Here is a 142615-nt window from a genome sequence, read left to right on the forward strand (position 1 = left end):
ACAGAATGTACACATACGTGTACACACACACACACACACACACACACACACGTAAAAGTTAAAAGTTAAACATAAATAAAAATTTCTAAAAATTTGCATAGCGTTTCAGGGGCTAGGAAGTTAGTTATAAGGCATAGCTTGGACGTGCTGGTTGCCTGGCAAGCTCACATGGCCAGCCGGGGTTCACGTGGTCCACATTCCCAACACCCGAGCTTCAAAGGCACACATTCCAGCATTAACAGGCATGATGCTCATTCACGGGGCATGCATGGACTGCTCACCCTGCTTCAGGCACTGGAATAGCCTCTAAGGATTCCCTGCAGCCGTTAATAGAAGCCATGCCTGCTCTCAAGGCCACAGCTGTGTAATCAGAGGGAATTTATATTCTGCAAGGAATCTGGAGTCGGTCGTGGCAGAGTGGGGCTTGTAACCCCAGCACTCAAGAGGTAGAAGCAGGAGGATCAGAAGTTCAAGGTCATCCTTGACTACATAACGAGTTCCAGAATCTGTGTCAAGTAAACCCGTATGGTGGAGCCGGACAGAGGCTCATTAGTTAAGAGCACTGGCTGCTGTTCCAGCGAACCCGGGTTTGACTCCTAGCACACGGTGGCTCACAAACACCTATAACTCCAGTCCCAAGGGATCCAACACACTCTGAGGGCACTACACACATGAGGTGTACATCCTTACATACTCTACATACATACATACAGACAGACAGACATACAGACAGACAGACATACAGACAGACAGACATACTCATGCAGCCAAAACACTCATATACACAAAATAACAAAAAAAAAATAAAATTGAAAACTAAGCCGGGTGGTGGTGATGCATACCTTTAATCCCAGCACTCGGGGGAGACAGAGCCAGGCGGATCTCTGTGAGTTTGAAGCCAGCCTGGTCTACAGAGCGAGATCCAGGACAGGCACTAAAGCAACACAGAGAAACCACATCTGGAAAAAAAAAAAAAAAACTTTTTGAGAACTAAAAAACAAACATAAAACACATAGAGTTGATAAATAACAGTACATCCTGCCAAGCTTGATGATCTGAGTTTGATCCCCAGGCCAACAAGGTAGGAGAATACCAACTCCCACAAGTTGTCCTCTGACCTCCACAAGTATAAATTTAGGTGCCTCATGCCTGTAATCCAGACACTTGGAAGGCAGAGGCAGGCAGATCTCTGTGAATCTGAGGCCAGCCTGGTCTACAGAGAGAGTTCCAGGACAGCCAGGCTACATAGTGAGACCCTGTCTCAAAGAAAAAAAAAAAAACCTACAACAAAAATCTGGACAAGGTAGATGGACACTAACAGGAGCCAGAGCTTTGGTGTGGAGTGTGGTGGTGGGAGAGGGGCTGAAGAAATTCACAGATCAAACTTGCCTGGGAACAGAGGCACAGACAGTGTCTAGAGGAGCCTGAGAGTCGGAAGGGACACTCCAAAAGGGACAGAAGAAAGGGGTCTGCCTAAGGCTCTATTAGAAATAAGCAGCTGGGAGTCCCACAGAGAAGGCCCCAGTTATCACACGGAAAAGGAATTCAGTTGTATCTGCCCACTCAGGGCCCAGGTAAGAACTGCAATGAAGCCGCCGGGCGGTGGTGGCGCACACCTTTAATCCCAGCACTCGGGAGGCAGAGGCAGGCAGATCTCTGTGAGTTCGAGGCCAGCCTGGGCTACAGAGTGAGTTCCAGGACAGGCTCCAAACAAAGCTACACAGAGAAACCCTGTCTTGAAAAACCAAAAAAAAAAAAAAAAAAAAAAGAACTGCAGTGATGGCTGGGCTTTCTCCAGGAATTCCTCTAGTCCTCCTAAGAGAGACAGCAGTGTGTTTTCCATTCTAAAGCAGAGGGAACAGCCCCAAGAGTACAGAGAGACGGGAGGGTGAGGGGGCTGGATTTAACCGGCAACCTTCTCAGTCTGACATCTGCCTCTTTCCTTGAGCACACAGCCTGTAGCTTCCCAGTGTTCCTTTCAAGATGGTGGAGCTGCTGCCATGATTATATTGTTGTTTGTTTATATTTACTGTGGTGCTGGGGATTGAACACAGGGTCTCATGCACACCAAAGTTAGCTCTATGACAGAGCCACGCACCCAGCCCTTGTGGGTTTCTGATCATTCCTGTTTGTGTGTGTGCATTTAACACAAAGTTTTACTTAACCCAAGCTGGCCTCTAACTCGGCTACAAAGCTGAGGATGACTTTGAACTTTTGATCTTCCTGCCTCAACTGAGTGCTGGGATTATTATTGGCAAGCTGCACACTAGGTTTATGCATCTCTGAGGTTTAAACCTAGGGCTTCTTACATGCTAGACGAGCACTCTGCCTACCGAGCGAGAGCCTATCCCCGTCCCATTTATTACTAATTATTGCTTTGATGACTTGGCTCACCTCGGGGTCCACCCTCCTGGCTATTTGCACCGTCGGTTCTGAAAACGCAGGTCCGGCGCGCCCCCGCGCGGTCATGATAGGAAACACGCGTCCCTCTGTGCCGGGCGTTGGGATGGGAAAGGTGGTGTCTGTGCTACGCCCCCTATAGGCTGCGCTAGACATTGCAGGCGAGTTTAACATGTGGAAGGCGCAGGTGAACAGGTGAATCACCTACCCAGCTGGTGTCCTGATAGTACGCAGTGGGAGCGTGGGAGGGTCGGGGGGGGGGGGGGTTGAAGGGAGTAACACTTATTGAGTGTCTTTTGTATGCTACACAAAGTGATCAGCATTCTCCCGTTTTCTCATTTAACATACATACCTAAGAGTAACACCTGACATCCAGGAGAATTAAGTAATCTGTCAAGGGATCTGTCTGTAGTCTGTCCAGAAATATGTCTGTGGTCACAGTTAGGCTTCTGGGGAGTAAGCTCGAGGATGGTAGGGCCACTGAATCCCACTACACTGACCATAAGCCTCAGGAGGTCCAGGATAATGACACCTGAGTAGAACTGGGTGCTACCAATTCTGCAAATGTAACTCTGGCAACAATGCTCTCCAAGTCTGTTTTCCTATCAGCAAAAGGACTTTATTAGAGGCTCCAAGGGACAGGAGAGTTCTGAGGATTCATTGCAATGATGCAGGTAAAATGCCCAGCTTGTCATCTGGCATGCTGCACTGTTTACTCCTTAACACGATTACTTGTTTATCTGCATGTTTTCCAGCACTGGGGACTGAACGCAGGACCCCGTGCATGCTGGGTAAGCACTCTATCGCTTAGGCAAAGGCACAGACTTATTCCTCCAGCTCCAACCACTTCTGTACTGAAAAGCTGCAGGTTAGGGATACAACTATGAATAATTAAAAGTACTGTTCTCCATGCCTGTACTGCCAGGGCTCAGAAGATTGAAAGGGAGCATTTCAAGGTCAAGGCCAGCATGAGCTACTTAATAAGACTAAAAACATTTTAAAGCCGGGCAGTGATGGTGCAGGCCTTTAAGCCCAGCACCGAGGAGGCAGAGGCAGATGAATCTCTCTGAGTTAGAGACCAGCCTGATCTACAGAGCAAGTTCCAGGACAGTCAAGGCTACACAGAGAAACCCTGTCTCAAATAGAAAAAACAAGAAAACAAAAAAATTTAAGTAGGGGCTGGAGGGATGGCTCAGCAGGTAGGAGCACGTACTATTCTTCCAGAGGACCCAAGTTCAGTTCCCAGCACCCATTAGGCAGCTCAGAACTTCCTGTAACTCCAGATCCAGAGGGATCCAAAGTTCTGGCCTCTACAGCTGCCTGCACTCATGTGCACATATCTACACACACAAACACACACACACACACACACACACACAATCAATCAATCAATCAATCAATCAAACTTTTTTTTTTTAATCTTTAAAAAAATTTTAGTAGATAATGATGGTTAAATTCCTGGGCCCTCGATGAAACACTTCATGGGGTCCCTTTCACACTGCACCTGTGGTTCAAGAGGATTTGTCCAGTTGCCTGTGAGGAGGAATAACTCTCCCCAGGGCACCCAGGAGCACAGAGGCAGGTGTCAGGCTCCATCCAGCCTCTCACTTCCAAAACCTGGACTCCTACCCCAGCTCTAGACAGGGTGACCGGAGAGTCCTGCAGGGCACCTGAGAACCACTTTTCTCCCACCCCTGGACAGTTTCAGGGCACCGTCAGCACAAGGAAATCAAGCAGAATGGCCTCCACTTAAGTGAAGGGGTTTTCGGAGCAGCTTCACCCCGCCGGCTCCTGGTCACAGCAGTCCTGTGAAGAGGGTGTTGATGGTGCAGTCCACTCTCAGAGAACCAGGCTAGGGAACATTGCTGCGCTAATTATTTAGGAAAGGCTCTGCAGTATGGTGGGGAGCTATTGAGGATGTTGTCTGCCCAGTGCTCCCCACTTCCTAGCTCAGTGCTCCCCACTTCCTAGCTCACAATCATACTACCATTCCTCCCATCTTCAGGTCCATTGCTCTGGACCCCACCTACAGATCCAAGACTGAGTAAGAAGGCTCCTGTCTCCTTTCTCTTTCTCTCTCTCTCTCTCTCTCTCTCTCTCTCTCTCTCTCTCTCTGTGTGTGTGTGTTTGTGTGTGTGTGTATGTACTTTTCTATTGCAATGACAAAACACCTTGACCAAGGCAACTGTCTTGGTTAGAGTTTCTATTGCTGTGAAGAGACACCATGACCACAACAACTTTTTTTTTCAATTTTTAAAATTTATTTTATGTGTATGAGTGCTCTATCTGCATGTACAGAAGAGGTCTATCTTTATGCCAGAAGAAGTCATCAAATTCCCACCATAGATGGCTGTGAGCCACCACGTGATTGCTGGGACTTGAACTTAGGACCTCTGGAAGAGCAGCCAGTGCTCTTAACCACTGAGCCATCTCTCCAGCCCCCCCCAACTCTTTTTTTTTTTTTTAAAGATTTATTTATTTATTATGTATACGACATTCTGCCTCCATGTATGCCTGCAGGCCAGAAGAGGGCACCAGATCTCATTACAGATGGTTGTGAGCCACCATGTGGTTGCTGGGAATTGAACTCAGGACCTCTGGAAGAGCAGCCAGTGCTCTTAACCTCTGAGCCATCCCTCCAGCCCCCCCCCCCAACTCTTATAAGGGAAAACATATAATTTGGGTGGCTTACAGTTCAGAGATTCAGTTCATTAACATCGTGGTGGGAAATGGCAATGTGTAGGCAGACATGGTGCAGGAGAAGGAGCTGAGAGTTCTACCTCTTGATCTGCGGGCAACAGGAAGTGAACTGAGTCTATACTGAGTGTAGCTTGAGCATATTTGAGACCTCAAAGCCCACCCCTGCAGTGACACACTTCCTCTAACAAGGCCACACCTACTCCAACAAAGCCACACCTCCTAAGAGTGCCGCTCCCTATGAGCTTATAGGGAGTCAATTACATTCAAACTTCAACAGCAACTTATAAAAGAAAGCATTTAATTAGGGGCTTGTTTATGGTCTATAACCATCCTGGTTGGGAGCATGGCAGCAGGAGGCAGGCAGGTGTGGCTCTGGAGAAGTAACTGAGAGCTTGTATGTTGAGACAACAACCACAAAGCAGAGAGAGATAACTTTGATGTTTCATGATGTTTGATGATGCAACACTGAAGCCCCACCCCCACCCCCTGACAAGCCCCTCCAACAAGGGCCACACCTTCTAATCCTTCCCAAACAGTTCCACCAACTGGGATCAAGCATTCAACTATGAGAGTCTATGGGGGCCGTGCTCATTCAAAACACCACAGTATACATGTCTGTGTGTAAGGATGCCGCATATGGGTACCCAAGGAGGTCAAAAGGGAGTGTCACAACTCCTGGAGCTAGAGTGACAAGTGGCTGTGGGACCTGTGACTTACGTTGAGAACTGAACTCTGTCCTCAAGAGCAGCAGATGCTCCTAACTGCGGAGCCATCTCTCCAGCTCCTCTTCTCTTCTCTCTCTCTCTAGTTCTTTCTGTTTGCTTGTTTTTCTAGACAACTGCTCTACCACTGAACTAAATCCCAATTCCATCTTCCTTTTGCTTTTTTGCGTTTCCCAAGTGTTGAGTTCAAGGTCTTGGGTACTGTGTGTGTCACTGTCACTCAGCTAGATACCAGCCTTGATCACAGTCTTCTCATCTTGGTGTTTTGTGACCTCCCTTAACCTCTGCGTCCAGGGCCCTGTTTCCTGGGGCTCAGTTCTTGCCTTGGAGTTTCTACATCTTGGAGGTTTTATCAGTAAACGAGCATAATCAAGGCTGTTGTTAGAAGCTCATGAAGCCGGGTGGTGATGGGGCACACCTTTAATCCCAGCACTGGAGAGCCAGAGCCAGGCAGATCTCTGTGAGTTCGAGGCCAGCCTGGTCTACAGAGTGAGATCCAGGACAGGCACCAAAACTATACAGAGAAACCCTGTCTTGAAAAACCAAAGAAGAAGAAGAAAAAGAAGAAGGAGAAGGAGGAGGAGGAGGAGGAGGAGGAGGAGGAGGAGGAAGAAGAGGGCTCATGAAAGGCCTGTCCACAGAGGCGTGCAGGAACAGGGAAGTACCCAGGGCTCTGCAGTCCTGCAACAGACACCCTGAGGCAGAGGAGTAAGGGGAGGCGGTCTCACCAGGAAACCTGCTGACAGCTGAATTTACGGGTGTGACACACACATGAGCCCTTGGTAGAGGAGCAGAGCTCCTGCCAAGAAACACCTCACTGAGAGAGAGAGAGAGTGAGAGAGAGAGAGAGAGAGAGAGAGAGAGAGAGAGAGAGAGAGACACACGCTCGATAAGCAGCCTGATCTCAGACTCTGGCTATAGCTCAGTGGTGGAGCACCACCTGGCATGTGCCAGGCCTTGGGTTCAATCCTCAGAATAGCTGGGGGAGTATGGGGACTATCCTGGTCACATTTCCCCCCTTCTTATTCTGCCGTGTCTACTCAGCTGAAAGCAGAAGGCCAGGGAACTGTGATACTGGGGCAGGAACCAGCCCCTGGACAAGCCGGGCAGTGCAGAAACAGAGTGGCGGTTAGGTTAGGCAGAGAATGACCAGGCCCTGAGTTTGGCTTTGTGGATTTTTTTAACTAACTAACTAACTAACTAATTAATTAATTAATTTTATTTTATGTGCATTGGTGTTTTGTCTCCATGTATGTCTGTGTGAGGGTGTCAGATCTTGTAGTTCCAGACAGTTGTGAGTGTTGGTTAAACAGCACACTGTTCGTGGCTGACAGAGGAGAGTCCTGGAGGAGGAATCATGGGCCATGGTTACCTTTTTAGAGCTTTATTGGGGGGAGGGGGGAGAGAGAGAGAGAGAGAGAGAGAGAGAGAGAGAGAGAGAGAGAGAGAGAGAGAGAGAGAAGAAGACAGATGGAAGGAAGGAGCGGAAAGGAAAGAGAGAGACGCACAGAGGGCCCACCCTCTTTTTAGGCTGGGACGCTGTCGAAGGCGACCAAATCCTTACAGTGAGCTGCCACATGGGTGCTGGGAATTGAACCTGGGTCCTCTGGATGAGCAGCCAGGGCTCTTAACCACTGAGCCATCTCTCCAGCCCCTAATACACTTGTTTTTCAAAGCACCCTCTGTATCTGCCTCAGGAAATCCTTCTCTTATCCTTCCAAGGCCCAGATTCCTTGTCCATGAGGCGGTCCCAGGAGGAACCTGTCCTGTCCCTGGGCCCCTGGGTGTCAGGGCCTATTGCTACATTGCTTAGCTTAGTGGTCGGCATTATCTCCATGCAAACTTGTGTTCCCAGGCTCTGCCATCTTCTACACAATAAGCTTCGTGCAGACCTGGGCCAATGAAGCCATTTGCTTCGATATAGATTCAGCACAGACCAAATGTCAACGTGTGCCAAGGGACTGAATCCCGTGACCTTGGTCACCGATTGCCACCTGGATGGATGCAATCTGAACGTGTGTGTGTGTGTGTGTGTGTGTGTGTGTGTGTGTCTGTTTCCCAGGATCCACTGGAGCTCTTTTTTTTTTTTTTTCTTCGAGACAGGGTTTCTCTGTGTAGTTTTGGTGTGCCTGTCCTGGATCTTGCTCTGTAGACCAGGCTGGCCTCGAACTCATAGAGATCCGCCTGGCTCTGCCTCCTGAGTGCTGGGATCAAAGGCGTGCGCTACTACCACCTGGGCCCACTGGAGCTCTTTAATGGTGGGTAGTATGAGTCTGGCATGCAGCCAATATAATATGTTGCCTGAGTTGGTCTAGATACCATCATCCAGCCTTCTTTTCAGTACTTCATTCAACAAACATTTTGTTATTTTCATTATCGTGTGTGTGTGTGTGTGTGTGTGTGTGTGTGTGTACATGATATGTGTGCATGTGTGGTCAGAGATAACTGTGTGGAGTTGGTTCTCTTCTTCCACCTTTAGATGGAAGAGTTCTGGGATTAAATTCACTTGCCAGCCTTAATCAGCAAAGTGTTCTTGTCCACTGGAAACCATCTAACAAATTTTTCTGTGACATGCAAGGACAGCATTGAATAAGTCATATGGTCCCTGTCCTCATGGGGCTTCCACTTTAGCGGAGGAAGCAGAAAAGAAAAGAATTATAAATGAACATTATTAGCCGGGCAGTGTTGGCACACGCCTTTAATTCCAGCACTCATGAGGGAGAAGCAGGTGGATCTCTGGGAGTTCAAGGCCAGCCTGGTCTACAGAGCAAGTTCCAAGACAGCCAGGGCTGTGAAGTGAACCCTGTCTTGAAACACCCTCTCCCCCAAACAAACAAACAAACAAACAAACAAAAGCCACTCTCAGGGTTTTTTTTTTTTAGATTTACTTTATTTAATTATGTGTCTGTATGTCTATGTGTGAGTAAGTACATGCTTGAGGAAGCCGGAAGTGGGGGATCCCCCTGAAGCTGTGGTTACAGGCAACTAGCTGTGAGCTGTCTGGCTGAGTGCTGGGAACTCTGCTCCTCCAAGCCCCAAATAAACCCGAATGTTTCCTACTGTGCTCAGTTGCAGAAGGATACGCATAAAGTGGGTGTGTGGATACCGTGGGGGGGGGGGGGCTGCTTCTCCGAGGAGATGACGTGAGGGCTGAGCTCTGAGGGAGCCCGGAAGCTGGAGAAGGCGTTGTAGACAGAGACAGCAGCAAGGACAAAGGTCCAAGCGTGAAGGAGTTTCTGGGACTTGGTAGGGATTCAGTTTTTCACCCTAAGGAGCTTAGTGGGAGCTGCCAGGAGTTAAGGATGCAGCCTTGGGGACATGCCAGCTCCTGGGCAAGGGGGCTGGCGGGTCAGAGGCAGCCCCCTACCCCCCACCCCCGTGAGTGCCGCCCTAGCTGGCGGTTGCCTAGCACCTTCAGTAAACAGCAGGCTGGCAGGCAGGCCTTGCCCATGCTCCCTTCCTTCTCTCTGACTGGCAACAGCTGTCCAGCAAGCAGCTGGAGGCCCTGCCAACACCCTCCCCTGGAATATTTCAGGGGTAAGTCAGAAAATGACCAGCAGCCTCCAAAACGCGTTTTCTCCCATATACCTTACATGGGTATATTGAGCAGCTCTGGGTGTTAGGCGCGTGTCCTCCTCTTGGCACTCTCCAAAACACACGAAATACACAGCCACAGGGGGCACCCTCAGTGCACAGCTGCAGCCACACACCCACCCCTACCCCTCAGCTGCGGCACAGGCACATGTCAGCCCAGTCAGGCTCACACTCACACTCACACACGGTTTCACAGCTGCTTCACAGTCGCTGCAGCCAGTGCCCATTTTCCCTAAGAACACTCACAACTGGCCCAATCGTACACACTCACCCTTGCTGTCAAGTCATACAGCTGCACTTCCGCAAGCCCACACAGGACAGGAATGGAGGAGCCCCGTGGGATATACAACCCTAGATCTGTCTTCTGCTCCACACACAGAACCTTTACCAGATGTTCCCAGCTGTGAGCACCTGGAACACAAGCCACAAGCCACCCAGTCAACACATTGGCATCGTTTCTCCTTTTCCATCCCCATTTGCTGCTGCCGCTGCTCAAGGATCTGATTAAACCTGTGTCCAGCCTCCTCCTGGCCCGGGCCTGCCGGAGTGCACAGCATTCTTCTGAAATTGAATCAAAGCCCTCCTCCCTGACACGGGGACCAAGTGGAAAAAAGTAATCAGGGGAAGAATGTCTGGGCCCCAGATCTGGGAAGGGGCCCAGCAGCTCTTCCTGGGGGGAAGGGGAGAGTGCCTTCAGCATGGAAGTCTGCTGGGGACACGTGGGCCGAGGACTCAGGCGTGGGTATATGCCTTGACACACGCTGGCAGAGTCGGAGCCACAAGTGGAGCTGCTCTCCGAAGACCCCACGAAACCTCCCAGGTTGGGTGGGGGAAGAGACCTGAGTTAAACACAGACTCAACTTTAAGGCCTTAGGCCTTTTTGCAGTTCTTTCTCAGCCCTTCCCTGGCCCCCAGCTGTCCCCAGACGCATGGGGTGTGGCGGGTAACCCCCCTTCTCCAGCAGGCGCCCTGCCCCACCCCTTCACGACAGCTGCGGGACACCGGGAGGGTGGCCGCTCTCCAAGCCCTCGCGCGGGTGGGGATCGCAGGGCGCCGACACGAGGGGTGCCGGGTCCCTCTGGGCACCCCACCACTAAACCTTCCTCCCGCCTCGATCGGGAACTGCTCCCCTGAGACTGCACGGCCCCCTCCTCTCCTCGCCGAGCAACCCAGGCCAGAAGGAAAGGTGGAGAGAGAAGCAGGTCCGGGAAGCGCCGCTGGGCCTCCCCTCATCCCACCCCACCCCAACCCCCCACCCCCTCCCACCCTCTCCCCGCCCCCAGGCCCGCAGGGCCGGCGCCCTCCTCCCGCGGGAGATGGTCCGGGCCAAGTGGGCGCGTCCGGCCCGGGTCGCCGGGATCTGGTGTCGGCTGCAGCTGGCAGTGCGGCGGACGCGGGCAGCGGCACAGCCGCCTGCGGAGCCGGCTATTAATAACGCTCCGGGCGAGCCCGGGGTCGGGCAGTCATGGCCAGTCCGGAACCCCTGCGCGGCGGGGACGGCGCCCGGGCTGCCAGGTAGGCTCCTCCAGGGCCCGTGTCGCCACCCAGTAGCAGAGGGGGCGCTAGGTGGGCTCCCATCCCCCGCACCCCATGGCCTCTTCCTCCTCGCTGTGGGTAGTGGTCCAGCCCGGGTGTGGCACGGGGCGGAGCCACCCGGGGAAGGGAGATGAGAGGCCCTGGCTTGGGGACTTGACCCCTCCGGTGGTCTGTGGTATTTTGTGACACTACGGGGGCTGGGTGAGAATTAATCCTTTCTGGCTATCAACCTGTCAAATTTTTAGTTGGCTCAACAGGCCCAAGAGAGCATGAGTTTTATTTTTATTTTCCTTTATTTCTCATTCACTTGTTCTTGGGGTCCGGGAGAAACCATTTGAGAATTCACTGTATTTGAGCCGCTTGGTGCAGCGTTGGGCACCCGCCAGCTTGAAGTTAGAGTCTGTTTGGTCAGCTTGTTCTCCCTGTGGCTCAGGTGGAGGCCTACAGAGGGACGATTCTCCTAGCCTACTTCACTGGGTCATGGCTGGACTCAGCAGCTGCCCACACTGTGGGCCTTACCACTGGTGATTGTGGAGTCGGTCTGCCCCAAGTCACAGTGTGGCCCAGGGACTTCCCAGTTATCAAATTGTGGGAATACTCCCTGGTACCCTCTGTTGTCACGTGAGAAGATAAAGCTGAGCTAGGTCTTAGGACATACATTTGCCTGAGTTGCTTACACACATACTAATAAGCTGGAAGTCAGACACAAGCTCAGTTGTCTGCATGAGGTCACGTATACATGCAGTCACAGTCAGATGGACAGCGTTAAGGAGTTGTCCAAGTCCTCTGGGGACAGGGACAGAGCAGCAGTGGCGCTGAGGTCGGGGCCCCAGCTGAGCACTCCCCCTCTCTGGCAGCCTCCTGTAATCTGCTTCTTTGCCAGCTCAGTAGAACAGCAGCTAGCTGAGGACAACATCTGGTACCCAGGGTGGCGAGGCAGCCCAGCCCAGAAGTCAGGAGGCCTGGGTTCTACACCTCAGACCCGCCACTTGACCTTGGGCAAATTTCCCCTTGGAGTTCAGTTGGTTTCTGCTTGCCTCCCAAGGGCCGCACACTAGGGTACAGACAACTAGCCTGGTCCTCGGGATGTCCACTCTCATCCAATGGGCATGTGCCCTGTCATAAGGCAAAGCCACTGCTCCCGAAGATGAGCTACATTCAGAATGTCCTGAGGACACAGTGGGCCTTGTTTGAGGTATGGCACAGAGTACATGGAGTTGGAGAATGGTTAGACATTTGTTAACTAAACCAATTTTCTTTTCTGGGCTGGGAAATGAACCTACTACTTCCTACAAGGTAGGCAAATTCTCCCCTTCTCAGACTTATCCCCCACCCAACACGCCCCACCCCTGATCATAGAAAGACTTTCTGAGCCAGGGGTGGTGGTACATGCCTTTAATTCCAGCACTCTGGAGGCAGAGGCAGGTGGATCTCTCTGAGTTTGAGACCAGCCTGGTCTACAGAGCAAGTTCTAGGACAGCCAGGGCTACACAGAGAAACCCTGCCCCGAAAGAAACTAAAGCAAAAAAAAAAAAAAAAAAAAAAAAGATTCTGACTGTGATGCTCTAAACCCTCTTAGGCCTATGCTTAGCCTTAGGTGGAGGGCCAGGCACTGGGGTCTTCTCGGGAACCTCAGGTGCGCTTCCCACTCTTTGCACTGGCTTGCTAGTCTCTGCACTGGCCATAACAGATGAACAGCCTACATGCAAATGTTTAGAATAGTGCCTTGAACATGGTTAAGTCATTCCAAGGTGGAACATGATGCAAAGGCCATCAGCTGGGAAATCGGGGACTCTGGCAGAGCAGGATAGGTGGGCTTGCCTGCCCGAGCAGGTGTTCCTTCCTGGTGCCAGGAATTTTACCTTCTCCGGTAGCTCTGGTTAGTGTTTTTAGGCAGATTGGTATTCAGGAAGTTGCATTTTTTTCAGCTAGATCCTTTAGATATTGTGGGCTCAGAGTAGGAGGTGTGAAAAGTTCCCACATGTTCTGGGTTGCGGGGGTGATATGAGCTGAGGCTAAAAACGGTGAGTTAGGGCCACCTCTTTAAGACTCTGAAAGCTGGGCATGGTGGCACATGCCTGAAGTCTCAGCACTTGGGAGGCTGAGGCAGGAGGATTGGTAAGAATTCCAGGCCTGGGACTGGAGAGATGGCTCAGCTGTTAAAGGCATTTGTTAAGGGAACCTGGATTGGGTTCCCAGCACCCACATGGTGGCTCACAGCCACCCATAACTCCAGTTCCAGGGGATCTGATGTCCTTTTTTGTTTGTTAGTTTTTATTTGTTTTGTTTTTTTGAGACAGGGTGTCTCTGGGTAGCCCTGGCTGTCCTGGAACTCACTCTGTAGACCAGGCTGGCCTCAAGATCCACCTGGCTCTGCTCCCCAGTGCTGGGATTAAGGTATGCACCACCACTGCCTGACTCTGATGCCTTTTTTTAACCTTTGAGGGCACCAGGCTATCTGTGGTGCATATACATGCATTCAGGCCAAGCATCCATACATATAAAATAAGTAAATAGTTTTTTTTTTAAAAAAGGAAGCTCTAAACCAGCTTGGACTACATAGTGAGTATCAGGCCATCCCCAGGGCTTTATAGCAAGACCCTGTCACAAAGGCTTTGCAACTGTGGCATGGAGCAACCATGATGTAGCCAGCTAATTATGGCTAGATTGAGCTGTAGAGAAGCAAGGAGGCCCATTAGAAGGCGGGTACAGCCAAGTGGTGGTGGCACACACCTTTAATTCCAGCACTCGGGAGGCAGAAGCAGGCAGATCTCTGAGTTCGAGGCCAGCCTGGTTTACAGAGTGAGTTCCAGGATAGCCAGGACTATTATACAGAGAAACCCTGTCATGAAAAACAAACAAAAAGTAGGCTGGTACTAAACAGTAAACGGATCATGGCTTGGACTGGACGAGGGCCCTGACAGTGGGCTGAAAAAGGCTGGACGGGATTGGAAACTTCCTATGGTAAAGGTCGTTTTCAGGGAGGTAGTCGCATGGAGCAGGAATCAGCAGTGCAGATTTCTAGGAGAACTATAATTTGAGTGCAGCTAAGATGTGGGCAAGCCTGATGGCCTGAGTTCCATCCCAGAACCCCACACGGAAGGAGAGAACTGCCTTTCACAAACTGTTCTCTGACCTCTATATTTACACTGTGGCACACACACTCCCTCCCAACACACACACACACACACACACCTTAAATCAGTAAAATGTAAAAAGAATGTAAATTGGAAGCAGACCTCAGCGATCACCTCCTCCATTCACTTTTTGTTGTTGTTGTTTGTTGTTTCTCTGTGTAGCCCTGGCTGTCCTGGAACTCGCTTTGTAGACCAGGGTGGCCTCGAACTCAGAGAGATCCGCCTGCCTCTGCCTCCCAAGTGCTGGGATAAAGGTGTGCACCACCATTACCTTTAATCCCCTAGTGTCAGTGGTTGTTTGGTTTTTTGTTTTTTTTTTTGCTTTTATTTATTTTGTTTTTATTTAATTTTTAGAATTTATTTTTGGTATGTATGTGGGGAGGGGTGTATGGGGCCAGAAGAGGGTGTCATACCCCTCTGACCTGGAGTTGCAGGTTGTGAGCCACTGCAAGGGTGCTGGAAACCAAACCCTGGTCTTCTGCAAGAGCAGCCAGTGCTCTTTACCATAAGCCATCTATCCAGCACCTCCCCCGACCCTTTCAATATTTATTTATTTATTTATTTGGTGCACAGGTGCACTCCTGGAACACCGTGTAGAAATCGGTTCTCTCCATTTGGACGCCAAGGATTGAGCTCAGTTTATTGGACTTGGTGGCAAGTGCCTTTATCTGCTGAGCCACTCCATGAACCCCCTTTTTGTGTGTGTGTGGGGGGCAGATTCTCATGAAACCAGGTTGGCCTCAAACTCTAAGAGGCTGAGAGTGGCCTTGAACTCCTGACCCCCTCCCATCTCCCAGGTGCTGGTACTGCGGGCATGCGCCGTCATCACGCTTGTTTTCCCTTGGTTTTCCAAGACAGGCTTTCTATGTCGTCCCAGTTGTGCAGACCTGTGGAACATCCGGCTGTGTCTGAGAGTGTTTCCCATTCCTGAAGTGACATAAACAGAGACTAGCCAGGGGCGTTGTGGTGTCGTCAGGGAATGCGAACAGTGGGCTGTGTGTGGAAAAGGCAGATGGGTGAAGGGAGTAGATGAGAGACTGAGAACCAGCTGCAGCTAGCCCTGAGGTGGAGGCCCTATTGACACATCAACAGGACACGGGCTGCTCTTTCACTGTCCATCATCTCTCCTGCAGGGAAACGGGTACAGAGGCCAGTTTTCCTCTCCAAGACTCCGAATCCCCGAAGGAGGCCATGACTTTCAGCCCAGAGGCCACTCTATCTTTGGAGGGGACTGTGAACCTAGAAGACATTCTCTATCTGGGGGACTCAGTGGACTTTGAAGAGAGTCTCTGCGTGGGAGAGGCTGAGAAGCCAGAGGAGACACTATTTATCGAAGAATCGAGGCAGCCAGAGGAGGCTCTGGACCTGGAAGAGCCGGTGAGTCCAGAGGAGACCCTGCTTGTGGAGGAACCTGTGAGGCCAGATGAGGAACAATTTTCAGAGGAGCCTGTGGAGCCAGCTAAGAGCCCAAGCCCAGAGCAGACTGCTTGGGAGGGAGAGACGGTGGCCACGGAGGAAAGCCTTCCAGCTCCGCTGAGTCCCGGCACAGAGGAGACCCTCAGCATGGAGGACCTGGAGTTGCTGGAAGGCCGTTTCCAGCAATGTGTGCAAGCTGTATCCCAGCTGGAAGAGGAGAGGGACCAGCTGATCCATGAGCTGGTGCTGCTCCGGGAACCAGCCCTACAGGAGGTGCAGCAAGTGCACCAGGACATCCTGGCTGCCTACAAGCTGCACGCGCAGGCCGAGCTGGAGCGGGATGGGCTCAGGGAAGAGATCCGGATGGTGAAACAGAAGCTTTTTAAGGTGACCAAGGAATGTGTGGCCTACCAATACCAGCTGGAGTGCCGTCAGCAGGAGGTGGCTCAGTTTACCGACTGCAGGGAAGCGCTGACCACCCGGGCAGCCCAGCTCTCCGGAGAACTGACCCAGCTGCGAGATGCCTATCAGAAACAGAAGGAGCAGTTACAGGAACAGCTGGAGGCACCCCCAACCCAGAGTGATGGGCACTTTCTCCAGGAGAGTCGGCGGCTGTCGACCCAGTTTGAAAATCTCATGGCAGAGAGCCGCCAGGGCCTGGAAGAGGAGTATGAGCCCCAGCTGCTGCGGCTCCTGGAGAGGAAAGAGGCAGGGACCAAAGCTCTGCAGGACACCCAAGCAGAGATCCAAAAGATGAAGGAGGCCCTGAGACCCCTCCAAGCAGAGGCCCGGCAGCTCCACCTTCAGAACAGGAGCCTGGAGGACCAGATCACACTCGTGAGGCAAAAACGCAATGAAGAGGTTCAACAGTACAGGGTAGGCCCCTTGGCTGTGTGAGAGACTATGTAGTTCAGGCTGGCCTGGAGACCTTGAAAAACTGGAGGCCTTCCTGCCTTGGCCTTCTGAGGGCTGGCATTTTAGGTGTGTGCCACCATAGCCAGAAAAAGGGACATCTTTTAGGTGAAGGGAAGTCTGATGTCTTTTTTTTTTTTTTTTTCCTCCCTTCCAAGACGAGGTTTCTCTGTGTAGCCCTGGCTGGCCTGGAACTCACTCTGTAGACCAGGCTGGTCTCAAACTTAGAGGTCCACCTGCCTCACTGCCTCATCCTCCTCAGTGTTGGGACTAAAGGCATGTACCACCACACCCAGACAGGCCTAATGTCTTTGGGGCTGGGATTACCATTCAGTGTGAATGAAGAGCCTGTTCTTGGGCCCAATAACTCATTCTTTTCCTCTGTCCTGTATTAATTTCATTTGGTTAAGGCCAGTATTAGGATTTAACTGGATTTTTTATTCTTGGTTTACACAGCTCTTTGTGTGTGTTGGGGATTTGTGCTCGTTAGGCAAGTAAGTACTCTACCACTGAACCATATTCCCTCCCCACCCTCTTTTAAAAGGTTTTACTATTTTTATTTTATGAGTATGGATGTTTTATCTGCATGTATGTATGTGCACCATGTGCATGCAGTGCCCAGGGAAGCCAGAAGAGGGCAGTGGATCCCCTGGGACTGTGGTTACAGATGATTGTGAGCTACCATGAGGGTGCTGGGAACTGGCGTTCTGCAAGAACAGCAAGTGCTCTTATCCTGTGAGCCATCTCTCTAGCCTCACATCCCAGCCTGACAGTTATTTTCACTCTTGGTTTACATAGCTCTGTGTGTGTGGCGGCAGCGAGGGGGTAGGATGGGGGGTGGGGGCGGGGGGGCAGTGGATACTGGGGATTGAACCCAGGCAAGCTCTCTACCGTGGACCGAGTCACCATGTGGGTGCTGGGAATTGAACTCAGGACCTCTGCTCTTGACCACTGAGCCATCTCTCCAGTCCCCCACAATCCTCTTTTTACTTGAGACAGGTCTTGAATTTGAGCTCTCCCTGCTTCCCATGTAGCTAGGATCGCAAGCCTGTACTGCCAGGATAAATGGGCTACCACGCCTGACTTGGATTCTTAGGTTTTATAGACATGGAAACTGAAGCTCAGTAATGTAGCCCAACCCTAAGTATTTCAGTGCCCCTTCCTTTTCTTTCATGGAAGCCTTTTCTAATTCTGACTGAACAGTGAATCATGCTTGCTAGTACACGGAGAGCTTGGAGAGGCCGAGTGCAGTGAGTTCATTCTGTCCTCTCCCAGCCACATTCACCCTCAAGTACCACCTGTCCATCCTCCCCCTTCAAGCTGTCCAGGCTTTGGGATGGAATCTCTGCATTTCCCTTTTTTGTACATGTCACTGTATCCTCTGTATCTGAGTTATTTCTGATTAAGTGTGAGCCAGTTCTAACCCCTTTTTAGAAGAGTAGGATATAAATACCGAGTGAATAAACAATTCCGTCTGCCGTGGCCCAGACTGGGCGTGCAGGTTAGGGCTCTATCTTTACTCACCTCCTTTTATTCTCAGCCATGCACTTAGGGGACACATCAGCCACATGCTGAGCTACGTGTTGCTAGGCATGCCAAGAATACTTTCATGTGGGGCCTTTCACAGCCCGGTTTTGTTTTCTTTTCAGACAGGGTCTCAAGTAGCCCAGACTAGCCTCAAAGTAAATGTGACCTGGAGCTCCTGATACTCCTGTCTCCCTCTGGTGTGTAGGCCTTTAGCTTGTCATCCTCCTGCCTCAGCCCCCAAATCCTGGGAGTATAGCTATGCACTATCATGTCTAATTTTCTGGGTTTTTTTTTGAAACATTTATTTTCTTGGATAAACTTAAAATTGTATGTCCTTCCCGTAAATCTTGAAAATGGCTGCATTCAGTTTGCTGAGTGTCTTACTGTAGTATTTATTATTCTTCAAAAGATTTTCACTTTGTTTATTTATTTGAGACAGGGTTTATGTGTAGCCCTGGCTGTCCTGGAACTCACTCTGTAGTCCATGCTGGCCTCGAACTCACAAAGATCCTCCTGCCTCTGCCTCCCCAGTGCTGGGATTAAAGGCGTGCGCCACTATGCCTGGCTAAGATTTTATTTTTAATTATGTGTATTGTTTGGGTAAGTGCACGTGAGTGTGGTGCCCTCAGAGGCTAGAGCATGGGATCCCTTGGGAGCCTGACTTACAGGAGGTTGAGTGAGAGCTGCTGAGATGGGTCCTGGGAATAGAATTCAGGTCTTCTGCAAGGGCCACCTCTGGCCCTGTGTATGCTGGTTTGGGACAGTGTCTCACTGTAGAGTGCATGCTGGCCCCAAACTCGTCTGTCTCAGCCTCAAGTGCTAAGGTTCCAAGGCCTATGCCACCATGCCTAGCTCCAAATTCTTTTTTTTCTGAAAGGGCTCCTAAACAGTATGTGCCAAATACTCTTACTTCATTGTGGTTACTTTTCAAGGGTGCTCTGGAATTTCTCAGGCTGGGCTTGAACTCTTAAAAGTCAGTTTGCCGATATTACCACCTCCATTCACTGTTTCTAAGTGCCTAGTATGAATCAGGCTAAGGCGCTGGCAAGAAATTCAGGAAATAATTGGGGATGAGCTGTTGTTTGCTGTCTGGGAGGGATGCCAGACAAAGTGAACATTTTCATAAAATCCAAACATCCTTGATGTTAAAGAGCTTCCTAAGTTGGGGAGGTAGCTCAGTGGTAGAGTGCTTGCTTAGCATGCGCAAAGCCCTGGGTTTGACTTCTGGCACTGCACACACAAAAAGAGAAATGAGGCCTGACATGGTGGCGTGCACCTTTAATACCAGCATTCAGGACGCAAAGGCAGGTGGATCTCTGAATTGGAAGCCAGCCTGGTCTATATAGTGAGTTCTAACCCCACCCCCCACCCCCACCAAAAAGGCTTGATTTGAGGTGGTTAAATATGAAAGTCTTAGTGAAGTATGAAGTTTGAAGTGAACATATTTCAGTGTGCTAAGCAGTCGAACAGTGCTAGGAACCAGACTCTGGATAGATGACGTAGACATGCTCACTCTTGCCTGGGGAAACAAGGGGATGCTGGGCGGTGGTGGTGCATGCCTTTAATCCTAGCACTCAGGAGGCAGAGCCAGGCGGATCTCTGTGAGTTCGAGGCCAGACTGGTCTACAGAGCAAGATCCAGGACACAGACACCAAAGCTACACAGAGAAACCGTATCTCAGAAAAAAAAACAAACGAAAAAACAAACAAAAAACAATAGCTATTATGTTCTAGAAAGTTCTCCACAGAGCTCATTTACTTCTTATACCCCTGGGAGGTATAAAATGTTTGGAAACTGAGTAGAGAGGGGAGACCGAGAAGCAATTTGTCCAGCCTTCTGCAGTTCCAGAGGGATGGCATGAGGAGGTAACCAAGTGATGTAAGCCTGCCCACCAAATGGATAAGTGAAGATTCCAGGCAGAGGGGACAGCTCATCCGCTCATGGAAGTGAGCTCAGTGTGGCTGGGTCATAAGGAATGAATAGGCAGACCGGTGGAGTGATAGACGTAACTAAGTTTACATCAGTGATGTCCTTTTTTGTCTGTCTGTGTGTAGGTATGCTCTCTCCACCTTGTCCCCATGAGATCTCTTACTGAACATGGAGCTGTGCTAGTAGCCAGCTCCTACCCCCACCCCCAGGGTTAGGACCCCCAGATGTGTGTGGTCCCATTTGAGCTTGTTGTAAATGCTCTGGAGATTTGAATTCACATCCTCCTGCCTCTGCGCCAAGCACTCAACTGCTGAGTCACCTTCCTCACCCAAGTTTTCACTAAAGTGCAGACCCCTCCCTCTCTACTCCAAATACTATTTCCTTTTTTTTTTTTTTTTTTTGGTTTTTCAAGACAGGGTTTCTCTGTGTAGCTTTGCGCCTTTCCTGGATCTCACTTTGTAGACCAGGCTGGCCTTGAACTCACAAAGATCCGCCTGCCTCTGCCTCCCGAGTGCTGGGATTAAAGGCGTGCGCCACCACCGCCCGGCTCCAAATACTATTTCAAAAATTATTTGACAGCCAGGCGGTGGTGGTGCACATCTTTAATCCCGGCACTTGGGAGGCAGAGGCAGATGGATCTGTGAGTTCAAGGCCAGCCTGGTCTACAGAGTGAGTTGCAGGACAGCCAGGGCTATAAAGAGACAGCCTGTCTCAAAAAACAAAAACGAGCCGGGCGGTGGTGGCGCACGCCTTTAATCCCAGCACTCGGGAGGCAGAGCCAGGCGGATCTCTGTGAGTTCGAGGCCAGCCTGGGCTACCAAGTGAGTTCCAGGAGAGGCGCAAAGCTACACAGAGAAACCCTGTCTCGAAAAACCAATTATTAAAAAAAAAAAAAAAAAAAAACGAACAGCAAACAAAAAACCCAAACCAAACCAAACCCCCCAAAACTTCTTGGTTGGTTTCCTATGTGTATATAATACATTCTGATCACATTCACCCACCCCCTTTTCTTCCCTCACCTCCGATAACCCCTCCTTTCTTCATGGTTTTGTTTTTGTAAAAGTATTTGGCACAGCATGTGGAGTGCAGGCCCTTCAGTTTGGCCTTCTGGGGCTTCGCAGAGAAGTCAGCCGAGACTGTCTAAGGACAGTACCAGAGTAATGGGGGGAGCTCGGAGCTAACTGTAAATCCTGGTTCTGCTCCCTCACAGGTAAGACAGGATCATACCCGATTTTCACCAAAAGACCAAGGGCAGTAAAAATGGGATTTCTGGGGCTGGAGAGATGGCCGGTGGCTGAGAGAGCTTGCTGATCTTACAGAGGTCGTTCCTGGTATCTGCATAAGGCAGTTTACACCTTCCTGTAACTCCAGCTCCAAGGGATCCATGCCCTTTTCTGACTAACCTAGGCACTGCATGCACATGATGCACATATATATATATATACATTGAGGTACAGATGAGTATGTATTATTTTTAAAAAATAGGATTGATGGTCACTTCACAGGTTGCATCGAATGAGCTAATTAATGTAAAACTCTTACAATGGTGCCAGGCTCATAGCTACACAGTATTTTTTTTTCTTTTTTTTCTTTTCTTCCCCCCTGAGACAGGGTTTCTCTGTGTAGCTTTGGTGCCTGTCCTGGAACTCACTCTGTAGACCCAGGCTGGCCTCAAACTCACAGAGATCCACCTGCCTCTGCCTCTGCCTCCCGAGTGCTGGGATTAAAGGTGTGCATCACCACCACCCAGCCACAGTATTTTTTGAGATAGGGTCTCTCTACATAGTCTCACTATCCTGGAACTATAGACCAGGCTGACCTTGAAATCAGAGATCTCCTTGTTTCTGTATACACATCGTATCTTTTTTTTTTTTTTTTTTTTCCTGAGACAAGGTTTCTCTGTGTAATGAATGGCCTTGGCTGTCAAAGAACTCACTCTGTAAACCAGGCTGGCCTCGAACTCACAGAGTGCTGGGATTAACAACATGTATCACCACTACTGGCCAGCTGACTTTAGAGTTTATTAAAGAATACTGATGGGCTGGAGAGATGGCTCAGCAGTTAAGAGCACTGACTGCTCTTCCAGAGGACCTGGGTTCAATTCCCAGCACCTACACGGCAGCTCATAACTGTCTGTAACTCCAAGATCTGACACCCTCATACAGACATAGACGCAGGCAAAACACCAATGTACATTTTAAAAAAACCTAACATGTTAAGCAAGCCCAGTGTGGTGGCTCACATCTTTAATTCCAGCACTTGGAGGGCAGAAGCAGGTATCTCTGAATTCAGAGTCAGCCTGGTCTACATATTGAGACTCTGTCTGGAAAACAACCACAATACACAATTTAAGAGAAAGTACTTGGGGAAAGACATTAGAGAGTGAGTTATTGGCTTGTTTTGTTCCTCCTGCCTTAGCATCCCATGTGCTGGAGTTCCAGGGGTGAGCTACCATGCCCAGCCTAAACATTTTCCCTTTAACCCAAGTCTTCTTGTGAAGTCAAGAACTAGAGTAACAAGGAACTAGACAATGGCCAAAGGAACCACTGTGGAGGGAGACACGCCCATGGAGTGACAGTGGACAGAAAGACACTGTCTCACCTACATGTTTAGGCAGGCTTTATGCTATTTCCTATAGTATTTGATTTTTATTTATTTTTGAGGTAGGGTCTCCCTCTGTAGTCTTGGCTGTCCTAGGGAATTAAAGGCATATACCACCACACCCCATTTAGTCTTTGATATTTTAAATTATTTATTATGAGTGTGTAAGTCTGTGTGAGTATATACACACTGGTGCAGGTGCCCAGAGGCCAGTCAATGGACCCCCAAAAGCTGGAGTTGCCAGCAGTTTTGAGTTGTCTGACCTGAGTGCTGGGAACTAAACTTGGATTCCCTACAAAAGTACTGTGATATTTAAATTCTATTTATTTGTTTTTTCTCTGTTTAGCAGCTCTGCCTGTCTCTGTAGACCAGGCTGGCCTTGAACTCAGAGATCTGCCTGCCTCTGCCTCTCAGTGTTGGGATTAAAGGCGTGCGCCACCGCCACCGCCACCACCACCACCGCCACCACCACTGCCCAGCATCAAGTACTGGTGAGCCATCTCACCAGTTGATGGTGGCACACACCTTTAATCCCAATGCTCAGGAGGCAGAAGCAGGCATATATCTGAGTTTGAGGCTAGTCTGGTCTGGTCTACAGAGCAAGTTCCAGGACAGCCAGGACTACACAGAGAAACCTTGTCTTGAAAAACCTAAACCAAACACTGAGCCATTTCTCCAGTCACACACCACCCTTACCCCCCCTTCTTTCAATAACAGGGTCTACTGGCTAGGAAGTCGCTCTGTGGATCAGGTGACTTCCACTCACCTGCCCCTGCTTCCCCATAAAGGTGTCCTGCTCCACCCAGCTGTGATGGTCTTCATTGACCTGGTGGTGGAGTTACTGATTAGCTAGACTGCAGAGCCTCCAAGTACCTGCCTGTCTGCGCCTCCCCAACACTGGGACTGTACACACACACATCACCAGTCTTTTCCCCATGATTCTGAGGATTAATGGAGGTTCTCATAATGTGTGGCCAGCACTTTACTAAGCAATTTCCCCATTTATTCATTCACTCATTCTGTTTTTCAGGTTGTTTTTTTGTTGTTTTTTGAGACAGGTTCTCTACATAGGTTTATCTGTCCTGGAACTCTGTATGTGGAGCAAGCTGGTATTGAACTCACAGAGCTCTACTGGGATTAAAGGTGTGTGTCACCACACCCAGCATTTTTTTTTTCCCCTCCTGGAGATGGTCTCCTGGACTCCAGGCTGTCCTCCTAACTCACTGTGATCAAGAATGAGTGCTGGCATCATAGGCAAGCATCACCATGCTGTCTTTATGTATCAATGAAGCATCACCCCACCCCCGTGCTTTGCCTTACTAAAACTGGGGCAGTGAGAAACCTCCCTTCAGATGCCACATGTGTGGTCATATATGTGTGGTCCCCCAGGCAGGGCTGGACACTATAAAAAAGATCTTCTGATAGTGTTGGTTAAAGGTGAGCTTCAACAAGTGTCCAGTATCACAGGGAATGTGCCTCAGTGTAGTATCAAAGCTGACTCAGATCAGAACTCCTTCTATTAATAGCAGTACCCAAAACAGATTCTTAGTATTTCTCAACTGCCCTTACAGTCTACCTCCGTACGGCAATACCCTGTCCCCAGTGCCCCATCCTTTTGAGATAAGGTTACATACAGCCCATGCTGGCCTGAACTCCTGATTCTGCCTCCACCTCCAAAATGCATATGCCACAATTTATGCTGTGCTAGGGGCCAAACAAAAGGCACTCTACCAAGTGAGCTCACTCTGATCCTTCAAGGATCCAAGCCAGACTTGCTGAACCTTCATTACCTCAAGGCTCAAGGTAGTAGAGTACTCAACTGGTATCCTCAGCACCACACGTTATTATCCTAGTCATTAAAAAAAAAGAAAAAAAAAGAAAAAAAGCAGTTGTGTCTTATGTAGTCCAGGCTGGCCCTAGATTCATTATGGAACTTTAGAGACCCTCTAGCACCCACCCTCAGAGTGCACTGCCACGCCTAGTCCTTACACCACTTTTCCTGTCAGTGCTGAGGGTCATTAGGGTGTGGGCATGAGGCAAGTGCTCTACCACTGAACTCTAGCCCCTTTATTCAGGTTGGACTCTGGTTTTAGTTGTGAAATGATTTTTAAACCTTAAAGAATCTCAATTGATGAAAGTATAGATTAAACCCTTAACACCTTCCAACCCATATAGTTAAAAATACCTTAATGTTTCTAGAAGTTATAAATTATGAAGAATATCAACAACTGATAGTGTTAATGTCAGACACTAAACCCTTGAATACCTTTTATTTTTTTCAAGATTTATTCATTTTGTCTTGCCTGAATGTACGTATGTGCACGTGTGTGCTCGGTACCCAGAGGCGAGAAAAGGGTATCACATCACCCACAACTGGAGCCTAGAACTATATATCAATGGTTGTGAACCATTGTGTGGGCGCTGGGAATCCAACCTGGGTCCTGTGAGAGTAACAATTGCTCTTAACATCTGAGCCATCTCTCTGGCTCCCCTTTTCACTGTTGTAAAGAGTTTTGTAATAAAGCTTCAAGTCCAGACAGGGTCCCTGTGTAGTAGCCCTGGCTGGCCTGGAACTCGGAGACCCACCTGCCAGAGCCTCTGGAGTGCTGGGATGGAAGGTATCTGACATCACTGCTCAGCATTTTCAAAGTTGTCAGTCACTTTGTCTCAATACCACTTCTCAGAACTAGTTTTCTGAGACAGGGTTTCTCTATGTAGCTTTGGCTGTTCTGATTGTTGGGATTAAAAGTGTGAGCTACCACTGCCAGGCCTCAGAACTTGTTTCTTAACCTATCCTATGAAGGTAGTGTCAATCTCAGTATCACTATAAATACTCAATGATACAGGGAGGGCATATTGGTGCATCCCTTTAATCCTAGCACTAAAGAGGCAGAGGCAGAGGCAGGTGGATCTCTGAGTTCGAGCCCAAACCGGTCTACAGATCATATTCCAAGACAGCCAAGGCTACAAAGAGAAACCGTGTGTGTGTGTGTGTGTGTGTGTGTGTGTGTGTGTGTGTGTGTGTACACCAACTAACGAATTGGTAACAAATCAAAAAGCGATGTTCAAGTGCTTAAGATAGCAGATGTGAGATGTTTACTGTCTGACCATCCTGTGCAGGAGCAGCTGGAGGAGATGGAGGAGAGGCAGAGACAGTTACGAAGTGGAGTGCAAGTCCAGCAACAGAAGAACAAAGAGATGGAGCAGCTGAGGACCAGCCTTGCTGAAGAGCTTTCAACATATAAGTCAGTTTTCTCTGCTTCCCAAGTCTCATCTACAATTGACTGAGGATGGGGGGGGGGCCTCTGGGAATATTTTATTTAACAAAGGAAAACAAAATCACTTGGGGAAATGACTTTCAAATTGTGTCCACCCATGGACAGTTAGAAAACAGCTCTCTCTTTTTAAAGGGCTATGCTACCCAGGAGTCTGGAACAGGCTGATGCATCGACTCCTCAGGCAGGTGGAGTGGAGGCACAACCCGAAGGTGATCTTTGTGGGTAGATGACAGTGACGTTTGTTTGCTCATGATTACTGCTCTCCTAACAGTACTAACTAATGCCTTATTCTGGAGGGTCTTACTGTGACCCTTGCTTGGGATCCTCTTACCTCAATCTGCATAGAGTTACCGGCATGTGCCTCTGTACCTGGTTACTTAATACCCTTCTATTATTATTTTTAATGTGGCCTCACTATGTAGCTGAAGCTGGCTTTGTATTCGTGGCAGAACTCCTAGCCTTAGCCTCTCAAGTACTACCTCTTAATCAAATAACAAATAATTTAAGGATAGTACATGTCTCAAAAATACCTAAGGTCAAGCAGAATTGATTTGGAAAACTGTTTTTTTGAGACAGGGTTTCTCTGTGTAGCCTTGGCTGTCCTAGAACTCACTCTGTAGACCAGGCTGGTCTTGGACTCAGAGACCCACCTGCCTCTGTCTCCTGAGTGCTGGGATTAAAGGCGTGTGCCACCACTGCCAGGCTCAAAATTTTAATTTTTTTTGAGACAGTGTTTCTCTGTGTAACAGCCCTAGCTGTCCTATCTCTTTCACGACCAGACTGGCCTTGAACTCACAGAAATCTGTCTGCCTCTGCCTCTCAAGTGCTGGGATTAAAGGCATGAAAAAGCTTTAATTTTTAACGGAACTTAAAATTACATTTAGCCATTTTGCTGGGCCTCACCCATGATTTTCTTTGAGACAGGGTCTCACCATGTAGCTTTGGTTGGCTTTGCTATGTATGCCATGTTGGCCTTGAACTCAGAGATCCACTTTCCCGTCTTCCAAGTACTTGGATTAAGGGTATACACTACCATGATCGTCAAGATATATCATCTAGTGACCAGAGATGGCTCAGTAGTTTAAGAGTGCTTGCTGAGGACACAAATTTGGCTCCTAGAACTCACATGGCACCTCACAGTGGTCTATAAAGCTCCAGTTCTAGAGGAGCTGATGCCCTCTTCTGGCCTTTGTAAGGACCAGGCACAGGCATACACACAGGAAAAACACATAAAATTTAAAAAATTCAAAGCAAACGAAATCCAGGCTCTAGCTACATCCTTCCCCAACCCTGGAACTCAGTTTCCTTGGTACAGCACAAAAGACAACCTATTATCACACTAAGACTGACAAGAGGCCAACGAGAATTACTAATTTAAAAACCACTGACTGAGGACATTCAGAGCCCAAACTCCTTAGTCAATGTATAATTAATCATCCACCATGTCCATTCATTTCTGTGTCAAGAGTGGGTTAGTGTGAGGACAGTGCTCATGGAGTGCAGAAGTTAGAGGCAGTTACAAGCTGCCCCGTGTGGGTGCTGGGAACCAAACTCATACCTCTGGAAGAGCTCTTAACTGCTAAACCATCTCTCCTGCCCCTATTTTTTATCTAATCAAAACCACAAAGGCTGTGGATTCAGTAGTTGGGAAGTTTTAGGACCTAGTATCTTTCAACCAAACCACAAGTCTACCTATTCAGAAAGTTGAGGCAGGAACATCACATGTTCTAGCCTGCCTGATTAAACAGATCCTGCCTCAAAAAATAAGTTTATCAGAAGGGCTGGGAGAATATAGCTCAGTGATAGGTTGCTCACTTGGCTTCTACGGGACCCTAATTTAATCTCAAGCATTGAATATAGCTCAGTGATAGGTTGCTCACTTGGCTTCTACGGGACCCTAATTTAATCTCAAGCATTGAAAACACATCACACAACACACTCTCTCATGTATATAACTCAGTAGTGGAATGCTTGTCCACCATGCATGACAGCAAGTTCTATAACCAGGAAGGGAAAAACAAAAAGCCTGTCCAAGTTGTATAGAATACAGATGTCCACCCATTTCCTTTTCTTTCCTGGTTAAATATGGATACAAACTGGTAGGTAATTACTTCAACTGATTCTTTCTGTAAGTTTCTAGATTTTCTTCTATGGTTTTGCGGCTCATCTGGAGTTATAACCCTGCATCGAGGACAATGATCTGATAAACATCTTTGTATGGACAGGAAAGGATAACCATCAACCAAACAAAGATGATTAGAGCTGAGAATGCAGCTCAACTGGTAGAGTACATATGTACCATGAACAAAGCCTTGGGTTCAAGCTCCAGCACTGCATAAACTGTAATCTAGCACCTGTGAGATGGAGACAAAAGCATTCTAAGTTCAAGTCCATCCTTGGCCATAAAGAGTTCCAGGATAGCCTGGGCTAAAGGAGACTGTTTCAGAAAGGAAAGACTGAAGCTGGAGATGGCTCAGTGCTTTAGAGCACTCGTTATTACAGAGGACCTAGGTTTGATTCCCAGAGCCCACAGGGAGGCTCACAACCTTCCATAATTCCAGTTCTGGGGCATTTGACACCTTTTTCTGGCCTCCTCGGGCACATGTAGGCAAACATTCATATATATAAAGAACAATTTTATAAAGGACCACAGTTCAGTTTCCAATGCCTGTGACTCCAGCTCCAGGGGATATCATCTTTTTTCAGGCCAACAAAGAGACAGACACACATGCACAAAATCTGAAAAACAAAACGGAGGGGTTGGAGAGATGGATCCGTGGTTACCTACATTTGTTGTTCTTGCAGGATCTTTCTGGCCTCCATGGACTCCTCCCACACAGACACAGACACAAAACAACAACAAACAAAACAGAACCTAAAAACTAAGGAGGTGGTGGCACACGCCTTTAATCCCAGCACTCCGGAGGCAGAGCCAGGCGGATCTCTGTGAGTTCGAGGCCAGCCTGGTCTACAGAGTGAGATCCAGGACAGGCACCAAAGCTACAGAGAAACCCTGTCTCAAAAAACAAAAAACTAAGGAATATCAGGCACTATAATACCTGTGTGAAGTTAAGCTGGATAGAGTAAAAACATTTTCACAACATGCTGGTCTTGAACTTGACGTGGTCCTGCCTCAGTGCTAAAACCATAGCTATAAACCACCATGTCTGCTTACTTTACTCCCTCACCCCTGTCACACAGGTTACTATTTATTCTGCTTTCATATTGTAGCCAGGTATGGTGGCACACAACTTTAATCTCAACACTCAGGAGGCCAACCTGGTCTAGGTAGTCAACTTCAGGCCAGGCAAGGCAACATGGTGAAATCAACCAAAACAAACCAGGTTGTAGAAGTCTTTCCTCAGTTTACCCTAAGAAAATCTTGGAAGCTCACTGTTATAAAATTTTCTAATGTATTATTTCAGATTGCAGAAAATGCAAACTTAACTGTATTTCTTTCAATCTTACAGGGATTGTTTAGAAATGTATGGCTGGATCTGTAACCCAGAAACAACAAAGCATTTATATCAAAGCATCACTAGGGATGGACTTTTCCCCAAACAGGAAAGAGTGCCAGCATCTGGCAAGCAATTCACCATGTGAAAATTACAAACGTTGCTTATCTTGCCCACAAACATTTTAGGGTTGGCTGGAAGCAGGATACCAGTCACCTTTCATCTGGATTCTTTTCTGTAGGCTGTTAGTACTGATCTTGATGCACTGTGGATGGACAAATGAGCCTGTTATCTTACAGAACATTGGGTTATGGAGTATCACCACATCTTGCAGCATTGTGAAGGTTATTTATTGCTTTGTGCTGACCCAAACCAAGAACATTTAAGGAAAAAGGTTGGGGTCAAAAGGCAGCCAGTCTTTGCTCTATGGACCCACAGCTTCAATACCTCTGAGGTATGGGTACTAGATCTCAAAAGACTCCTTTCACGAAGCCATTTTTCCTTTAACACCCACACTCACACAATTTACTCCTACAAGTGTCAGGATAGCTATTTTGTTGTTTCTTTTTCTTTTCTCTCTTTTTTTTGACACAGGGCCTCACTTACAGCCCTGGCTGGCCTAGAACTTACGTTTTTAGACAATGCTGGCCCTGAACTCACAGAAATCTGCCTGCCTCTACACTGCTGAGATTAAAGACACGTCAGGCTTGGGGTTTTTTTTGAGACAAGGTCTCAAGTAATCTAGGCTGGGGTTTCTAACTTGTTATATAGGTCAGGATGACCTTGAACTTCTGATCTTGCCTCTACTTCCCAACCACAGGGACTTCAGGTGTACGTCACCAAGTGTGACCCAAGACACCCCCCCCACACAACCCCCCCAGTGTATCACCATGTAGTGACATGGCTGTCTTAGAACACATCACATAGACAAGGAGGACCTCGAACTCACTGAAATCCACCTGCATCTGCATCCCAAGTGCTGGGATGTATCATTACACCCAGCTTGATAGTTTTTACTACACAAAAAAAACAATGAGAACAGAAATCACTTCAGATTTTGGACCTGACACTTCATTATTCAGACTTTCCAGAAATCAAATGCTTTTGGAGGTGAGAGTCATTTAGTCAGTTCAAGCAAAGTTGGTCATTTTTATCTAGTTATCACATATGGTGATAAGGGCACTCAGATTCTTAATTCCTACCTTTTAAAAGTAAGTAGGAGTCCCAGTGAAAAACACTGGACAGATACAAGTTCTCTGGAACACGGGTATAATCTCTTTCAAATGTAAACTGCCTTAAGTTGTCTATCACACTGCCTTTGACATCTTGGAAACTTGTACGGCTCTCTAGGAAGACTTAAAAAAAAGATGTAATTTTACCAAGACTAGTTTGTGTACTGTCTGGTAATGCCTTTGCTTTCCCAGGCAGGAGTAAAGCTCTTCTTTTTAATGGTTCTGGATCTATTATGCTCATTTTCATCTTGGTAGTCAAGAGCATGAAAAACAACTGTCACCTGAACAAACTCTCCTAGAAGCTGGAGAATGGTGTTTGGTGGATATTAAATAAAACCTACCAGTGCAGGGCATCATAGAAAAGCAATTTATTCCTTTATAAGCACTTACACAGTTAGTCATGGAGAGTAACAGGCCCGATGCTGAGACAGGTCAACCAAAATGGAGAGGGCATCAAACTATGGTGGTCAAGGACTAACCCCTAGAAAAGCAACTCTTATCAAGGATTAATTTAATTTTAAAAACAAAGACAAACTAGAAATTCACTCTTTCTCAACTTGACAGTTCACCAGTGGTATGACTGTCAGTTAAAAACATACACCTTACAACTTGGTGGTCCCAAGTTTAAAAAAAAACAAAAACAAAAAAACCACACACAACAAAAACCATTTCACAGAAAGGAAAAGAATAATATGGAAACAGCTCAAGAAATACACTAATGAGCAAAAATATAAGGGGAAGGAGGAACGTGTCGTCTTAACTAAAGAAACCAAAACTCTGGTTTACATAGGAAAATGTGCATCCTGGAAAGCCAGGTGTGAGGACTTTAAACTCTATGACTTGACTCTCCCCTAATTCCTGAATAAAAACGACATCTTGCAATAGTTATACTCATGGCTCAGACACCTACTTCACTTGGCTCTATTCCTTATTCACTCTGGCCTCTTACTTGAGAATCTGAAAAACTTGGGGATATAGCTTAAGAAGAAAAATAATCACACGTAATATGCCCCATTTCTGAAGATGCTTTAGACCTGGTTTGTTACTAGAAAATTCCTGAAGAAAAATTTAAATATAAGTCTGTGGCTTTGTTGAATTAAGTCCCCCAGTTAAGATTAGAAAACCCCCATGGTTTGGGCTAATAGAATTGTTGGTGGCACCTATTGTAGCCGGAGAGCTGAACAAAGTCTGTGTCTCAAACCAGTGTTCAATCCTTCTAGGGTTCAGAGGACAACAAGGGGAGTCTAAACCACAAGTGCAGACATGTCTAGGATCCTTGTCCTTCTGGATCCACGCTTCCTTCAGGGTCTTCATCATTATAAATGTTCTCTGCCTGCCAAAAGGAGAGAAAAGGGTATTTAGTATGAAGACAGTTATTTCTTGAAGTCTAAGTTTCCACAATATATTATGCCAAGGTTTCTGATAACATTTCAAACAGTTTTTTAAATATTCAATGCTATTGCTAAAAACAGCAACACACAGTGAACCAACAATATGAATCATAACTGGGTACAGATGTGTTCCAGTTAAAACAAGGAGCAGGCCACAGCTCCCGATATAGGGCATTTTCACAAAGTATGGATGATCATTATTCCTGAACTGACCAGATATATTATTGGTAATAGCTAAACTATAAACCAGAGAGGTTTCTATGAGATACACAGAAAGTGGTGCTTAGAGCACAGAATTTCTTTTAGAGATGATAAAAATGTTTTAAATTTCTTTGTGATGTATAACGCTGGAGTATGAAAAAAATTCACTGAGTAGTAAATTTAAATAAAACCATCCAAACCTTGTCCAAATTTCAATTTACAAATACTTTAAAAAACCACTTTTATATAACATAAAACTCCACCCCCACTAGTTGATGAAATGTATAGTAAGTCTAACACCAAATGTGTGGTAATTTTTCCTCTGGATACTAACTGGGTAACTAAGACCCCAGTAGTCGCTTCAACACCAGACTTAACAGGCATCACCTCAGAGGATTGTTGTAAGCCTAAATCTGCAGGCTTATCCTGCTACTTCTATCCAACATTGCTATAAAATTTGAGGGAGAAAATTTGAGAATTCCTTTGCCTGGTTTGAAAACTTGCTACAATTCCAGAGTGAGACTTTGACGTCTATGTATTGTGCATATGTAATCACTTGCCTCAGTTTCCCCAAGAACTAGGATTACAGGGTTACTACACCCCCCTGCTTATTACTGGATTTATACACACACACACACACACACACACACACACACACACACACACTCACTCACTCACTCACTCACTCACAGGGACCAAATGGAAGAGAGAAATACAGGAGGGAGCAGAGTATTCATCTTACTCCTCTCCTGGCAATCAGTATGACCACCAGAATCTGGATACTCAAAGTACCAATTTTTGGTTGTGCTAAGATCACAGGGCAAGCTACAAGCTTAATCTCCCTTCCCCAGTGGTTAACTTTCAGCACTTCTGTTGACTAGCCCAGGTATAAGGCTATCTAAGGGCCTTACAAAAACCTTAGTAACAGACTCAGGTGTGGCCAAAAGGGATCATTATCATAAACAAGACAATGTGAGCTGGAAATCCCAATGATTTCTTAGCAGTTATATGCCAAAAAACCAGGTCAAAGTCTGAGCAAATACTACCTTTTTTTGTTTGTTTGTTTGTTTTTGAGACAAGGGTTTGCTGTGTAGTTTTGGTGCCTGTCTTGGAACTCACTCTGTAGACCAGGCTGGCCTCGAACTCACAGAAATCCGCCTGCCTCTGCCTCCCAAATGCTGGGATTAAAGGCGTGCAAGCTCATCCCTCTACAACTTTTTTGGGCCATTTCCCCGCTTGAAACAAGGGTTTCTCTGTGTAGCTCTGGCTGTCTTAGAACTCACTCTGTAGACTGGCCAGGCTGGCCTTGAACTCAGAGATCTGCCTGGCTTCTGCCTAGGGCAGCCAGGGCTGTTACAGAGAAATCCTGTTTCAAAACAAACAAATAAAAACCCAATCTTTTAAAAACCAAGCTGTTGACATCTGCTCAGCCTGCTTAGAGATTTATTCAATGATGAGGTTTGGCTCTGTGTCTTTGAGATCTTGTTTTGTTATTTTATCTATATCAAGAGCTACACCATCAGAAGTATAGATTTTCCACTAAAGACTGCTTAGTACTATGAAAAAAAACAAACAAACAAACAAAAAAAACTTAGAACTGTTAAGTTAAAAAAAAAAAAAAATCTTTTCTTGAGATAGGGTTTCTCTGTGTAACAGAGAGTGAGTTCCAGGACAGCCAGGACTACAGAAAAACTGTTCAAAAACAAAAAGAAAAGGCAGTTCAAAATAACACATGTAAATATGAGCCAGACAGAGCTACATGAGACCTTGACTCAAACAGCAACCCCTGCGCCAAGAAAACTACATATATACATTCAAGTCATATCTGAGGAAAACAGGGTAGAGATGGCAGCTGCATCCGAAGTGTGTGTGTGTGTGTGTGTGTGTGTGTGTGTAAAATGACGGTCTCATGTATCTAACATCCCCTAAATAAATGGCTAAACACTCACCATCTGCCACACTTGCATGATATTGTCTTCTGATACAGAACAAATCACCCAAGGTTCATTGGGATTCCAGGAAAAATCAGATATCTTGGCAGTGTGACCACCATGAATAAACTGCAAGAGGGACCAAAACAAAGACAGTAAACACGGACATTAGATCACAGCCCACTTTTTAAAGCACAGAAGACCCCAAAGTGCCTGAAGGTTTGTAACATACCAACAACTCCGGTGGGCCATCTTCTGCATCTTCTGGGGACTGTTCTTCTCCAATTTTACTAACAAAAAAAGAATTTTAAGTCAAAAAACATTACCCTGTGTAGTTTGAATGTAACTGGCCCCCATAAGCTCATAGGCACTTGTGTTAGAGGAAATGCGTCACTGTGGAGGTGGGCTTTGAGGTCTTATATATGCTCAAGCCCATGCCCAGTGTCTCAATTCACTTTCTACTTCATGTACAAGATGTAGAACAACTCTCAGCTACCCCTCCAGCACTATGCAAAGAGCCATGTCCCACCATGGTGATAATGGACTGAACTTCTGGACTGTAAGCCACCCAATTAAATGTTTTCTTTTATAAGAGTTGCCATGGTTGGGGCTGGAGAGATGGCTCAGAGGTTAAGAGCACTGACTGCTCTTCCAGAGGTCCTGAGTTCAATTCCCAGCAACCACATGGTGGCTCACAACCATCTGTAATGAGATCTGGTGCCCTCTTCTGGACTGCAGTCATACATGCTGTATACATAATAAATAAATCTTAAAAAAAAAAAAAAAAAAAAAAAAAAAAAAAAAGAGTTGCCATGGTCATGGTGTCTCTTCACAGCAATAGAAACCCTAATTAAGACAGCCTGAGCACCCATCTTTGAAAAATGTAAAGACAGTAACTGTGCCTGGCTTGGTGGCACTCTGGAGCAAAGAGAGGTGAATTTCTGAGTCTGAGGTCAGACTATTATTCTACAGAGTAAGTTCTAGGACAACCAGGGCTATAAAGGAAACCTTGTCTCCCCAAAACAAAAACAAAACAAAAAACCAAACATACTTCATGGATAAGGTAATTAACACAAAACTCACCTTAAATCCCATACATTCAGCCTACGATCAGTACCACTAGAAGCCAAAATAGTCTCATTGTGAGGTGACCACTGAACCTATATCCAAGAGAGAAGAAAATGCAATGAATTAGAAAATATATCTTACAAAACTCTGTAAATAAAAAGCAATGAAGCCGGGTGTTGGTGGCGCACACCTTTAATCCCAGCACTCGGGAGGCAGAACTATAGGCACAAGCCAGCACAAAACCTTGTTTTCCTCCCCTGCCCCCAAATTATTCATGCCTAATTCTGGCTTTTAGTCAAATGAAGTTCAATTCTGACACAGAAACTAAAATATTGACAGAATCTATGATTATTTTCTCAACTGCTTATGTGCCACACAACACACAAAAGGCACAGAGTTCAAGCCTCAGCTACTTGTACTCCCCAAAGATTCCTTACAATTATTAGATAAAAGATAACTACATACATCAAAGGGAAGGAAAGGGAAAAGAAGGCAGGGAGCATTGGTTTCTCTTACTTGGAATATTTCATCCTTATGTGATTCAAAGGAATGCAACTTGAGTTTCAGATTTCTCAGATCCCACAAGGCAACAGTCTATGTACAAAAAGATAAAAGAAATCAAGATAAACGTATCAAGTAAGAAAAGCCAGCCTGGGGGTGGTGGCACACGCCTCATGCTTTTAATTGCAGCACTCAGGAGGCAGAGCCAGGCGGATCTCTGTGAATTCTAGGCCAGCCTGGTCTACAGAGCAAGATCCCGTGGATAGGCACCAAAACTATACAGAGAAACCCTGTCTCGAAAAACAAAACAACCCCCACCCCCACCCCCCCAAAAAAAAGAAAAAGAAAAGAAAAGCCTAAGGCCACAGGGTTCAGTGGATAACGGTGCTTGTTGTCAAGTCTGCTACCATGTGCTCGATCCCAGAATCCACATAGTGGAAGGAATAAATAGACTCTGGCCAGTTGTCTTCTAACCCCCATGCAAATGTCATGGTGTATGTGCCCCCACCCCTACCAAATAAATAATTGAGAATGTGTGTGTCATAAACACAGAGGAGACAACCGTGGAGAAATCAGAGGGCAACTTGTAGGAGTAGAGTTGGTAATCTCCTTTAGTTAGTTATTTGGGTCTTGGGGACTGAATTCAGATCTTCAGGCTCAGCAGCCTGATAATAAACTCTTAAAAAACCTTTAAAACATTAACTAAAGGATCTTTGCACAATTAAAAAATGCTAAAGATGGATCAGTAGTTAAGAGCACCCACTTGATGTCTCATAAACATCTGCAACTCCAATCCCAGGGGATGTGACACCCTTTCTGGTCTCAAAGGGCACCAGTCATGTATACCATGCAAAAGACTTACCATAAAATATAAAACCTGAACAACTCAGTAACAAAAAACCCCAAACAAAGCAAACTGACCTTGTCAGCTGATCCTGTGGCAAGAATGAACTCGCTATAAGGATTGAAAGACAGGCAGTTCACTTCAGCAGTGTGAGCATCGACCGAGTGGCTTGGCTTGGAAGTATTGTTTGAACGAGTATCCCAACTTCATTTAAAAAGAGAAAGAACAGAGAAGCTTGAAATGGGGACTAATACAAAACTATGAAAATGTATGTATTAAAAAACAAACAATGGGGTTCACTCACATCATAAGTTTCTGGTCATCAGCAACTGACCCAAACAGAGACTCATGGAGCAGATGCCAGGAAACGTCCTCTACTACTGCTGTATGCCCTGTAAAGATGGTCTTTGCATCCACCACTTTTCCTTCTTTTGGAACTGCACTGATGTCCCATAGGCAGATGGTCTTAAATATAAAATTAACCATTATATAAAAGATTCTCACTTCCCCACATATCCCCAAAAAAGACACCAATTGGCAACAATCCCAGATTTCCCTCAAAACTGCAAGGATACCCACATGGTCATCTGAAGCACTAAGTAAGTGCCCGCTGAGATTTGGATTCCAAGAAAGACCATAACCTTCCTTCTGATGTCCACGGAGACGCAAATCTGGGTTGCACTCTCCAGAAGGGTCTGCAAAGTAACAGACATATCTAGAATATCAAGTCCATTGTCTCTCTGGGCTTATTATGCAAAATGATGTCACAGACGCCTATTATACAAAATATAGACCCATTATGACCAACTATATAATGCGGAAGTTGCAAAATCATGATTTTCCTCCACATAAAAGCATTGTTACACTTGAGAAGCACAAAATACTCACACGTGGCCGGGTGGCGGCGGCACACGCCTTTAACCCCCAGTACTCAGGAGGCAGAGGCAGGTGGAACTCTGTGAGTTCGAGGCCAGCCTGGTCTACAGAGTGAGTTCCAGGACAGCCAGGGCTACACAAAGAAACTCTGTCTTGAAAAACCAATAAATACCACACATATCAATACAAATCATAAGATGTTAAATTATAAAAACAGAGACTATCTGAGTAAATGGAATCTGTATCTGTTTAAAAAGAGGGAAGTACCTGGTTTAGAAGGATGCTTTGTGTAGTCGAAAACAAGCACATCACTGGATGGAGTCTTGGTTGCAATGATGCAAGGGTTCTGGGGCATGTACCGAGCCCTGTTTACTTCTCCTTCATGGTTAATCTTGATTTCGATTTCAATTTTCCCACTGACAGAGCCAAAACCTCCAAATTCTGTACATATAAGCAAAAGTATTTAATCAACCAAGTCATATAACTAGAAGACTGAACCATTTACAGAACTAAGGTGCTTTTATACATTTGTAACTACAGATAGATTAGTAATAAGTAACTACATTACCAATTGAAATTAAGATGGTATGAATCTCAATCCAGGCATGGTAACACACCTTTAAATCTTGGCACTCCCAGATCTTTGTGAGTTAGAGGCCAGCCTGGTCTGCATAGCGAGTGTCACACTAGCTAAGGCTTTTTATAGGGAGATCTTGGGGGGGGGGGGGGGGGGGACGCAGCAACTTTGTGAGTCTCAACTCCCCCCCCCCCGCTGTGATTATACAGCTCACTCAGACAGGCCTTCAATTCTTTACATAGAGGTTCCTCTTTGTTCTCTCCTCTCTCTCCCACTCCTTTCTCATTCTATAGTCTAGCCTAGGCAATTTCCTTGACTGAGTGCCAAGATTACAAGTATGATGACCACCATTCCTTGCTAAAAGGTTGTTCTTGACTGTTTTCAAATCTCATTTGACATAAAAATAAGTTTGTGGGGCTGGGTAATGGTGGTGCACACTTTTATCCCAGTGCTCAGGAGGCAGAGGCAAGTGGATCTCTGTGAGTTTAAGGCCAGCCTGGTCTACAGAGTGAATTCTAGGACAGCCAGGACTGTTGTATAGAGAAACCTTGTCTTGGAAAACCAAAAACCAAACCAAAACAAAATCTGTAGAACGAATGAAATTCAAGCATGCCTCTGTGAGTTCCAGAACAGCTAGGACTATGTAGAGAGAATCTGTCTTAAAAAAAAAAAAAAAAAAAAAAGACGGGGGGGGGGGGGGGCGCCGCACCAAGCTGTCCTGGAACTCACTTTGTAGACCAGGCTGGCCTTGAACTCAGAGATCTGGCTGCCTTTACCTCTCGAGTCCTATAATTAAAGGTGTGCTCTACTTCAGCCTGGCTAAAAAGATTTACTTTTATTTTATGTGTGTAAGTATTTCCCTGCATGTGTGCTAGTGTGTACCTGGTGCTCGTAGAGGCTAAAAGAGGGCATTGGATCCCTGAAACTGGAGTTGGACAGTTAGTTTTAAGTTGTTTTGTGGGTGCTAGAAATTGAATCCAGGCCCTCTGCAAAAGAAACAAGTGCTCTTAACTCTTGAACTACCTCACTAGTGTCAAGCTGCCATTTTAATGGATATTAAACTGTAGTGCTAGGTAATATAAAGCACCTCTTACATCATTTATTTGAAGCTCTTCATTAGTGTGAGCTTTCAGAAATACCATCACATTGTATCTGCTCTCATAGTATCTCCTTTCCCAATCCCTTCTTTCATGCTGGAGACTGACCGTACCTTGTAGTACTACTGACCTGTACCTCTAGGTAAACCTCTCTAACCTCTCATTTTTAAACAGGATTTCACTAAGTTGACTAAGCAGGATTATAAAACTTGAAATCCTCCTGACTCAAGTCTCCTGAGTTGACTGGATTACATACAGGCCTATGCTACCAGGTCTGGTTAGTTTCTTTTCATTAACATCCTTAAATTTTTATGAATTATTGTTTATTATTGGGTTTGAGACAGGTTCTCACTATTTGGCCTTGGCTGTCCTAGAACTCAACAGAGGTATGTTCCACCATGCCTGGCTCTAATAGAGGTTATCCCTTGTCATTATGTGTGCCATGGTGCACATGTGGAGGCCAGAGGACAACTCAGTCCATCAAACTTGTATCACCAGGTAACAAGAATCTTTTCCTCCTGGGCTATCTCATGTGCTCTTCATTCACATTTAACTATCACATACACTTGGGAGAATTCTCCCAAGCAGCATTACAAAATAAGTAATTTGTGGTTATATGAAACAAATGAGGGTAATTAATGATAGAAGACTTCCAGAAGGCAGGATATGGTAGAAAATACTTGGTAAGAGTTAGACTCACACCCAAGTAGCTCTGTCACTTCCTAGTTTGGTGATTTGGGGAAGGCTTTACATTTTTCTGAGCCTTAAATAAAGTTTAGAGTTATGTACAAATGAAAATGTTCTGTCACTAACACTTCTACTCAATGTTATTTCACTTATCCATTGATTGATTGATTGACATGGTCTCAAGTAGCACAGGCTGACCTTCCACTATGTAGCCAAGGATGACCCTGAACTATCTCTACCTCTACCACCTAACTACCACACCTTGAACTATCTCTACCACTACTCCTAGAGAAGTGTCACTAACTAAAGGATGAAAATATTTACAGACAGCAAAGATGTAAATGAGTAACACTGTTAGCCTATTAAGGCACTTTTCAACCTCAAAATAATTCTTACTACATTCATTATTTACTTCTTTAATCCCGGCTCTAGGGTGGCAGAGGCAAGCAGATCTTTTGAGTTCCATACCAGCCAGCCAGTCAGGAGCAATGTACATAGTGACATCCTGTCTTTGAAAAAAGGCCCTAGGGGCTGGAGAGATGGCTCAGTGGTTAAGGTAAAGAGCACTGGCTGCTCTTCCAGAGGACCAGGTACAATTCCAGCACCCACATGGCAGCTCACAACTGTCTGTAACTCATTCTAGGGGATCTGGCACCCTCACATAGACATATATGCAGGCAAAACACCAATGCACATAAAACAAAAATAAATCAATTGAAAAAAAAAAAAAAAGGGCTCTAGGAGGTGGGGGAGGAGGGAAATACCTTTGCACACACCCCTGACTCTACAACATTCAACAGGGATAGGAGAGAAGGCTCTTGGGCCAGCTAGCCTGGAGCAATCACTGTAACTGTAGAACAGCAGTCAAGAACCTGCCTCAACAAGGTAGAAGGCAAAATTACCCTCTGACCTCCACACACCCTTACAGGCACACATAAATGTTAGAAAAGATGTAACATGGTAAGTGATCTCAAGGAATTTTCAGTCTAAGCACATGGTGGTAAGCACACAACTACACATGACTGACTTTCTAAAAATCTAAAAAGTTTAACTGTCAAAGTGGCAACATACAGGAGAAAAGCAACACTGGGCAGAATTCACAAAAAAAAGGGGGCCATTAATCATATAATGCATGATTTTTGTTTGGGGCAAATACTTAATAAATACTTAATAAATACAGTAGTAGGAACCCAGTTTAGAGAATTCAAAATGAGATTTTGTTTTGTCTGCCCATGTCTCAATAGCCCAGCTTGTTTCAAAAGTAAGGATCCTCCTACCTTCCAAGTACTGAGATTGCAAAGTATGTGCTACCATATACAGTTCTCAATTTGAGTTCCTAACAGATTAGGATATGCCTTTTTCTTAATGCAGACTGAACCAAAGACCACACACATGCCAGACACACACATTACCAGAGACATTATCACCCCACCAGCTACACCTACTTAAAATTACAGATTGCCACTATAAAGTAGATAGTGGAAGGCCCAGTCAAAACAGCAAACAAAGGTCTGAAATATTAACAAAAAAACAAAGTAAAAATTTCTTCCTAGCTTGTCTCAAACACACCAACAAAGGCAAAACACCATTAAAACCAACCCAAAGTACAACACAACGGAATAAAAATGAACAGCTCTCTGTGGCTTCATGAATCTTTACCCATGTGTATACCAGGGGAAGGAAGCACTACTCAAGTCACAGTGAAAACATTCGCATGGGCCAGAGATGCCTGATTGATGAAGAGCACTGGCTGCTCTTCAAGATGACCAAAGGTTTGATTTTCGGCACCCCTATGGTGGCCCATAACCACCTGCAGCTTCAGTTCCAGGGGCTCTGACACCCTCCTCTGGCCTTCATAGGCACCAAGCACAAATATGGTGGTTACATTGTCGTACATGCAGGGAAAATACCCATCTACATTAATATTAACAATAAAAGAAACCCCCTTTAAAAGGCTAAGTCAAAAGGATCACCAGGAGTTCAAAGATAGCCTTGACTACTTAAGGGTGTTTTTAGGCCAGTCTACAACAGAGACCCTGTCTAAAAAAAATCAAACCAAACCAAAACAAAAAACTAATTGCCCCCCCACCCCCACCCCCAAATCAACCAACTAACCAAAACCAATAAAAACTCCCCAAACAAAACATGTCCAGCACCAAGGCCATAAAACCCGTGGAATTTCAAAGAATATATTTTAACACCACAAGTCAAATAACCAAATTATGTTATCACAATCAATGATTTATTATACTTAACTCATGAATTTTTATAATGCATTTCATCTTTTAGTTAAGTGATCTATCTAGTAATCTCTCAAAAAAACTAACTTTTTGTGTCTGTGGTGCAGAGTATTGTAGCCCAGGGTCTTGTAGATGCTAGACAAGTGCTCTACCACTGAGATACAACCCAGCACCCAAGAGACTTAGACATTAGACATAACTGTACCCATCACTGATGAGATCAACTGAAGTCACTACTCCCCCACATTTAGTACCAAGCATATCCACTTTTCAGTAAAGGGGTAAAAGAAAAATAAGGTGTGTAACACTGGGGTAGTGTGACAATCAAATTAAAAAATCCAGAGTCATTATTCACATTACTGCTTTTGTTACTATTTTTTGGGAGAGAGAAGTCCTTTTGTGACAGTTCAGTCAGGAGCTCAATATACAGACCACAATGGTCGTGAACCTGTGACAATCCTTCCCTATTTGGCACTATGGCACACACCTACATCAACGCACAAAACTAGTCAGAGAAAGTAGCTCAGTGGAAGAGATCTTACTGTCCCCCCAAATCCCCAAAGCAAGACAACATTCAGGGAATAGGACTCAATTCTAACCACATACACAGCAGCAAAATAAACAGAAAGACCAAAGTGTATCAGTTAAAGATTAGGAATAAACAACAGGTATTTTGAAATCTTGGAACTGGGAGGCATTTCAAAGAAGGACAAAAAAGTTGGAGGACATCAGAGGAAAAATTAGTAATTCATAACTGTACAGCTCTTCTTAACAATAGCAGAGGCCAGGTTCATTAACTCAGTCCCTCCCAGAACTTCAGAGGTGAACGCAGGGATGAATACAAATTCAAGCCACTCTGAGTTATGGGTTACATGAAAGCCTATTCAAAAACAGGCAAAATACAACTCATACAAACTTAAAACCTTAACACTACAAAAAAAAAAAAAAAAAAAAGCTTGAGGATGGAGAGACAGCTCAGTGGGTAAAACATTTGCTACACAGCAAGCTTGAAGACCTGAGTTTGAATTCTTGGCACCTACACAAAAAGCCAGGCATGGCTTCCAGTGTATCCGTAACCCCAGGATTACAGTGTGAAGACAAGCAGCCTAGCTGCCTGGGGAAACCTCCAATTCAGTGACACAATATCAAAGGGTTAAATAGAGTGAAAGAGGAAGGCTCTGACTTCTGAGTGTGTTGGCATGGACACCTGCACCCACACACTTGCATGTACCACGCACACACAAAATGAAATCGGAAGTTATTGAATCTACTGTCAGAAAAGCAAATTATAAACCCACACCACACATTCTGTACTGCATCTCAGGCACCAAGAAAAACACCTCCATGTATTAAGTACTGAACTCCCTTTGAACATACACCAGCCTCCTGCCTCCACCTTCCAAGTGCATACCACCGTATATGGTTTAGAATCCAGGGCCTTGTGCATGGTAGGCAAATATCCTACCAACTGACCTACTTCCCTAACTCCCCTTGTTTTTCATTTTACTGTATGCACATACATGCAGGTGGGTGTGTACATGCTACATCACATGCATAGAGGTGAGAGAACAACTTTCGGGAGTTTTCTCCTTCCACCATGAGATCCAAGGACTTTAACTGCTCAGCTGTCTCACTGGCCTGTTTTTTTCCTTCTAAAACAGGAGTCAGTTATGTTACCCAGATCGGACCTGAATTTGTGACCACGGAGAGCTATGATTACGAGTGTGCCATCATCATTTGTTGAATGAGTGATTTAATATGTGGACTCCTTTAAGAAAGCAAGTACTACTTTCCGGGAGATTTGTTTATAGAGGAAGGGATATCGTCTACATTACTTAGAAAACATGAAACAACAGTAATCAGACTTTCCATGTCTATAACAACAAAACCCCACTTAGTTTGTTGTAGAGTGACGGAATCCAGGGCTTCAATATGCTAAAAAAGAGTATCCCACCCCTGACTCACAACCCCAGCCCCAACTACAATTCAAACGCAACCTATCCCATTTACACCTGAAGACACAGCTCAGTGGTAGAGCATTTGGCCTTAAACACATACAACATTGGGTTCAATTACCCAGGAAATCATTAAAAGAGAATTCATTTCATTTAAGGGATAGGAACTGGACTCAGGTTAAATGACTTACTCTAAAACCACAGTTAGGCTGGGCATAGTGGCACACACTTTTAATTCCAGCACGTGGGAGGCACTTGTGAGTTCAAAGCCAGCCTGGTCTACAAAGTTCCTCCAGGACAGTCAAGGCTACACAAGAAACCCTTCAGAAAACCAAAACCAAACCAAACCAAAGAAAACCACACAGCCAGACAGTGGCAAATAGGATCTCCACCCATCCTCACTCTTTTTTTCTTTTTCGGTTTTTCCAGACAGGGTTTCTCTGTGTAGTTTTGGAGCCTATCCTGGATTTCACTCTGTAGACCAGGCTGGCTTCGAACTCAAAGAGATTCAACTGACTCTGCCTCCTGAATGCTGGGATTAAAGGCGTGCGCCATCACTGCCCGCCCAGGTCAGTCCTTATTCTTAAGGCCAGTGTTTTCCTTTTCCAACCAACATATACAGGGATCCAGAGACTAACTTTTTCCAAAAAACTATTCACTTGGGCAAATTACACAAAATCATAGTTGACTATTATTCTAACAATCTATTTTGCCCTCTGTACCACCAAAGATTAAATGTGGAATGACCAGGAAAAATTGTAATCCTGGTCAACAGCTGGATCCCAAATAAACTTACACATAATCAAGGGTTCTTTCTGCTAATCAAGAAATATTAAGCATTGGTTATATGGAGCACAAATGTTAATAATGGAAGCCCACTATCTATTTTTTGTTGTTTTGTCTGAGACAGGGTTTATTCAAGGAAATTCTCCAACTGACCCCACCTTTTTTTGATGTTCTGGTTTGAGGGACATAAAGAAAATTTACCAATTCCTATCCTGAAAAAGATGTTCAGTATTCAGGAGCAGTTAAACTCTTAGGGTATCTCCTAAAAATTAGGTTGTTGAAATTTCTTATGAATATAATGGATACCATGTCATTTCTACTGTCTTAAACCTTTAAGAATAATTTAGTGGGTGGGCAGTGGTGGCCCAGCCTTTAATCCCAGCACCTGGGAGGCAGAGGCAGGAGGCCCTCTGAGTTGAGATCAGTCTGATCTACAGAGCAAGTTCCAGGACAGCTAGGACTATACAAAGAAACTCTGTCCCCAAAAGCAAAACAATGATAATTTAGTGTTTCTCATCCCCCTCCCCCCACTGGTTACCCCTCTAAGAAGTTTTATTAAGACTTTCTGCCCCTGTAACCCTGTGAAATCGAAGTAGCACAGATACACTGTATGCTTTGGGTACTGTGCAAACTATCAAGTCTATTTCGAGTTAGGGAATCACTAGCCCCAAGTTGGCCTGCAACTTGTGATCCTCCTGCCACCTGTGCCTGTAAACATTTAAGATGTGTGGCTGGAGAGACGGCTCAGCGATTAGGAGAACTGGCTGCTCTTGCAAAGGACTCAGGTTCAATTCCTAGTAGCTCACAAATGCCTTTAACTCTACTTCCAGGGATCCAACACCCTTTTCTGGACTTTATAGGCACCAGGCACACAAGTGATGCACAGACATAGCAGGCAAAACACTCATATACATAAAATTAAAAAAAAATTTGTAGCAACCCACACCTATGAATTAATTTCTGTCTCTTTGGGTCAATGTCTTCCCTGTTGAGAATACACAACAAAAAACATATGGCAGACCTTTGCTCCATTAACTGCAGAAATCCCACCATGACCAGTATAGTAGAGGGAAGCTTACAGCAAGCAAGCTTTGTGTTGATTACTTGATTGCAAACTAGCTTTCCCAATAACTTAAAACTTAAGAGGCTACCCAGGGGTTGGAGAGATGGCTCAGCAGTTATGAGCACTGGCTGCTCTTCCAGAGGACCTAGGTTCAAGCCCCAGTACCCACATGTCAGTTCACATCTGTCTGTAACTCCAGTTCGAGGGGATTCCACACCCTCACAGACACACATGCAGGCAAAACATCAATGCACATAAAATAAAAATCACAAAAATTTTTTTAAAAAAAGAGGCTACGTAACAAGTTGTGTACCTCCTTAATGATAGTTCAGACATGAAAGATATAACCCATACACCATTACTTCTTCTCTCCTGAAGAGTCCTACCTCCTTTTTCACTGTCATAGTGTGATGCATCAAACTGAGCATCATCATTAGGGAGCTGGACACTGGCTATCACCAGGTGGTTTTGTTCATCAGATGTGTGTGTTCCCAGGACAAGCCGATGAATGCTGAAATCTTTCCCTTCAGGCCTGTAATAACAACAAATCGTCACTATTCAAGTCGATAACCCAAGAAATCATAGTCAGTGATGAGCATATGACAAAAAACCCAAACAATTCAATTGAAATAGTTAGTGAGAACTAGTCCCTACTTAAAAAAACCCCATGTGCTCAAGTAGACACGCATATGGATGCTGGAGGACAATTAAGAGTCATTCACTCAGCCCAGAGTTGGTGGTGGATCTCTGTGAGTTCAAGGCTGGCCTTAGCCTGGTCTACAAAGTGAGTTCCAGGAAAGCAGAGAAACCCTGTGTGTGGGGGTGGAGTGAGGGTGGGGAGTCATTAACTTTTTTTTTTTTTTTTTTTGGGTTTTTTAGAGACAGGGTTTCTCTGTGCAGCTTTGAGCCTTTTCTGGAACTTGCTTTGTAGACCAGGCTGGCCTCGAACTCACAGAGATCCGCCTGCCTCTGCCTCCTGAGTGCTGGGATTAAAGGCGTGCGCCACCACCGCTGGTGAGTCATTCACTCTTAAGATGCTATTTATGGCCTTTAGTTCCTGCACTCTCGGGAGGCAGAGGCAGGTGGTTCTACTTGAGTTCCAGGACAGCCAGGGCTATTATTACAATGGAGAAACTCTGTCTCAAAAAAAGCAAAAGTAAAAACAAAAAGAAGCTACTCACCTCTGTTAATACAAGGCTGGAGCTCACCAATTAGGTCAGCATGCTGTTGAGCCTGAGGGAATCTTCCTATTTCCCATCTCCCCATCACTGAGACTTCAAGCATATACCACCCTGGTTTTTTGTTTGTCATGTGTTTTTTTTTTGTTTTTTGTTTGTTTGTTTGTTTGTTTTTTGTTTTTTGAGACAGGGTTTCTCTGTGTAGCTTTGCGCCTTTCCTGGGACTCACTTGGTAGCCCAGGCTGGCCTCGAACTCACAGAGATCCGCCTGTTTCTGCCTCCCGAGTGCTGGGATTAAAGGCATGCGCCACCACCGCCCGGCCCATGTTTTGTTTTTAAACATGGATGGTGTGGATTGATTGCATGTCCCTGATGCTTGCAAGGTAAGCACTTTAGTGAGTCATTACCAAAGCCCCTATTTCTTTAGAAAAAGTAGGACCAGAAAGATGGGTCAGCACTTAACAGTGTTTGTGCTCTTAGAGAGGACATGAGTTCAGTTCCCAGCTCCCATGCCAAGTGACCCACAACCACCTGAAATTTAGCTCCAGGAGATCCTCAGCACCCACACCCATCCACTTAGGCATGCATGACCCCCAATAGAAATAATACGAATGGCAACTTTTGTGGATTTGTTCTCTCCAGGCAACCAGAGTTAAGTTGTCAAGCTTGGAAATAGACATCTTTACCCAGTGAGTCAACTTGCCAGCCTCTATTTCCTACTTATAATGGCCCTCTATTAAGGCTAGAACACAAATACAGTACTTAATTTTTATTTAACTTGGCCAAAATTTAAAATCACTAAAGGGAAATTTACTTCTCTCCCAGTTTGTTGGAATAAAAAAAGTGAGTTAAGCTGGGCGGTGGTGGTGCACAGCTTTAATCCCAGCACTCTGGAGGCAGAGCCAGCCTGGTCTACAGAGCAAGTTCCAGGACAGCCAGGACTGTTAAACAATCTAAAACGAATGCTGGGCTGGATTTAAATATCACAATACTATGAAGAATTATTCTAATTTGAAATGAAAAGTATTTGATATATAGGAAAATTAGACATTGTGGCTGAGATCACATAGCTACTAAGTAACAGACCGAGACTGAAGTCCAACTCTAGTTTTGGAAATGGAAAAGTCAAATGAGAGAAAACTAGAAAGACGATTAAAATCACTGCTCAATTTCTTGAATGTCAGCTTAAGGCAGTCTGAAATTTTATACTGTAAGAAACAAGGAATATTAAGTTTCAAAGAAGAGACATAACTTAATACCATGTGTTCCCTGGAAGGAGCCTTTACAGTGTGGTCTTAGGACCAACAGCCCCAGCACCACTGGGTAACGTCAAGGAATGAAAATTCTCACATCTATAGAATCAGAAACCTCGTAGGGGAGTTGACAATGTTTTACAACACCTCTAGCTGACTGTGTTGTACGTTACAACCTGAAACCCCTTTGTCAAGATGGGAAAGATGCCACACAAACAGTGCTGTCACAGGGCTCTACCACCGTGCAATTGTTTTGTTTTTAAGTGTGTCACAGGCTGGCCTTAAACCCTCCATTTTCTTGCTCTACCTCTTTCGTGCTGGGACTACAGCTGTGTACTACCACATATCCTCTCAACACCAGTGTTTAACAACCACTGACAACAGATAGAAATGACTCCACTAAGCTGCAGCTCCCAACTATTTTTTTTTTTTTTTTTTTTTTTTTTTTTTTTTTTGTCGGAGCTGAGGACCGAACACAGGGCCTTGCACTTGCTAGGCAAACGCTCTACCACTGAGCTAAATCCCCAACCCCTCTCCCAACTATTTTTGAACCTGGTTACATTTTAAAAAGTTCCAACTCCGCCAGGCGGTGGTGGCGCTAGACTTCAATCCCAGCACTTGGGAGGCAGAGCCAGGCAGGTCTCTGTGAGTTCGAGGCCAGCCTGGTCTACAGAGAGAGAGCTCCAGGACAGGCACCAAAACTACACAGAGAAACCTTGTCTCGAGGAAAAAAAAAACCCCAAAACCACAACAACAACAAAAAGTTCCAATTCCAAGCCAGTTGGTGGTGGCGCACGCCTTTATTCCCAGCACTCGGGAGGCAGAGACAGGCTATTTCTGTAAGTTCGAGGCCAGCCTGGTCTAGAGAGATCCAGGAAAGTCGCAAAGCTACACAGAGAAACCCTGTGTGTGTGTGTGTGTGTGGTGGTGGGGGGATATAGATTTGTACAACACTCCTCAATAGGTCTCCATTTTTCTCTACACTGATGCATAAGTAGCAGCCTCATTATTCATTTTTTAGTAAAATACACAAGAACTTTCTACTACACAAAAAACAGAGATATAGTTCAGAGGTACTGCCTGCTTACCATGCACAAGGTTCAATTCCTAGCACCTCAAAACAACTCTACTCCAATTTCTACGACTTGTTGAACCAAATCAGTCTCATAACCGGATTCTATACATATCTTACTCCAAGTTTCAAAAGAAGTTAGTACTCTGTTTTGCCAAGTTTACATCAATAATAATATACACCCACCTTTATCTTTGTATTCCCACTCACTCCCTTTCTGCAAGCTAGTCTTGGTATTTCAAGTGACAGATGGTTCCCTTGGTTAGAACATTCTGTGTATGCAATTTCACTCTATGGCCTAAGGATCAAAGTCCTTGCCAGTATGTGCTCTACCACTAAACATTACACGCCCCCAGCCCTCTTCAGGTGTTACCTCAATAATTATCTAAAGCCTCAGGACCATTACAGCTCAAATAACTGTCCCTTCAACCAGACAATGTATTTCTTGAAGGCAGGCCCCAAATTTCTCTATTAATTTGCTATCATCATAAATGACTTGAGAATCCAAATGTTTTATTGAATGAACCAGACATAATACCTTCTGAAATCTGTCACATTTTAACATTACACATCAACTAGTTATAGGATGGCTATTCGACTCACTGCTGAGGAAGAAAAACACGTTTTCTCTTGCAGGGTAAATTACAAAATAACCTTCAGTTTTCTACCCTTATTTCTTACTTAATGGTAGAGGAAAATAAACATTATTCATAGGCTCTGATCATATGCCGCTTCTGAATGACTGGAGAGGGAAAAAACAAACAAACAAAAAAAACCCGGAAAACTAAGTCAAGCTATGAAACGCCAAAGTAATATCCAAGAGATTGGTGTCACCTGGTTACATCTGGAAGCCACTGGGCAGTTAAACTGGGCCACTCCAGGGCATGGGTCATCACCAAATCATAAAGAAAAGGGGTGTTCTTCTTCCATATTTTGTACTCCTCGTTGATCACACGTTCTTCCACCGCGTCGTCAAAGGCAGCTGAAACGTTTTTTAAAACAGATTAAGTTAGCGAGCAGAGACGGAAGGCGAGTAAAACGTCTTCGAAGCCCCCGGCGCGGCTCCCGGATCCTGACACCGAAATCGAGATTCGTCTCCACCTCCCGGGGCGCAGGCCCCAGGGCCGCTCTCTCCGCCGCGGAAGGCCGGAAGTCCTCGGGCCACCGCGGCCAGACACTCCGTTACTCGTCTGGCCCGAGGCTGCCCAGCTTCGAAGCGCGCCAAGTCCACAGAACCCCAAAGGAGGCCTGCGCGTCGGGCCTGGAGCTGGGGAGCGGCGTCCCGAGTCCCCGCAGGCAGGGGGACCGACGACGGGGAGCGTCGCACTCGCCCGGGCCCGAGCGCTGGCGTCGGCCCGCATCCGCTCCTGAGGAGCCAGCGCGCCGTTAGCCCGCCCCGCGGGGAGCTCCCTCCTCCAGCCGGAGTTGCTGGGCTTAGGCTCGCCAGAGTCGGGCCTGCTCTCCGTATTAGGCCGCGTTAACAAGCCACGACACAGGCCCGCCGCCCCGCGCCTTCCCGAGCCCGCCTCGGCACACTCACCTTCCTTGTCAGCCATGGCGGCAGAAGAGCCGGGAGGGGTTGGGAGGAGATCCCGGGGTCGTGCGTTGCAGGAGGGGCGGGGAAGCGACGGGCGCTCGCTCCGCGCGCGCGGCCTCTATTGTTTCCTGCGGCCCGTGCGTGGGGGGCCGGCTCGCGTGCCTTCGCGCCAACATCGGCCAATGGGAGAGCGCGGTCTGGAGGGGTGGGCGGGGCATCCGCGGCCGCGGCCAATGCAGACGCACACAGTCGCTTTTCGCGGGGCCGAGGCGCGCGCTCCGCCCCCTGCCCCCCCAACACAGTCCGGAGCTTATTGCCACCGATTGCGCACGCGCACCGCCTGCTGGGACGAGTCCCGTACGGGTCACGTGACGGGTTTTAGCCTTCACACGCTCGTGCGCAGCCATCTTCTTGGAGGGCCGTTATGCTAACGACTGACTCCCTTAGGGTAGGGTAGGGAAAGAAATTTGAAGTGTTTCCGGGTCTGGTTCGTAACTCGGAGGAGAAAATGCATCACCGTTTAGACTTACAGGTCCCTGACTCAAGGTGTCATTTAACTTACTCCCTTAGTTTTTAGAAAGAAAGAACTAGTGGTAATAAGTGCAGAAAATAGAGCACTTGTTACTACTGATATTTAAGACATGCTATGTAAGTGGCAGAACCTAGGATGGAGGACGCAAGCGGTAATATCCTTCCGCGAGCTCCGAGAATAGAGTCCTGGTCCTTTTAGACTGCCAAGGGGTGGGGTGTAGGGCGGAAGTTATGGCGCAGGGCCGAAGTCTAGCTGCTGAAGGGCGGAAGTAGAATCCCGAAGTCTGCAATCATGGCTCAAGAAAAGGAAGATGTTAGAGATTACAATTTGACGGAGGAACAGAAGGCGATCAAGGACAAGTATCCTCCAGTCAATCGAAAGTATGAATGTGAGTAGGTGGCTCACATCTCTTGCGTACGGGCAACCTCAGCGGCTTACCTGCAGCTTCCTGTCTCGCCCATCTCCTTGCCCCACAGGTGCTCCTGGTATAATCTGTGTGCCCCGCATTTGTACCTAATTTAGGGGGAAGGTGAAGAAAAAGATCACTTTACTCGAGAATGAAAAAACTTGAGGCTCTGCCTCCCCTTACAGTCTCCTAAAGGTCCACGAGTGCCTAAATCACGTTTATCTTCTCTGGAGATACAGTTCAGTGGCATGGCGCTTGCCCAACATTTATCTTTATAAGTTATACTAGCGCTCTAGTGTTTTCAAAGTTTCGTCCTTGAGTTTCTCCCAGTAGTAGAATAATGTGACCATGTTAGAGGACTGGGAAAATAATTGAGAGATGGGTTGTGTGTCTCTGTCTGTCTCCACACCCCAAGGTTGGATTTTATATTATGTCCTTCAACTTTATTTGAAATAAAAAAGACAACTCTAAATTTTGACAATATAGTTATTCATAAAAATTTATTTAATGTTTTTTTTTTTCCTTTTTAGTTAAAGCCCTTGTGTCAGCCCCCACACCTTTAATTACAGCACTCTGGAGGCAGAGGCAGGAAGAGCTCTGAATTTGAGGCCAGCCTGGTCTACACAGTGAGTTCCAGGACAGCCAGGGCTACAGAGTAAAACCGTCTCAGAAACAAACAAGACTCTTCTGTCTTTAATGGACGTGCTAGAGCCAGACTCTACCACTGAGCTACAGCTTCAGTTCTAGAGTAATCTTTGAACATAAAGTTCCTGAGATGAAAGAATTGGAGAACCACCCGTATAGCAATGACATCTTTTTAAAGATTTTTAAAGAATTGAGTATAATTTACATAAACAGGAGTAAAGCGTTAAATACTTTTCTTTTTTTGTGACAGGGTTTCACTCTAACCAAACTTAGAATGATCCTCCTGTCTCCGCTTCCCTGGTGCTGGAATCACAGACTTGAGCTACCACACCTGGCCCCGATTATTATGGCTGCTAAACAGATATACCTGTGTAAGCAGCCCTAGGTTTGATCTAGATCAGTCCTGTCATCTTAGAAAGTTCCCTCAGTTTCTTTCCAGCCTGTTACCCATTTTCTCTTGTATTTGCTATTCCCAGAGTGTACTTTCTGTGTCAGAGGTTCATGTGAGTGAACTCATGCTCCCAGTTCTTTTCTATTTGATGGGGGCTTCTTCACCCCATCAAAGATAACACAGGCAGACACAAATTGGAGTACAGTCACTACTAATGGCGAAAGCTGAGATTCGTTCCAGTTCCTGTAGAGATTGTTTTACAGGAGAATGAGGAGGCAGGGCAAGGGCTCCTAAAGTCAGAGAAGTTACAAAGTACAGAAGATGAGTCATAATTGCTGTGGAAGCAACAAGGCCAAGGCTAGTTATGTCTGTTCCCTGGCAGTTTTGTACGTTTGAGTTCTAGCCTCCCACAGACTTGAGACAAGAGGCCCCTGGCTGTGGGAATGATAACATGTTCAAAGAACTAGATCCTTGAGAAAGATTCTTTGGAGCTGGAAAGGATACATATTCACAATTTTAAGGCTTCTTTGGTACTTGCTGTAAAGTAGGGAGATTAGTGGCCTTTTATCAGCTGTTGGCTGGAACAAAGAGGGAATTCTCCAGCCTTTATCAGGCTTTTCTCAGGCAAGCATTGTTCCTAAGACTTTTGCTCTATCTTGGGATGTGGCCTTATGCTACTAGAAGCCATGCTAGAGTTTGGTCACATGCAGGTGTTCTGATAAAGCTGTTATATACTATGAGTTCTGCAGTTCCCAACAATATTTGGAGGTTTGTGTTAATGCTTATTTATTTAATTTGTTGTATCAGAGATTGAATTCAAGATAATTCTCTACCCTTCTATTGACCTCCGTCCCTAACTCCCTTCTTTTTAAAATTAATTTCACTGGGGTCTGTGGTCTTTGGAAACATGACATTCTATGTACCTTTATACTTGAGCTCAATACATATACCAGACTGGCCTCAAACTGATGCACTTCCTGCCTAAGCCTCCAGAAAACCTCAGCTGCAGTTCTAACAACATTGTAGTCTAAAATCTGTCATACGTTCTCTGTGGATTTCAGGTTCTCTCTCTTCACCCTTTTGTTCCTTTGCTTTATTTTCTGTTCACACTCAGTATGAAATGTAGACCAGTGCACATGTTAGGTGAATGCTCTACCACTGGGCCACATCCCCAGCCCTCAGGCTTCCTTTGTAAGTCAAGGTATTATATTAAATGACCTCCAAGAATTCCTGCTAGTGGGCAGAATTGCTGGTTGCAGTGGCACACATCCTTAATCCCAGCATTCGGGAAATGGGCAAGAGAATCTGTGCCAGCCTGGTCTACTAGTGAATTCCCACCAGCCAGGATTATATATTAGACCCTGTCTCAAAGCCAAACAAGTGGAAAGAATGGATGAAAACCATGGGATAGGTAAAGAACGTACTGAAGAGGAGGAGGTGACAGTCTCAGTGGGACCAGCGGTAGAGCTGTTGTAGTCCAGTCTTTACTATGGGAACAGCAGGGAACACTCATTGTACAGTCTTGTGGAGTTGGCCTTCCTATTCAGGATTAGACTAGCTAGTCAGGAAAAGTAACTGATAGCAAGAAATAGTTATTGAGAGACCAAAGTCTAAGACACCTAACACGCAGGAGGTCTCGCTGTGTCACCCAGGGTAGCCTTCAACTGGGCTCAAATGATTTTCCACCTTCAGACTCAGGGTAGCTGGTACTGCAGGAACCCATTGCTGCACCCAACTGAGATGTTTTAGGATACCTAGAAACATGGTGGTGACGTGCTTATAATCCTAGCATTCCAGATGGAGGTTGAGGCAGAAGGATCAGACCAGCCCGAACTGCATTGGGAGACCATGTGTCTAAAACCAAAGCAAAATGAAACAAAACACCTAGAAGACTCCAGAATTTACCATTCGTTTAAATATGAACCGAGCGGGTAGGTTGTTTGTTTATAAAATAATACTAGAAAAGAGTTAACGTTGTTGAGTAACTACATAGCAAAAGGTCTAACTGCCTCACATTTTCCTACTTAAAAAATTTTTTTTCTCAGCTGGGTGCTGGTGGCGCACGCCTTTAATCCCAGCACTCAGGAGTTCGAGGCCAGCCTGGTCTACACACTGAGTTCAAGAACAGCCAGGGCTACACACAGAAACCCTGTCTGGAAAACTTTTTTTTTTTCTAATATTTTGAAGATTTGTTTATTTTTCTTATGTATGAGTGTTTTGAGGGATGTATTTATGAACACCAATGCCTAGTACCCATGAAGGCATTGGATCCCCCGGAACTGGAGTTACAAAGTGATTGTGAGCTACCATGGGTGCTGTAAATCCATATTCTCTGCAAGACCAACAAGTGCTCGTAACCGATGAGCCATCCCTCCAGCACCGTCTTTCTGTTTGCATTAATGTACGCCATGTATGTGGTGTGACAGTGTATGTGTTCATGTTCATGGGCGTGTGCATGTTCACATGTGCATCGAGTCAGGACCACCTGGGTGTCAGTCCTTACTTTTCTGCCTTCTTTGAGACAGGCTCTCTTGGCCGCTGTCAGGCTAGCGACCCAGGAATCTCAAGATCAGTGGTTCTCAGCCTTCCTAACGCTGCAACCCTTTAATACAGATCTCATGTTGTGGGGACCTCCAACCATAAAATTATTTTCATTGTTACCTCATAACTGTAATTTTGCTACTGCTATGAATTGTAATGTAAATATGTGTGTTAGGTGACCCCTTGAAGAGGTCAAGACCCACAGGTTGAGAACAACCAATCTAGGGATTATGGTTTCCTCTTTCTGTTTCCCGTAAGCATGCTAGGGTAATAGATGCTTGTGCTGCTGTGTCCGACTTTAACAGGAGTCCTGGAGATCAGAATTCTTGTCATACTGTCTTGCACAGCATGTGCTTTTACCTACTGAGCCATCTCTCCACAATACGCTTTATTTCTTACCTCTGTGTGTGAAAATCTGAGAGAAGGGTGAATGTGTACATGTGCCACAGTGTAAGTATGGAGGTCAAAGGACAATTTCCAGGAGGCAGTTTTCTCCTTCCACTAGGTGGTCCAGTCCAGTCCAGTCCAGTGCCTTTAGCCACTGAGCCACCCCTTGCCTTTTCTTTTTCTTTTCTTTTTTGTTTTAATGATGGGGTGTTACTGTATACCCAGGTTGTCCAGGATTCCGTACCCTGGGCTGGGCTGGAACTCGTGATCCACCTGCCTTGGCCACTTAAGTCCTAGGATTACAAGTGTGAGCCTAGTGTCCCGCTAGGATGACACTCTGAATGAGCAGCAATGAACTAGAGGTCTACTGCTTCTGCCTGCTGTCTGTCAATACCCTGGAGTTGTTTTTGTATGATTTGAGAGTCAAGTTCAGTGGCTTACACATATTTTTCCCTTTCTCCCTCAGATTTGGATCATACAGCTGATGTCCAGTAAGTACAGCAAGAATTATTCCTGGAAACTATGTGATGAATGTTTTAATTTTTTAAAATTTATTTATTATGTATACAGTGTTCTGCCTGCATGTACACCTGCATGACAGAAGAGGGCACCAGCTCTCATTACAGATGGTTGTGAGCCACCATGTGGTTGTTGGGAATTGAACTCAGAAACTCTGGAAGAGCAGCCAGTGCTCTTAACCTCTAAGCCATCTCTCCAGCCCAGAATGTTTTGAATTTTTTTAATAAAATTTTTTAACTACATTTAATTTTTTTTTCTACATTTAATTTTTTAAGATTTATTTTATTGCTGGGCAGTAGTGGCACACACCTTTAATCCCAGCACTTGGGAGGCAGAGGCAGGTGAATCTCTGACTTCAAGGCCAGCCTGATCTACAGAGTGAGTTCCAGGACAGCCAAAGCTACACTAGAAACCCTGTCTCAGGGAAAAAATAAATAAATAAAATAAAAAAAGGATTTTTTTATTATCTTATGTGTATGGATATTTCGCCTGAATGTGTATTATGTACACAGTGTGTGTTCCTGCAGCCTGTGGAGGTCAGAAGAGGTGGTCAGATGAGACTGGAGTTAGAGATGGTTGTGAGCCACCATGTGGGTGCTGAGACTAGAACCTGGGTCCTCTACAAGAGCAACAAATGCTCTTTACCACTAGGCCACCTCTCCACCTCTATCTTTTCTTTCTGAAGATAGGGTCTCACTGTGTAGCCCTTGCTGGCCTGGAATTTGTTACATAGATATGTAGATCAGGCTGGCCTCAAACTCCTAGAGATCTACCTTCTTCTGCCTCCTGAGTGTTGGGATTAAAGGTGTTCCCCCATTGTGTAATTACACTTTTATTTATTTTGTGGTGTGTGTTTGTGTGTGTCAGAAGACAAATGGGAGGAGTCTGTTCTTCCCTTCCACCACAGTGTCGGGCTGGGTGACAAGCACCCTTACCCGCTGAGCCAACTTCCGGGCCCAAGTGTATTTCTTTCTTCTTTTATTTCATTTTGTTCTAAATGTAAAATGATGGTCTAAAAGCATCCAATTTGGGTGCCTTTAAAGTAGACATTTAGTTTTATATTTATCAAACTGATTTTCTTTTGACTTTGCTGTGGAATTTTCTCTCTTGTAAGTGGATTATATTGTTACAAACATTGTGACCCCTTTTAATTGTCTTAATTTTAACTTTTTTTTTTTTAGGTTGCATGCATGGGGAGATACTCTGGAGGAAGCATTTGAACAGTGTGCCATGGCCATGTTTGGTTACATGACAGATACTGGGACTGTGGAACCCCTCCAGACAGTGGAAGTAGAAACCCAAGGTAACTGATATTCTCAAGGAAAAATTATTATATGTATATATATGTATACTATGGGTATACAATATTCTGCATGATCTGAATATAGTGTTGCAGTAAGAACAACAGGATGGATTATGAATCTTTAAATGAGCCGATGAACTTCATTGTACTTGAACCAAGCTTTTAGAGACCAGAGTCACTAACCATCATCCTGTGACGGCCCTTTGACCCTGTGTAGGAGATGACTTGCAGTCTCTGCTGTTTCACTTTTTGGATGAGTGGCTTTACAAGTTCAGTGCTGATGAATACTTCATACCCCGGGTAAGCACGGAGTTCTCTTTGTTTGCTGAGCAAGTAGGCTCTTCGTTCATATTGTAAAGTTGAACATACAATTGAAGATAAAGTATCTGATCAAAAAACCAGTCCGTATAAATATGTGAGGTAATGTTGATTTGTATAAGTTATAGGTCTTTTTTTTTTTTTAAAGATGTTTTGTTTATTTTTAATTTATGTATACATTTGTTTTGCCTGCATGTATATCTGTGTGCCACATGCGTGGAGTGCCATTGGAGGCCATAAGAGGGCATCATATGCCTTGGTACCATAGTTAGAAACAGTTGTGAGCTACCATATAGGTACTGAGACTCAAACCTGGGTCTTATGTAAGAGCAGCCAGTACTCTAGCTCCATGTAGGTCTTTATTGATTAATCTGTTGGCCTAGGTATATTCATTTTTTTACTTAGCTCTCTGAGCACATAGTATTTGATATCAGAATTGTATAAGACTATCTACTAACAGAGAAAATGTCTTCTTAGCCAGCATGGTGGAATATACCATTCATTATAGCACTCAGAAGAGAAGGCAGAGGCATGAGGAACTCTGTGAGTTCCAGGCCAGCCTGGTCTGCATAACCAGTTCTAGGTCAGTTGGGGCTCCATATTGAGCCTCTGAGTCAAAAAAAGAAAGAAAAAGAATGTGCCTGATGTGCAAGTTGAAGGTTTGAGCTATGTTTATAGGCACATGTTCCAACTGTTACCCTGCAAGTTTAATGGCTCTGTCACTTTGGCCTAAGTTCAACAATTGATGATTTTACATTTTTTTGGGTTTTTTTTGAGACAGGATTTTTTAAGTTATAATCCTGGCTATCCTGGAACTCACTTTGTAGACAAGGCTGGCCTTAAACTCAGAGATCTGCCTGTCTCCCAAGTGCTGGATTAAGGGCTTATACCACTTTGTCCAGCTGATTTTAGATATTTTTGTTTGTTTTTGTTTGAGATAGGGTTTCTTTGTCTAACAGCCCTGGCTGTCCTGGAACTCACTTTGTAGACCAGGCTGGCCTCGAATTCACGGAGATCTGCCTGCCTCTGCCTCCCTAGTGCTGGGATTAAAAATATGAGCCACAGGCCGGGCGGTGGTGGCACATGCCTTTAATCCCAGCACTCAGGAGGCAGAGCAGGTGAATCTCTGTGAGTTCGAGGCCAGCCTGTCTACAAAGCGAGTTCCAGGAAAGGCGCAAAGCTACACTGAGAAACCCTGTCTCGAAAAACCTAAATAAATAAACATAAAAATAAAAACATGAGCCACCACACCTGGAGATTTTAGATTTCTTAATGGGAAAAAAAAAAAAAAAGGAAAAGCCAAATGGAAATTGCTTGCTGTCGTGAACCTCTGGAACACTTCTCCAGCATCTGACATGTAGCCCTTATGTTTGCAGAAGTCTGTAGTCTCTCCCTTATCACTCCATGACATATATTCCACTGAGTCATCTTCCTACAAAGCTGAAGAGGGCTGTGGTGTTACAGATGGGCTGACAGTGATTAGAACTATGTATCTCCTCCTTTATGGAGATATTCTTTTAACTCTCTTTGCTGATGCCGGGACTCAAGGTTGCAGGGCCTTGCACATGCAGGTACTGTATCCACTGCAGCTGTTCCTGCAGCAGCCCCTTGACTCATTTACCTCCTGATGTGAGGCAGGGTTTCATCTAGCTAACTAGCCTCAAAATCACCTTGTGGTGAAGCGTGGCCTTGAGCTCCTGATCCTTCTGTTTCTCTGTCTCCCGAGTGCTTCCGACCTTGGCAGCACACCTGGCTCTGGCTTAGAATGCCCGTTTCTCCAGGATTCCTCCCTTGAATAAATAAAACAAACTTATCCTTGTGTTTTATTTTACTTGACATTTTCACTTTCTTTGCTTCAGAGAAATATGATACTGCTTTCTAGGAAATGTGATAAGCTAGAAGTGTTTTAGTAAATGGCCCTGTGTGAAATTGGGCGTTTGTTTGTTTGTTTTGTTTTGTTTTGTTTTTGAGACAGGGATTCTCCATGTAGTTTTGGTGCCTGTCCTAGAACTCACTCTGTAGCCCAGGCTGGCCTTGAACTCACAGAGATCCGCCTACCTCTGCCTCCCAAGTGCTGGGATAAAGGCATGTGCCACAACCGCCCAGCCGAATTTGATTTCTTTTTGAGGCAGGGTCTTACTCTTACATCCCAAGTGGCCCTGGCCTCAGACCCCTCGCCTGAGTTCAAGTACTGGGTTATGAGCATTTGCTTCTTTTTTTAAGTAATGATTTTCTGGGCTGGGGTTGTAGCTCAGTTGGAAGAATGCTTATTTAGCATTCCCAAAGCCCTGGTTTCAATCTCCAGCTCTCCAAAAAAGCAACCATGGTGACACGTTTGTGATCCTACCACTGTGGCGATGGAGGCAGAAGGGGCCGGAATGCATGGTTATCCTTGGCTATATTTTGAGGCTCACATGAGTAAATGTAAGCCCTTATCTAAAAATATTTTAAAGTAGTTAATTAATTAACTGATTAACAAGTTAATAATTAAATCAAAATGTTAAATTTTTTTCCTCTTTAGGAAGTGAAAGTACTCAATATTGATCAAAAAAATTTCAAGTTACGGTCAATTGGGTAAGTTTTGGAACTAGTTAAGTAGCAAGTCATGAAAGATGTTAAAATACATTCTCCATTGATACCAGTGGGCAAAGCAACAAATATAAATGGTGAGTTAGGAGAACTGCACTTGGCTAGACCTTGCAGGTTGAGCTGAGGGAGACACCTAGGAGTGTGAGCTCACCTGAGCTTTACAGACTTGGGAACTTGTGGAAATAATGTTCTTTCTGATGATAGAGTGTGAGTCCCAATTTCAAAATTTGATTTTATATGTATGGGTATTTGCCTGCATGTATGTCTGTTTACCACGTGTGCCTAGTGCCCGCAGAAGCCAGAAGAGGGTGTCAGATCTCCTGTAACTAGAATTACAGACAGTTGTGAGCTATATGAGCACTGAGAATTGAATCCAGGTTCTCTGGAAGAACAGCCAGTGCTGTTAACCACTGAGCCATTACTCCAGCCCTCAATTATTTTTATGGTTTAAAAAAAAGGTGCCAGGTGGCAGTGGCGTACACCTTTAATCTCAGCACTTTCGAGGCAGAGACAGGTAGATCTCTGTGAGTTCGAAGCCAGCCTGGTCTACAGAGTGAGATCCAGGACAGGAACCAAAACCGCAAAGAGAAACCCTGTCTAGAAAAAAAAAGGGGGGGGGGGAAGAAGGTGTATTTATAATTAGCAGCTGGCCTCAGTTTAGATGATCCCAGCAATTGTTTTTGGTTTTTCAAGATAGGGTTCTCTGTGTAGCCCTGGCTGTCCTGGAACTCACTCCATAGATCAGGCTGCCCCTAAACTCAGGGATCCGCCTGCCTGTGTATCCCAGTGCTGAGATTAAACGTATGCCACTATGCTCAGCTTGATCCCTATTTTGTTAGCAACATCTAAAACGTCATAACCTAGAGCCTGTGGATCATGTACTTTGTTCTCTGGTAGACCTATGCGGTTTACTGCCCTGACCCTGCCCATCTCTTTCTGCTTCTCCAGTTTGGGACCACATTTATAAGGCTTACTTTAAAATGGAGCGAATAAAATAACAAATAGAAAATTGTAGGAATAATAACCATGTTTTTACTTTGCTTCTCAAGGTGGGGAGAAGAATTTTCATTGTCCAAGCACCCTCAGGTATGTATGTTCAGAAGTCTAACCATTGAAAGCATTTCGTCCTTTCTTACTCTGCGTATGTGAAAGTAGACTTCAGTTTTAATAGTATGAAGTGGCAGGTTTGCTCAGGTGTCTCTTTCCAGAAGCATATATTAAAACACTGATCTCATGCATCTGTTTGGTCAGTTAGGAGTCCTATTGGGCTCCAGGATCAAGTGTGTTACAGATTGTGAGGGAATTCTATTTTTTTATTTATTTATTTATTTTTTTTTTGGTTTTTCGAGACAGGGTTTCTCTGTGTAGCTTTGCGCCTTTCCTGGATCTCGTTCTGTAGACCAGACTAACCTTGAACTCACAGAGATCCTCCTGCCTCTGCCTCCCGAGTGCTGGGAATAAAGGCATGTGCCACCACCGCCCGGCTTGAGGAAATTCTATTTTATATTATTTTATTTTTAAAGATTTATTTATTTACTGTGTATACAGTATTCTGCCTACATGTGTCCTTGCAGGCCAGAAGAGGATGCCAGATCTCATTACAGGTGGTTGTGAGCTGCCATGTGGGTGCTGGGAATTGAACTCAGGACCTCTGGAAGAGCAGTCAGTGCTCTTAACCACTGAGCCATCTCTCCAGCCCATGAGGGAATTTTAAAGTCTGGTTTTCTGTTTGTTTGGTTGGACTTTTTCCTTGTTTTTGAAACAGAATCTCACTGTGTATCTTTGGCTGGACTGGAACTCACTTTGTAGACCAGGCTAGCCTTGAACTCACAGAGATCTCCTTGTCTCTTTCTGCCTCTGGAGGATTGAAATTACAGGCATGGGCCACCAGAGGTGTGGTCTCTACAGTGAAGATGCTGGGATAGATGTTCTCTCTGTCTCTCTGGGAATTAATGCAGGGCCTTGTGTGTGCTACACAAATGGTCCACAACTGAGCTCCAGCTTCAGCCCTCTTTTTACTTTAAAAAATTCATTTGGAAAGCCAGGTGTAGTGGTATATACCTTTAATCCCAGAAGGAAGAGGCAGATAAATCTCTGTGAGTTTGAGGCCAGGCTGGTCTCAGGTGAGTTCCAGGACAGCCAGGACCACATGGAGACCCTGTGTCAAACAAACAAATTCATTTGAAATGGCTGCAGAAAAGGGACAGATTGGTAACACAGTAGTAGCTGTGGGGGTTTGGGGGGACTACGGTCAATAAAGAAGAAGGTTTATTTTCTGCCTTTAGCTAGGAAGTTTATAGCAAGTTTCTATGCAAAGTGGAATTGAGTAAGGAGGGGGGATACACTGGAGAGAGAGGATGTAGGATTTTGATAAGTGGTGCTGTGGAATCAGTTCATAGGGTAGAGTTGGCTTTGGATAGGCCTGGAACAGGCCATTTGTTACTGCGGGAACGATAGATGTGAGGACCAAGTGGATGGTAGATTGACTGTGGATATATATATATGAGTTACTTCTTATTATTGATAGCTCCTACTTTCTCTAAGGAGCATTGTTGATTAAGAGTGAGAATGGAGGGGAGATGCCAGAGGAGAAAATGTGAATTGTCCCTGGGAGGAGAAAAGGTACCCATGTAGATTACTGCTCAGTAAAGAACCATTTGAGATGTGGATGTACATATAGACACTGTGTGCCTCAGGCAGAAAGTAGAATTTGACTTAGGTGATGACATCACATATCTTCTCCTGTGGCATCTTGACATATCTGTTGTGCATTAGAGCTAGCAGGTGCCATTCACCTATTACCTGGTACAGTATTAGAGATTCTTTATGGAGTTGGAAGGAGCTTAGAGGACATCTAATCCTTTTGTTCTAAACTGGGACGGTGTGGGGTACTATCATGTTTCAGAATCCTGGGAAAGCTCTGACCTGTGTCATTCTCTGTCACTCCAGCCAGACCTGCAAAGAGAATAGGCTGAGTGCTCGGGCTGCAGTCAAGGTGTAAGGAGGAGGCAGGGACAGGAAGAGCCCTGGGCTAGCGTAGAAAAGCTTGTGTTGTTTGCTCTGACTCATTCTAGGAATTAAAAAACAACCCGTGTCCAGCCAGTCAGAAGGCCTCCCTGAGCAGCCGGGCGGGCATTAGCACTGGCTCCTCCAGGACTCGTGGCCCCTTCTGTCTGCTGACTACCTCTCGCTGTCTCACACCAGCTTATGCCTCTGCACTAACTGGAGAGCCACCAGATTCTTGTTTAGAATTACAGTTTGACTTTCTGCCAGAAACTTCCTGCTAGAGCTAGAGTCTAAATCCAGTTTCTTTCTTTCTTTTTTCCTTTGACGCCAACATTAGGGAACAGAAGTCAAAGCAATAACGTACTCGGCAATGCAAGTCTACAGTGAAGAGAAGCCAGAGGTGTTTGTGATCATCGACATTTAAGATGCCAAGAAAAAAAGAGACTCCTATGGAGAACTGATTTGTTTTCTTCCTTTTGAGAAGATGCAATGATTCGTTTTCTATAGTGTCGTTGCTAAATAGAAATACAGAAACTGGGAATCAAAGTGTGACTTCAGAAGTGGAAAACCAGTGTGGAGTCTTGGTCTGTGAGTCTAGATAATGAGGAACAGTCTTGTACTGGATCATTGCAGCAGGTGCCTTACACCTTCCAGTGGAATGCAAGTGCTCCAGCATGGTCTCGGGGGGAATGCCCACTGGTATAGGAGCCGCTGGGACCAACTCCAACTTCAAACAAAGTAATTTGAACCGGGTATGATAGACATTATATGCCTGTGATCACCACACTCGGGAGCCTGAGTTTGAGACCAGCTTTGGCTATAGAATGAGTTTGAAGCTACCCTGGGTGACATAACATGTCCCTGTGTCAAAAAAGAAAAGTGTAGGGCAAGGAGAACATGTACATTGAGGTTATGTTTTTAGGTTGCTAAGGGACAGGGCCATCCTCTGTTCCAGTTGGTTCTGTGAGTAGAACCCTCAAAAAGACTTCTTACCTGGGGGGAATGGGGGAGGGGACTTCTTAGAAGCATCCTGATTTTCTTTCCTTTTTTTTTCCCCTGAGACAGGATTTTTCTGTGTATCTCTGGCTGCCCTGGAACTCACTCTATAGACCAGGCTGGCCTCGAACTCAGAGATCTGCCTGCCTCTGCCTCCTGAGTGCTGGGATTAAAGGAGTGCGACACCACCACCTGGCTCTCTCTTCTTTTTTTTTTTTTTTTTTTAAGATTTATTTATTTATTATGTATACAGTGTTCTGCCTGCATGTATGCTTGCAGCCCAGAAGAGGGCACCAGATCTCATTACAGATGGTTGTGAGCCACCATGTGGTTGCTGGGAATTGAACTCAGGACCCTTGGAAGAACAAGCAGTGCTCTCAACCTCTAAGCCATCTCTCCAGCCCTCTCTCTTCTTTTTAAACAGCGATGATACTTCATATTTTGTTAGAAGAAATATCTGATATGTAAGAAATATCTGAAGGGTCCTACATACAGACCCTTCAGACATACAATTTTATTTTATTATTTATTTTTCACAGTGTTGAGGATTAAGCCCCATCATAGTAGCTACGTGCCCTACCACTGAGTTTATACTTCAATCCTAAAGTGAAATTTTATTTATGTTGTTTATTTATTCGTTTTTCCAGACAGGGTTTCTTTATGTAGCCCTAGCTATCCTGGAACTCACTCTGTAGACCAGACTGATCTAGAACTAAGAGATCCACCTGCTTCTGCCTCCTAATTGCTGGGATTAAAGGCATGTACCACCACTACCCAGTTTTCTGTTAATTTTTTTTTTTTTTTTGAGACCAGGTCTCATTATGTAGACCAGGTTGGCCTTGAACACATAGTGCCTTCCTCTGCTTTCTGAGGACTGGGATTAAAGCTGTGCCCCCAACACATTCGAATGTTATTAAAGCCAGTCTATGCATCCACTTAGAGAAGAAAAGCTTTTTTTTTTTTTTTTTTTTTTTTTTTTTTTTTTTTTTTTTTTTAATGGCCCAGGCTTGATAGCACACACCTTTAATCCCAGCAGAGGATCTTTGGGAATTTGAGGCTAACCTGGTCTACATAATGAGTTCTAGGATATCAGTGCTATAGAGAGACCCTGTCTTAAAAAAACCAAACCAGAAAATGCTTTGGGTTTGATTTGCAGCTTTAATTTCTATTGAGGGATTCTCTGGGGATGAAATAGCAAAGCTAGCTATTCACAAGGCTGGGTGGTGCCAGATTTCGTTACAGTCTCGGAATGCTGCGTTCTCTCAGTCTTATCTAACACAGATAGTAGTGTTGATGAAGATGAGGCCAAGCGCTTCGGTCTGAAAAGCAGCTCCAAACTGACTGTAACAGGATGCCTGAGGGTATTGCTTCTTAACCGTTGCCTTACTCAGGCACATTGGTCAGCTTCAGGTGGAGCTGTCCATCAAAGATGTGGAGGAGAGCTGGAGAGGTGCCTCAGGGGTTGAGAGTGCTTGCTGTTCTAGAGCACGCAGCAGCCTGCCACTCCAGCTCCCAGAGATCCAACACACTCTCGCGGCCTCCACAAGCGTCCAGGTGCTAAAGTAATAATTAAAACAAGATTGAAAGCCGGGCAGTGGTGGTACTAGGGAGGCAGAGGCCAGACGGATATCTGAGTTTGAGGCCAGCCTGGTCTACAGAGCAAGTGCCAGGACAGCCACAGCTACAAAGAAACCCTGTCTTGAAAAACCAAAATTAATTAATTAAAAAATTAAAAGCAGCTGGGTGGTGGTGGCGCATGCCTTTAATCCCAGCACTCGGGAGGCAGAGCCAGGCGGATCTCTGTGAGTTCAAGGCCAGCCTGGGCTACAAGAGTAAGCTCCAGGAAAGGTGCAAAGCTACACAGAGAAACCCTGTCTCTTGAAACCCCCCCCCAAAAAAATCAAGTAAATAAAAATTTAAAAAATAAATAAGTAAAAATTTAAAGCAAAAGAAAAACTCCATAGTATGCAGAACTAGTTAACTTTATTATGGCAGACTGCCAGTCTTAGGTCTGATTTTGCTAAGTTGTACACTCTTACTAAACTGATCTCAAGTCAGTGTATAGGCAAGCCCTGGCTGCCTCAGGGTTGTTTTGTTTTGTTGTTTTTTTTTTTTTAATGGGTCCCTTCACCTAACATGATCTATTGAGACTCAATTGTGAAAATAATACCATAAATGGAATACCATGAAAGCAAAATCAGATTCAGAGTAAGGAGCACTTGAGAGGTTGTTTCCACACCACGTCAGGGGCTGGTGAAGGTTCACTGGGCAGAGGCTCCAGGCACCAGCCTGACTATTGGAGTTCAGTCTCCACAGCAGGTAACAGAAGAAAGACAGCTCCCACTGATTGTCCTCTGACTTCCACGTGTGTCCCATGGTGCTCATGTACCACCCCCACCACCATCACCATCACCTCTACCACCACCACAATCACCATCACCATCACCACCTCCACCATCATAATCACCACCTCCACCATCACAATCACCACCTCCACCACCACAATCACCACCTCCACCACCACCACAACCACTACCCCAAGCATACAGTACAATAAATGTTAAAAAAAATCTATATATATCAGGGCTGGAGAAATGATGGCTCAGAGGTTAAGAACACTTGCGTTTTTCCAGAGGACCTGAGTTCAGATCCCAGCATCCATGTTGCCTGGCTTACAAACATGTAATTCCAGCTTCAGTAGATTTGATGTCCTCTTCTGGTCTCTTGGCATCCCTATACACCTATGTAAAGAATTTTTTTTTTTTTAATTTTGTTTTTTTGAGACAGTCTCCATGTGGCCCTGGCTGTCCTGGAACTCAAGCGATCCACCTGCCTCTGCCTCTGCCTCCCAGGTGCAGCGATTAAAGGCATGCACCATCACCAGCAGCTTTTTGGTTTTTTTGTTTGTTTGTTTACAATTTCTTTAACTTTAAAAAAGTCCTAAAACCATGCCAGGCTAGCACGATGAGCATTTCATAACTCCAGCTTTCAAGAGACTGAGACAGGAGGATTATGAGTTTGAGGCCAATTTGGGCTTTGAAGCAAGACCCTGTTTCAAACAAGTCTGGTCACATACAGACTTGCAGAACACCTGACCAGGCTAGCATTGTTGATGCAGTGGCAACGAAGCGGGTTTTATTTGCTCGTTTTTGTTCAGTTATCACAATGGTCTTGCTGGCTGTCACCACAGCTGTCTCCAAGTTTCTCATAGTGTCTTAGCTCAGGGACAGATTGTCCGTCACTTGTAGAGCTCATGGATTTCATGGGGCTGGAACGTTATCTTCTCATGAAATATCCCCACATTGCCTTATCCTTTTTTTATCTCCACATTTTCTCTCACCCAGAAATACATCACTTGTCTTCTGTTCTCAGCCTCCTTGCCGGGCTACCTTTCCTAACTTTATAAAGCAGGGATAGCAGACATTTTCCAGAGAAGCCTGGTGGGCAGGGGGTGTGACAGGGTTGAGCAGAGGGTTCATACTGTTTATGAAGCAGCTGTCTCAGCCATAACCTTGAGAAAGGGAGTGCAAGCCAAGGGTTGCATTTTTCATGACATCCCAGAACATGCATGTGCCTTGCGCAGACACACACACTGGTGCTTGGTGCTCCTGGAAGTCAGAAGAAGGCATTGGATCTCCTGGACAAATGCTTGTGACCTGCCATGTGGGTGCTGGGAACTGTACCCAGGTCCTCTACAAGAGAAGCAAGTGCTGCTAACTGCTGAGATTTAGCTTTTGCAATGCTAAGGATTGAACCCAGGGCCTTGTATGTACTGGGAAAGTGCCTTAGCACTGTGCTATATCCCATCAGTCCTCAGAAACCGGGGTTTTTATGGGAAAGTCTCCAATGTTTTGTGAACAAACTAAGGTCATTACAGGGAGAGTCAGATGAAGTGTGGAGCAAGTGGTCCCTTGGGAAACCTCGTCAACCATCTCAGCCAGCAGTTAGTCCTCAGACTTAGACCTGCCTGGTTAGCTTTAGGGGTGTTTCAGTTCCTCAGCTCTGTCCCTCTGAAGAGAAGGAAAGCCCCCAGGTGGTGGTTAATAGTCTACTGAATGATCAACAAATTGAACATGATAGGGCTATGCCAGAAGTCTTAGGGAGAAAGTGAAGGTCACTTTTTTGAGCAGATCTCAAGAGTAAGAATCTGAAGTCACTAGCTGGGTGGTGGTGGCACACACCTTTAATCCCAGCACTTGGGAGGCAGAGGCCAGCCTGGTCTACAGAGCGAGTTCCAGGACAGCCAGGGCTATACAGAGAAACCCTGTCTCAATCCCCCCTCCCCCCAAAAATCCGAAAGTCACAGCCTCAATTCCTAATCTTCTGACCCTGGACTTACTAAGTATTACCTGCATTAGTGTGAGCTAGTCACAGTTTTTTTTCACTCATTTGGAGACGGTGTCTCATGCTGTCACCTAGGCTGGTCTTAAGCCTTTGGAGAGTGACACCCAGCCTTAGCACACACCACCATACCTGTTAGTAATGGTTTTTAAATAAATCAACGAGCTGAGAAAGACAAGGTATTTGTTACTGCACCTTGCATGTGTTGTGGGAGTCTGTTCTCGGTACCACCTGAGTCCTGGGAATACAACTCAGGTCTTCAGGCTTGAAGGCAGGTCCCTTGACTCACTAAACCATCTCAGCCCTTAGATGTTTTTCTATAATGCTAAAATGATGGAACAGATGCTCTGTAACAGTGGTTTTGAATTCTCCTAAAGCTGCAGCCCCTTAATACAGTTCCTCATGTTGTGGTGACTGTAGCTTGAGTTTTCCTGCCTGGCCCACAGTCAGGACAAATCTCTCTCACCCGCCAGTCCCACAGCCGCTCAGACCCAACCAAGTAAACACAGAGACTTATATTGCTTACAAACTGTATGGCCGTGGCACGCTTCTTGCTAACTGTTCTTATAGCTTAAATTAATCCATTTCTATAAATCTATACCTTGCCACGTGGCTGTGGCTTACCAGCATCTTCACATGCTGTCCTGGCAGCGGCTGGCAGTGACTCCTCCTCAACCTTCCACTTCCCAGAATTCTCCTCTCTCCTTGTCCCGCCTACTTCCTGCCTGGCCACTGGCCAATCAGTGTTTTATTTATTGACCAATCAGAGCAATTTGACATACAGACCATCCCACAGCAGGTGACCCCAACTACAGAATTACTTCCTTGCCAATTTATAACGTAAGCTTTCTACTGTTAGGAATTCTAATGTAAATATTTTGGAGACAATGGCTTACCAAAGGGGTCGAGACCCCCAGGTTGAGAACCACTGCTCCAGCAGGTGACCTGGAGGGCTAGTTAGTGGAGACAACTGTGAGGAGGCCTTGTTTCTGAAAAGGCAGTTTCAAGTGCTGGTGGCACTGTGGTAGACAATGCTGGTGTTCATGAGAAGGAGCACTGTAAAATAGCATTCGGACCACATGCAAGCACCTCCCCCCACAGATAAAGCTCCTGTGGGCCCGTTTCCATTTGGGCTAACAACTACACATCAGGTTAAATTGTAATCTCATTGACTGAGAAACTGTGAAAAAACACGTCATAAAGAATACAACATGACATAAAATTTAGAAATTGCCAGGTGGTGGTGGCGCATGCCTTTAATCCCAGCACTCGGGAGGCAGAGCCAGGCGGATCTCTGTGAGTTCAAGGCCAGCCTGGTCTACAAAGTGAGTTCCAGGAAAGGCACAAAGCTGCACAGAGAAACCCTGTCTCAAAAAAAAAAAAAAAAAATAGAAATTATTCTTTTTATTTTAGACAGGATCTTACTGTATAGCTAGCATAGAACTCAATATGTAGACCAGGCTGGCCTTGAACTCACAGAGATCTGCCTACCTCTGCCTCCAGAGTGCTGGGATTAAAGGCATGCACCAACTCTGCCTGGCTAGATTTTTAAATTTTATATTTTATGTATGAATGTTTTGCTTACATGTATGTCTGTACCACATGCATATCATGCCTACAGAGTTCAGAAGAGGGAATCAATTCCTTGAAACTTGAGTTACAAACAGTTAAGGGTGCTGGAAATCGAACCCAGGTCCTATGCAAGAACAAGTGCTCTTAACCTCGAATCCATCTCTCCAATGCTCCACTTTATTTATTTATTATTTATTTAGGTTTTTTCAAGCAGGGTTTCTCTGTGTAGCCCTAGTTATCCTGGAACTTGCTTTGTAGGCCAGGCTGGCCTCGAACTCAGAGATCCGTTTACCTCTACCTCCCAAGTGCTGGGATTAAAGGCTTGTGCCACCTTGCCAGGCTTCTCCAGTTTATCTTTTTATTTTATTTATTTTTTTATTAAGAAATTTTCTACTCACTCCACATACTATCCACAGATTCCCCCTTCCTCCCTCATTCCACCCCCAGCCCTCTTTCCCAAGCCACCCCGCATCCCCACATCCCCCAAATCGAAGTCTCCCATGGGGAGTCAGCAGAGCCCAGCACACTGAGCCTAGGCAGGTCCAAGCCCCTTCCCACTGCACCAAGGCTGTGCAAGGTGTCACACCACAGGCACCAGGTTCCAGAAGCCTGCCCGTAGACCAGGGACAGATCCCAATTCCCCTGCCTGAGTGCCCCCCAAACAGTTCTCCAGTTTATTTTGTTAAAGAGAAGAACAGAATTATATTACAGATCTTCACAAACTCCCTTGAATTTAGCAACATGTGCTTCCTGGTTTTATTTTATTATTATTTATGTGTGTGGTGCATGTGGTGTGGAGGTGTGTGGAGGCCAGGGCAGGATGTCCACAGTCTTCCTTAGCCATTCTCTGCCTTGTTGCCTTGAGCCTTGGTCTCGGTGAACCGGAAACACAGCATTTAGCATGGCTGACTAGCCCGTAAGCTCTCAGTACCACCTGTATTCACCCACACTCATGCTTGGCTTTTGCACATGGGTTCTAGGAATTCAAACTCAGGTCCTTGTGCTTGCAGGGCAAGTACTCTTACTGAGCCATAGTTTGTGTGTGTGCTTGCGTTAACAAGTGCATACATATGCATATATGCATATGCATGTGGAAGCCAGAGGTCAATGCCAGATGTCTCCTCTACCATTCTCTACCTTGGTTCCTGAGACAGGGCTTCTTCACTGAGCCCGGAACTCACTTCTAGGATCTCTTCATTCCCATGTGCCCAATGAACACGGGTTACATATGGCACTAGCCATGTATGGATTTTTACATGAGTTGAGGACCAAACTCATGTCCTTATGCCTGCATGGCAAGCATGTTTCTGTTGAACAATCCCTCCATCCTCTCTACTTAATCCACCCCCAATAAATATTAGCTCATAAGAGTAATTTTTTTAGCAAGGTTTATTTTTATATGCATGGGTTTTTTGCATTCATATACATACCATATACTGCAGTGCCCAGGAACACCAGATGAAGAGTTGGGGGCCTCTGAACTGGGGTTACGAGTCCAGGTCCTCTGAAAGACACCCAGTGCTCTTGTGTTGTGCTCTCCAGCCACACAAGAGTAATATTAATTTAATGACCAAAAAAAAAAAAAAAAAAAATCAACTATGAACTATTTCAGGCATTTTACATTAGCTTTCAGTCATAATCTTGAACCATTTAAGATAATACAACTGTGTTATAAATTATTTCAGACTTGAAAAAAATTTAGGGTTTTTCTGTGTAGCCCTGGCTGTCCTAGAACTCTCTGTAGACCAGGAAAAAGAATTTCTTTTTAACTTTATGTTTCGCCTGTATGTATGTTTGTACACCACTTGAATGCCTGGTGCCCATGGAGGTCAGAAGTAGGTGTTAGAATCCCTGGAATGGAGTTACAGATGGTTGTGCGCTACCATGTAGGTGCTGGAATTGAACATGTGTCCTCTGAAGAGCAGCCAGTATTCTTAACTGCTGAGCCATCTCTCCAAGACCCTAGACTTGAAATTTTTAATAGATTTGCTGAGTCCCGCAGTTAGATAGCCAGACACCTGAATTCAGTCTTATCTGGTTCCCTGGGAGATTCAGTATTATAACCTATGTGCTTTTAAAATATGCTAACATTTTGTAGGCGGGTTTATTGGCGAGTGACGGTAAGGGGTCCTGCCACCAAGCCTGATGACCTGAATTCCATCTCACATGGTAAGAAAGAACCAACTCCCACAAATTTTCTTCTGGCTTCCACACATGCTCTGGCACATGCACGCCTCCTCCCCTAAACAAAATGAATAAATAAAAATTAATACAAAAAGATTTTCTTAAATTTTGTGATAGATTTATTTAAAATATTTTACTCAAAAAAGTTTGCTAAATAGATTTTTTTTCCAATATTTAAAGAAAATGGCATCTGTGTAATAACAGAAAGGGTAACTGATCATCCATCATGCCAATGCAAGCAAGGTCTTCCCAATGCAGCAACATATTTCAGGGCAACACAGTTCAGAATGGATACAGTGGCCTATTCAGAAAGCATGCAAGTTACATCAGGTCACTTCTAAGCCAGCAGGAGAAATCCATTAACCGGGCTCTGCCCATGGAGAGACACAGGATGTCCGTGTAAATGGCAGTGAGCTACCTAATGTTGGGTTTGATCTCCTTTTCTTCCTCTTCCTCGCTATCTTCAACTTGTTTTATGACCAGATCGGCAGACCCATCCTCCACAATCTCCACATAGGATCTATTTTCTTCCTCACTCAGATGCCACCGGGAATCCTTGTCTCCATCAGCGGGGGACATGGAATGTTGCTCAGCTTCCAGATCGACAGGGAGGCTGTCCATGCCCACTTCAGCAAGGCACTCGTTACACAGTCTGTAGCGCCTGGTTCCTTCCTGCACCACTTGTCCTGTGAGGTCAGTCACGTGGCGTTTGCATTTCCGGCAGATTAGTTTGCATGCCTGGTGGATCTGTGTAGAGATTTAGGAAGTGATTAAAATGAATTTTCACAAGTGGGTCAATTTGCTAATTTAGGGACCAGTCCATACACTTGCGATGTTCAAAACCGTGCATTAAATTCAAGTTAACTCTAATTATCAGAAAAGATCCCAAGTGTTAGTGACAAATGTACGCCATGGATATATCACATACCAGCTTCCTCTAAATAACGGCTGTAATGGTTTCCTTATTACTATTGAATACTTAATAATTCCACACATCCATTAACCTAAGAGTATTTTGACATACAAGGTAAGGAGGGGTTCCTTCCCAGTGTAAAAGTTGCAAACACGATGTGCAAACACTGTCCTAAGGACTTTAAAGAACTTTTGTTGTTGTTTGTTTTGTTTTTTATTTTTCAAGACGGAGTTTCTCTGTGTAGCCCTGGCTGTCCTGGAACTCACTCTGCAGACCAGGCTGGCCTCGAGCTCAGAGATCCTCCTGCCTCTGCTTCCCAAGTGCTGGGATTAAAGGCACGTGTCACCATGCCCAGCTAAAGGACTATTGTTGTTGTTATTATTATTGTGTGTATAAAGAGGGGGCACTTGCACGCCAGGGTGAACATATGGAAATCAGAGAACAATTCTGTCAAGCCAGCTCTCTCCTTTCTCCTCAGTGTGGGATGTGGAGATTGAACTCAGGTGACCAGGGTTTGTGAAGCACGCGCCTCTAACTGCTGAGCCACCTCCCTGGCCCTGTTCTAAGGACTCTTTATATACTTTAACTTAGTTAGAGATCAAACAAACAAACAAAAAACCCAAAATCTACGTGATTTTTTTTTTTAACTAGAGGAAGAAAAATATCCAGAATATAAGTTTATCAGCATTTTTTTGCAAAGATCCCTGGCTATTTTTGTTAATAAAAGATTGTCTAGGAAGTGGACCGCACTGGGGTTAGAAGGCTCAGTCCTAATCCTGGTTCTGCAGCATCTCTGTCATCTATTAACCAAGGATCTCGGAGCAAATGTAAACATGAGAAACCAGTTTTCAAGCTGTCAGTCAAAATACTGAACAGAGAAGGGTGTTATCCACAGAGGGGAACCTGATAACCTGAATGGAGACAGGTTTAAATGACCAATACCATAGGTCATTCACACATCAGACAGTGGTTATCCCTGCCTGCTTCTTTATCATTGATGGGGATGCTACTCACAGGGCTGAAAGTGAGGACCAAATGAATTAATGGTCATGAGATGTTTTGGTTAAAAAGTTAGATAGGGGCTGGAGAGATGGCTCAGAGGTTAAGAGCACTGACTGCTCTTCCAGAGGTCCTGAGTTCAATTCCCAGCAACCACATGGTGGCTCACAACCATCTGTAATGAGATCTGGCGCCCTCTTCTGGCCTGCAGGCAGAACGCTGTATACATAATAAATAAATAATTCTTTAAAAAAAAAAACAAAAACAAAAAAAAACGTATGTTTAAAAAAAAAAAAGTTAGATAGGTGTGGTGGCACATGCCTTTAATCCCAGCACTTGTGAGGCAGAGGAAGGTGGATCTCTGTGAGTTCGAGACCAGCCTAGCTTAGTGTGGTGGCACTCCTGCTGAGCGGCACCTGGCCTGGCTCCAGAGAGTGGCACCTAGCCCTAATCCATCTTTTGTTTAGCAGACACCTTTTGTTTCCTTTGTTGCCTTCTGTGTGAATCCTGTGTGAATCTTTCCCAAGGATACAAAGGCCTATGCAAAACCCGAAAACCCAGGTACCTGACAAATCCAGGGATGTACACTTGGCATTGTATTGTTGGGAGCTCCTTTCGTTTTGAGTATATGGAAATTAACTGGCTAAACTGTACTGGAGAGAAATAAAAATGCCCTAGGCGAAAGTACAGTGCTTCAGTCCTTCAAGGCTGAACCCCCCTGCAGCCATGAAAGGCTAAATTCATTATTAAGATGCCTCTGAGTCTTCTTTCCACGGATCCCTGTGAACCCACACACCTGTGTTGTGACATTCAGTTACAGCCTACAGAGCAAGATCCAGGACAGTCAGGGATACACAGAGAAAACCTGTCTGAAAAAAGTAAAACAAAACAAAACCCCAAAAAGTTGGATGGGGGCTGAAGAGGTGGCTAAGTAGTTAAAAACACCGGCTGCTGGCTGCTCTTCCTGAGGACCTGGGTTCAATTCTCAGCATCCACATGCTGACTCACAACCATTTAAAAGTTCAGTTTCAGGGCTCAGCAGTTAAGAGCACTGGCTTTTCTTCCAGAGGACCCGAGTCAATTCCCAGCACCCATATGGCAGCTCATAACTGTCTGTAAATCCAGTTTCAGGGGATCTGACATCCAGGTTGGGCAACTTACAATTAATTGTCTGTATCTCCAACTCTAGGGAATCTGACTCCCTCTTCTGGTTTCCATGGGCACTGCACTCATGTGTACAGACACAGACACAGACACACACAAGAAAGGGGGGGAGTGTGTGTTAAAATATGTTTTTAAAAATCTTTATTTATTTATTATGTATACAGTATTCTGTCTGCATGTTTGTCTGTATGCCAGAAGAGGGTGCCAGATCTCATTATAGATGGCTGTGTGGTGCTCAGAATTGAACTCAGGACCTCTGGAAGAGCAGCTAGTACTCTTAACCCCTAAGCCATCTCTCCAGCCCCCTAAAAATAAGTTTTAAAGAATATGTACACCTGGCCTTTATGTGGGTGGTTTGATTGGCACTGAAAGCACTTTACCTACTGAGGTATCCTGCCATCCCCACATTCACTCTTTCTCTGGAAATAATACCATTAACTAAATGGTTGCGGGGGAAATGGACAGCTGTATGATGCCTGATCAGATCCCCATAGATTCTTCCCCAGCGAAGGAGTGTGAGTGTGAGTGTGCAGAGGTGAGAGCACACTACCAACTCCCAGCAAAATGATCAATGTGTGGGCACGACGACAACCAGTCCTCCAGTTAGTAAGTGTATCCTAGTGTGACACGTGGGATATACAACACTGGCCTTGATATGTTCTGGCCCAAAGTGTTTTATTTGAATCCATTAAGGATATAGATGAAACTTCAGCACATGGAAATTCAGGGTGGGTAAAGGAACAAGCTAAATAACACTATGTAAAAGCAAGGAAATTCAGAGGTAAGATATTTTGTAAAATAAATGGCTTAGTGTCTTCAACAATCCAGTGTTATGAGGCAGGAAGGTGTGTGTGTGGGGAAAATTATACTAGATTAAAAATACACTAATGGGATTTAGCAATGAGATAGACTTGACTCTGGCAAGACAAAACAGCTATAAGAAGTATTTGGCGGGGACTATGGGGAAATCAGAACTGAACTAAGTACTACATAAAATTTTACTGCAGTGGAAAGGTAGGTATTCACTAAGGGACACAGGGGACAAAACCTCGTGTAAAAGAGATGCACAGAAGAAAATTTTGGGAGCATATATAATAAATAGAAGTAAACTGACTAGAGGCATGCCCCTCTGTGCTCATCCTAAAAGGCTGTTATTGTTGTTGGTGTCTGCATGATATATGTGTGACCATGCATGTGCATGAGTGCCATGGGAGGCATGTGGAGATCAGAGGAGAATTTTTGGTAGCTGGTATATTCAGGAATTAGAATACTTTTTTTTTTTTTTTTTTTTTTTAAGTTTTTCGAGACAGGGTTTCTCTGTGTAGCTTTGCGCCTTTCCTGGAACTCGCTTTGGAGACCAGGCTGGCCTCGAACTCATAGAGATCCGTCTGCTTCTGCCTCCCGAGTGCTGGGATTAAAGGCGTGCGCCACCACCACCCGGCTAGAATACATTTTTGGTATATATTTTTAATATAATATTTGTGTAGATAGATAGACAGACAGATTTGTTTTTATTTACGTGCACATATGTGTGTTTGTATGAGCATATGCCACATGTATGGGGATCCAGGAAGGCCAGAAGAAGGTATTGGATCTCTTGAGGTAGAATTATAGATGGTTGTGGGCTGCCCAATCCTCTGTAAAAGTACTATGTACTTTTGTTTTTCCTTTGGGTTTTTCTTTTTTTTTTTTTAAGGTTTTTTTTTTAAGTTTTTTTTTTGTGTTTTTTTTTTTTTTTTTTTTTAATATTTATTTATTTATTATGTATACACCATGTATGACTGCAGGCCAGAAGAGGGCACCAGATATCATTACAGATGGTTGTGAGCCACCATGTGGTTGCTGGGAATTGAACTCAGGACCTCTGGAAGAGCAGTCAGTGCTCTTAACCTCTGAGCCATCTCTCCTGCCCCTCCTTTGGGTTTTTCAAGACAGGATCTCTCTGTGTATCCCTGGCTGTCCTGGAACTTGCTCTGTAGACCAGGCTGGCCTCAAACTCAGAGATCCACCTGCCTCTGCTGGGACTAAAAGCATACACTACCACGCACAGCTAGTAGCATGTATTCTTAACCACTGAGCCATCTCCTTTTAGTATTTAGTGTGTGTGTGTGTACGTGTGTGAAGTGTGTGGAGGTCAGAAGACAACCTCCAGTGTGAGTTCTTCCCCTCTGTCTTGTTTGAGGCAGGGTCTCTCCTGTTAGCTGCTGTGCTGCAGCTGCCCCTAAGACAGGTCCCAGGGGTCTGAAGTCATGCTCCCACAGCAAGCACTTTTACCAACCCAGCCATTGCCCTGGAGGTTTTGTTTTTTGTTTTTTGTTTTTTGTTTTTTTGGTTTTTTTGGTTTTTTTTTTTTTTTTTTTTTTGAGATAGGATCTTACACTGTAGCTCAGGCTGGCCTGGAATCTACTCTGTAAGCCAGAATGGTCTCCAACTCATGGTGATCCTCATGCCTTAGCCTCATGAGCACTTAGAGGCATGCATGAGCTACACGCAATCCATCGTTATTCCTTGTTAAACCGTGAGGCACTGAGCACTGACCAGCACTTTCCTGAGAGTCCCTGACTGGGATTCCCTCCTTCCTTCCCTCAGGGAGAGGAGGGAGAAGCTGATCCAGACTAGAAAGAAGGTGCAGTGGAGACAGGTCAGACTCAGCCCCTGACAGAGGTCCAGCAGCTCTCAGTGATCAATAGCAGATGCTGAGTATCTACGTAAACGGTGATTCTGGCCTAAAACTTAGGTTACTCTTTGTCTCCCAGCAGAGAAGTATATATCAAACCAGATGAGATTTGACACAAACTGAAATGGAAATACAAAAAGATTTAGCACCAAAAGAATATATCTCCTACTTTAAGGTCTCAAAGGAGAATAAAATTTTATATATATATGTATCTGCACACCTTTAATCCTGGAGTCAGAGACAGGCAGACCTCGGTGAGTTCAAGACCAGTGAATGTATTTACACTTTATTTAGTGTGTGTATTTAGTGTGACACCTTACATGTGTCTCAGTGCACATGTAAGGTCAGAGGATGACACTCAAGAATTGATTCTCTCTTTCTACTGTGTGAGTCCCTGGTACTGAAGTCAGTTGTCAGGTGTGGTAGATGTAAGTGTCTTACCAACGGAACCACAGGATACAATTCTTATATAACTTTATATAAATCTATGCAGTTATTTACAAAACAAAAATAGTATTTCTGGAACAATTACGTTTTTAAATTTTATTATTATTTGTGCGCATGGGTGTGGGTGTGTATGTGTGTGCCATGGTGCATGTGTGAAGGCCAGAGGATAACTGTGGAGTTCCTCTGAGTTCTGGGAATGAAACTCGGGTCACGAGGCACAGATCATTTGGCAGCAAGTGCTGTGCTTTTATCTGCCCAGCCATCTCACTGGGCCAAGGATTCTTAATAAGGTGGAGTTGTGGTGAGAGATTTTCTCCATGAATTTAGACCTGTGGTTGTGTATTATACCTATGTGTACCTGTTCATGTGTTACATACATGTGGAGGTTGATTTCACGGTCTTCCTTCCTGCTCTCCATCATATTTTTTAAAAGATTTATTAATTTACTTATATGTATGAGTGTTCTGCCTGAATGCATGAATGCATGTATGTGCAGCACGTGTGCGTGGTGGACAGAAAAGGGTGTCAGATCCCCTATAATTGGAGTCACAGATGATTGTGAATTGCCATGTGGGTACTGGGAACCAAACCCAAGACCTCTGGAAGCTGGAAGAGCAGCCAGTGCTTTTAACCTTTGAGCCACCTCCTCACCTCCTCCTCTACCTATTTTTTTTAAAAAAGGCTTTAGCTTAAACTGGAGCTCACTGATTTAGCCAGACTAGCTGCTTACCCAATGCTAGAATCACATGTGCACACCACACTTGGATTGTTATTATTCTTTTTAAAGGTTTATTTATTATGTATACAGTATTCTGCCTGCATGTGTCCTTGCAGGCCAGAAGAGGGCACCAGATCTCATTACAGGTGGTTGTGAGCCACCCTGTGGTTGCTGGGAATTGAACTCAGGACCCCTGGAAGAGCAGTCAGTGCTCTTAACTGCTGAGCCATCTCTCCAGCCCCCTGGATTATTTTTTATGTGGATGCTGGGGATCCACCCAAGTCATCATTTTGTGTAGCAAGTGAGTAAGTCACCTCCCCGTGCCCAAGTTAGATGATTCAAATTATATAAATATATATATATAATTTATAGATAAATGCAAGGCTGGGACATAACTCAGTGGTAGAGAGCTTGCTTAGCATGTGCGATGCGATGTTCAATCCCCCAGTCCCAGAAGGGGGAAGAGAGAGAGGAGGAGGGAGGGAGGGGGGGGGAGAGACAGAAGGAGGGAGAGAGGGAGAAATGGAAGAGAGAGGGGGGAAGAGAGAGAGGGAGGGGGGGAGAGAGAGAGAGAGAGAGAGAACGCAGATAAATGCACATATTTTACAAGAAGCAAAATGATGAAAACTCGTATACATACTGTTCGGAAATGGCTACTCAGATGGTCTAGCCTGCTGAACCGTTTCCCACAAGCTTGGCACGGGTAGGGCCTTTCCCCTGTGTGGCAGCGCAGGTGGCGTTTGAGGTCTGCTTTCCGCTTCACAACATGTGTGCAGTATGGGCACCTGAATCGCAGCCTGGGCAGATCATCTGTCGAGAGACAGTTGGGGTAAATCACTGCAGAGATCACAGCAACGTTTCTATTCGTGTAAAGAACCCAAAGGAGTCGGTGAGTCCAGTCTTGTGAAGGTACAGAAGGACAGACAACTCGAATTAACCACACTGTCAAGTAACCCTGGGCACAGAGTATAACTTGAGTACAAAGACCAGGTAAATTTAAACTACCACCCTTATCATTTTACTTCACATTAGATTTTAAATGTCAAAATGTAGTACCAGGCTGTAAAACTACACACACAAGCCAAAAATAAAGCAATTAATTTTATTTATTTATTTTCTGTTTGGTTTGGTTTTTCAAGACAGGGTTTCTCTGTGTAGCCCTGGCTATTCTGGAACTCGATCTGTAGACTAGGCTGGCCTCAAACTCACAGAGATCCACTTGCCTCTGCCTCCTGAGTGCTGGGATTAAAGGTGTGGGCCACTACCACTTGGCCTTAGCAATTCATTTCTTTTTAAATAATTTATTTGTTTTGTTTTATATACATAGATGTTTTGCCTGCAAGTATGACTATATGGAGGAATCAGATTCCCTGGTATTGGAGTTCAGACAGCAGTGAGCTGCCATGTGGGTGCTGGGAACTGAACCTGAGTCCTCTGGAAGAGCAGCCAGTGCTCTTAACCGGTGAGCCATCTCTCCAGCCCCCAGCAATTCATTTTTAAAAGGGAATTTTTGTTTGTTTGTTAGAGACAGGCTCTCACTATGCAGTCCTGACTGGTTTCAAACTCACAGAGATTCACCTGCCTCTGCCTCCGAAATACAGAAATTAAAAGTGTGTGCCACCACACCTTGCTTAAAAGAGACCCCTCCGCCTCAGGGCCTTTGGAAAGCTAGGCAAGTGCTCTACCACTGAGCTAAATCTCCAACCCCTTTCTTTCTTTCTTTCTTTCTTTCTTTCTTTCTTTCTTTCTTTCTTTCTTTCTGAGATTTGTAAAGATTATATTGATTTATTTTATTTGTGGTGTGTGTGTGTGTTACACGTTGGTCCACCGGTTCCCACACTGAGAGGGGAAGTCAGGAACTCTCACAGGAGTCACCTGCTTGTCTCCTTCCACCATGTGGACCCCAGGGGTTGGATTTAGGGCCTCAGGCTCCGTGGCACGTGAGCCACCTCACCAACCTGCTTCTTTTGTTTTTCAGGACAGGGTTGGTCTCAGTAGCTCTGGCTGGCCTAGAACTCAGAGTGAGCCTCCTGCCTCCGCCTCCCTAGTACTAGGATTTAGGTGTGAGCTACCATGTCCAGCTGTAACAGAACCTGATTTGTTCTATTTATACTTTTTATACCTCTGCCTTCCTTTCATATACTCGTTAATGCTTTTTGGTTGTGAGGCTGGGAACAGAATCCAGGGCTAGTCACGCAAAAGTGTGAGAGTGTGTTTCTTTTTCTTCTTTTCCTGTGTGCATGTGTGTGTGTGTGTGTGTGTGTGTGCATACTCTGAGTATCTATTCCCTTGACTGTCATTGAATGTACTCAGTATTATATTTTGAATTAAACATTTTAAATTCATGTCCTATGAAATAAATTTGAGTAAAAAGTATGACTTAAAAACTCAGGTGCTCTTAGCACCTGCTGCTTTTCCAGTGGACCTGGTTGTGGTTCCCAGCAGCATGCAGGTGGCCCCCAACAATCTGTAATTCCAGTCCAGGGCATCTAATGAGATCCAATGTGCTTCTCTGGCCTCTGTGGGCATCACCCATACACGTGTGCTCAAACACACACACACACATACACACACACACACACACACACACACACATAAATAAATAAATAAATGTAAAAAGAAAAAAAAATCAGTTGGTTCAACTGCCGTGGCACCTAAATGAAGGGCATTTGGGTGTGGTGAGGGACTTAGGCTCGTCAGGGTACCTGGAAAGCTCCTGGATGTGACGTCAGAGCCGTGGCCGTACTGGCAGCCAGCAGGAGCAGAGTCTACTTCAGCATCAGTCTGTGCTTGCTCTTCAGACTGGGCAGCGTGGTTGGCGGTATCGGACGGCCGCGCTTCTCCCTGACCAGACTTGAGAGGAGCAGTCTGAGGAGGCTGTGACAGTCTCAAATGCTTGGTCTTTTTAATGGCGTCCTTCCTTTGCTCACTGGCCAGTGGTTGTTGAGTATTCCTTTGGGAAGCCGCAGGATAAGCGTACTTGTTCCACAACTTTCCACTTACTACACTCGGTCCTTGGTCTGGGCTCAGGTGAGCACGGGGAGACGCGCTTTCCTCCTGCCAGCCGCTGCTATAAAAAGGGGGACGTTCCACACCGTTAGAGCTGGTGTCCTTATCTGAGAGGCTGAAGTAGCGATCCTTCTCCTTCTCACTAATGTCCAGGGAAGATTTAATGAAAGTCTTACACACGCTAATGACATCAGTCATCTGAAGGAAGCTGGCGGCGGACATCACCTCTATAACATTCTGTCCAGTAACAGAGAGTTTACCGGAGTAGACAAAGTCCAGGATAACGGTGAAGGTGTCCGGGGAGAAGGCCTGAAATGTGGCTGTGGCCGGCTGACTTGTCTCCTTTGAGCTCTGAGAAAGCAGCATCTTAAAGTAGCCGCTGCTAGCGAACAGGACGTTGCGATGCGCTTTGAAGACCTTCCCTTCGACCAGAATGCTGCAGTCGCAGAACACGCCCTGCCTGCGCTGCTCGTCCAGTTGCTGCAGGAGGTGAGACTGATGGGAGGAGATCTCCATCCTGCAGGGGAACGACATGTGGTCACCAGGGGGGAACTAAGAAACAAGCCTAGGAAGAGTGGAAAGAGAACCAGAAGCTCGTTTCCCAGCTAAGCCTCTCTCTCTTTTTTTTTTTTTTTTTTTTTTTTTTTAAGTTTTTCAAGACAAAGTCTCTCTGCGTAGTTTTGGTGCCTGTCCTGGATCTCGCTTTGTAGATCAGGCTGGCCTTGAACTCACAGAGATCCGCCTGGTTCTGCCTCCCGAGTGCTGGGATCAAAGGCGTGCGCCACCACTGCCCGGCATTAAGCCTCTCTTCTTGTGTCCCCAAGACACGAGACAGCGGGTTCTACGGGATCGTGCCTGCTGGTCCCTGTAGCCAGATGTTTCCCCAGTCCTGCCTGGCCCTGCGAGGGGGATGAATCTCTCCCTTCAGTGTCGTGCAGCCGCTTGATCCCAAGTGAACTCACAGAGGCTTATATTATTTACAAACTGTATGGCCTATGGGTCAGGCTTCTTGCTAGCTAGCTCTGATATCTTAAATTAACCCATTTCGACTAATCTATGCATTGCCACGTGGCTTCATGGCTTACTGGTACTTTCACGTCTTGCTTCTGGCGGCGGCTCCCAGAGTCTCCTGCCTCTCCTTTCCTCTTCCTCTCTCTCCAGTTGGAATGTACTGCCTAACCCGACTACAGGTCCCTGCTACTAAGAAGGCTGAGGCAGGAGAATCACAAGGTCTAGGCCTGCCTGAGCTGCAGAGAGGGCTCAGGGTCAGCCTGGAAAACTTGCAAGCCTCTGTCTCAAAATAAAAAGTGAAGAAAAGGCTAGGGGTGTATTCACATGGCAAAGTACCTTCCTAGGGAATGGGGAAAGGGCCCATGTTGATCTCTAGCAAGGAAAAAAACAAAAACAAAACAAAATAAACAAAGAACTGGCAGGAGAGAATTCCAGGGTACCCTGGGCTACACAGCAAGACCATGTCTCCAAAAGACAAATACAAGAAAATACCAGAGCCATGAACTAGAATTTTCTACTTTACAACTTTAGAAGTACACAATTGACAACTGTCCCCTCCAGAAAATGCTGTGTACTTTACTATCAGTGATGAAACAATAAAATTATGGAAAAATCAGTGCGAGGACAAAGGACCAGAAGGTTTGACTTGAAACGGGATGGAAGGTGGAGAGTCCAGGCTTGCCTTTGAAGTGTGTCTGTCAATGCTCACTAACATCCCGATAGCAGTTTCTATTAACAGGGACTTTGTTTTCCTTTGGGAAGGAAAGAGTTTATATGTCTCCATCAGTCCGTCACTGAGGGAAGCCAGGGCAGAGGCTATGAAGGAACACTTCCCACTGGTGCTTCCCACGGCTTGTTCAGTGACCTTCCTCATACAACCTAGGCCCGCCTGCCCAGAACGGCGCTGCCCACAGCCGGCTTGTTCCTCCAAATCAATCATTAATCAAGAAAGCATCCCGAGGGTCCCTCTTCCCGGGTAACTCTAGTCTGTGTCAAGTTGACAGACTGGACAGTGACTATAAGACTTGTTTTACATGCAGAGGATCTGAGGATGACGCCGGAAATCACAGACGGGGGTTTTAATATTGCAGATTCCAAGCTTGCCCTATGTAAGGGCTCACAGAGGAGACTGCAGCACAGAGTTCCATCCAAACAGCTGTCACACATCTGTACACTGCAGCGTAAAGGAACTATTTCAGTGTGACAGGAGGGCATCTGTCCTCTGAAGAGGGAAGATTCCCAGGAACAGGTTATATTTCTAACATCATCTCCTTTATTTCTGACTCAGCCATGGTAGTCACAACATGTTGACTGGAAACTACTTGTCAAGGTTTAGCACTCAAACACGGAAAGCAGGCTGTGGAAACGTAACTGGTGCACAAAGACCACAGAAGCAAACGGTCCGCGTATGAAAACAACCGTGTAGCTGACATGTTACTGTTGCAATGGACCTGACAGTGTCATCACAACGGTGACACTCAGCCTCCCAAGTGCAGGGTTCCAGGCTTGCACTACCACGCTGCCTATGAGAGCAGCTCATTCTTACTGTGGTTTATAGCGTCCTCCTCCCTGGCCTCTAAGCTCTACCCCATCATCTCTCTTCACCCTGCCCCACCCACTCAGGCTTGGCCATGGCCTATTTAAAAACAAAAACGGGTCGGGCGGTGGCACACGCCTTTAATCCCAGCACTTGGGAGGCAGAGACAGGAGAATCTCCGGGAGTTCGAGGCCAGCCTGGGATACAGAGTGAGTACCAGGAAAGGCACAAAGCTACACAGAGAAACCCTGTCTCGAAAAAAGCATATAAAATGAGACAGTTTAGGGTCAGTGGTAAAGGGGGCTATAACCATAAACAAATGATTTTATATCAGTCGACTGAAATAATTTCTTGTCATATCTGGCAATGAAAATAAGGGTGATGGTGGAAAAATACTGAATAAAGGTTACAAGAAAGGGAAGGGGAGGAAGGGATGATGTTTGGTCTAGGAGTCTTGTACTCTTCAGCTTCTACTTTGTTTTTGTTTGTTTGTTTTCAAGACAGGGTTTCCCTCTGTAGCTTTGGAGAGCCATTCATTCTGTAGACCAGGCTGGCCTCGAACTCACAGAGATCCGTCTGCTTCTGCTCCCCGCCCCACCCAGGTCTGGGATTAAAGATGTGCGCTGCCACCACCCAGACAAAGTTTCTACATTCGTAATCATAATGTTAAATTGTAAATGTTTTTTTTATGTGTGCTGTGGCTTGAATCTGATTTGAGTCTGTTCCTCCTCACAACATGAAAGAGCTAAAAAACCAATTCAATGCTGCATAAACATTTTAATTCTTATTCCCCTCCTCCTCCTCATCTTCCTCCTCCTCATCTGTGCATGGGTGTTTTGCCTGCATTTCTTTTTTCTTTTTTGTTTTTTTGAGACAAGGTTTCTCTCTGTAGTTTTGGTGCCTGTCCTGGAGCTCGCTCTGTAGACCAGGCTGGCCTCGAACTCACAGAGATCCGCCTGGGACTAAAGGCATGCGCCACCACTGCCTGGCTTGCCTGCATTTCTATGTGTGCCCATTGAGGCCATAGAGGGAGTTGGATCCCCTGGGACTGGATGTACACGTAGTTGTAAGATCCCATGGGAGCGATGGAAATTGAACCTGGGTCCTCAACAATCGGAGCAAGAGCCCTTAATCTCTGCTCCATCTCAGCAGCCTCTAATTCTGCTTATAAAAAGTTAATATTGGGCCAGAGTGATGACTCGCAGTTAGTTAGGTGCACTTGATGCTCTTGCAGAGGAGCTGGGTTCAGTACCCCACACCCACATAGAGTATCACAACTGTATGTAACTCCAGTTCCAGAGAATCTGCTGCCTTCTTCTGGCCTCCTCAGGTACTGCAAGCAAACACGTAAAATTAAAATGAACATTTTTAGGTTAATTTTTCCATCAGGGTAAGTTTGGTTTGCTTAAGTTTCAGTAAAAATTGCTTTCCAGGCAGTCTGTAAAAGTAGAAAGTGAGTATCTGTGTTGGTAATGGTTGCCACTGGTCACTATGTGCAAGTAATTTAAGCAGGCTCTAATGAGGGGCTATTGGGGATCAGGAAGATGCTGAACATTAAAAGTAAAGTTGGCTGGTGGTGGTTCCGCACACCTTTAACTCCAGTACTTAGAAGGCAGAGGCAGGCGAATCTTTGTGAGTTCAAGGTCAGCTTGGTCTACAGTTTGAATTCCAGGACTGCCAGGGCTACACAGAGAAACCCTGTCTTGAAAAACCAAAAGAAAAGAAAAGCCTGATGCTAAGTGGAATAATAAGGTACACATACTCTTTATGTCTCTGGGGTAAATCATCTGTCTGGAATATACAGAATCGCTTCTGGGTTTTTTGTATAGGATTCTTAGTATATCATCTCAGTTGAGAGCCCGGGAAATAAACCCTCCACAACAGAATTTGGGGGTTCATTGGCCAACTGTTTGAGCTGGAATAGACTCATGGCTTCAATGCCAATGAAAAGGTGAAGTATGGAGCAGAGTGTCACTGCTGAGCTCATTAGCTGCATCTGTATATATACTGAATGCCTCCCTGCAGGAGCCATGATGATGCAGACCAAGGGGATTCTGGGAGGCTAGCTGCTCTACTGCCCGGGAGCGCCTAAGAGGGGAAAGAACAGGCTCTAGGCTTTAGACTCTCAGGGAGGCAGAGAACTAATGATCATCCTAAGAGAGCCTCCTCATAGAGCCAGAGGTGGAGACAGCGAGAGCCAGACACCGAGGACACCTGGATTGCAAAGTTACCATGGAAGTTACTTTACCTTGACCAAATTTCTTCTGTAATGAGTATCAATTAATTATGAAGGAGAAGGACCTTGACACTTGGAATGAGAACTCTGGGACAGATTCAGGCCATCTGAGAACATTGTACCTCTAAAGTCCCTTGAGTTCCCCACAGGCCCAGAAAGTAGGTCTTTCCTCATTGAGATTGTTTCCTTTCTCCCTTCTACCCATGGTCTAGAGAGTGCAGGTTGGCCTCAAACTCAGGATCCTTCTGCCTTGGCCTCTGGAGTGTTAGACTATAGGGAGCTGTCATGATTTCTAGTTCTTCTCTTTTTCTGAGGTATAGGGATATAGTGATTTTAATAACAATGTCCCCTACAGGCCCATATATTTGAATGTTTAGTCATCAGGGAGTGGCACTATTTGAAAAGAATTAGAAGGATTAGGAGGTGTGGCCTTGTCGGAGGAAGTGTGTCACTGGGGGTGGGCTCTAAGGTTTCAAAGGCCCACACCAGGCCAAGTGTTGCCTGTCTGTCTGTCTCTCTCTGCCTGTGAATCAGGATATGGCTCTCAACTACGGCCCCAGCACATGAGTGTTATCATGCTCCCCACCAAGATGATAAGGGACTAAACCTTTGAAACTGTAAGAAATTAAATGCTTTCTCTTATAGGAGTTGCCTTAGTCAGAGTGTCTCTTCACAGCAATGGAGAACAGTGACTAAGACAGAAGTTGGTACCAGGAGTGGGGTATTGCTGTGACAGCCTGACTGTGCTACTTGTTGGCAGAATGTGGACTTTGGGATTTTGGGTTAGGAAAGCAGATGACCGCTTTAAGCAGGGCTTGATGGGCCATACTAGCAGGAGCATGGAAGGCAGTGGTGCTGAGAGCAATATAAACTATAACGGCTAGCTCAAGAAGTTTCGGAGGGGGAAGAGTATTAGTAAGTGGCCTAGAGCCCATTCTTGTGATATTTTGGCAAAGAATGTGACTACTTCTTGCCCTTGTCCTAAAAATCTGCCTGAAGCTAAATTGGAGAGATTTGGATTATGGCAGAGATTTCAAGACAGCCTAGTACCGACTTTGTTGTGTGGTTATTAGTATCACTCTTATTTAGATTTATAATGAAAATGAGGAAGCTAGACAAAGAGAAATACAAAATGTACAGTTTGGGGAGAAAAAGAGCTCCAGGAAGTGTCATGACTAGGTCCAGTGCTCAAGGAGATAAAAAGTTTAAAGAAAAGTCTGATGCTGCCAGGTGGTGGTGGCGCATGCCTTTAATCTCAGCACTCAGGTGACAGAGGCAGGTGGATCTCTGTGAGTTCAAGGCCAGCCTGGTCTACAGAGCAAGATCCAGGACAGCCAGGGCTGCACAGAGAAACCCTGTCTCAAAAAAAAACAAAAGAAAAGAAAAGCCTGATGCTAAATGGAATAATAGGATTGTTGACTTCAGGGCAAGACCCCACCTAGCTAAGGTTCCAAGGAATTAAAGGAAAGCTTAAGCAGTGAAGGCAATCATCATAAACAGAAAGGTGGTGAAAACGGATTTGAACGAAGGAGCCAGGTTCCAGCCTGAACTTGGCAGTGTTGGCCACGTAGTTCTGGCTTTAGAGTCAAGGTTAGAAGAAAGGGACTGTGGAATCTCCCTCTATGACTAAGGAAAGCCACTGAGGCCAGGCATGTGTCAAGGGTGTCCGTGCATGAAGACCCAGAAAGGCCACTGTGTGAAGCTGTGAAGGTAAAGCCTGGATTGCCTTGGAGACACCAAGATGTTGGAGATGCCAGAATCATGGGATTCCTGCCAAGAAAAATTGCAGATGGGGTGTGGAACCAGCCCAAGTGAGAGAAGTGTGTCACAGTCAACAAAGCTGAAAAGAATTGGAGATCTGAAGATCTTTAACCTCAGACATGGAGATGCAAAATTTGGAGTTTGCCCTGCTAGGTTTCAGACCGGCTCTGGTCCAGTATTTCCTCACTATGCTCCCTTTCCTCCCTTTGGAATGGAAATGCATATTCTGTGCTGTTGTGTGCTAGAAGTATGTGATCTGCTTTTGTGTTTACACTGGGTTACAGTTAAGAGATTGCCTTGAGTCTCAGTAGAGACTTTGAAGGAATTTGAAACAGTATTGAGGGCTGGAGAGATGGCTCAGAGGTTAAGAGCACTGACTGCTCTTCCAGAGGTCCTGAGTTCAATTCCCAGCAACCACATGGTGGCTCACAACCATCCGTAATGAGATCTAGTGCCCTCTTCTGGCCTGCAGACATACATGCTGTATACATAATAAATAAATCTTTAAAAAAAAAAAAAAAAAAAAAAAAGAAACAGTATTGAGACTGAAAGACTACAGTCCTTTTGGAGTTGGACTGAATGCATTTTGCTCTATGTTATGACTACAAGCCTGAGTGGAGTATGGTGACTTGGATAAGAATGCTCGGATAGACTAAGACAAGGGGTGGGCTGCCATTCCTAACCTGCCTTCTAAACAGCTCTGTGGTTCCTGACCTGAACTACTCCCCTGCAAGGGGATGCCTAGCCAGGCTTCCACAGGCCTTTCTCACCACTCCAGGGATACTGGACCACAATCACAGCCACAGAACATCATACAAGGGGCTAAATTCTAAACCAGTACAGAAGGAAACAAAGAGAGCATCAGATTTTACTAAAAGACCTGGCCACAAGCCTAGGAATAGATTCGGTAATGACTTCTAAGGAATATACTGTTTAAATAGCTGAATTCAGTCAGGCATTGATGGCGCACGCCTTTAATCCCAGCACTCAGGAGGTAGAGCCAGGTGGATCTCTGTGAGTTCGAGGCCAGCCTGGTCTACAGAGCGAGTTGCAAGACAGTCAGGGCTACAGAGAGAAACCCTGTCTCAAAAAACAAACCAACAACAACCACAAAAGAGGCTAAATTCATTGTCTCGGATGCAGTTACCAGAGTCTGGATTTACAGTTTCAGCAGGAGCACATGGGAGTGACTCAAAAATGTATTTCACTGCTTGACTACAATCTGGGACTCGGGATATTATTTCCAAATAAGTTAAAATTCCAGAACTTCTGACAGAGTGTGGAAGAAACCCAAATGAAATAGCTGCCATTATGATCCCATCTGAGAGATAATATCCTGAAAAACTGGGTGCTAGCCAATAGGATGTCGTGTGCATTAAAAAGCACTGCAGAGAGAGAGAGAGAGAGAGAGAGAGAGAGAGAGAGAGAGAGAGAGAGAGAGAGAGAGAGAGAGAGAGAAAGAGAGAGAGGAGAGAACTGAGCAATATACAACCCCATCTTTTTTCCAAAACTATGACACTCAGGTCTTGAAATCAAGGGCAATGGGGGGTGGGGGCTATATAACTCAGTGGTAGAGTCCTTGCCTACCACACACAAGGCTCTATGGTCAGTCTCCAACACTGAATATGAAAAGGAAGGAAGGGAGGGATGGAAGGAAGGAAAGCCCATCACAGCAGCACGAGCCTGTAATTCCAGCACTGAGGAGGAAGAGCCAGGGATTCCTGGGGTTTGTTGGGTTCTAGCTCCAAGGTCAGTAAGACTCTATCTCAGAAATAAGGTGGGGACCAACTTAGTGGTACATGTCTGTAATCCCAGCACTGGGGAGGAAGAGGCAGGCAAAGCTTTGTAAATTCAAGGCCAGCCCAATCCACATAAAAAGTTCCAGGCTAGCCAAAACTACATAGCGAGACCCTGTCTCAAAATAATAACAACAACAATAATAGTATGGAAAATGATTGAGGAAAACATTTGATATCAACCCCTGGCCCCTATACACATATGCACACACATGTATATACACTCATACATGCATGTACACACAGGAACGGGTACACACACACATATACACAGGAGAGGAGAAGAGAAAAGAAGCAGTAGGGCTGAGGCTGTATAGCTCAGTGGTACATGTTGTGGAATATTCCTTTACACTGTGTACGATATGTCACTGTGATTGGTTTAATAAAGAGCTAAACGGCCAATAGCTAGGCCAGATTTTCAGGGCAGAGAGAATGCTGGGAAGAAGAAGGGGAGAGAAGCCAGACAGACACAGAACAAGTCAGACATGCAAAATGGGACAGAAGTAAAAGAATGTAGATTAATAAAAATATGGGCTAATTTAAGTTAGAAGAGCTAGTTAAGAACAAAACTAACAAGAAAGGTGCCAAAGCTACACAGAGAAACCCTGTCTCGAGAAAAAAAAAAAAAAAAAAAAAAAAAAAGAACAAGCCTAAGCTATCAGCTGAGCTTTCATAATTAATAAAAAGTCTCTGTGTGGTTATTTGGGAGCTGATGGGCCAGACAGAAAATATCCGCCTACAGGTACATATTACCACGGGAGAGTTCTCTGGTTCAGTCTCCAGCACCAATAAAATAAGAGCAAAAACACAAAGCAAATATAAAAGCAGCAGTGGAGTTTGCATTCACTTTTACATGCAATCTACATAACTTTTGCTCTGTCTCTACAGACATCTTAGCTTTCAAGGTAGAAATGCTCACACCTGGGAAATGCTGCCTAGTTCCATTAAATAGAACTGTGACTAAGAGGAATTTTCAGCACCCTTCTGGGGAAGGAGCACCTTCTTTTTGTATATTATAAGCTAGCCTGGGAAACTTAGTGAGAGAATGCCTCAAAACAGAAAGTAAGAAAGTGGCTGGGGATGTAGCTTAGTGGCAGATCAATTTTCTATTATGCATGAGGACTTTCACCCAATCATCAGGAGACTGACGCAGCTGTTCTATGGTTTAGAGTGGGGTGTAAGCGCAGCTCTGCAGATCGATGCAGGGTGAAGGTCCTAGGTTACCAGCTGCATTGTTAGATGAGGGGCTGGCTGAGTGGTGATGCACGCCTTTAATCCCAGCACTCAGGAAGCAGAGGCAGGTGGATCTCTGAGTTTAAGGCCAGCCTGGTGTACAAAGCGAGTTCCAGGACAGCCAAGGCTATACAGAGAAACTCTGTCTTAAAAAGCAAAGAAAAAAAAAGGAGTTCCAGGGTACTAAATCATTCCCTGTGCTGTCTGCCTCAATTCCATTGTTAGGTTTCAAATGTTTATCTCCGGCCTAAATTCCTAAGCATAGATCTGAACATTCTTTTTTTTTTTTTTTTTCCCCGAGACAGGGTCTCCCTGTGTGGCCCTGGATCACATGGATCCACCTGCCTGTGGCTCCCAAGTGCTGGGATTGAAGGCGTGCACCATCATGCCTGGCATTGATGGATCCATTGACAGTTGTTGGCTCCTGGGGGAGGGAAAGCCATTTTTTCTTTGAGGTTGTGGCCACAGGTAGGTTGTCTATTATCCAGTGAATGACCTCACACTCATGTGCCTATGGCCAACACTAAGTGGACTCAGTGGGTTATGAAGAAGTTGGGGGGGGGGGAGAAGGAGGGCATGAAGTTGGGAGGGGACAGGCTGCGGAAGTATGCGGTGGAAGGGGAAGCTGGAGGTGGGGAATGGGCAGTGATATGACCAAAATACATTGTATACATGCATGAAATTCTCAAAGAATGAATGAAAAAAAAATACGTTAAAATTTTGACAGTATGTTGGAGGCTTGGCCACAGAAGTATGAGGACCTATATTCTAATCCCCAGAACCTACATAAATCTCATCTGTAATCCTGATGAAAACAAGAGATAAAAATTGGTCAAGCAGTTTAGGGATAGGAGAAGTGTATAATGTTCTTGGTTGTGTCGTAACCAGAGGGCACTGGGGACAGGCTTCTCCCTTATGAGCCTTGGGCCCCTGGTACTGTGTCACAGGATAACATCAGTTTGTCCCTTCTTAGGATTTAAAAAGCTGTATGAAAAAATGAAGCTATCAGGGTTTTGAGACCCATTAAGGGAAAAGTCTTTGCTTCTAGTCAAAAGAATGAAATATGAGTGGCTTTGGTGGAAATATGGCGTTCTATACACTCTAAAGACTGGAATACTATATACTATTGTCTGTCCCGAGAGTTAATCCAGCTGCGCTATTCATTACCTGAGTAGGAGAGATCATTCCTCAGGAAAGCAGATTCACCAGAAGACATGCGAAGCAGATGGGAGGAATGATTATCCCCTTAATGAGATCATGGGCTTATCCCTCCCGAAGCCACTCTATGATGTAGTGGATTGAGGAGCGTCCACCACACAGCACTGTCAAGCCTGCCTGTCTGTCTGTCTATCTATCTATCTATCTATCTATCTATCTATCTATCTATCTATCTATCTATCATCCATCTACATACCTACCTATCTTTTCCTCTTGACTACTGGCCCAAAACCTAAGCACCTTTCTCCACCACTCTGGGATTTCTCATTTCTTTCTCTGAAGCACTCGCTTCCCTTCCACAATGTAGCTGCTTGTTGACCTGCATTCCTGAACACGCCAGCTTTCTTGGACCTTAACTCAAAAAGGCACCTCAGTCTTTCTCTCTTTCTCCTCTCCATTTTCCTCCTCCCGACAGCTGCCAGGATCGACAGCTTTGCTTGCCCTGTTGTTTTTCTTTCCAGTTCTAATAAAATGGCCCTCAAGCTTCCTTCTGAACCAGTTTTAAAACCATTCTATTGAGGAGACTAAGGATACAAAGGGGATCCCAGTTTCCCCAGTGACAATCCCGGTTTCCCCAGTGACAATGCCCGGGTGAGATGGGAAACAAGGACAGGAAACACCCCAGAAACTTGAGGGCTAGCTAGCCTGGCATACAGAAGCAGCAAACAAGAGACCCTGACTCAAACAAGGGGGCAGCTCAGGACCAACACCCAAGTTGTCCTCTGACCACCACATGCCCACACTCATTCACAAACATGCAGAATCGTACACAAGACGAAAACCAGCAGTAAGTGAACAGAGACAACTGACCAAGAGCAGAATGCTGAGTGCTTTATACAGGGAGTTTGAACACAATAAATGTATTCTCTAATATATAAAGTGCATAGTTGGAAAATTGTGCTTTTTACATATGTTTTGGTTTTTGGAGACAGGGTTTCTCTGTATAGCCCTGGCTGTCCTGGCACTTACTCTGTAGACCAAGCTGGCCTCTAACTCAGAGACCTGCTTGCCTCCGCTTCCTGAGTGCTGAGGCTAAGGAAGGCATGCACCGCCGCCGCTGCCGCCGCCGCCACCACCACCACCACCACCACCACCACCACCACCACCATTACCACCACCACCACCACCACCTCCACCACCACCACCTCCATTACCACCACCACCACCACCACCTCCACCACCACCACCTCCACCACCACCACCACCACCTCCACCACCACCACCACCTCCACCACCACCACCACCTCCACCACCACCACCACCACTACCACCACCACCTCCACCACCACCACCACCACCTCCACCACCACCACCACCACCACCACCACCACCACCACCTCCACCACCACCACCACCTCCACCACCACCACCACCACCACCACCACCTCCACCACTGCCACCCCTACCACCACCACCACCACCACCACCACCACCACCACCACCACCACCCGGCTATATGTTTTTAAATGAGGTATAATATCAATTAAAACTCTGGAGGCTGGAGAGATGGCTCAGAGGTTAAGAGCAATGACTGCTTTTCCAGAGGACCCTAGTTCAATTCCTAGTACCCATATGGTGGCTCACAACCATCTGTAACTTTAGTTCCAAGGGATCCAAGGTCCTCTTCTGGCATCTACATGCATGCAGTACACAGGCATGCATGCAGGCAGAACACATATACACCTAAAATAATAAAAACTGTATTTTGTTAAATATAGAATTAATATTTATATGAATGAGGTAAAAGAATTAAAATTTTCACATGTGGCTAGGGTGGAACTCAGCGGCAGAACACCCAAGGCCAACCTTCAGCACCAAAAAATGGTTTCCTCATACCTGGAAATGTACAGGTGCTAGTCTTGAAACCCAAAGACTGTTGAAGGACAAAGAGGAAACACTCCACGTCAATGAGTTCAGAAAAGTTGTGTCTGTGGAGAGAAAGGATGGAGACTCAGAATGAACTTTTGTAATAAGAGAAGCATCTGGTAGGATACTTAATTATTTATATATTAGGCACCAGTGTTCAGCATGTAAAAATAGGTAATTTGGCACAGATCATTAGTTTTAAAATATAGCTTTGGCCAGTGGGGATGGTGGTGCACGCCTTTGATCCCAGCATTTGGAGGCAGAGGCAGGAGGATCTCCTTGAGTTCAAGGCCAGCCTGGTCTACAGATTGAGTTCCAGGACAGCCAGGGCTACACAGAGAAACCCTGTCTTGAAAAACAAAACAAGGGCTGGAGAGATGGCTCAGAGGTTAAGAGCACTGGCTGTTCTTCAGAGGTCCTGAGTTCAATTCCCAGCAACAACATGGTGGTTTACAATCATCTGTAATGAAATCTGGTGCTCTCTTCTGTACGCAAGCAGAACACTGTATACATAATAAATAAATAAATATATATATAAAAGAAAAAACAAAACAACAACAAAAATAGCTTTGATGTTTTGGATCCCTTTCTAAATAAACTAACATTAGCAGGGCATAGTAGAACACTCCTGAATTCCAGCACTTGGGATGTGGTAACAGGGGATCAGGGGTTCAAGGCTAGCCTTGGCTATTTGGTGAGTCCAAAGACAGTCTGCCTCAAAAAAAATAATAAACTGGCTACAAAAGACATTTAGGAAACATTGGCAACTAAAGCAGCAGGTTGGAAATTATGACTAAAACGCAGAAGTTGGAGGAACAACTGGCTTTACTGCTTGTTTGTTGAGTTATTATGAAGCCCAGATGTGCTTCAAACTTCTGATCCTCCGGCCTCAGCCTCACAGTATTAGAATTACAGGCACGTGCAACCATGCACAGGAAAACCAGGAGTGTGAGGGGAGAAAGATTCTTGCCATAGTGAAAGCTCATCTGTTCCCCAATCCTAAGGAGCTAGGGGGCCCGGGTGGAGTGGTTACTCTGACAACTTTCTGGCTCACCAGGGCAATTTAGAGGCACAATCATGGTCTATGCTGTGGCCAGCAAAAGTGAATTCCAAGCTATCAGGGAGAATGGATTTCTAAGCCTAGTCTGTGTCCCACACAGTTTTTACATGCTGATGAAATGTCATTTTGGGGGACAATCACCAAGTTCCACCCTAGCACATACTCAGACACCTTCAGAACTTCCTTTTGGAAAACGAAAAAGTACATTTCCCAGACTCCTTTGCAGTTAGCACTATTCCCCCCCCTTCCCCGCCGCCCCATGTAAGACATCAATTCTCTTATGAGAGTTTCAAGGTAGAAATGAGGCAGGAACCATCTTTCCATGGCTGGAATGTTAATGCTGGCAGACATGTCTATGGAAGCTTCATGGCTGTCAAGACAGCACATGATTTATACATGTATGCAAATATCACAAATCTTATTTATTTATTTTTATGTAAAAGTACTCCATTTGCATGTATGCCTGCATTACAGAAGAGGGCATTAGATCCCATTACAGATGGTTGTGAGCCACTATGTGGTTGCTGACACAGGACCTCTAGAAGAAGAAAGTGCTCTTAACTGCTGAACCACCTCTCCAGCACATTTATTTATTAATTTTATGTACAAGTACTCCAATGCATGTACTAATCTCCATAATGTAGACATTATGTTAATAGTTGTAGTTCTTGTTTTGTTGTTGTTGTTTGAGAAGGGGTTTCTCTGTATAGAGCTGGTTGTCCTAGAACTCACTCTGTAGCCCAGGCTGGCCTTGAACTCACAGAGATCTGCCTGCCTCTGCCTCCTGAGTGCTGGGATTAAAGGCGTGCGCCACCACAGCTTGGCAACAACCGTAATTCTGAAAAGATAAGGGAGAGTCATTGTTTGGGGAGGTGGAGGGCAGCGGTCTCTCGATCCCCCAAACTGCAGTTAGCGATGTCACTTGCAGCGCCTGAGGACCTCCCTGGCGGCCCCTCCCTCAGGCAGTCTTGTGCTGGGAATTATTTCTGAAGCCCCACCCAAAAGCCCCTTATCCAAGCCTTTTTCATGACTTTGTAAGGATCCAAATGCTTTATTAAATTTCTCTCTGCTTAAAATATTAGAACTAGTGGTGGCGCACGCCTTTAATCCCAGCACTCAGGAGGCACAGACAAGCAGATCTTTGTGAGTTTGAGGCCAGCCTAGTCTACAGAGTGAGTTCTAGGACAGACAGTACAACACAGAGAAACCCAGTCTTGAAAAAAAAAAAAATGTTACTGTGCTTTTGCAGAGGACCCAAGTTGAGTTTTTCCCAGAACCCATGCCAAGCAGCTCAGAACCACTGTATATCCAGCTTCATGGGGTCCAATGCCTCCAGCCTTCTCAGGCACTGCACTCCTATGCACAATACCCCCTTCTTTGTCTCTCTCTCACACACACATACATACACACACACACAAGATTTTTTTTTTTTTAAAGATTTATTTATTTATTATGTATACAGTGTTCTGTCTGCATGTATGACTGCAGGCCAGAAGAGGGCACTAGATCTCATTACAGATGGTTGTGAGCCACCATGTGGGTGCTGGGAATTGAACTCAGGACCTCTGGAAGAGCAGTCAGTGCTCTTAACCTCTGAGCCATCTCTCCAGCCCAAGATTTTTTTTTTTTTTTTTTTTTTTTTTTTTGAGACAAGAGTCTCACTATCTAATCGTGGCTATCCTGGCACTCGCTCTGTAGACCAGTCTGGCCTTGAACTCACAGAGATCCACCTGTCTCTGCCTCCCTAGTGCTGGGATTAATTAAGTTTTTTAAAATTAAATTCATTTGTATTTGTGTGTGTGTGTGTGTCTGTGTGTATGCAATGTATGCGTAGTACCCACGGAAGCCAGAAGAGGGTGTTGGATCCCTGGAGCAGGCGTTACAGATGGTTGTGAGCCACCATGTGGGTGCTGGGACTGAACTCAGGTTCTCTGGAAGAGAAGCGAGTTCTCTTAACTCCTGAGCCATCTTGCAAACATTTCAGAATTTTATCACCATACATCTTTCTTGTGTCTATTAGAATGCTTACACAAAACTGACTGGTTCTACCATATATTTATAGGCATCCGAGGGTGAGAATTAAACTATGTAGGAAGGCTCTACTCTACAAATCAACTGTACACCTCATTTCAAATGTTACCTTATTCCTTATGTCTGGCTATGTAGACCAAGCTGATCTTGAACTCACAGAGATTATTGCCTGCCTGCCTCCGGATCACTTGGACTAACAGTGTGCAGCACCACACACGGCTGGTGGTGAACGCCTATGATCCTAGCACTCCTCAGGCAAGCAGAAAGACCAGAGTCCAGCCTCTATATCCGATTCTAACTTGAAAAAAAGGCACTGGTTCTTAGCGAACCTCTCTTGGGTGCATACTGTCCCTCCTTTAAACAAACCCCAACTTGGCTCCACAGTGACTCATCCTAGAAGTTTTCCGTGGCTTGTGTCCAGAACCCAGCTTCCTCTGAGTGGAGGCCCCAGGGAGGAACTCTTCATGCAGAGAGCGGCAGCCAGAGTTAGAGCTCCCTCTGCTGCGAGTCTTCTTTGGGGCTGGTCCAGGATCCTCGGAGGCTAAGCTGAAGAGTCCCCCCCCACCCCCCACCCCACCCCACCCCCACCCCACCCCCCGACAGTCACTTAACTGGCCCTTATCCTTCCTTTAGCTTTTGTGACTATTGCTTCTCTGCTCTTATTTCCTGGCCCGAGGTTCACCAGAACTGAAGGTAGGAATCTCTACAGCTTCTTTGTTTTCTGTTTGTTTGTGTGTTTCATTTCTTTACTGAGATCAGAAGACAGAGGTAGGCATTTGGTTCTCTCCTTCCATCATGTGGGCTCTCGGGATTGAACTCAGTTCATCAGACTAGGTGGCATGGCCTTTCTACCCCATAAGCTAGCTCACTAGCCCCCTATGGAACTGCTTGAGGCAGAATCAACCTTAAACAGATATCTTAAGTGACTCTCTTGCCCCCTTTTTAAGTCCTTCAATCTTAGGTGGATGGGTGTTCTAGCTCCATGTAGGTCTGTGCACCGTGTGTGTCTCCAGTGCCTGAGGATGCCAGAAAAGGGAGTCAGATAATTTTTCAGGGTAATTTTTTTGTTTTTTATTTTTATCTTATTTTATGTGCATTGGTATTTTACCTGCATGTATGTCTATGTGAGGGTGCCAGATCCCCCGGAACTGGAGTTACAGACAGGTGTGAGCTATCAGGTGGGTGCTGGGAATTGAACATGAGAATTTGAAAGAGAAGCCAGAGCTGCTCCAGTCCACCCCACCCCAGTGTTTCTCTGTACAACCCTGGCTGTCCTGAAACTCATTCTGGAGATCACGCTTGCCTTGAACTCAAAGATCTGCCTGCCTTGCTGGCATTAAAGGTGTGCACCACCATCGCCTGGCTGGATAATAATCTTACTATGGAGCCCAGGCTAGCTTCCAATTGTGATCCAGCTATAATGATTTTTTTAAAAAATGTATATATATATATATATATATATATATATATAAACTTACAGCAAGTGTTTCTTTTAATGTTTAAATTACAGTCACTTCTTATGTGTTTGTGTTGTCCCATGTGCACACCCCATGGTCACCTGACATTGATTGAGAGGACAATGGAGTGGGGGGAGTCGACTCTCTCCTGCATCCTGTGAGTCCAGGGATCAAATTCAGGCCATCAGGTGTGGCAAGTGTCTTTACCCTCAGAATCGTCTTACTGGCCTCCAAAAACTACTATATTTTTCAATAAATTTTTCAAGTCTGGAAGTTATAAGGCAGGGCTGGAGACATGGCTCACGGAATGGAAGCATTTGCTGCTCTTCAAGAGGATCCAAGCTCGGAGCCCAGCATCTACACCATGAGGTTCACAGCTGCCATAGGAAACCAAGGTACAAGAGAAATGACTAGAAAATTGGGGGCTGGAGATGGCTCATCAGTTAAGAGCACTGGCTACACTTCCAGAGGACCCAGGTTCAATTCCCAGCACCCACATGGCAGCTCACAACTATGTAACTCCAGTTTCAGGGGATTCAACTCCCTCACACAGACACACATGCAGGCAAAGTATTAATGCATAGAAAATAAAATAAATCGCCGGGCGGTGGTGGCGCACGCCTTTAATCCCAGCACTCGGGAGGCAGAGCCAGGTGGATCTCTGTGAGTTCGAGGCCAGCCTGGGCTACAGAGCGAGATCCAGGAAAGGCGCAAAGCTACACAGAGAAACCCTGTCTCGAAAAAAAAAAAAAAAAACAAAAAAAAAAAAGAAAATAAAATAAATCAATCCTTAAAAAAAGAAAATCTCCACAATTATACACAAAGCAAGTGAACCAAATCAGGGTTGGAGCTGAGTGAGCCCAGAGCCAATTTACATGTCTTACACTCTCTGCAAATGTACCCACAATGCCTCTTACGCAAGCAGGGTGCATTCCCAAAAGAAAGCTGAAACAATGCAGAGAAAGACACAGCCTGAGGAGGATCGAACAGGAAAACCCACTTAAAGTTTAATTCCAGTGTGGTGCTCAGCCTGGAATCCCAGTCCTCAAGAGGCTGGGACAGAGGAGGGCTAAGGATGAGGTGGTCGGGTGGTAAAGGGCTGTCTAGCACTCTCGCACAAAGCCAGGCTTGACCTAAACCCCACATGAAACTTGGGAGTACTGGGAAATGAAGACGGAAAGATCTAGAGTTCAAGGTCATCCCTGCCCACACAGCAAGTTTGAGGCCAACCTGGGCTACATAAGACCATGTGTCAATAAAGTAAAGAGTCAACGTTTTCAAGAGAAAGTTCTTCTTGAACTACATAGCAACAGGAAGTGAAGGGCTCTAGCAGGCCCAGGCATGGCAAGCCTGGTGTTGGTAGGCCTTGCCCCTCCCCCTTCCCTCTCTCTTGTAAACCATAGATTACATGCCTAAAGCTAGCCACCAAGGTCTGTTCCATTACTTGAACGCTTTTTTTTAAAAAAAAATTTCTTTATTTTATGTGCATTCATGTTTTGCCTGCATATATGTCTGTGTGAGGGTGTCAGATCACCTGGAACTGGATGGAGTTCAAGACAGTTGTGAGCTGCCATGTGGGTGCCGGGAATTGAACCTGGGTCCTCTGGAAGCGCAGCCAGTGCTCTTAGCGGCTGAGCCATCTCTCCAGCCCCTTACTTGAACACTTTATTATGCCAGGCTCCATTCCCAAGGCTTATCACCAAGGTCCAACTATCAAAGTATTGAAGTCCAGCAATCAAAATCCTCTTTTGGGCCTCTTGGATCTCTGTGAGTTCGAGGCCAGCCTGGTCTACAGAGTGAGATCCAGGACAGGCACCAAAATTATACAGAGAAACCCCCGTCTTGGAGGTGGGGTGGGAATCACACCTTGGCTGCTGTTTTCTGCCTGATTCCTTCCCTGCTAAATAAAGGATCTCTCTATGAAAACAGGTGTTTGGTGTGTGGTCTGTGCCTAATCCGGGGTCTGGATAAGAGTATCCCGCTGTGTGCAGATTCCTTCAGGAAGTGCTCAGTAAACTGGCTCACTTACAACTTGGTAACACTTAGCATAATTTACAATAACAAATAGTATCCTGCATCTAGAAGGGCGTATTTTCTGCATACAGGACTATGCCACAGGCATGGATAATGCCTTCCAGATGTTTTTAGTAGATTGATCTTACAAGTTGTATTAGCTAGCTACATGAACTCCGGTGAGTCATCCAAAAGTCCAATGGAACGTCTACAATATCTCTGAGTTAAATATTTATGGTAGTCCCTAAGAAGATTACAGAATTCAAAATTCCCATTAAGGTCAATGATCTTTTAAAAGGTGGTTGGAACAGACAATTACATATTTTAGGAACCATTAGGTTTGAAGGTCTTTGGAACAGAAAGAAAAGTCATATAGTCTGAAGATTTGGGTAGCAAGTAAAGCCTGGTACTATACACAGCACTGACGCAGAGTGGTGGTTCTCAGCCTTCCTGATGCTGCGACCCTTTCATACAGTTCCTTAGGTTGTGTGACCCCCAACCAGAAAATTATTTCCGTTGCTACTTCATAACTGCAACTTTGCTGCTGTTATGAATCATATAATAAACATCTGACACACAGGATGTCTAATATTTGGCCCCAGTGGGGGTCTCGACCCTAGGTTGAGAACCACTTATCTAGACCTTAGTGTGTTGGTCTTAGCAAAAACTCCTAGCTCCTAAATTTGAGTTAACTGAAACAGCAATTGTGTTCTTTGAATAGCAATTGTATTCTTCGGAGGATGAAGGACTTGTAATTCTGGGAAGATTTAGAATTAAGTCCATCTTAAGAGCTGTGCTGTAGAAGGCTGTGTCTCCTTCAAAGTTCATGCTGAAAGTTAATTCTCACAAGGGAAAATTAAGAGGAGCTTTTAGGGGGTTATCAGTTGGGAGTGGGGGACTGCCCTCATGGAGGGGATTAGCATCGGAATAAAGGGATTTGGAGAAGTGGGTCTTGTTTTGTTTTTCGAACACAGGGTTTCTCTCTGTAGCCCTGGCAGTCCTGGAATTTGCTCTTTAGACCAGGCTAGCCTCGAATTCAGACATCCCCCTGCCTCCTAATGACACCTATTACACGCCTTTAATTCCAACACTCTGGAGGCAAAAGCAGGTGGATCTCTGTAAGTTTGAGGCCAGCCTGGTCTACAGGGCAAGTTCCAGGATAGCCAGGGCTACACAGAGAAACCTTGTCTGGAAAAAAAAAAGTAAGGGGTCTGGAGATGTATGTCAACAGTAGAACATTTGCCTAGCATGTGCAAGGCCCTGGGTTCAACCCAGCAAGACAGACAGACACACAGACAGACAGACAGACAGACAGACACACACACACACACACACACACACACACACACACTCGGTGAGCCCAGTTCCTATAAGGCCTTGGAGACATAGATCTTACGGGCCTTTGGCATTTTTGGTAAGATGTAGGGGAGCAATTTAAGGAGAGAGTTGGGCATATGGTTCAGTGATAGAGCTCCTGTGTAACATGTATGAAGCCCTGGGTTCAGTTCAAGCACAGAGTAAGTACCAGGTGTGGAGATCCTTGCTGGCAATCCCAGCACTTGGCAGGTGGCTGCAGGAGAATCAGGAGTCCAAGGTCATCATAAACTAGATTTGGGGCCAGCGTGGGCTACATGGGACCTAGTCTTCAAAAAAGAAAAAAAAAGATAAAATAGCAAAAAGAAAAAAAATCAGGGAGAATTAAAAATAAACTTATATCAACCTCTTTGAATATTAAAAAATTAACTATTCCATTAAAAGAGTTAAGACAAACTGAAATTCGACTAGTTCACCCCAAAACTCCTAAGGTGGAGGTAGGAGAATCAAAATTTCAAGGCTAGCCTGAGTTCAGTTTAAAACAAAGAATAAAATGGGTAAATAGATAAGATTTAAGTGATAAAGATCAGGGAAGGTTTTTGGTACTTGGAGACAGCTCCTGGGAGCTGCAAGAGCAGGGGGGGCTTGGGAGGTTGTCACCCCCACCCCCCACCCCCGCCAAGGGGTGAAACTCCGTCTTTCCGTTGCCAGGCAGAATAAACAGCCTGAACAGGTAGCTGTCTTATAAGAAATTAAGTGAACTATTCATGAAAGTGAAACCACTCCATTTACTAAAGTCCTGCAAAAATAGACTTCTAGGTTAGCGGTGTGTGCGGTCGAATGCCCGCTAGGTGTGAATCCTATTCCAAACACGTCTCGGAAAGACGTGGAATACAGCTAACCGCACGGTCAAGGGCGAGTAAGCGCGCCAGAGCGCGAAGGAACCGAACCAGATAGTGTCGCCAGGTGGGAGATGCCAGGGACATTCTCCCGGGAGCCAGCTGGGTCTCCATACTTCGGCCCTCGGTTCTAAGACCGGAACCGTCGCGTCGTGATTGAAAGCGAGAGGGTGGAGGGCGGAGTGAGAACGCCGGGCTGCAGCGCCCCGCGCCCCGCGCCCCGCGCCCCGCGCCCCGCGCCCCGCGCCCCGCGCCCCGCGCCCCGCGCCCCGCGCCCCGCGCCCCGCGCCCCGCGCCCCTCCCCCGCCGCGGCGCCCGACGGCTGCAGACACGCCCGACTCCGCGGCGCCGCCTCCCCACCGCCGCCGCCAGGAGGCTCCGGAGCCTTCCCGCCTTTCCCGGGGCCCGACCCGGTCCGGCTAGGGCGGGCGGGCGGCGGGGCGGGCGCGGGCGGCGACGGCGCAGCCATTGTCCCGCAGCCGCGCCCGGGGCCGCCGCCGCCCGCGCCTCCTTTGTGGCCGTCGCCGGCCCTCGGAGCCCCTGCTCTGCGCCCCCGGCTGCAAATGGCGCCCGGCCGCCCCTGCTCCGCCCCATGCACGGGCCACGGTTGCATCCCCGGGGCGCACCCCGGCGCCCCTGCCGCCCTCCTCCAGGCTCCCGGCCGGGCCCGCAGCCCCGACGCCCCGGCCGCCCTCCGCCCGCCCGCGCCCGCACAGCCACTTACCGCCGAGCTCTGGCCGCTCGTACGCGCTGCAGAGCAATTCCCGGTTCCCGGTGGGGAAGCACCCCCTTCCGAAGCCGAGGCTGTGCGCCCTAAAACAAGTAGCCCCAACGTGGGAGAAACAAAAGGTATTTGCTGACGTGGGCGTTGGACAGAAACGCCCGAGGGCTGAGGACACAATTAAAGGGGCAACGCACAGATTTCAGGCACCAACCAGCAGCTTCGCCCACTCCCCCTGTCCGTGCCCACACCCGGCTGCACCCTCCCGCAGGCACTGGGGCGCCCAGATTCCCCAGCAGTTCACTGCGGATCATTCTTTCAGTCGGGAGCTTAAATTTTAAAATTGTACTTTACATTGGGAAAGGCGCCTCCCGAGGGCAAAGGGGCTGGATTTCTAAGATGTGGGGATATTGGTTTAAGGCTAGAGAGGGAGGGACTTAGGCGTGCCCACAATTACTGTATAAGTACATGTGACATTATTGTACTTAAGTTTAGCAACGTCAAATGGAAGAAATTTCCACAAAATTTCCCTCTTTATCGAATCACTTAGTCTAGTCAGGGATAGCCTTTTAGAAACCTTTGTAGGTCCCCATCAGACCATTTGAAAAGGCGAGCCCAGAGAGGCCCAGAAAACGATTCTTGACATAAAACTAGCAAAAAGAGAAGGATCTATGTTTTCAAGTACGAAAATTGATCGTATATCAAGCGTCTCTCTTGACATGTCCTTAATATTGAGACCACAAACATCAGGTTATACATTTCCTAAAATAGTCAATTGCTGAATTTTCGCTCTACACAAGAATAACTTCTATAAACTAAATTAGTTTTCTACTTCTTCATACTGGTTGTCAATTACTGCGAATCATGTATTACGGTGAAATGGGGGGAACTCAAAATTTCAAAGCATACATTTCTTCCTCCTCCTCCTCCTCCTCCTCCTTCTCCTCCTCCTCCTCCTCCTCCTCCTCCTCTTCTTCTTCTTCTTCTTTTGGTTTTTCGAGACAGGGTTTCTCCGTGTAGTTTTGGTGCATGTCCTGGAGCTCACTCTGTAGACCAGGCTGGCCTCGAACTCACAGAGATCCGCCTGGCTCTGCCTCCCAAGTGCTGGGATTAAAGGCATGGGCCACCACTGCTCGGCTCAAAGCATACATTTCATTTTTTTTTTTTTTTTTTTTTTTAGGTTTATCTCTCCCAACTCTTAATCGGTGGGGGTGGGGGGGGACGACAAGGGAGGGATCCGGGTCTTGTTTCCTCACTAATTAGCCTTACATTTTGAAGAACTCAATACATCTTCTCTGAATGTCACACCTGTTTACTCCAGAGGTGCTTTGTGATTCAGATGTGTTTCTTCACCTTTTGGGGTAATGGAAGCTTGGCTGGTGTTGTGACACAAGACAGAGGCAGGCAGAGTGAGAAGCCATCCTGGTCTACACAGCAAGTTCCAAGACAGTCAGAGCTACATAGTGAGACCCTGTCTCAAAAAGAGAAAACCATTAGCGATTAGCATTGCTGAATATGCTCAAACTGTTCTGCTAACACCCCCGTTGAAGATTTATCCTAGAAAGCCCTAGACATTATAATAGCAAAAGTTTACTGCAGTACTGGGGAGGGAGGCAGAGGCAGGCAGGTCTCTCTGTATTCAAGGCCATCCTGGTTTTCAAAGAGAGTTCCAGGCCAGCCAGGGCTACACAAGGAGACCTTATCTCAAAACAAAACAAACGTTCTGCAGCCAATTAAGCAAACCAGGAAGCCAATTTGCCCCAAGGGAGTTGGGGGGGGGCACACTCGGGGAGTGGGGTGTAGGGGTGTTCCTGGCATGTAATGATTGCAAATAGCAGCTTTTCACCTATGTGGCTATTCTCAAGGAAGTTGGAAACTACTCTAGCAGCTTTTCATGTCTCTGATCCAGAAGCTATCCCCAGGCCTCCCGATGATCCACATCTCAAAGAAGTGGGGCTTCATCAAATATAATGTATAATGCAGATGAATTTGAAGACATGGTGCCTGAGAAGCAGCTCATGTCTCTGCCTGATGCTCATGGTAGAAGCCAGCAGAGGACACTGGATTCCCTGGAACTGGAGTTAGAATGCTTGTGAGCCACCACGTGAGTTCTAGGACTCAAACCCAGGTCCTCTATGAGAGCATCCAATGCTCTATGTTGGGGTGAGCCTTGGTGATGCCTTTAAGTCATTTCTGCTCCTGTAAGTAACCCCAATAAAATCACTGGTTCACCAAGATGGACTTTGGTGGTGTCCATACTTTAGTCTGTCATGGGTTCCCTGTCTGGGCTGAGTAGATGAGTGTGTTTTGTCTCCCCAACAGTGGCACATACCTTTAATCCCAGCACCTGGAAGGCAGAGGCAGCCAGATCACTGTGAGTTCAGGCCAGCCTAGTCTATATAGATAATACGAGCTAATTCAGGGCTGTCAAAAAAAGAAAGAAAAGAAGGAGCCCAGAAGAAGATCTGTTTGTGTCTGTTTTGTTTAGTGGAATAGGAGAGTCACAAAGATCATAAAACCGGCTTGACGTGTTGAGAATGAGGTAATCTCTGTGACAGAGGTTGACGTCTTCATCCTTTCTGTATGCCATACATTTTCATCCCTTTTGTATGCATGTCATCTGAAACCCATAGTTTGGAGAATTCCTTACCTTATGGTTAATTGGTGGAAGTAGAAACTACTCTCTGCAATAGAATATGAAAATACCAATATTGTTGGTTGTTTTTGCTCTTTTGGGAGGCCTGCCACCTAGCTCCAAGACAAACCACACACGGAGGCTTATTCTTAATTATAAACGCCTGGCCTTAGCTTGGCTTGTTTCTTGCCAGCTTTTCTTAACTTTAAAAATTATCCCATCTACCTTTTGCGTCTAGGCTTTTACCTTTTTCTTACTTCTGTAATTTTTGTTTGTTTGTTTGTTTGTTTGTTTGTTTTGGGACAGGGTTTCTCTGTGTAGCTTTTGGAGCTTGTCCTGGAACTCACTCTGTAGACCAGGCTGGCCTGGAACTTACAGAGTTCATCTGCCTCTGCCTCCTGAGTGCTGGGATTTAAGGCGTGCACCACCACCACCCAGCTACTTTTGCAATCTTACTTTCACTCTTACTCTGTGGCTCGCTGTGTAGCTGGGTAGCTGGCCCCTTCTTTTCTCGATCCTTACTTTCTCTTGCTGTCTTGCCCTTTCTTCTTTTTCTCTCAGATTTCTCCTTCTGTTTATTCTCTCTGCCTGCCAGCCCCGCCTATCCTTTCTCCCACCTTCCTATTGGCTATTCAGCTCTTTATTAGACCATTGGGTGTTTTAGACAGGCACAGTAACACAGCTTCACAGAGTTAAACAAATGCAGCATAAAAGAATACAACAGGGGCCCGGCGGTGGTGGCGCACGCCTTTAATCCCAGCACTCGGGAGGCAGAGGCAGGCGGATCTCTGTGAGTTCGAGGCCAGCCTGGTCTCCAAAATGAGTTCCAGGAAAGGCGCAAAGCTACACAGAGAAACCCTGTCTCGGAAAAAAAAAAAAAAAAAGAATACAACACGGGCTGGAGAGTTGGCTCAGCGGTTAAGAGCACTGGCTGCTCTTCCAGAGGTCCTGAGTTCAATTCCCAGAAACCACACGGCAGCTCACAGATATCTGTAATTCCAGTTCCAGGGGATCCGAGGCCCTCATACAGACACACCTACAGGCAAAACACGTATGTACATAAAATAAAAATAAAAATAAAAGAATACAACACATCTTTGCATCATTAAACAAATGTTCCACAGCATAAACAAATGTAACACATGTTAAAATAATATTCTATTACACACCAATGATTTACACTCCCAGAATTCCTTGCAGATATAACAGCCATTTTTATACTTGGCCATCGGATGCCCCTCTTGAAGAGGGAACTACAGCAGCAATACACAAGAACCATACAGGGTGTCTTTTTAACAGTAGTGGCAGTTGCAGCAGTAGTTCCAGGGCCAGTGCGTGCTCTCTCTCTCTCCATATATATATATATATATATATATATATATATATATATATATATATATATATATATAATGCACATTGCATATATGTCTGTGTGAGGGTGTCAGATCACTGGAGTTACAGACAGTTGTTAGCCACCACATGGGTGCTGGGAATTGAACTAAGGACCTCTGGAAGAACATCAAGTGCTCTTAACCACTAAGCCATCTCTCCGCCCCGGGCCAGTACATCTAATGGCAGCACCCATTGCCTCACTCTGGTGCTGTGGTGCTAACTGGCTGTCCCTGTTTACTGAGAACAGTACTGGTATCCTCACCAGGCCGATTCTATGATATGACTTTGGCTATTGTTTCCAGATGCCTTCCATCCTTGTGTCCCACCTCTCCCTCTAATTCTGTGACCTTCTAATGTAAATTAATGTCTACTTAAATTAGAAGCTAATAGGTAAATTGTTTGAGATAAATATTGGTAACACGAATTGCTAAACGGTCATATTAATTAAAAAAAAAATAGAGCCAGATATTCTCTCTTTTGGCGGAGGATTTCATAGGGGTAAGAACTAGTGGCTGGCTCCTCTGCCTCTCTGATTTTTCACCTTTTACCCCGATATCTGGCCCTGGGTTTTTATTACAAATATTAGTCATCGCCATTTGTTGGTAGCACATGCCTGTAATCCTACTACTTGGGTGGCCTCCTAAAAGCAACCTGGGGAAGAAAGGGTTTATTTGGCTTACGAGTCCCAATCACAGTCCAACTTTGAAGGAAGCCAGGACAGGAAGTCAAGCAACGCAGTGACCTAGAGGCAGGAGCTGAGGCAGAACCCCAGAGGATCAATACTTACTGCCTGTTCCTACTTACTCAAGGAGACCGAGGAGTTCAAGGCCAGCCTGGGTGACATGAGACCCTGTCTCATGAAACACAATTTGTCCTCAGTGTCATGGAGATAGTAATGAAAATCATGCATGTGGGTAGACAGAGACTATGAAGTGAGGAGAGAGGGTTTGGGATCGGAGGAGGTCCCTACAGGCTTCACAGCCGGCAGGAAAACCATCCAGGTGAGGGAAGAATGAAACTCACTCAGTTCAGCCCGATTTAGGTAACCCATGCTGGGCCAAGACTTCAGGAGTCGGACACCAGCTTGTTTGTTTTAGCCATATTTAAGAACAGCAAAATTTTGGGGAAAAGTTCTCTGATAACAATGAACTCAGTCCCGTGAGTACAACAAAACTTACAATATGTTTACACTGAAGCTTTTTACAAAGTACACATGGCTTCGTCCATAAGATGGGTTCTTGTTGACTTAGAAACAATGCTCAATCTAAAGGTCTAGGGAGAATGACTGACGTAAACATAATGCCTGGCCCTAAGATGACACAGAAGTCACTTAGGCTCTTTTTTTCTTTTTGGTTTTTCGAGACAGGGTTTCTCTGTGTAGCTTTGCGCCTTTCCTGGAACTCACTCTGTAGCCCAGGCTGGCCTCGAACTCATAGAGATCCACCTGCCCCTGCCTCCCAAGTGCTGGGATTAAAGGCATGGGCCACCACTGCCCGGCACGTAGGCTCTTATAAAGTACAAATGACACATCTCACAAGGATGAATTCTATGGACTAGAACTAATGCTCAAGGTTTTAGGGGTAAAGGGTCTGGGAAAAGTAAAACATCTGGGAGATATGGGTAGAACCTGGCTCATCAGACAGCCGAGGATCACTAGGTTGTAAACTACATCCATTCCCAGCATTCCAGGAAGAAGAGGTTCAACATTTCCTGCCTTTGAAGAAAGCCTGCGAATTTAAGGTTCCGGGCCTTTCCTGTGCTTCTCTTCATGTGTAGGGGCGTTTTGCCCTCTGCAGGGATCAAGGTGGGGGGGGGTATTGTTTTTGTTTACTTATTTGTCATCTTGGCACAAACCAGGTTCATGTGGGAAGAGGGACATTCCGTTGGGAGGACACATCCATCGGATTGGCTTGTAAGCAAGTCTGTGGGGGCATTTTCTTGACTGATGGTCAATGTGGGAGAATCCAGCTCACTGTGGGTGGTGCCACCCCTGTGCAGGTGGGTTAAAAAAGAAGGCAGGGTGGGCAAGCCGTGGGGACGACGGCATTAAGTATCATCCCTCTGGGTTCTGCCTCAGTCCCTGCCTCACTTGAGTTCCTTCCCTGGCTTCCTCCAGTGATGGGCTGTGATCAGGACGCGTAAGCCAAATAAACCCTCTCCTCTCCAAGCTGTTTATCATCATGGTGTTTATCAGAGCAATAGGAAGCAAATGAAGGTAGGAGGTTTTGTTCTGGAGCAGTTCTGCCTATATAGCCACTCTGGCCTTGAACTCACTCTGGGCCTCAGCCTGCTATGTGCTGGGATTCTAGACATGGACCACCACGGCTGTCTAGGACCAAATGTGAAGAAGCAATCCCTTTGTTTAATGGATGGGAGATGAAGCTGCATTGAGTCTGAGAAGTGACTGGAGAGGAAGGAAGAGACATGGGATGATATATGTTGTAACTGCAGCTACAGAGGACTTAAAGGAGGTAGACAGAATTGGACAGCGGTATTTAGTCTCACTAAAACATCAGGTCTTGTAGAAGGTATCTGCTAGTACTAACAAGCTGGAGATCATTGATCTCAGAGAGTGGTATTAAGCCTGGAAGTTAGAGTGATGGTCTGAGCATACAGAAAAAAAAAAACAAAAACAAAACTCCATTTCTATACTTGTAACCACCATTTGACACAGAAGACTTCTAGGAGTAAGACAGCTATTCAAGGAAGCCATTGTGGAGCAGATATCGGTTGAGTATCAAGGCACCTCTGACACTGTCTACCTGGGGATAACATCAGATGCCCCAGGTGGAGGGCAGTTCTAAGACTGCTCCCTTCAGACACCGATTGCAAACAATAAGTTGTTTTACTTGTGCTCCTGACCTGGGTAAAAAAGCTTCCCACAAGCCACTTGGGGAAACACCTCAATTCTCTGCTTTATCATAAAGGTTATGAGAAGTGGTACAAATAAAGAGACAGTGAAGACAAAGTATGGGGAAGGGACACAGAGCTCCCAACCCCCGCCCCTTCCCATGCACCGATCTCCAAGAACCATTCTGTGTGATTATCTTCATTACTCTCCGACTGCTGGGATAAAACACCATGACCTAGGCAACTTATTAAAAAAAAGCTTTTAATTGAGCTTAAAGTTCCAGAGGGTTAACATCTATGAGCTGGAGCAAAGGCATGGCGGCAGGAACAGCTGAGAGCTCACATCTTGACCCCCAAGCAGGAGGCAGAGAGACACACTGGGAATGGTGGGAGTCTCCTCCATGAAAGCCACACCTCCTAATCTCACCACCCACCTCCCCATCCACCCACTGGACCTCTCCTTGTTTGTCTTGAAGTTGTATGTCTGAATTTGTGGGGTCTCAGAAGCTGTATGTCCAAATTTGTGGGGTCTCGAGTGGGCCCTGATTGGCTAGGTGAATGTTTGCTGATGAAGTTAGAAATGGGACCAGAGACTAGCCGTCAAAAAGTTACACTTTGCCGGGCGGTGGTGGCGCACAACTTTAATCCCAGCACTCAGGAGGCAGAGGCAGGTGGATCTCTGTGAGTTCGAGGCCAGCCTGGTCTACAGAGCGAGATCCAGGAAAGGCGCAAAGCTACACAGAGAAACCCTGTCTCGAAAAACCAAAAAGAAAAAAAAAAAGTTACACTCGGTCCTGGTGGCTACGGCAGTGTCTGCAGGCTGCTCCCTGCAGCTTTTCCAGCCTGATGTTACTCAGCCTCTGGCTGTCGAAGCTGGAGCCCTGGTACAGTGGAGGTTTTTGTTTCTTCTGTGGCTTCCTCATCCTCCAGGACTGTGTTTCTAGCCCACCAGAGAGCTCCATCTCCCAACTAGGAGAGGTCCTTCCCAGAGTCCGGCTGTCGGATGTCTTTCTGTAGGCTGTGAATATGTGTTGTTCTGACTGGTTGATAAATCAAGGAGAGTGGGGCAGGTGTTGCTGGCCGCTGCCAGCTGCCAGGACAAGCAAAATGTGAAAGTACTGGTAAGTGGCAACATATAGATGCTTAGAAATGGGATGAGTTAAGTTGTAAGAGCTAACTAGTGAGAAGCCTGAGCCATTAGGCCATACAGTTTGTAATATAAGCCTCTGTGTGTTTACTTGGGACCAAGCGGCTGAGGGTCGCAGTGGCCAGGCAGGACCAGAGAAACTTCCGGCTAGAGTCCCTTTGTACCCAGATAGATATGAGACCCTGTCAGAGAGAGATGTTGGCAGAGATCCAGGGAGAGCTGAGAGTGGGCTACTCCTGGGAGATTTTCCTGGAAAGAGGATCCTGCATTTCTTCCCACTGTAATAAACCAGCTGACACGTGATGCTATGAACTTAGATCTGGTTTATTTTGTGTGTGGATCCTGTGAGTTAGGAAAGCGACAGGTTATCAGTGGGGATGGCTTTTCTCCCATTCCACAATGTCTGCCGCCTCCTCTGAGAAGACTCAGAATGATGGAAACTGGGATCTGGAAGTTTCTTTATTTCCAAATTTAAGACTAAGACTGGGACAACAGCTGGATGTGGTGGCACATACCTTTAATCCCAGCACTCAGGAGGCAGAGACAGGTAGGTCTCTGAGTTCCAGACCAGCCTGGTCTACAGAGCAAGTTTCCAGGACAGGCTACACAGAGAAGTGCTATCTCCAAAGCAAAACAAAATAAAAATAGAAATCAGCTTTTAAACATTCATAGAGACCATGGGGGTGACAAGGACATCTTTAGTATATAGAAGAACTAGTTCATAGTAGCTGGACTTCTAAGAATTTCTAAGAATGGCCCAGAGGAAAAAGTGTTATCTCCCCTATCCCCACCTCCAATCTGGAGGGCCAAGGCAAGAGCAGAGATAGGTGTAATGACGTCTAACTGCCCATAACTAGTGTGACGTGCTCTCTTGAAGGGAAGATCAGAACAGCTGAAGACTGCTGACATGAGTGTGGGCTAGACCTAGTGACTTGCTTCTTAAAATAGAATAAGATAGAAATGATGCGTGGTTTCAGAAACCTGGTCACCAAGATATAGCAGCTTCCTGTTTGTTCTTTTCTGTCTTGAATAAGTTACTCTGAGAGAATCCTGAAGAAGCCCTGAGGAGGTGACCTGAGACCTTGGCCGACAGCATGTGAGTAGGACAGAGGCCATCCTGAGAAGCATCCTCATCCTCCAGCTCATCTTCAGCTGACTGTTGCGCCAGATAATAACTTGTAACAGTTTCATGAGAGACCCTGAGAATTGCCTGAGTCCAGCTGTGCTCTGGACTGTTGGTCCTCACAGTCTTACAAAGAGAAAATGTTGTGTTTGTTTTTCAGAATGAAGTATTAAGCCCACGGCCTCACACATTCTAAAGAAGTGTTCTCCCACTGAGCTGCACACCCAGCCCAATGCTTGGTGTTTAAACCATTAAGTTGGGCTTGCCAGGCAAAGCTATCTATGCAGGTAATCCCAGTGAAGACAGGATGATTGCCTTCTTCCTGTTCAAGAGGAAGTTCAAGAGCAGCCTAGTTCTCTGAGTGAGTTCTAGGCTAGCCAGGACTACACAGTGAGCCCCTGTTTCAAATAAAAAAACAAACTTGTCTTCTAGTTAGATTTCTATTGTTGTGATAGAGACCATGATCAAGCCTGTGGGGGGGGGGAGCGGCGTAGGAATTTAATCCCAGCACTCGGGAGGCAGAGGCAGGTGGATGTCTGTGAGTTCGAGGCCAGCCTGGTCTACAGAGCGCAATCCAGGACAGGCATCAAAAATACACAAAGAAACCCTGTCTCGGAAAAAAAAAAAAAAAAAAAAAAAAAAAAAAAAAGGATACAAATAGGAAAAGAAAAAGTCATGGTACCCTTATGTATAAACAAGAAATGAGGTTAGTAGTTAATGTTTAAAAATTAAACTTGTAGTCACATTAGGTATGTTTTCAAGGCTAAATAGGTATATTTTAGATTAAATGGTCTTCAGATACTTCAAAGACCTATAGAATATGACATTTAAAATATTTTAACTTGCCGGGCAGTGGTGGCATATGCCTTTAATCCCAGCACTCAGGAGGCAGAGGCAGGTGGAGCTCTATGAGTTCGAGGCCAGTCTGGTCTACAGAACAAGATCCAGGACGGCACCAAAGCTACACAGAGAAACTCTATCTGGGGGGGGGGGGCGGGGAGTTAATTAGGTGTAAAACTTTGGATTCACTAAGATAGGATAGATAATGCATTATTTTCTCTGAATATACTCGCTACAAATGGACAGAATATTGTAAATATAATTTTTACTTGATAACTGTGTTTGGTTTTTGTTTTGGTTTGGTTTGGTTTTGGTTTTTTTTTTTTTTTTTTTTTTTTAAAGATTTTATTTATTTATTATGTATACAGAAGAGGGCGCCAGATCTCATTATAGATGGTTGTGAGCCACCATGTGGGTGCTGGGAATTGAACTCAGGACCTCTGGAAGAGCAGTCAGTGCTCTTAACCTCTGAGCCATCTCTCCAGCCCTGGTTTTGGTTTTTTGAGACAGGGTTTCTCTGTGTAGCTTTGCACCTCTCGTGGAACTCACTCTGTAGCCCAGGCTGGCCTCAAACTCACAGAGATACACCTGCCTCTGCCTCCCAAGTGCTGGGATTAAAGGGTGCACCACCACTGCCCGGCTTGATAACTGTTTTTGTTGTATATAGTTTTACTATGTTAAAATTAAAACCTTTCTTTGTATTTAGACAAAAAGGGGGAAATGTTGTAGAATATTAAAGCTGTGTTACACTTGTTCATGCTGTGGAACGTTTGTTTAATGATTCAAAGATGTGTTGCATTCTTTTATGTTGTATTTGCTTAACTCTGTGTGCCACCACCACTTGGCTCATTTTACATTTTTTTTATGGATTGAAAGTAACCAAAGGAACAATATTTTGTGGCCAGTGAAATATTTTTCTGTCAGCTTAATGGCTGCACCTGAAATGGGTATTTTAACCACCTTCTGTGACACTGTAGCCCCGCAGTCAACACCCCCCCAGCCTGGTGCGACTTCTGGTCACACCGGCACCAGCTCTGTTGCTGCCACCAAAGGTAGCTTTTAAATTAAGTCTCTATCCGGAAGGCAGAGGCAGGCGGATCTCTGTGAGTTCGAGGCCAGCCTGGTCTACAAAGCGAGTTCCAGGAAAGACACAAAGCTACACAGAGAAACCCTGTCTCAAAAAACAAAAACAGCCGGGCGTTGGTGGCGCACGCCTTTAATCCCAGCACTCGGGAGGCAGAGCCAGGCGGATCTCTGTGAGTTCGAGGCCAGCCTGGGCTACCAAGTGAGTTCCAGGAAAAGGCGCAAAGCTACACAGAGAAACCCTGTCTCGAAAAAACAAAAAAACAAACAAAAAAAAAAAACAAAAAAAACAAAAAACAAAAACAAAAATTAAGTCTCTATCATTCTATTTACCAATAAAGACTAGGGAGTCAGATGTTGGAGTGAAACATCCTAGCTCAGAGAGGCCAAGAAGTAACCAGCTGACCTTTTTTTGCCCAGAGACCCAGCAAGAGAGTGTCTCTTATAGTTGGCATTTTCTTTGGGCTACCAATCAGCTCCCAAATAAAGACATGAAGACTTATTATTGATTATGAATGCTTGGCCTTAGCTTAGGCTTGTCCCACTAGCTCTTTTAACTTAATTTAACTGATTTCTATTCATCTACGTTTTGCCTCATGGCTTTTTACCTTTCTTTCATTCTATATGTCCTACTTTCCTGCTTCCTCCATGTCTGGCTGGCTGGCCCCTGGCCTCTCTTTTTCCTTCTTCCCCCCTGAGCCTAAATTCCTCTTTCTACTTACTCTCCCTGCCCAGAAGCCCGCCTATACCTTCTCCCTTACTATTGGTTGTTCAGCTTTTTATCATAACAACCAGGTGGCTTAGGCAGGCAAGGTAAAACAGCAACACATCTTTATATAATTAAGCAAATGTAACTCATCTTTACATATTTAAACAAATGCAGCACTGTGGAAGATTTGTTTACATTGTGTGAATATATGTCACTGTGATCACTGTGATTGTTTTAATAAAGAAGCTAACTGGTCCATAGCTGGACAGGTAGAGGTTAGGCAGGACTTGAAGACAAAAGGAGATCATGAAAGAGAAGAAGAGAGGAGTCTTAGAATCTTGAGGAGATGATGAGATAAGGAGATGAACTTGCCATACTGAGAAAAGGTATCAAGCCACATGGAAGAGTGTAGATAAGAAATATGGGTTAATTTAATTTTGTTGTTCTTTTTTTTTTTTTAAGATTTATTTATTTATTATGTATACAGTATTCTGCCTGCATGTATGCCTGCAGGCCAGAGAGGGCACCAGATCTCATTACAGATGGTTGCGAGCCACCATGTGGTTGGGGGGAATTGAACTCAGGACCTCTGGAAGAGCAGCCAGTGCTCTTAACCACTGAGCCATCCCTCCCGCCCATGGATTAATTTAAAATGTGAGAATTAGCTCATAACAAGCCTGTACTATTGGCCAAGCATTCATAATTAATAAGTCTCTGTATGGTTATTTGGGACCTGGCTGGTGGGAAAGAAAAGTCCAACTACACAACACATCTTTGCATAGTTACACAAATATTCCACAGCAGTCTCCAGCCATCCCAAACCAAAAAAAACCACGAAACTCCAACTCCCCCTCTACTTCTTCCTATGCGTCTCTCTATCTGTCTTCCTGGCTTCTAATTCCTGCCAACTAGTTGCTGGCTCTGCCCCCAATCTAAGGTTGATTTTTTTTTTTTTAACACAGTCTCAGGTTTCACAATGTGATCAAATACCCTGTAATATGAAAGGTATATGAATTCAGATTTTACATAAGAAGAAATCTATTAGAACACATGTAGCTGAAAGTTTTCCTGTGGCCTGCGTAATCTGAAGCCATTCATGCCCAAGTAAACACACAGAGGCTTATATTAATTAAAACTGCTAGGCCATTAGCTCAGGCCTACCACTGACTAGCTCTTATACTCAAACTCAGCCCATTTCTGTTCATCTATATGTTGCCACGTGTTCCATGGCTTTACCTGTGTGCCATTACATGCTGCTCCCTGGACGGCAGATTGGCATCTGCTGACTCTGCCTTCCTCTTCCCAGAATTTTTCTTGTCTGCTTATCACACTTATACTTCCTGCCTGGCTACTAGCCAATCAGCATTTTTTTTTCTTTTTTGTTTTTGTTTTTTGAGACAAGTTTTCTCTATGCAATAGTCCTGGCTGTCCTGGAACTCACTTGGTAGACCAGGCTGGCCTCGAACTCACAGAGATCCGCCTGCCTCTGCCTCCTGAGTGCTGGGATTAAAGGCGCGTGCCACCACCGCTGGCGCCAATTAGCATTTTATTAAACCAGTGTACAAAAGCAGTATTTCACAGCAAACACAACGGCCCCGTTAGTTACCTTTCTCTCTGTGTCCACTGATAAAGGCTACCTAAGGAGAGAAGGGCCTATTTTGGCTCACAGTTAGAGAGATACATTCCATCACAGTGGGGAGGCGAGGCAGCAGGTAGAGGCAGCTGGTGAGACTCCAGCTGCCTCAGGAAGCAGAGAGAGAGGAGTCCAGCGCTCAGCTTGCAGTCTCCTCTTTTATTCAGTCCAGGACTCCGCTCCATGGAACGGTGCAACCCGCGTTTCATCCAAGTAGGCGTTCCCTCCTCAGTCCATCCTTCTGGAGATGCCCTCACAGACCCATCAGAGACCAAGCTGGCGATGAAGAGTAACCGTGAAATCAACCACGGTTGCTCTTTTGTGTTGCCTATGGCAGCTTCCCTGCACCAATGTCAATTCTGAGTGGACTGCAACACAGGTGTTCCCAGCCCCCGGGGCATTTACTCCGCGGCCCTTTATGGAAAAAATCTTGCCGGCCTCTGTTGTAGGCGAAGGAGATTTTGAGGGTGTCTGTTACCTCATTGGAGATGCCTAATAAATTCAAGATGAGTTAACGGAGCATGTGACTAGCCAGAGGGAAAGGCATGCAGGCACCACAGCCCACTCTGGGTCCCTCCCATTGGCTGTCACTATGCACACTAGTCTCCTCCCCGCACCCTTCCCCACAGCAGGACTGGGCTCAGCCCATATTTTCAGTCAGTACTGGTAACCTGGGCTTTACTCCACTCCCACTGTGCTGTACATTTCATAACACAAGATTTATGGCTTCAGCCTGTTGGTACGCGCGTGGCAATGCGTGTGGTGAGGTGTGTGGTGGATGTGGATGTGTTGTAGGGGTTGGGGATTGGGTATTCTCTATCACCTCCACTTTCATCCTCTGAGGCATCATCTCTTTCTGACCTGGAGTTCTGTCTGTCTGTCTGTCTGTCTGTCTCTCTCCCAGCTGACCTCAGAGATCCTCGTTGTGCCCCTCAGAGCTTTTGCATGCTCACTGCGATCTGATTCTGGTCCTCCTGCTGGCACAGCAAACTCTCTGAACCATGGAGCTACCTCTCCAGCCTTCACTTAAACCATTTAAACAATTGTGACATTTAAAAACACTATTTAGTGTGTGTGTGCACAGAGTACGTGTGGAGACCGGAGGACAGTTTGTGGGAGTCAGTTCTTCCTGCCTCTTCACTAAAGCCCTGGGGATGAACTGTGTGTTTTGCTGTAATCCCAGCACTCGATGGAGGAGGATATATACATACATATATATATATATATATGTGTGTGTGTGTGTGTATGTATATATATGTATATATACATATATACGTGCATACTACACAAGGTCATCCTCAGTTACATATCAAGTTCAAGGCCAGCCTGGCCTACATAAACTCTGTCATCAAAAACTAGGAGGCTTTAATCCTAGCACTCAGGAGGCAGAGGCAGGTGGATGTCTATGAGTTTGAGTCCAGCCTGGTCTACAGAGTGAGTTCCAGGACAACTGGGACCACATGGAGACACTGTCTCCAAAAACAAAAACCAAACAACAAAATTAGAGCCAGCAAGGTGGCTTCCTGAGTAAAGACACCAAACACCAATTCCAAAGAGCCATTGCTGGTGGAGCGAGAGAGCAGACTCCTGTGGTGATCTATTTGTAATCTAAGAAATAAAGCTTGCCTGAGAATCAGAGGACAGAGCCAATCACAGAGTTAGTTACAGAAGTCAGGCGGTGGTGGCACATACCTTTAATCTTAGCACTTGGGAGGCAGAGATCCATCTGGATCTCTGAGTTCAAAGCCACCCTAGACTACATGAGATTAATCCAGTTTAAAAGAGAAACAGCCAGGCATTGGTGGCACACACCTTTAATTCCAGCACTTGGGACACAACTTTAATCCCAGTACTTGGGAGTCACACACCTTTTTTTTTTTTTTTTTTTTTTAAAGATTTATTTATTTATTTTGTATACAGCATGTATGACCAGAAGAGGGCACCAGATCTCATTACAACCATGTGGTTGCTGGGAATTGAACTCAGGACCTCTGGAAGAGCAGCCAGTGCTCTTAACCTCTGAGCCATCTCTCCAGCCCGAGTCACACACCTTTAATCCCAGCACTAGGGAGGTTGAGACAGAAGCGGAGAAAGGAATATAAGGTGGGAGGAGACAGGAATTAGGCCCTTTCGGCTGAGGACTCAGAGGCATTCAGTCTGAGGATTCATGGAGACAGGATCTTCTCTTTTCAGCTGAGGAGTTGGCGAGGTGAGAAGTGGCTGTGGCTTGTTTCCTCTGAACTTTCAGCATTTACCCCAATATCCGGCTCCAGGTTCTTAGTATAAGACCGTTTAGGATTCATGCAACAGACTCCCCCGGGTTGTCCTCTGACTCTGACTCCCCCACACCACATGCATGCACACATGATAAAAACAAACCAAATAAAAACCTGGAGGTGCACAGTAAACCCCAGTAGGACGGCCGGTGTTGGGGGCCACTGAACTGAGAGTAAGACATGGTCCTGCCTGTGTGTCAGGGATTTGGTAGAGGAGAGGGTGGTGGAGGAGGACGCCCCTCAGGGCTGGTTCTAAAAGGTGAGGTGAACTTTCAGCAGAGGGACTTGTGAGCCTAGAGTGCAGAAGAGATAAGGAAGTGGAAAAAGGCCAGAGCAAAAGCTACTTGAAAGGGATTTCTGGGGCGCTCTCCAAAAGCCTGGAGAGAGGGCGAGGCCACCTTTGAAGGTGGTGCCAGGGAGTGAATATTTGTATAACTTTTCACTGATCTTACAGTCTAATCCCTTTAGGGAGTATATATCCTGCTTGGTGGAAAGAGTCTATTAATGTTTATTTGATGATGGTTTCTCGAAACAGGAAACATGTGGCCTGGTTTTTCGGGTCAGGATTATCTAGTTCTGACCTCTCCAGCAGCTTGGGCAATGAGACTGTGTAAATGGAAATGTCCTGAATGTCTAGATAAACACTAATTCCCCAGACAAAGAAAAGAACCAGAGGGGCCGGAGACAAGGCACAGTGGTGAAGAGCCCTGGCTCTTCTTCCCAAGGACATGGGTTCAGTTCCCAGACCCCACATGGTGGCTCCCAACCATATGTGACTCCATTTTCAGGAGATTCCCTGACCTCTTCTGGCCTCAGCAGATACTATACACACATAGCACACAGACATATGTAAAGAAAATAAACATTTAAAAAAAAAAGGAATCTGAAAGATCGTTCTTTTTTTTATTTTGAATTCATGTTCTAATGATAGTATTTTGAATATGTTAAGTAAACACACGTCATGAAACTATTGGTATTTATTTCATTATTTAACATTTTTAAATGCACGTGTATTGATGTGTGTGCAAGTACATGAGTGTGCAAGTGAATATGCATGTGTGTGCATGTATACGTGTAGGATCCAGAGGACAGCCTCAGGATTCACCTTCAGGAGCATTCCCCACCTCCTTTGAGACAGGCTTTCTCATTGGCGGGGATCTCATTAATTAAGCTGGCCTGTCCACCCAGCAAGGCCCAGGCACCCTCCTCTGTCTGTCTTCTCAAGGCTGGGATTATAAGTCTTACCACGCCTGACTGATTGTTTTCAAGGCTACTGGAGACTGAACTCAGGTCTCTGTGCTTGCAAGCCAAGCACTAGGCTGTCTTAGCTAACTCTTCAGCCCCAGTTATTTTCATTATTTTAAGATATGGCCAGCCATTAGAAGTTGACATGGTGGCACAGGCCTTTCTTTAATCCCAGCTATCAGGAGGCAGAGGCAGGTGCATCTCTGAGTTCGAGGCCAGCCTAGTCTACAGAGCGAGTTCCAGGACAGAGGCTACATAGAGAGACCCTCATCTCAAAAATCAAAAACTAAAAAAGGAAAGAGTGATCCAACAAGATCACCAGTGTCTTAGTTAGGGTTTCTATTGCTGTGATGAAACACCATGACCAAAAAGCAAGTTGGGGAGGAAAGGGTTTATGTGGCTTACACTTCCATCAGTGAAGTCCATCACTGAAGGAAGTCAGGACAGGAACTCAAACAGGGCAGGAACCTGGAGGCAGGAGCTGATGCACAGACCATGGAGGGGTGCTGCTTACCAGCTTGCTCAGTTTGCTTTCTTATAGAACCCCCAATCACCAGCCCAGGGATAGTAATATTCATAATGAACTGGGCCCTCCCCCATAAATCACTAATTAAGAAAATGCCACTGGGCAATGGTGGCACATGCCTTTAATCCCAGCACTCAGGAAGGAGGCAGAGCCAGGCGGATCTCTGTGAGTTCGAGGCCAGCCTGGTCTACAGAGCGAGATCCAGGACAGATACCAAACTACACAGAGAAACTCTGTCTGAAAAAAAAAAAAAAGAAAAAGAAAAAGAAAAAGAAAAAAAGAAAACGCCCTACACTCTACAGGCTTGCCTACAGCCTTGTCTTATGGAGGCATTTTCTCAGCTGATGGCTCTACCCTGTGTCAAGTTGACATAAAACTAGCCAGAACACCCAGGAACCACAGTGGGAACCTGGTGGGAGCAGAGAAGTGGTTCCCACGGGTTGTCTCTGATGTGCATGTGTTTGCTGTGGTATGCACACTTCTCCCCAGGCATAAGCAAATAAGTAAATAAATTTACAAAGAAAAGAAGCCAAGAATGGTGGCACATGGCTTTAATTCCAGGATAAGAGAGGCAGACACAGGCAGATCTCTGTGAGTTCAAGTTTAAGGCCACCCTGGTTTAGATAGTGAATTCAAGGCTAGCCTGGGCTACATAGTGAGAACCATTTTGTTGTTGTTTGCTCGCTTTTTTTTTTTTTAAAGCATTAGTCTAGCCTTTGGTCAGGAGCACCATCCCATGTTGAGAGGCTGTGAGCATTACCATCTATTTTTTCTTGTTTTAGAGCCAATAAATGTCTACTATAAATCAACATCACGGAGTTCCTGCAGCCCAGATACTGCCCCGAAAACATACTTCTTAATTAAATGGCTGCTGACAAGGCTTTGCGGAAGCTTGGTTGAGAGCATTGCTCAGAGGGCAAGGGAATGTGCTAAGCCTTCATTTCACTGCATTCTACAAGCTCTGTCCCTGAATCAAATTTGCGTAAGCACGCTCAGACGGTTTAGTGTTGTGTGCAAGTCCTCGATTTTATTGTGTTCTGCGTTAGCAGCCCTGACAAGCACGCTAAAACTCCTGAGGCAGCACTTGCCCGCTGTTTCCCAATATCCCTCACACAGCGAACTGCTTAGTAGACTTGAGGAGCAAGCGGTGGAGGTTCTGGGTGTGGTCTCCGTACCTGTTAGTACTCAGGAGGCTAAGGCAAGAGGGATTGATCGCTCGAACAAAGAGTCGAGACCAGCCTGGGCAGTAGAGTGAGCCCCTTTCTCCAAAAATCATTTAGTGGCAGAAAAACCTCCTTTCTAAGCCAGGCAGTGATGGTTTATTTCTTTAATCCCAGCACTCAGGAGGCAGAGGCAGTCAGATCTCTGTGAGTTTGAGGCCAGCCTGGTCTACAGAGTGAGTTCCAGGACCGCCAGGGCTACACACAGAAACTCTGTCTTATAAACCAGAAACAAACACACGAACTTCCTTTCTTGTGATAAACAAGTGTATTTCCTATGAATATACAAGAATGTGTGTGTGTGTGTGTGTGTGTGTGTGTGTGTGTGTAGCATGCATGTATATATATGGTTTATGTATGCTTGTGAGTGGAGGCCAAAAGTTGACCCCCAGTGACTTGCTCAGTTGCTTTCTACCTTTTTAAAAAATTAATCTTATCTTTTTATATGTGTGTCTACATGTAAAGTACGTCTGTGCACCAAATGCACTGGTGTCTTTGGAGACCAAAAAGGGTGTTGGATCCCCTGGGACTGGAGTTCAGTTCCCAGCACTCACATGGTGGCTCACAACTACCTGTGACTCCAAATCTAAGGATCTGATGCCTTCTTCTGGTCTCTGAGGGGATCAGGCATACTCACGATACACAAAATGAATTTCAAATTTTGCTGAAGGTTATACTTTCCTGTAATGACAGAAATAAAGAAGACATGTGTTAGCGCTCATCTTAATGCAGACACATAAAATACAGCAGAGAGGGAGAAAAGTACAATGGCTTATGACGTTGGTTGGAACTGGAGTCCAGGATATTTTCAAACATGGATTAAGTAGTCAGTTTGAAACCGTGACTGGCTGAGCTCAGGCCACAAAGTGCTTGCTGTGAAAGCTTGAAGACCTGAATTAGATCCCCAGATCCCAGCCTGGTAGCAAGAATTTGTAATCCCAGCCCCTGAGAGGTGGAGACAGGAGGGTCCTTGGCACTTTCTGGGCACAAGCCAATCTGCTTGGTGAACTGCAGAGCAATGGGAGACACTGTCTTAAAAGACAAAGATAGACTCATTAATTCAATGAGTCAAAAAGATAATAATAATATGAAGGACATGGAATTGGGAGGAAAACATGGAGAGGGGTTATGGGAGGTGGATATGAGCAAAATACATTGTATACATGTATAAAATGCTTGAAAAATGAATTATATATATATATATATATATATATATATTTCTTTTTCTTTTTTTTTTTTTTCTTGAGACAGGGTTTCTCTGTGTAGTTTTGGTGCCTGTCCTGGATCTCTCTCTGTAGACCAGGCTGTCCTCGAACTCACAGAAATCCACTTGGTTCTGCCTCCCAAGTGCTGGGATTAAAGGCGTGTACCACCACTGCCGGCGAATAATGTATTTTAAGACAAAACAATGAATGTGGATGGCTCCTGAGGCATGGCGTCTTAAGTTAACTTCTGATCCCCACATAGCAACATCAACACACACGCACAATTATGAATAAACTACAATATTGCAAAGCCAGCAAACTTTTTCTGTAAAGGGTAGATAGAATTTTGGAGTTCTCAGACAATTTAATCTCCTTGATGGTATGTGAACAAACCCATGTGACAGGGTTCCAAGGTAGCTGACCACTTACGGACACTTAACTTTGGGATTGATGTAATTTTCACATGTCAGAAAATATTATTGCTCTTTTGACTTTGTTTCAGCCATTTAAAGTTTAAAGACCAATTTTACTTCACAAAGACACACTAACCGGCAGAGAGCCAGCTTTGGCCTGTGGGTTGTAATCTGCCTACCTCTGCAAATTTTAATGAAAAAGACAAGGCTGCAAAATTGCTTTTACAGTACGATTTCAAGTAACTAAAATGAAACATCTAATACACAAAGAAAAGGCTGAGGGGCTGGCAAGACGGCTCAGCAGACAAGGGTGCCTGCCACCAAGCCTGATGACCCCAGTTCCGTCTCTGGAATCTGTATGACAGGAGGGAACTGTGTCCCATAAATTGTTCTCTGGCCTCCACTTCACAGGTGTGCTGTGACATGTGATTCTCCCATAACACCCAATAATAAATTAATAAATAAAGTAAAAGGTTGAGTATTAACTCCACCAAAGCATGGGCTGGTTTTATGTTTCTTTGAGATAGATTCTTGCTTTGGAGCCCTGGCTATTTTGGAGGTCTCCACCCCCCTGCCCCAGCTCTTTCTGAATGCCGGGATTACATGGCTACTGTGGTTGAGATTGTGGTTGATTTTCCTTTCTTTACTTTTGGTGGTTTGCAATTTTACCGACGGTTAGGGGTTGACGAGATGGCTCAGTGGTTAGGAGCACTTACTGCTCTTCCAGGGGACTGGAGTTCAGTTCCCAGCACTATCACATGGTGGCTCACAACTACCTGTGACTCCAAATCTAAGGATCCGATGCCTTCTTCTGGTCTCTGAGGGGATCAGGCATACTCGTGATACACAAAATGAATTTCAAATTTTGCTGAAGGTTATACTTTCCTGTAATGACAGAAATAAAGAAGACATGTGTTAGCGCTCATCTTAGTGCAGACACATAAAATACAGCAGAGAGGGAGAAAAGTACAATGGCTTATGACGTTGGTTGGAACTGGAGTCCATCTAATCCTTGTATGTATTTTATTCTTTCCTCATATACCTCCATAATCACTCTGTATTATTTTCTACACGTCATCTAGCTCACCTGTTGGTGTATGAAATGCCACTGAGAGGGCCTCACAGCAGCAACACTGTGAAAGCTACGAACTCTCGTGGAAACCTTGGTTTCTTTTTTCCTTCTCTTTATCCCCTTCTTCCTCCTCCTCTTCACCCGCTTCTTGACAGGTCTCACTGTACACATGGCTGGCCTGGAACTCACAGCTCAATATGGAGATCTGCATACCTCTGCCTCCGAATCCTGGGATTAAAGGTGCACATGCCACCCACTATGATTGTTTTGTTTTTTCTTTTCTTTCTCTTTTTCTTTTTTTTTAAAGGTGGGGTCTCCTGTGGCAGCATCTACATTATCCTGTCTCCATCCACCTGGGCTGGAATTGCAGGTCTGGAGGGCTCAGATCTGGGTTTCTAAGTCCCTGCTCTCTGGTGGTGCCTACCCATATAATCCTAACATTTGGGAGGCCGAGGCAGGAGGCTCCAAAATCCAAAACCAGCCTGTGCCACAGAGGCTGTCTCAAGCTAACGTGGTCTTTATTAGACAGAACCAGGACACTCTGGAGAAGTTCTGGATTCTGAGTCGGGGGAAATGAACGGTGTCTAGAACACCCTGTGTCAGAAGGAAGTATCCAAAGAACAACGGGGCCACATCAAAGGAGAATTCAGGCAGCTGACTTGAAAGGGCTTTCATTGGCTTACCTTTGGCACATTAAAAATGAATGACATAGCAGATAACATCCCAGTGAATAAAATAGGAAATGGTGAGTCTGCATTTTTAAAAATGATTACATTTAAAGTGTTTAAAAAGAAACAGGGGGGCTGGAGAGATGGCTCAGTGGTTAAGAGCACCGACTGCTCTTCCAGAGGTACTGAGTTCAATTCCCAGCAACCACATGGTGGCTCACAACCACTTGTAATGAAATCTGGTGCCCTCTTCTGGCCTGCAGGGACACATGCAGGCAGAATACTGTATAATAAATAAATAAATCTCAAAAATAAAATTAAAAAAAAAAAAAAAAAAAGAAACAGGTGTGGCTGGAGAGATGGCCCAGCGGTTTAGACCCTTGCTGTCCCAGAGAACCCGGATTCAACTCCCAGCACCCTTTTGGTGGCTCACAACCATCCAAAACTCCAGCTCCATCGGATCGGACATCTTTTGTTGATCTCTAGGCACCAGGTACACGCGTGGTGCACACATGTATACAGACAGGCAAAACATTCACACACGCAAAATAAACAATCTTAAAAAATAAATTCAAAAGAAGATAAACTGGTGATTTGAGTACAAAATTCTTTTTAATTGCCAGGGGTAACTTTCCAGCGAAGAACTCTGGCAGACATCCCCTTATTTTGGGACAAAAACGAACATTATCAGTAAAGAGACCTGACAGATTTAAACCGTGTACTGCTAGGATGGGTATCTAGCGCTGAGAAGGACGCAGCATCCCTTCTGTGATAGCCGGGCCTAAGATGCCCGGCCAGAAGCGAATCAAGAGGGGCACATCCTCCATCAGTCAGCCGCCAGGACCTGACCCTCCCAAGGCTGTGGCGCCCAACTGGACGGACTGCTGCAGACCTGCTCGCCCCTTCCTCCCCGCTGCTGCCGCCAGGAGGCTCGGGCGCCTTCCCGCCTCTTTCCACCCACCCCCCCACCCCCCCACCCCCCACCCCCCACCCCCACCCCCGGCCATTATCCCCGCAGTCCCTCCCGGGGAGCATCCTCTACCACGAAGTCCTCCAGAAGTCCAGGAACAGTAACTGGACTTTTTCTTTTCATTAGTTAAAATACACAGCGATGTGTCGCATGATAAAAATTTAACATTTTAAAGGACAATGTGTTGGTGCACACCTGTAACCCCAACCCTCGGCGGGCAGAGGCAGAAGATCAGGAGTTCAAGGTTATCCCTCAACTGCACCAGGAGTTCAAAGGACAATGTGTCGGTGCACACCTGTAACCCCAGCCCTCGGCGGGCAGAGGCAGAAGATCAGGAGTTCAAGGTTATCCCTCAACTGCACCAGGAGTTCAAGGCCAGCCCGTGTTACAGGAAAGAGCAGTCAGCCCCACCCGCCTGGCCGCCAGCCCGGCCCAGCCAGGCAGCCACCACCACTCCATGGTTGGCTCTACAGACTTGCCTATTCTGGCCGTTTCCTATAAATGGAACTGAATAAACATACAGCAGCCCTTTGTCACCGATTCTCTCGCGTTGGAAACAAAATTCCTGAAAGAAATGAGGATATTCTGAAAGGTGTTTGTGTCTGGTTATCTGGACCTTTGAAACAAAGCAGCCTTGGGAATCGGGATCTCCGCCCTCCTCACCCCCTCACCAGGCTTCACATACTGACAAGGAAAGGCTGAAGCCTTCCTGCCAATCAAACAGGGAACTTGTCTCCATGAAAAGAAAAGTGACTTCGACTGGAGTCAAGACAGAATGGTGGGTCAATGATGGCCAGAGCCACACCTTGACTAGGACGGCATAATTATACACACACACATTATTAATATTTAGTATGTATACAGTGTTCTGCCTGCATGTATGCCTGCAAGCCAGAAGAGGGCACCAGATCTCATTATAGATAGTTGTGAGCCACCATGTGGTTGCTGGGAATTGAACTCAGGACCTCTGGAAGAGCAGCCAGTGCTCTTTTGTTTTGTTTTTGTTTTACACGACAGGGTTTCTCTGTGTAGCTTTGGCGCCTGTCCTGGACCTTACTCTGTAGCCCAGGCTGGCCTCGAACTCACAGAGCTCTACCTGCCTCTGCCTCCCAAGTGCTGGGAGTAAAGGTGTGCGCCACCACCGCCTGGCCAATACCTCCTTAACCTACCCAAATAACACCATTAGTTGGGGACCAAGTATATAATGCTGGAGATTATGGGGGGACACCTCATTCAGAACTACCACAAACATTTTAGGCTCTGCAGATAGAAGATGCCAGTCACAACCACTATAGGTTGCCACCTGCAATGGGAAAACTGGCATTTGCAACACAGAAGAGAACAGATGAGCTTGTGTTGCAATAAAACTTTATTTACAAAAACCAGGCAGCGAGCAAGAAGTGGCCTAACCCCTGTTCCACCAGTAACAGAGTAACAAGTTCTTTTTTTTTCTTATACTAAATGAAGCTAATGAGTCTTCACACAGATGGAAAGTGTATTTAACATTAACAGTTCTATATTGTTATGTGGAATCTTTGAAAAAAAACCACAGGCTATAAATGTTTTTCTCAAGAGCAGGCAGCGAGCCCAGCTAATCTTAAATAAACTCAGCTTCAACATTTTAAAAAATGTAAAATTATATCAATACATTGCTGAAACTGGACCAACTTCCTGCCTTCAAATGAGAAATATTTAAAACTGTTGTTCAGCTGAAGTCATTTTAAAACACAAATATGCACATATGTTTTTAAAACATTAAGATAAAATGCTGAGACAGCAGAAATAAGAAGTCACTTCCTGTGGGTTATATCCACTGATTTATTACTTTACTATCTCTTGATTTTATATATATATATATAAACTTGAAACAGGGGCTGGAGAGATGGCTCAGAGGTTAAGAGCACTGACTGCTCTTCCAGAGGTCCTGAGTTCAGTTCCCAGCACCCGCATGGTGGCTCACAACCATCATCTATAATTCAATCTGGTGTCCTCTTCTGGCATTCAGGCATACATCCAGGCAGAACACTGTATACATAATAAATAAATAAGTCCTTTTTCAAAAAATTGAAACAACACACAACTTGGACACCACTGGATCAGAGGACCAGACCTGGCTTGAACATGATGGCCAATCCAGTTCCCAAAGTTCTTCATTTGGAGGGGAGGAAGGTTTGAGACAGGGTCTGTATATATACTCTGGCTGCTCTCAAATTTGTGGTGATCTCCCACACCACATCTGTCTGTCTTCCAGATGCTAGGATGACAGGCACGAACAGCCATGCTGGCACCTTCCCACCTTTTCAAAAGGATTATCAGTTGCTGTTTAGCTCATGGTCAAGATTATTACCAATTTTGAATTCTCTACTTTCCCCCTTTTTTGAGACAGGGTCTCTCTACATAGTCCTGGCTGGCCTGGAACTCACTTATTTAGACCAGGCTGGCCTCACACTCACAGAGATCCACCTGCCTCTGCCTCCTGAGTGCTGGGATTAACATGTGTCACCATCCCAACTCTTCCTAAAAAAAAAAAAAAGCCATTTTGACAAATGTCAGTGTAAGATAAAGTTAAGCCACATGGGAACTTGGCCAAAAATAAAGTCAGGCTTTATTATGGAAAGTATGTGGCTGTATAAGTCAGAGTTTAGTTTGCTTACATATTCTGTGATGTTTGTGGTATTCGCCAGCTTCTTTTTTAAAAAAATATTTTATGTGTATGGGTGTTTTGTCTGTATGTGTCTGAAATGGCCAGAAAAGGGCATCAGATCCCCTAGAACTGGAGTTATAGGTTGTGGTGAGCCATCATGTGGGTGCTGGGAATCAAACCTGGGTCCTCTGCAAAAGCAGTCAGTGCTCTCAACTGCTGAAACTTATTTAAAAGTCTAAAGTTCAAAGTCTCTTCTGAGATGCATGGCGATCTCTTAACTATAATCCCCTGTAAAATCAAAATAAAAAAGCAGATCAAATGCTTCCGACATATAATGGCACAGGATATACATTACCATTCCAAAACATAGGGAAGAAAGCATAGTGAGGAAATACTGGACCAAAGCATGACCAAAAACCAGCTGCGCAAACTCCAAACTCTGCATCTCCATGTCTGATGTCAAAGTGCTCTTCAGATCTCCAACTCCTTTCAGCTTTGTTGACTGCAACACATTTCTCTCTCTCGAGCTGGTTCCACTCCCTGTTAACAGCTCTCCTTTGTAGATATCCCATGACTTTAGCATCTCTAACATCTTGGGGTCTCCAATGCAACCCAGGCTTCAACTTAACAGCTTCATCCAATGGCCTCTTTAGGCCTCCATTCAGGGACACCCTGACATGTGCCTGGCCTCAGCAGCTTTCCTTAGGCATGGAGGCAAATTCCATAAACTGTTTCGTCTATCCTTAATTTTAAAGCCAGAACCACATGCCTGAAGCTGCCAAGTTCTGTGCTTGCTGGGCTGGAACACGGCCCCCATGTTGAATTACATCTTCATCAGCTTTCTATTTTCCACAGTTTCCTTCACTGCCTAAGCTTGGCTGTTCTGGAACTCGCTCTGTAGACCAGGCTGGCCTCAAACTCAGAGATCCACCAGCCTCTGCCTCTGCTGGGGTTAAAGGTGTGTGCCACCACACATGGCTCTAAGTTTTTCTTTAATTTCTTTTTGTAAGTTGGAAACTTAGCTGGGTGGGATCTTGCCCTGAGGTCACCACTCCCTTTATTCCATTTCTTAATCTGTTTATCTTCTTGAACACAGGACTTAGCTCCATCCACTTTCTGGTTCTCCTTTTCTCCTCAAATATTTTTCCTTGCTCAGCTCGCTCCTTGTCACTACATATCTTCATTAGATACGTTAACACACTAGTAACCACACAACAGAGTCTATCCTAGGCTGTTTTGAAGGAATTAATCCAAAGTCTTCACTTTAGCCTCAGGCAAACTCTTCAGACAAGGGCAAAGAGCAGCCACATTCTTCACCAAAATAGCAGATTTCTAGGCAACATCCTAAAATTCTTCTCCTCTGAAACCTCTGGAGCCAGCCCCCCAGTTCAAATCACTATCAGCACCGCTGTCTTCCATACTTCTACTGGTATGGCCCATTAAGCAGTGCTTAAAACATTCCACTGTTTTCCCAGGTGAAACTCCCAAAGTGCAAATTCTCCAGATAAAAGCATGGTCAGGCCTATCACAGCAATACCCCACTCCTGGTACCAACTTCTGTCTTAGGGTTTCTATTGCTGTGAAGAGACACCATGACAAAGGCAACTCTTATAGAGAAAACATTTAATTGGGGTGGCTTACATTTCCAGAGGTTTGGTCCCTTATCATCATGATGTGACATGATGGTATATAGGCAGACATGGTGCTGGAGAGGAGATGCTACATGTTGATATGCGGGCAACAGGAAGTAGATTATCTCAATAGGCATGGCTTGAGCATATATGTGACCTCAAAGCCTGCCTCCACAGTGACACACTTCCTCCAACAAGATCACACCAACTTCAACAAGATCACACCTAATAGTGCCACTCCCTTTGGGGACCATTTTCTTTCAAACCACCAGTTTGTAAATGTTTTAAAAATTTACTTACTTATTTATACATGTATGCACATTTTGCCTGCATGTATGTCTGTGTACTACACGTGTGCCTAGTACCTACAGAGGCCAGAAGTGGGCATTGAATTCCTTGGTACTGAAGTTACAAATGGTTTAGAGCTGCCATGTGGGTGCTAGGAATGGAACCCAGTCAGGTCTTCTAGAAGAGCAGCCGATGCTCTTATTTGCTGAACCCTGGAAAAAAGTCCCTGGATTTTTTTTTTTTTTTCTTCCTTTTGGTTTTTCGAGACAGGCTTTCTGTGTGTAGTTTTGGTGCCTGTCCTGGATCTTGCTCTGTAGACCAGGCTGGCCTCGAACTCACAGAGCTCTGCCTGGCTCTGCCTTCCAAGTGCTGGGATTGAAGGCATGTGCCACCACTGCCCGGCTGCAGACCCTGGATTTTAAAGTGTGTGTGTGTGTGTGTGTGTGTGTGTGTGTGTGTGTGTGTGTGTGTGGATATTAGGTGTCTCTGGAGGCCAGAGAGAACAGATCCACCTGAAGCTGGAGTTACAGGCAGTTGTGAGCCACTCAACATGGTTGCTGTGACTTAAACTAGGTCCTCTGCAAGAACAGTAGCTGCTCTTAACCGCTAAGCTGTCTGTCTCTCCAGCCTGGATCTGTAGATAAAAAAACCACACACGACTTTTTTAAGGTTTATTTTTATTTTTGAGTGTTTTTCCTACACACACACACACACACACACACACACACACACACACACACACACACAAATGCACCACCTGGCTGTAGTACCTGCAGTTCCTGAAGGGGCCCGAAGAGGGAGTCCGGGACTCACACAACCCCTGGAACTGGAGTCAGATTGTTGAGAGCTGCTGTGTGGGTACTGGGAACCGAACACAGGTCCTCTGGAAGAGCACCTGAAGCAAGCACACTGCTACCTGACCTATATCCTCAGCCCTGGAAAAAATGATTTCAAGAAAATGCTGGATATTTTTACTTTTGAAAGTTTTTAGCAAATAGAATGAATAGGTTAAGATAAAATACATGATGTATATTAGATAACTAGACAATTGGAAATTTCAATTTACATTATTTGTGTGTGTGTGTGTGTGTGTGTGTGTGTGTGTGTGTGTGTGTATGGTGGTGTGGTAACAAAGCTGCAGATATACAAGAGTAATATAGGGCAAAGAAATTAAATTAACTTCCGCTACATTCAACTTGTGGCTTCCCCTCTCCCTGTCTAAGCATGACAAGAATGCACACCATCCCACAAAGCATGCTTTAACATACAGGCCTAAACAGTATTTGACAGGTAAGCAAGGAAGCAAATGCTATCTGTGGATGGGATTTTCTGCCTGCCCCGAAGTGTCTGTTATCGGCGTAAGCCTGTCAGGACTGGTTTCTGATCTTACCCAGCCATGGGGGAACTAACTTCATTCCACATCTCTGTAAAGTGGAGCCTGCTTCAGGTCCTTCCTAGCCTTCAAATCCTTTGGAAGTCCTGTCTTAGAGTGGTCCTGCCTCCTGGGGTGTTGACTAGCTCACATGGTAGCCAGAAGCCAGTCCAGAAGCTATAGGGCCCTCTCCATTTGTCACAGTAATATTTTCCCTCTATCTATCATACTGAATCAACCAAACAATAGTGATTTGCTGTTGGTTTAAATCTAGTCTTAATTGACAAATAATAATATTGTTTTTTCTTTTTTTACAACGAGCAATATTACTCTTTAACTTTCCTATGTAGACACTGATATTTTAAAAGTTAGGAATGCTTGAGTATCTGAAACATATTTTCTAAAGACTAGGATATTATGCAATGTATTTTCTTGTTTTTGTTTTTGAATACAGGCTAGCCTCAAATTATACGCAGTTGAAAGTAACCTTGAATTCCTGATCCTCCTGCCTCCACTTCCCAAATGCCACAATGCCTGGAAGAGGTGATGCTGAGGACCACGCTGTCAACAGAGCTACGTCTCTAGCTCGGAACTGTGCACACTGTGTTTACAGATCTGAACAAAGCAGGTAATTAAAAAATGCTGGTGTCTGGAGCCACCACATTTGGCAAAGGCACAGAGTTTCAGAAATTATTTAAATTGCTTATAATCGGAAGTTCACTGCTGTGGGGTCACAGCAAAGGCAACTTGGACTGGAAAGCCTTTGCTGAGGCTGTAAACCCGGGTGGCGGGGGCTCCCACCTGCCTGTTCTCAGAGCCCCCTTCCGTCACCCACAACACTCTCTGTTATAACTGCTTCACCTTAAAAGCAGTGATTGTGCTGGCTCAGTGTAAAAATCCACAGTAAGAACGTCATAAATAATTGTTGGGTAAGTGTTAAATAAATAACCAGCTATTGTCACTTAGTGATGTGCAGCCGAAGCAGCCAAGGGGACTCATGCACTTCACGACACAGCAATCATGGAGCACAGTGTTTGCTGGGTCCTGGGGTGACTACAGGTTCCCATCAAACTCTGATCGGTGGAACCTGCAGAAGTTGCCAATCATGTCCCTATAGTAAGACATATATACCTGTATAGCATACATATGACTATGAGCACCATGAAAAAATTTATGATTTTGGGGCTGGAGAGATGGCTCAGAGGTTAAGAGCATTGACTGATCTTCTAGAGGTCCTGAGTTCAATTCCCAGCAACCACGTGGTGGCTCACAACCATCTGTAATGAGATCTGGTGCCCTCTTCTGGCATGCAGTCACATATGCTGTATACATAATAAATAAATAAATCTTTAAAAAAAAAAAGATTTACTTATTATAACACGCTTCTATATTATTATATATGGGAGCTTTGTCTGTATGTACATCTGTACATCAGAAGAGGGCATCAGACAGTTGTGAACTGCCATGTGGGTGGTAGAAATTGAACTCAAGACCTTTGGAAGAACAGCAAGTGCTTTTATTTTTTCTCTTTTTTTTCTCCCCCAGAGCTGAGGACCAAACCCAGGACCTTGCACTTGCTAGCAAGTGCTCTACCACTGAGCTAAATCCCCAACCCCGCTTTTATTTTTTATTTTACATATATAAGTGTTTTGCTTATGTGGGTACCTATGTACCATGTGCGTGCCTGGTGCCCACAGAAGTCAGAAGAGGGCATCAGATTCCCTGGTACTGGAATTACTGATGGTTCCGAGTCACCATGTGAGTGCTAGGAATCAAACTCAGGTCCTCTGTAAGAGCAGTTAACTTTCTTAACCACTGAGCCATGGCTCTAGCCTCACGACATTTTTTTTTAAAGAATATTTTTCATGTAAATATTTTGATCATGTTTCCTCCTCGAATTCTTCAAGGATTCTCCCTACCTCCCTACCACCCAACTTTATGTTCTTTCTTACCTCTCTCTTTAAAAACAAACAAAGGGGCTGGCGAGATGGCTCAGATGTTAAGAGCACTGGCTGCTCTTCCAGAGGTCCTGAGTTCAATTTCCAGCAACCACAAGATGGCTCATGACCATTTATAATAGGATCTGATGCAGGTATATATGCAGAGCACTCATACATAAATAAATAAATAAATAAAATTAAGAGTCATTCATTTACTACGTTGCTAGGCAACATTATATATGGTAAAATGACCCCTACAGCTGGAATGAGAAAACTACATTTTTTTTTTTTTTCCCCGAGACAGGGTTTCTCTGTATAGCTTTGGTACCTGTCCTGGATCTTGCTCTGTAGACCAGGCTGGCCTCGAACTCACAGAGATCCACCTGCCTCTGCCTCCCGAGTGCTGGGACTAAAGGCGTGCGCCACAGCTGCCTGGGTCAGAGTCATTTCTTAATTAGAAAATTATGGATCTTATTTACATTCTATCTCAACCCTCAGAGAACTAGGTTCCTAAACATGCATTTTGTGTGCAGTTTGTATCTTAGCCCCATCTGTGTGCTATATCTACTGTGAGATAAATTATATTTTTGTGATCGTAGACTGAATGTGCCAGAGGGATGCAATAATATAAACTCAGTCACTAGTGGTCAGTGTTCTGCCTACTGTAAATTTACCTATAAAACTGTAGTCATGGACAGTCAGAACTACACAGTAAAACTCTGTCTTGAAAAGCAAAAAAAAAAAAAAAAAAAAAAGGTGACCATGGGCTGTAGGTGTGGGTCAGTGGTATGCTGCTTGCTTAGCATGTGAGAGGCCCTGGGTCCAATCCCCAACACCCACCCCTAACACTTTTTTAAATCATTAACACCATGAGTTAAACCCTCAAAATACTAGGATGATAAGTACTGGCCACCCAATGTGAAAGCATGTTTAAAAGGGGACCAGTTCATGACAGTACACACCAAAGATGTATCTCTCTTTAAAAATGACAGAATACAGCGACCCAGTTATTGTAATGTACATTACACAAACTCCAAACAGTTAACGAGGAATGAACAATCTGAGATATCCCAGAATATTAATACAATACACACACTGGGCTCTGCAGCTGGTTTCCTCCCAAGGTTCTGCCACCGTGAGGCAGTCGTTGAACAAAACTGACCACATACAGTGGCTTGTGTCAGCACCTAGGAGGCAGAGGCAGACAGGTCTCTTTTTTGATTTTGAGGCTAGCCTGATTCACAGTGAGTCCCAGCTGAGGTGAGGCAGTGAGGCCCTGTCTTAAAACAATAAAACGAAAACGCCAAATCAAGAAAAGGTCAGAGACAGGAATGAATGACTCTGGACATGTAAACCAGAGTTGGAGTCTCTTTCTTTCTTTCTCAGTTTTGCTCCTACATGTACTTACGTGTGACTATGTGGGTGTGAGTATGTGCACAGGAATGAATGCAGGTGCCCGCAGAGACCACAGGCATCAGATGCTCCTGGGGCTACAGTTACAGGCAGCTGGGGTGCTGGGAACTGAACTTGGGTCCTGTGCAAGAGCAATAAGCTCTTAACCACTAAGCCATCTTCCAGCCCATCAATTTTATTTTTTAATTTTTCGAGACAGGCTCTTGTGGGCCTGGAATTGGTTTTGTAGGCCAGGCTGACTGCCACTGGCTTCTACCTCTGGAGTGCTAGGATTAAGGGTGTGTGCCACGATGTTTGGCTGATACAGCTTCTTTTTTTTTTTTTTTTTTTGAGACAGGGTTTCTCTGTGTAGCTTTGCTCCTTTCCTGGAACTCACTTGGTAGCCCAAGCTGGCCTCGAACTCACAGAGATCCACCTGGCTCTGCCTCCCGAGTGCTGGGATTAAAGGCGTGCGCCACCACCGCCCGGCTGATACAGCTTCTTAAGTACTCCACAGTGGACTAGAACTTGTTTGGTAGCTGAGGTTGACCTTGAACTCCTGACCCTCTGGCTTCCTCTTCCCTAGTGCTGGAATTCCAGGTGTTTCCTACCATACCTGGCTGAATGTCTAAGTTTCTATATCATAAATCTACATCAGACATTGGGCAAGCAGTGAAACACATGGTCTCAGAAACAGAACTCAAAATTTGTCTGTTTGTTTTGTTTTGTTTTTTGAGACAGAGTTTCTCTGTTTCTCTGTGTAACAGCCCTTGCTGTTCTGGAACTCTCTTTGTAGACCAGACTGGCCTTGAACTTACAGAGATCAGCCTGCCTCTGCCTCCTGAGGGCCAGGATCAAAGGTATGCGCCACCCCCACCCCCCCAGTACAGAACACAAAATTTAAAAATAAAAGATCATTTTAAAAAAACCTACTTTATCATATATCTAGAATTTCTCAGCCTTAGAACTATTGATTTTTAAAAAATGTTTATATTTATTTTGAGACACAGTCTCATTCTGTATCCTTAGCTTGCCTAGAGGTAGCTATGTAAATTAGGCTGGCCTGGAACTGACCAAAATCTGCCTGTCTCTACTTCCCTGGATGCTGGGACTAAAGGCATGTAACCTATGTAAGATGGTTCAGCAGCATCCCTGGCCTAGACCTACTGGATGCAGAAGTTCCCCTTCCCTGCTTCTGACAATCAAATGTAACCTAGACAATGTCAAATTTCTATGTAAGACAAAATTATATCCAGCTGAGAAGCACTGTCGTACAGTGAAATCTCTAAAGTGATTTTTTTCTTACCCAGAGACCTGAAGAGATGACAAGATGGATGAAAAAGATCAGTCATGGAGCTGGAGGGATGGCTCAGAGGTTAAGAGCACTGGCTGCTCTTCTAGAGGTCCTGAGTTCAATTCCCAGCATCCTCACGGTGGCTCACAACCATCTGTAATGAGATCTGGTTCCCTCTGCTGGCCCGCAGGCATACATGCAGGCAGAATACTGCATACATAATAAATAAATAAATCTTAAAAAAAAAAAATCAGTCATGGTCCTCCTACCCAAGGAGGTAGGGAGCAGGCAAAGAGGTTGAATTGTGAGGTAGAAAGGTCATATTAAAACAGAAATAGATTAAATACAGAGTAAAAATATCAACTATAATTCCCGTGAGATAAATGTATACATCCATTTGAATTTCCTTTCTGTGAAGCTCTCTCTCAGTTTATTAAAGACAGCTCTGGCTGGCCTACAACTTGTTTGTCGACTGGGCTGGCCTCAATCCTCCTGCTTCTGCCTCCTCAGGACTAGGTTCACAGATGTGGGCCAACAGGTCCTACTGGAAATAATATTTCTGTTTCAGGCAAGAAAAGTATTTCCGGACCCTGATAATATTCGATGTGTAACTCTTGATTTAGTCAGTTAATTTGTTTTGCAATGCTGAGGACTGAATCCACCTCCACCACTGAGTCACATCCCCAGCTCCATTTAGTCATTTTTCAGATGACACGTGGTAGAAGACTGTCTTAAAAACTTTCAATACCTTTAATACAATTTCAAAACTGTATGCATTTAATTTATTTATTTTTGAGACAGAGTCTGACTGGTCTAGTACTGTGTAGACCAGGCTGGCCTTGAACTTATAGAGATCTGCCTGCCTCTGCCTCTAGAGTGCTGGGATTCACTTTATTAGCATGTGCCACCAGGCCTGTCTGGTATCAGTCTTTATGTGATGTGGCTCCCGAGGCAGCCACACCTGGGCTGGTCCATGCCTTGTTCAAGAAGATGAAACCACTAACTGGGTGTGGGCATCCCAGCAACATCAAAATGTCATCACTGTTTCAGAGAGCTTTCCTAAGACTCTCCTACTAAGTACAATTTAAATACCTTTCCAGGGGCAGGGGATGTAGTCACTTGATAAGAGAACACTTGTCCAACATGAACAAGGTCCTGGATACAACACCGACCACTGAGAAAACCAAAATGAAGCCAAAAGATTTGCTTATTTTTTAATGGCTTTTTTTTCTTGTAGACAACACACAATTAGGTGTCTATTTATTGCAGTCCCAGGGATTGGACCCAGGGCCTTTCTAGTGGGAGATAATGAACTGTACCTCCAGTCCTGCCATGGGTGGTGACACACACCTTTAGTCCCTGCACTCAGGAGGAAAACTAGGCAGATTGTTGTGAGTTCGAGGCCAGCCTGGTCTACATAGTGAGTTCAGGGCAGCCAAGGCTACATAGAGAGATCCTGTCTCAAAAACAGACAAACTCATACTTTAACCCTTCAATGACCAGACAGTACCTACAAGTCCATCTGTAAATTCTTCTGATTAGCTATTGTTTAAGAGGCAGAAAGATGGCCGCAGCATGGGTGAAAAGCACACTGGCCTTACAACCTGTGCTAGCCAGCTCCTCCCTTCTAGAAGGTCTTCTAAAAGTTAAAAGACCTAGAAATACATTAGACCGGCCTGCGCTCCTTCCCCGCCCCCCAAGGTGGAGGAATGTCATCAGCAGGACATACATTTTCAGGGTGCACTGAGTTGCCTCTTGGAAATGACCGAAGAAAGCAGGGGAGCATTTTGAGTTTTGCCCAAACTTGTTTTATGATCTCAGAATGGGGTACTGGTGTGTACGCAATTGTCAAATAGCTTACCGGACAGGGACACTTCCTGGACCTGGCTCACAAGGCTCTCTTTTGGGGGTGCATGTAATTTCATCCAGCTGGACCAGCACAGGGCCCTAATGCACTTGTAACTCATTTCAGTGTTTGTCTGCACATAACTTCCTTTAGAAGTACAGTCTCAGATTTAGGGAGTACCTTTTCTGATCATGTAGTCGGCCCTGCCTGCTTTTGATCAAAGCAGGTCAGAAAATTAAACTGTGGAATTTGTTATGAAAAGCTTGGCAGGAGAAGACTGATGTTCTGACGGCATATTTTGCCATCTCTTCAGAAAAAGGTAAGGATAAAAGAATGTAAAAGATTCAAAGAGTGCTCATCAGGGAGATTTTTCTTATTTTCCTCCTACCCAGAGTCTGCTTCTCAACAGGGAAATTAGGAAGCCTCGGGGCCAACCTTGATTCACTCAGCACCAAGATGAGGCCAACAAAGCCCTCAGAATCCATGCTAAAAAATTATCAGTCTTTTGAGTCACAACATCCAGACTCTGACATGTAGTCCAACAAAAATACAAGTGCAAGCCAGGCAGTGGTGGCGAAGCCAGGCAGTGGTGGCGTACACCTTTAATCCCAGCACTCGGGAGGCAGAGGCAGGCGGATCTCTGTGAGTTCAAGGCCGGCCTGCGCTACCAAGTGAGTTCCAGGATAGCCAGGACTGTTACACAGAAAAACCTTGTCTTGAAAAACCAAACCCCCCCCCCCCAAAAAAAACAAGTATAACAACATTGCAACATTAAGAAGGGGAAACAGCCCCTAAGTTCCACAAAATTAGACAGATGCTGGCTTTCACCGTAGTACAAGCAATACAACCTCTAAAACCTCTTTCCCATCAATTTACGGCTACGTAAGTGTCTCTCGGTCTGGTAAGTTGGACCGAATGTGTGGCTTGTCATGGGCCTCCTCCGCAGCCGGGTCATTCTCGTCACCAGACTCCACATAGATGGGCCAGTCGTCCATGTCGCTCTTCCCGTGGCATTCAGATGCCGCCTCCACCAGGCTGAGGTTGACGGGCACCAAGTCGTCATCCTCATCGTGCGCGTCGCTAACACACGTACAGCTGTCACACAGCCCGAAGCGCCGCAGCCCCTGGGACAGGTGGCTGGTGAAGGTTCTTCGACAGCCCTTGCAGATGATTGGACGGTTGGATCTGTGGACCTGTCATCACAAGTGGACACGGTAAACGTCACGGAAAAGGGGTCAAGGAGCCGGAGAGACGACTCAGCAGTTAAGAGTTCTTGCTGAGCAAATGGAAATACGTTGCTCTCCCACCCCTGTGTGCTGAGTCTGGTGGAAAACTGGGGATACAGCTTACTCTACATCCATATCAGGGGGATAGGCCCCCAGTCTGCCGGCCGCAGGAGGTCTGGCCTCATGACAGCCATCTTTGAGCAAAAACTAAGCTTCTTGGAGAATTTCTCTGTTCCCATGCCAGTGTTAACTTTCTAAGCATCTGGTAAAAAAAAAAAAAAAAAAAAAAGTCACCAGATTCTCTAAAAACCTGGGGGCGGGGACGACAGAGAAGCGAAAGGCAGGCTGACCCTCAGATCAGGAAGTGGACACAGCCGGGCAATGGCATCACCGACACTTACGCTCAGGGCGTGGCTCCGGAGGTGCTCCTGTCGGGTGAACCTCTTGCCACAGGTCTCGCAGGGGTAAGGCCGCTCGCCTGTGTGCGATCGGATGTGCCGCTTGAGGATGCCCTTCTGCTTGGCAGTGTAAGGGCAGAAAGGACACTTGTGCAGCTTGATGGGGACCACCAGCACGTCACCTGAGGAATCCAACGGACCGTAAACTGCAACAACCACTGGCACCTTTGGGGGGGGGGGGCCTGGGAAACCCCATCATCCCAGACAGAGAGGGAGGCCACCAACGCTACCTGCTAGCCAGCGGCAACTCTGGCTGGTTCCCCAAAGGTCAAAGGTCAAGTCAGTTTTCCTTCCCTGTGCTAGAGACTGAAGCCAGGGCCTTGCATGTGGTACACAAACATTCTATCACTAAGTGTTATCCCCACATACCCAGCTTGCTTTTTGGTCTTGAGCATTAGGCTTTAATGGCTGAGACATCTCTCCAGCCCATAAACTTTTTTTTTTTTCTGTTTTTTTTTTTTTTTTTTTTTTTTTTTTTTTTAATGCTGGGCAGTGGTGGTGCAGGCCTTTAATCCCAGCACTCAGGAGGCAGAGGCAGGCGGATCTCTGTGAGTTCGAGGCCAGCTTGGTCTACACAGTGAGTTACAGGACAGTGGGGCTGGGGAGAGAAATCCTGTCTCAAAAACAAAACAAAAACAAGGTGGACATCTCTTGAGGTGCAACATCTGATATTGTCCTCCGGTTTCCACATGCGCACACACACAGAGTACACAAAGAAACAATAGTCTGTATATAACAAGTACTCAATTAATATCAATTGATAGTGATGGCAGTGGCAGCATGACAGGGGTGACAATCATGACGGGGGTGGGGGCGGGGGCCGGGGGGCGGGGGGAGGGATCGGATGGACACACGGGACGGACACGGGACACAAGGCACAGATAAATGTTGGTAGAGAGAATGCCTGTGATCAAAACTCACCCGAGTCCTCTCTATACCAGTCATTCTGAACGTCCATCACCGAACTCACGGCCACTCCTGGCCCTTCCAGTCTCCCCTCCACACTATGAG

The 142615-nt window shown here is 45.5% G+C and overlaps 5 protein-coding genes across 7 annotated transcripts in view; 2 read left to right on the forward strand and 3 right to left on the reverse strand.

Moving 5' to 3' along the window:
- The first annotated feature begins 10771 nt into the window (after positions 1-10771).
- Sync (syncoilin, intermediate filament protein) lies at positions 10772-31012 on the forward strand. Of its 2 annotated transcripts, XM_059255015.1 has the most exons (5): positions 10772-10931; positions 15223-16381; positions 25595-25719; positions 25885-25961; positions 29223-29329. In XM_059255015.1, exons 1-5 carry the CDS (start codon positions 10882-10884, stop codon positions 29231-29233), a joined length of 1422 nt encoding a protein of 473 aa, XP_059110998.1. In that variant the 5' UTR covers positions 10772-10881; the 3' UTR covers positions 29234-29329. The 2 variants fall into 2 exon arrangements, with proteins under 2 accessions (XP_059110998.1, XP_059110997.1); XM_059255014.1 differs by lacking the exon at positions 25885-25961 and having other exon boundaries at positions 29223-31012.
- Positions 30793-50832, reverse strand: Rbbp4 (RB binding protein 4, chromatin remodeling factor). Its single transcript, XM_059255016.1, has 12 exons — positions 50700-50832; positions 49994-50141; positions 46043-46188; positions 37519-37692; positions 36955-37070; positions 36680-36840; positions 36453-36579; positions 35547-35624; positions 35046-35122; positions 34195-34252; positions 33981-34091; positions 30793-31772 (listed from the first exon to the last, which is right to left on the reverse strand). The coding sequence occupies exons 1-12, from the start codon at positions 50713-50715 to the stop codon at positions 31707-31709; spliced, it is 1278 nt and encodes a 425-aa protein (XP_059110999.1). The 5' UTR covers positions 50716-50832; the 3' UTR covers positions 30793-31706.
- A 174-nt stretch (positions 50833-51006) lies between these two features.
- On the forward strand, positions 51007-64322 carry Zbtb8os (zinc finger and BTB domain containing 8 opposite strand). 2 transcript variants are annotated; one of them, XM_059255019.1, is made up of 7 exons: positions 51007-51616; positions 56065-56089; positions 57299-57420; positions 57638-57720; positions 60260-60312; positions 61377-61413; positions 63671-64322. In XM_059255019.1, the coding sequence occupies exons 1-7, from the start codon at positions 51520-51522 to the stop codon at positions 63755-63757; spliced, it is 504 nt and encodes a 167-aa protein (XP_059111002.1). In that variant the 5' UTR covers positions 51007-51519; the 3' UTR covers positions 63758-64322. The 2 variants fall into 2 exon arrangements, with proteins under 2 accessions (XP_059111002.1, XP_059111003.1); XM_059255020.1 differs by lacking the exon at positions 60260-60312 and having other exon boundaries at positions 51485-51616.
- Positions 64323-72577: 8255 nt separating this feature from the next.
- Positions 72578-104826, reverse strand: Zbtb8a (zinc finger and BTB domain containing 8A). Its single transcript, XM_059256140.1, has 5 exons — positions 104510-104826; positions 94982-95073; positions 82050-82870; positions 79985-80154; positions 72578-73173 (listed from the first exon to the last, which is right to left on the reverse strand). The coding sequence occupies exons 3-5, from the start codon at positions 82867-82869 to the stop codon at positions 72841-72843; spliced, it is 1323 nt and encodes a 440-aa protein (XP_059112123.1). The 5' UTR covers position 82870; positions 94982-95073; positions 104510-104826; the 3' UTR covers positions 72578-72840.
- A 35839-nt stretch (positions 104827-140665) lies between these two features.
- The window catches only part of Zbtb8b (zinc finger and BTB domain containing 8B), a 2873-nt gene continuing 923 nt past the window's right edge, over positions 140666-142615 (reverse strand). The window contains exons 1-3 of the mRNA XM_059256141.1: positions 142526-142615; positions 141548-141726; positions 140666-141113 (exon numbers count right to left, since the gene is read on the reverse strand). The exon at positions 142526-142615 is cut by the window's right edge and continues 923 nt beyond it. Of these exons, the coding sequence (XP_059112124.1) occupies positions 140799-141113; positions 141548-141726; positions 142526-142615 (584 nt within the window). The 3' untranslated portion in view covers positions 140666-140798. The remainder of the gene's footprint in view (positions 141114-141547; positions 141727-142525) is intronic.

The sequence above is a fragment of the Peromyscus eremicus genome, chromosome 2 (assembly GCF_949786415.1).
Source record: "Peromyscus eremicus chromosome 2, PerEre_H2_v1, whole genome shotgun sequence".
Taxonomy (NCBI): domain Eukaryota; kingdom Metazoa; phylum Chordata; class Mammalia; order Rodentia; family Cricetidae; genus Peromyscus; species Peromyscus eremicus.

Excerpts from the sequence above, each read along its gene's own strand:
- Zbtb8os (XM_059255019.1), top strand. The coding sequence starts at position 51,520 with ATGGCTCAAGAAAAGGAAGATGTTAGAGATTACAATTTGACGGAGGAA. Across the intron at positions 56,090-57,298 it reads GATCATACAGCTGATGTCCA|GTTGCATGCATGGGGAGATA; the intron begins GTAAGTACAGCA and ends TTTTTTTTTTAG. Across the intron at positions 57,721-60,259 it reads ATGAATACTTCATACCCCGG|GAAGTGAAAGTACTCAATAT; the intron begins GTAAGCACGGAG and ends TTTCCTCTTTAG.
- Sync (XM_059255014.1), top strand. The coding sequence starts at position 10,882 with ATGGCCAGTCCGGAACCCCTGCGCGGCGGGGACGGCGCCCGGGCTGCC. Across the intron at positions 16,382-25,594 it reads AAGAGGTTCAACAGTACAGG|GAGCAGCTGGAGGAGATGGA; the intron begins GTAGGCCCCTTG and ends CATCCTGTGCAG. Across the intron at positions 25,720-29,222 it reads GAAGAGCTTTCAACATATAA|GGATTGTTTAGAAATGTATG; the intron begins GTCAGTTTTCTC and ends TCAATCTTACAG.
- Rbbp4 (XM_059255016.1), bottom strand. Across the intron at positions 37,693-46,042 it reads CTATGACAGTGAAAAAGGAG|AATTTGGAGGTTTTGGCTCT; the intron begins GTAGGACTCTTC and ends TTATATGTACAG. Across the intron at positions 31,773-33,980 it reads TCATGCAAGTGTGGCAGATG|GCAGAGAACATTTATAATGA; the intron begins GTGAGTGTTTAG and ends TCCTTTTGGCAG.
- Zbtb8a (XM_059256140.1), bottom strand. The coding sequence starts at position 82,869 with ATGGAGATCTCCTCCCATCAGTCTCACCTCCTGCAGCAACTGGACGAG. Across the intron at positions 80,155-82,049 it reads CACATCCAGGAGCTTTCCAG|ATGATCTGCCCAGGCTGCGA; the intron begins GTACCCTGACGA and ends GTCTCTCGACAG. Across the intron at positions 73,174-79,984 it reads TGAGTAGCCATTTCCGAACA|ATCCACCAGGCATGCAAACT; the intron begins GTATGTATACGA and ends ATCTCTACACAG.